The following is a 144,179-nucleotide window of genomic DNA, read 5'->3' as shown; positions in this document are numbered from 1 at the left end:
GAAAGCACCATGAGTCAGTCCTTCAGAAAACTCTCAGATAGATATGTCAACAAAGACAAACGCAATTCCTTGGGAATTATAATAGATCCGCTCTTCTCCCTCCAGAATCAGATACCCACACTGAGAACATAATTTACTGTTTTTGATACCACGGCCATACTGGGGGAGGGAGCTGGTGCAAGGAAGGCTAAGTTAAAGTGCCACAAAGCTTTCCTACTCCTACCATGTAGAGTCATGCTTTTCTTGATTTAACTTTTGCTTGGTTGCTCTAAATTTTTGGCTATCTTCCAGAGTGCTGACAGAGTTGATTCTAACAGTACTCAGTAATATTAGCACTGGAAGCATTTGAAATGATGAAAACTGGAAAGTTCAGTATTCAAAATATGGTCTCTAAAAATAGTCAATGTCAAAAAGCCTAATACCAGGAGATTTTGTCCAAACATAAGAGAAACGGTTGCTTCAGACTTTGGGCGACGTTTCAACTATGTTTCCTCCAAGATCTTGGAATCTCAGTATAACTAATCTGTAACTGTACTTTTGTAATGATCTGGCCATTTCTGATAAACTGACTCTCCAGTTTATCATAAGCATCAAGGCTTAGGGTTAGGAGTAAGGAAATGATGCAATCAGACATGAGCTTTATACAAAAGTAATATTTACTGCAGTTTTATTAAAAGGTATTTTGTTCATAATTCTTATGTCTTTATTACAGTGCATACAAGAAAGCAATTACCAACTGGTTAGCTCCAGTTGTGTGGCATGGAACCTACAAAGAAGAAGTATTGGAAAATTATTATGCAAATCATAAAATTACCGTGGGGTTGACTGTGTTTGCTGTAGGAAGGTAGGTAATGCCAAATGTCCTTTACATTCAGGCTTTTCATTGTAGAACATTAGAGATTATCAATAATCACACCTCAAGAATCTAGAAAAAGTAGAGTAAAATAAAGCCAAAGCAAGCAGAAGTAAGGAATTAATAAAGATAAGAACAGAAATCCGTGAAATTGAAAACAGAAAAGCAATAGAGAAAAATCAATGAAACAAAAAGTTGTTCTTTGAAAAAAATAAAATAAAATTCATAATCATCCTGGAAGTCTGGCAAAGAAGATAAATGACACAAATCACAAATACTGGGGAAAAAACAGAGTACATTACCTCAGACTTCCAGATATCACAAGGATAATCATGGAATACTACAAAACACTCTGCACACATGCATTTGACAATTTAGATGAAATAGATCTTGAAAAGCACAAACTACCATAACTCACCCATCATGAAATAGATCATTTGAATAACCCTATAGCTACTGAGGAAATTGAATTCATAATTTTATAAACTCCCAAAGTCTCCAGGCCCACATGGTTTCATTGGAGGATTCTACCAAATATTTAAAAAAAGAATTAATATTAATTCTATACAATCTCTTACAAAAAAAATAGAAGAGGAGGGAACACTTCCCAATTCATTTTACAAAGGAAGTGCTGCCCTGATAGCAAAAATCATACCAAAAAGGTACAAGAAAGTATTAAGTTGAACAATGTACCTATTGTTCATTAAAATTATAAAGTTTATCAACTTAATAGTAACTTGTTATTAAATATTGATAGTAATTTATTCTTTAAAAAGATAGAAAGAGGAAGGAAGAGAAGAAGGGAAGGAGAAAGGAGTGAAGGAAGGAAGGAAAGAGGGAAGGAAGAAATATGTACTGGAAATGACATTGTAGATCTATAGGGAAAGACTTCCATAAATGATGCTGCAGAAAGTCGATGCCAACACGGGAATAATTAACATTGTACCTCTATAGCATACCCTATACATGCATCTACAAACATCAAGTCACAGGTAGCTTAAAGACCAAAGTTAAAGGAAAAACTACAGTGCCGCGTCCAGCGCAGACAGGAGGGGTAGGCCTGAGGGAGAAGGGTGGGAGATTAAGAAAAACACAGACAGGAAAATTGGGATCAGGAGGTCCACTGTCCACGGATGGCAGAGCAGTGGTGCAGTTATTTCTCACACGGTTTTTATACAGTCTTAGAACAATAGCCTATACAAACTAGCATTAGTAGAACAAGCAAGTATCAGAAGAACATACTGTTCTGTGAATATGCAAGTTTGTATGTCTGTGGCTGTAACTGTGTTACCTTGTTCTTTCTGGGGGAAGATGTTGAGGCAAGGCCTCCCTTGAATGACCCTGCAGGCTGTAAGGTCCTTATCAGTGTATATCCTGCTCTCCACATCTCCCCCTTCTCTTTTTGGTTTAAGCCGTGGACTATGAGTCTCGTATATCATATAAGAAAATAGGTTTAAACCAATCACCCTTGTCTGTTGAAAGTATCATGAATGTAATAGTAATTGTTGTATGCACCTCCCCAGGGCATAAAACCTTTATGCTGAGACTTACTGATAGATGGAGAACTGATGTGGGAAGGAATATAGCCACAGAGGCAGAAGCTCTCCTAGCAGGGGGGAAGGTGGGGATCCATGTCCACCTTTATCAACCCCATGAGAATTTAGATGACCCCTATGCGACTGTGCCTGTCTTAGGTTGTTCCTTCCTTGAGGAATCTTACCCGTCATTGACTAACCAGCCATCTTTTTGGGGTCGAGTTCTCCAGATGACCCCTATGTGGCTGTGCCTGTCTTAGGTTGTTCCTTCCTTGAGGAATCTTACCCGTCATTGACTAACCAGCCATCTTTTGGAGCCAAACAGGGAGATATAAGGTGTAAGCACAAAGGTGAAGTAAAGTCCCCAAAAGGATCAGTCTCACAGACTCTTATTTTTATTAGGAGGGCTAGGCATGAGACTCTCTGTAAAGAGTATTTGTAAGGTTTTATGCCCTGCGGCTGTATTTGTGTTATCTTGTTCTTTCTGGGGGAAGATGCTGAGGCGAGGCCACCCTGGATGACCTTGCAGGCTGCAAGGACCTTATTAGCCTACATCCTGCTCTCCACACTACAGTTTATCTTCATAAACTCAGAATAGAAAAGGATTTCTTAATCAAGACACAGAAAATACTGATCATAAAAGGGAAGGCTAATAAGTGTGACTGTATTACAACTAACTGTACCTAAGAAATCATCCAAAAAAAACTAAATTGAGGGCCATTCTACGAAATATCTGATCAGGAGTCTTCAAAATGGTCAGGGTCATGAATGACAAGGAGAGAAACTGACATGGATTAGAGAAGATTAAGGAGAAGTAACGACTAAGTGCAATGTGTGTCCTGGATTGGATCCTGGAAACTAAAAAGGGTCATTAGGAGAAAAACTGGTAAAATAAAAAATAAAAAATAAATGTGGTTTAGTTAATAGTATTTTATCACTGATAATTTCTTAGTTTTGACAAATGTACCATGGTTATATAAAATAATAACACTAGGGGAAAGTGAACAAAGTGTATATGGGTATATTTGTAACTTTTCTGTCAATCTAATAACATTCCAAAATAGAAAGATTTTTGAAAATTGAAAACAATTGAGTTTTCCATTGTAGTGTAAGTGCCTCATCATAAGCTTTTTTTATTGTAAATGCCTGACATTAAGATTTTGGTTGCCCAGGCATCCATTTCAGACATCCACCTCAAATAAACACATTGCTGGCTCAGTGATTACTAGCTAAACAACTAGATAAAGAGCCAGCCTCCCCACCCATGAAATTGTCCTTTTAGAAAGTCCTGGGTCATCTCGGTAACCCACTGCTTGAGTGACCCAATTTTTTCCTTCCCACACTTTAATCCCCGATCTTATGCTTTAAATTTGTCAATAAAGAGTAAATTTGAGAAACCCTAGGCACACCACACTTGATTCCAATAAAAGCAGAACCCCAGGTCTGAGCTCTCTGTCTCTCTGTCTCTGTCTCTCTCTCTGTCTCTCTGTCTCTCTCTCTCTCTGTCTCTCTCTGTCTCTCTCTCTGTCTCTCTGTCTCTGTCTCTCTCTCTCTCTCTCTGTCTCTCTGTCTCTCTCTCTCTCTCTCTCTCCTACCTTACTACCCCGGCCCCGTGTGGTCCTGGGCATACCATGTACCTTCCAGAACTTGTGAGCCTTGTTTTTTCAAAGTTCTCTGATGATGCTTTTGAGGTACATCTTACAATCAAAAGAAGAACCACAAGTGCTGGGCCAGTCATACTATTGGCTCTGATGGGGGAAATGTCTGTGGGGGTCTCACCACAAGCAGCAGGGACCCAGGTGAGTGGCTCAGGCATTCCTAGCCCATAGCATCACTATCAGCGGTTTGAGACAGATGCAAAACAGCCCTATATCGCACCACACTCAAAACTTAATTCAAGTGGATAATAGACTTAACTGTGAAAGATAAAACAAAGCTACTAAAAGAAAATGTAGGAGACTTTCCCTGCCTTCAGGAGGCAAAGATTTTGGAAACATGACACAAAAGCACTAACCATAAAAGAAATGTGGATAAATTGGACTTCTTTGGATTTCACTTGTTAGCTTCCAGAATTTCATTCTTTTTATAGCTGAGTAATATTCCATTGTCTATGTATATATGCCGCATCTTCTTTATCCATTCATCTGTTGATGGATAGTCAAGTTGTTTCCATATCTTGGTTATTGTAAATAATGCTGCAGTGAACGTGGGTGCATATATCTCTTCAGATTCGTGTTTTTGTTTTCTTTGGATAAATAACCAGAACTTATTTTTAATGATTACATAAACATTATTTGAAACTGAACTACTTATGATTACCTTTCCTTTTTTAAATTCACCTGAGGCCATTTATTACTCTGACAATTTTTACTGGCTTGAGAGACTAGAAATGAGGACATTTGTTCTCCAACCGAGTAATCCTAGCACCATAGTAAAAGCCACAAATCAAAATAAGAATGACAGTGCAGACAGCGGGGTATTAACCATCTCACCTCTGACCGTTTTTGCTTAACTGACTACTCACAAAGCAAGCCGCAGACATCAATGACTGCTTTTGCGATGACCGTAGACCTTTCTCGTCTACAACCTCCCAAACAAGTTCCCATTGCTCTGAAAACCCTGAAAACTCTGGCTCTCACTTTGCACTGGGCTCTGGACAGTCTGCTGATCTCACCAAGTTTCACTCACTCTTGAGAGGAAGTCCTCTCCTCTCTTCTGATCCACAGAATCTCATCAGGGAGAGGAAAGGCAGATAATTCCACTTTCTTTTATATTGCTTAAATACAACTCAAGAAGCATATCTAATATTCAGCATTTTTGGATAAACTACAGTGTGATTTTTTTAAGTGTATTTTTAAAATATTATTATTATTATTATTATTATTATTATTATCATTGGGGAATATTGGGGCACAGTGTGTTTCTCCAGAGCCCATCAGCTCCAAGTTGTTATCCTTCAATCCAGTTGTGGAGGGCGCAGCTCAGCTCCAAGTCCAGTCGCTGTTTTTCAATCTTAGTTGCAGGGGGCTCAGCCCACCACCCCATCCTGGAATTGAACCAGCGCCCATGCGCTAACCAACTGAGCCATCTGGCCGCTCCTAAACTACCGTGTAATTTAAACAGTATGTGTTCCACTGAAATGTAAGAAAATGAAGTTAATCGTTTCTTTTTTGCTTCACAGATATACTGAATACTATTTGTACAACTTTATGTTATCTGCTGATAAATATTTTATGGTTGGCCAGAAGGTCATAATTTATGTCCTGACAGATGACTTCTCCAAGATGCCTTGGATAATGCTGAGTCCCCTCCGTACCATCAAAGTTTTTGAAATTAAGCGAGAGAAGAGATGGCAAGATGTGAGTATGATGCGCATGAAGACCATCAGCGAACACGTTGTAGACCACATCCAACACGAAGTTGACTTCCTCTTCTGCATGGACGTGGATCAGGTCTTCTTACACAAATATGGGCTGGAGACCCTGGGGGAGTCAGTAGCTCAGTTACATTCCTATTGGTATAAGGCCAATCTTACAGCGATACCTTATGAGAGAAATCAGTTATCAGAAGCATATATACCTATTGGTCAGGGAGACTTTTATTACCACGCTGCTGTATTTGGTGGCACTCCCATTCAGGTTCTTAACATTGCCAGGGAGTGCTTACAAGGAATCCTGAACGACAAGAAAAATAACATTGAAGCCGTGTGGCATGACGAAAGTCACTTAAACAAGTATTTCTTCGTCCATAAACCTACTAAACTCTTATCTCCTGAATACTGCTGGGATTTCAAGAGAGGATATAACAGTGATATTAAAACTGTCAAACTATATTGGGCTACTAAGTACTATAAAATTCTGAGAATGACCCAGAGCCCTTCCTTAACAGCTCTGGATTTATGAGCACCATTTTATCTTGTATCTTAAATAATTAGCACTTGACACATCTCAGCACTGAAAAAAATCACTAACGAAATGGCAAGCTCACCAACATCCATCCGCATACTTTTCCTCATATTCATTTTGAATCGTATAACATGGGAGTAGCAGTTGCAAAATGAATGTATTGACATCAGATGATGATATCCTGATTTCATATCCTCTGTGAATGTTGAGGATACATCATTTGTTGGAGCACATTGAACAAAATAGAATCTGTCATGAGAAAATGAAACCTGAAGTATTTTCATTGATCCAAGTACATATACATTTCTCATACTGCTTAAGGAAAGGGATCGTCTAGAAGTGTGGATAAGGAAAAGTGACTGCAACTATACTAATATACTCTCTATGTAAAACTGAAGGCATTAATTCTGCCACCCGATGGTCAGACAGTTATTTAGGAAACTGAGTTATTCAAAAAGAACTACATGAATGAAACTGCAAAGTTGTTGTAAAAATTAATGAAAGAAAATAAAAACAATACATAGAGAAAACTGGAACTCCCCCTTTTCTCTCCCTTTGAAAATCTGCCCCTCAGTATTCCTTTTATATGCATTTATGTACCCACCTCATGAATACATGCACACACACGTGCCTGTTGTGTGCTTCTATAATATTTTATACAAATTGACTTAACACACACATGCACACATACATACGCGCACACACACACACACATTTATCAGTAGTCAGGGTCCACTTAGGAAAACAGAAACTACTATTCTAAGTATTTCAAACAGTGAAAATTTAACATAGGGAATTGGACATTTAGGTGATAAAAGAGCTGAGGCGCATACAAGGGAGAGCGAGGCAACCCATAATTTTATTTCTTTTAATGAAGGCAGCAGCACTCCTAGGGTGGGTGTCCAAAAAGAGTTCCAACCCAGCATGACTTGCCTGGCATAAGCTGGGTAACAGAGAGAGGAGTTCTAGTCACTGCTAGCGATGCCATTCAAAGAAGACGAGAGCGGGAGCGGGAGCGGGAGCGGGAGCGGGAGCGGGAGCGGGAGCGGGAGCGGGAGCGGGAGCGGGAGCGGGAGCGGGAGCGGGAGCGGGAGCGGGAGCGGGAGCGGGAGCGGGAGCGGGAGCGGAGCTGTTCTTCTATCCTGTTCTCTCCTGCCAGTGTTTTCTATTGTCTCATGCTATACAACAGTCAGGTGCAAGGGTGTCTGGGAAATGCAGGTTTCTGCCACACTGAGCAGAGTGTGGGAAAAATGAGAGAGGTTCGAGAGTCAACAAATAAATGGCTACTACAGTCCACCCACTTTGCCACAAAGCTCCCATTCTCACCCTTCCACCCATTCCTAAGTCTCATAAAATGACTTCATGTTTCCACCTTGGAGAATTCAACTAATTTGTACAAATAAAGAATCACTTTATTCCCCTAAAGGTGAAACACAAAGTAGTTTCCGTCACCATGTCCAGGAACCCCAGACGATAGAAATTTCTTACACAGAAGGCTTCCAGTCCTTCCCAATTCTTTAATTTTAAAACAAGAAACTTTTAGAAGTTATATATTCAACTTACATTCTAATTCCGTATGTCAGCCAGTTAGATTTTGGGCCTACCCTCAGCCATGATAGCCTCATGACCACACACACGCGTGTGCACGTGCGTGCACACACACACACACACACACACACACACACAAATGGCACCATAAGAGCCATCTTTGTTCTGTGTCCATGCCTTCAGCTGACAGTTTAAACTTTTAGATTCATTATTTTATTTCCATAAACTCTCCAGAACAGTCAGAAGCATCAATCCCATCCCACAGACCTTGCACACATTGTAACCACGAAGGTGACTACAGCAGCTATTTAATGTCTTAAAGTCTTTCCTGCAATTGACACTTCTTACTAAGCAATAATAGGTGATCAGATCATTTAAATAACTGTCCTGCCACAGATGTCTAGTCGCCCATCATAGAATAGGGTTCTACTTGTAAGGAGTTTCATGTTAGTCCAAACTAAAACATCCCGATACCAGCATCCCACTTTGAAACTATTTCTTAGGACCTTTGGTAGATAGTTGGCAAAATGGACATTATTATCCCCTCTCCGTATCTGCCCTTTTTGCATAGCCAGACATGTGAATATAGAGCAGCAAGCCTCCAACCTATCGGCCAGAATACTGTAGTGACACAAGTGCTGCCCAAGCTGAGATTAGGGAAGCCTGGCCCAGAGCAGTGGCAAATGACCCATAAACGCAGGAACAAAAATCAAGCATTGTTGCGTTATATCACCACGGTCCAGGGTGGGTTTTTATACAGCAAAAGCTGGTTGGTATCACAGCACTGCTAGTCCTGGGAACTATCGATCAGGGTCTGGTCAGAAAAATCTAGGTATTTCAAATGAGGGATTTTAATTCAAGAATTAGTTACATGGGTGATGGAACTGCTAAAGAGATAGATGGGACAGTGAGGAAACTGAGAAGCTGCAACCATCCCAAAGGCCAGAAGAGCACAAGAAGGGCGTGGTGTTAGGAGAAGCCAAAAGCCAGGGTGGTCAGTGAGAGATACGATACCGTGCAACCATGCAGCGTACAGCTATTGGATGGAAGCTAGAATCACAAAGGAGATTTTCAGCTTTGTGCTTTCTCTTTAAGCTCACTGGCGCCGTTAGATGCAGCCATTTCACATGCCAGTTGGTCCTGGATATCTTTATGTCCTTTATTTCATTAAATAAGCTAATATATGTGTATAGTACAGAGCCTGGCACATAAGTGTTATATCAGCCATTGTCGTCATCATCACCATCATACAGTTTTATGGCAGGAACTATTATTGCGCCAAAGCCTTTGCTTTTGATGAACACCTCATTCATGGGAGCCCAGAGGTAATTTAATTAACCACTTACCACTATATTCCACAAGTTGCCAGAAATCTATCTCTGTTCCTTTAACCCCAAACAGGACTCATCTAAATAGAGAAAGACTTTATGGAATGGCATGTTGGGTAGGAAAACTGAACCCTCGAGTCTTAGAGTGGCCTAGCACACACAGGTTTCTCATTCACCCTACATATCCAGGGAGGGTTGGAGACAGGCCATCTGCTCCATATTGTCACTTGGGGACCCAGAATAATGGAGGGTCTGCCATCTGTGGTACCGCTAGTCACAATGTCACGGGAAGAGAGACACTAGAGAATCACACAGGGGCTTTTCCGTGCCTCGGCCTGGATGTATTGCATGAACCTGCCTGTGCAAAGGAGCTACAAAGTGGAGTCTGCCATCTGCCTGGGAAGGGAGAACTAGTGAGTAGTGAATAGTAGCAATGTTTACTACAGAAGGGCAGGAAGCAGGTCACAGTACTTAGCAAATCACTGCTGAAAAAGAAATACAAAGGAACTATGGGAAGAAAGGCACGGATAAAATCTTGCCGTATAATCTGAACACCAACCATGACCCCACCATGCATTATATCCCTGCTGACCTCCACACTCTTGGAAAAATCTGCCATAATGTTAGTCCTTGACTTTGTTACGAATAATCTCAAAATGACCTCCCTGAAGTCCCAGGTAGGAGAACTGATTAACATGCCAGGCAGTCTATGTCACGTGCCTATATTTTAGCGACAAGGGATATGGAGAGGAAATTTGCCTATTTTAGTTTCCATACTGGACAGAGGATGCTGTTGCATCTTGAATTTAGGATTCATGCTAAATAAAGGGTATTCACGTTCTGGGCAGCCAAAACATAAAATTGTGCACTCTACAGTTCAAATGTTTTACCTATTTAAACAATTCATATAAATAGAATTGTATAGTATTGTGCACTTTTTTTTTCACCTGGCTTCTTTTACAATATAATTATTTTGAGGTCCATCTATGTTCTTGCATGTATCAATATTTTGTTCTCTTTTATTGCTGTGTACTATTCCATTGTATGGACACACCACAGTTTGTTTATCCATTCACCTGCTGACAAACATTTGGGTTGTTTCCACCTTTTGGCCACAAGAACACAACTATGAATGGTCATGAACACATCTTTTTATGAACATATGCTCCATCTGCCAGATTGTAGGGTGTGTGCTTAAATTGTTAAGAAACTGCCAAACTCTTTTTCAAAGTAGACATCCATTTGCCATTCCTACCAACGGCGTGTGACAGTTCCAGTTCTGCCACCCTCACCAGCACTTGATATGGTCAGTTTTCTTAACGTTAGCCATTCTAATAAGTGTGTGATATTATATTACTGTGGTTTTAATTTGCATTTGCCTGAAGACTGATGAAGATTAAAATGATTTTTTCATGTACTTAGTTGCCTTCTATGCATCTGTTTGAATATTTTGCCCATTTGTACTCTATTTCTCCCAATCTTTTTATCGTCTTGTTTTTTGCCCTATGTTTTCTTCTATATGTTTTATTGTTTTAGATTTTAATTTAGGTCAATGACCCATTTTGAGTTAAGTTTTGCTTATGGTGCAAAGTACTATCAAAGTTATCTCTTTTCTTTCTTTTTCACATGGATCTCCAATTATCCTAGAGCTATTTTTTTAAAAAGACTATTCTTCCTCTAATGAATTGCCTTTTCCTATTTGTCAAAAATCAGTTGTCCATATAGGTATAGGACTATTTCTGGACTCTTGATTCTGTCTCAATGATCTATTTGTCTTAAAACCATATTGTCTTAATTACTGTATCTTTAAATCTAAAATTATACCAAAATAATTGGCAAAATAAAAAACACAGAAACCTAACGGAAAATAAAAGCTATGAACAGTTAACAGAGAAGGAATGACAATGGCTCTTAAACAGGCAAAAGAATGCTCAACATCAGTCATTTAAAAAAGAATGTAAACTGAAACTACACGGAGATACAATTCATACCTTTCAGATTGTGAAACACCAAACATTTTAACAAAAATTTTAACTGTATTGACAAGGGTGTGAGGAAATGGGTACTTTCATCCGTTGATAGGGCAAGTTAAACGGCAACAACCTCTATGGAAAACAATTTGGCAACATTTACTTAAGTTTTAAATGAGTATAACCTTTGATCCAGCAACTCTATTTCTAGGAATTTATCCTGCAATATAGTTCAACATGGGCTCATTGAGCATATTGAAGTATTTCCACTGTGGCATTTCTTAAAATAGCAAAGACAGTAAACAACCAAAATGTCTGACAACAGAAAACTGGTTCAATTATGATATAGACATAAAATGAAATACAGTTCACTGTATGAATGAAATGTTAGATGTATGAAAAAGAATGTTAGATGTATGAGATATAATGGAATGATGTTCAAAATACACTGATGAGTGAGATATTCAAAGTACCAAAGAGCCGGATGGAGGCAGCCACGGGGAACATTTTCTCCTCTTAGCAGTCACACAAAAGGAGGGCTGTGGAAACAAAGTTTCGGCGCCTCTGGCTCACTGTGTGGAGACAAGAGAAAACCTGGAGACGGGCTGGGTAAAAGACACATCCTGGGCGCCTCTTCCAAGTGCAGACAAGGAGAAAGCTCCTGGGCCTGGAGGGAACAGAGGAGGCCTCGCCCCGACAGCCGCTGGCTAGCCCCCTGCGCCCTGCCTCCGAGGTTCAAGCGGCTGGCTCTACCATGCTCCCCCAAATACCCTTCACCCGGTTCCAGAAATAAATGTTTTATAACAAAACAAAACAAAAAACAAAAACAAACAAAACAAACCCTGGAGTACTGAAGACTGTTTTTAGTGCTGCCATTTGTGTGAAAAAGAGGAACTATATACTCTCTCTTTTTATTATACAGAATGTATATTTTATTGTATATAATATATTTATATAATACAATGTTATGTATAAATATAATACACACACACACACACACACACACACATAATAAAACCCAAGAAACTGAACAGCAACTGCCACTAGAGATGGGTAATGATGAGTCTGGTGCTGCAGGGAGAAGATGATTTCATGTGCATTATATAACCTTTTTCTATTGGAATTTTTTTACTCATGTGTCTTTCTTTTTCAATATGAGAAACGAATTTATTTTTGAAGAAGAAGGGCAGAATAAAGGTGCATGCTACCTCAGATTAAGAGTGATTATCTCAGGATAATGTGATTACATTTGATTATCACTTTCTCCTTCGTGCTTTTAGGCACTTGACACATTTAAGAACCTGCAAATGTGTTAGTTCTATAATCGGAAAAGTAAGTACTTTAAAAATATCCTAAGAAAGCTTAGGAAGGGATTAGCTTTACCCGGGATAAATGGACAATGTCCAATAGAGAATGAAGAAAAAGATTTGCACTTTTTGTGTCATTCATATACACACATATACACCCACAGCACACCATTCAAAATATATTTCTATAAGTAAAAATCAGTCATTAAGAAAGGTAAGAAAGTACAACAGAAAAACATTAAAAGCAAAACGTACTTAAAATTCTTTACTTTTTCAAATGGGACAAAGTTCTACCATCTGGTAAATGAGAAGAACTTGCTACCAAAGGCATCATTATGACAGTATCATTATGACTGTCTAATGCTTTCATCATCAAAAGAGTCCGGTGACGTCACCATTAGCAGACAGTCGAACACAAGGAGAATATTATGCAATATCTATTTTTTCTTTTACAAAGACACTAAAATATTATGCTCAGAAAGGATCCCAAGACCTACTCTTTACATCATCAAAACTAAAGGTAAGGCTCTTAGGAAGGGACTGTATGAAAGTTTAGATGACCGGGCAAAATCATAGGTAGGGATCACCCCCAAACCTTGCCCTTAAAAATATATTGTACAAAATGGGTGACATGTAAACATATTACTGGCCTTTAAGAATAATATAATTGAGGGTACATTGTCAGAAAACAATCTGGCTAGGTGGAGTCTTACCTCATACATAGGGTATTTCTAATGTTCTTGAATTTAAAAGTTGGTCATTTCACTTTGCTGGGACACTAAAATTATGCCCAGTTGAACCTTTCCCAGTCTGGTATTATCTATACAAGAACTGTCCAAAGAATATAATACAAGTCACATTTGTAACTTTAAATATTCTGAGAATCACATTGCAAAAAAGATAAAATGAAACAGTTGACATTCATTTTAATTTTTTTTGAACTTCAAAGTACCTAAATTTATTGCAGTTTTCAATGTGATTATTAAACATTTAAAAAATTTTTAAATTACAGTTGACATGCAATCTTATATTGGTTTCACATGTACGGTATAGTGGTTAAACATTTATATAACTTACGAAGTGATCTCCCCAATAAGCCCTGGCACCCTACATATTTATTACAATATTATTGACTATATTCCCTATACTGTAATTTACATCCGCGTGACTATTTTGTTCACTACCAATTTGTACCTTTTAATCCTCCTTTTCCCTCCTCCTTTCATTCCCCCAACCCCCTCCCATCTGGCAATCATCAAAATGTTCTCTGTATCTATGCGTTTGTTTCATTTGTTCATTTATTTTGTTTTTTAAGATTCCACATATAAGTGAAATCGTATGGTATTTGTCTTTCTCTGTCTGACTTACTTCACTTAGCATAATACCCTCTAGGTCCATCCCTGTTGTTGCAAATAGCAAGACTTCATTCTTTTTATGGCTGAGTGATATTCCATTGTACATATATATATACCACATTTTCTTTATCCAATTGTCTGTATCAGTGGACACAGGTTGCTTTCATATCTTGGCTATTGTATATGAAATATCTTTCTCTGTCTCTTGGTGTAGCCTTTGTTTTAAAGTCTCTTTTGTCTAATGTAAGTATATTGCTACCCCAGTTTTTTTTTTTTTTTCATTTCCATTTATATGAAATATCTTTTTCCATCTCTTTACTTTCAGACTGTGTGTATCTTTCGATCTAAAGTGTGACTTTTGTAGGCAGCATATGTATGGGTCTTGTTTTCTTCTCCATTCAGCCACACTATATCTTTTGATTGGAGCATTTAATCCATTTACATTTAAAGTAATTATTGATAAGTATGTAGTTATTGCCATTTTATTATTCATATTTTGTATTTATTTTTCCTCTTCTTCTTAAAGAAGTTCCTTTGACATTTTTTATAATACTGGTTTGGTAGTGATGAACTCCTTTAGCTTTTTTTTTATCTGGGACAGATGACATTCATTTTAATAATATATTTCATTTAACCCACTGTATCCAAAATTTCATTTTAACATGTAGTAAATATAAACAACATTAATGAGATATCTGACATTATATTTTTCAAACTGAGTCTTCAGACTCCCTGTTTGGACTAGCAACATTCCAAGTATTCACTAGTCGCTTGCTGTGAGTGGCCAGCAAGTGGAAGTACCATACTGGAAGGTACAGAGCTAAAACATTTTGCTCATTAAGTAGGTGTTCAAAAAGTCAATATCAGAGACTTCCATTTTACTCCAATATGTAACCCAAAAGCAGAATCTGTTCTCAGATGATACCTACTGAAAACCGGTGTACACGTGTAAACAGAAATCCTGATACCTTCAACACAAACTCGGTGCGTTGACTGGAGCCAAATATTCCATTGTAGAGCTTAATGCCTTTAATTTAGACTTTTAACCACTGTTTACAGAGATATGCCTGTGAGAGAGCTCATATATTTTTAGGTCACTAATCCTATGGTTTTTGAGTAAATTATTACTCAATATCTTGGTGAGGAAAAAATACATAAATATCAACTTTGGGGAAAGAATACACCCCAGTGCTTAAGGATGTCTTCTTACGTCCCTCATTTTATTTTCCCAGAACCACAAGTTAACTAGAACAAGAGTTTTACTGAATTGCCTTTATGCAATCATGGTGGACTTTGATAAAGGAACACAAAAGAAATGTCACCCACACTCTGCACCTAATCTAAAAGGGACCAGTGGCAACCTAAGGGAGATTTTTGCAGGCACTTCAAACAATATAGGTGGTTTCCCTGGCTCAAGTCTGCATTCTTTCTAAGGCTGAGCATTCTAGAATCAGACGTGGTGGCCAAATTTCCATAAATTAATTCATTAATAGAAGACGGTAAGGAAATTGTTTTGTACTTTCCAAAAAAAAAACTTTTTCTTCTTTTTTTTTTCCAGCAGAGAATGAATTCTAAATGGAAAATGCTGTTATTGATTTCATTTGCTTTATCACTGATGTTGATTAAGCATCATTTCCGGTAAATATAAAAGATTAATGAATCATTGCCTTAAGTGATTGGCACATTTGATCCAAAATAGTGAGTTCTGTCCAAAAGTCTTAGTAAAGACTCTCTAAGTTAATAAAAAATTACCTCCCCTTTGGGGTACAAATCAAATCATAAATACATTAATTCTTTCCAACACTCGACAAATACTTATTAAGATCTTCTTGGCCTTGTTCTAGGTGCTGGGAAAACAGTGATAACCCAAACAAAGTGACTGTTCCTATGGAAGTTTACATTCTAGGTGGATAAAATGGCCGATAAGCAAAGAAATGTATACTATAATGTCAGGAGCATTGTATTCTATATATTAATAATAATGCTATGAAGAAAGAAATCAGACAAGATAAGAGGATAGAGAGCGTTGGGGGCTATTTTAGATATATTTTAAACTACACCAAAATTCCATCTCATAGGAACAAGACTCAAAGCAACCTGCTGTAGAAACACAGCTGTACTGGGAAACAAATTTGCTAACCTGCTAAAATTCTCTCACATAGATAAATTCAAATTCTTACCTCAGCCATGCCTTCCTCCTTATAGTCTTTTATTTTAAAAAAAAAAAAAGATAAGCAATGTAATGTTACTGAACACTATTTGAAAATCAGCTACATTATGGGAGCTAATGTCTTTTAACATTAACCCCCTTGCTTTGTTTCCATATGTTATTGGCCCTCTGGAGTATTGGACTTTAAGAACTTGTGGTCACTTGTAATAATATCAATAATATTTCTTTGAAGATAATAATGGGATATCTGAATCAGAAAGGAAATTATAGACTATAAACTCACTGCAGATACCAGAACTGCAGCATTATGCCTGCCATGTACATAGTAGATGTTCAATAATTATTTGGTTAACAAGTGAGTAAATGAATGGATCTATAGTCTAGATTTTCTGTTATTCTAATTGCAATAGGCTTTTGTTCAAATTTAATATTAATGCCTTTTTAAAAATTTATCTAAAGAATAAAGAAGCACCTACAGAAGACAAGTCTCTGCTGGTAAGATTCTTTGTTCCATAAATATTCTACAAACACTGTATTGAGGGCAAACTGGCTGGAATCAAATAGTTGCTAATGGCAGTGGCAGTGAGAAAGCACAGAAACCTAGACTAAATTCTCTAGAGGCAACCACTGATAAATTTTTTCTTGGGTATCATGTCAGAAATATTCATGTGCATGAGTTTGTACAGATATGTGTATGTGTACATCTCCAAATGTGGCTCACTCGACACATTCACCTGCGTACACCAGACATGTTTTTGACATTTTCTATAGTTTAAGTATCTCTGTCCAGGATGATGTTTTTCTTTAGATTAATAGCCATCATTATAGTCAACCATGTTTTCTACCATTGACCATTGTGTAGGACCTGAGAAATTAGTGAGACCAATCATCAAAAAATAAACTTAAAAAAATTCATTTGTCACTGTATATTTTTAATTAGGTTTGGCAGGGATGATCTGGATTTTGAATGAGCACAAGGCCTGGACAATCCTATAGTGAAATATCTTTGACTGAAAACACCTCTGAAATGTCAAAAAGCACTTTTAAAGGGTTATTTTAATATTTGATTTTGAAATAATTACAGGTTCACAAGAAGTACAAATGGTCACATGCACCTTTGACCCAACTTCCCCCAATACTACTTCATACATAATTGTTGTACAATATCAAAACAGGAAATTGATGTTGGGACAATGTATGTGTATCATTATATGACATTTTATCAAATGTCTAGGTTTGTGTAGCCACTACAGCAATCAAGATACAAAAGAATTCAATTACCACAAAGATCTTCTCTGAGCTACCATTTATACTCACACCCAACCTCCTCTCCCTGACCCTCCCTAACCTCTAGTACCACTACTCTATTTTTAGCTCTATAATTTTGTCATTTTGATATCTATAAATAGAATCATACAGTATAGGATCTACTGAGATGAGCTTTTTTTCATTTAGTGTAATGCCCTTGAGATCCAGCTACATTGTTGTGTATATCAATAGGTCATTCCTTTTTATTCCATGAAGGGATGTACCAAAGTTTGTTCAACTATTCACCTACAGAGGGACATTTTGGTTGACTGTTCTATATAGCACTTGGAAAATATCAATCCATTTCCTTATGGGTCCATGGTTTCTGATGAGAAATCCACTTTCATTCAAATTATTTTTTCCCTATAGGTAAATCATTTCTCTCTTCTGCTTTCAAGATTTTTTTTATCTTTAGCTCTCAGATATTTGATGCTCATGTGCCTTAACATAGGATTTCTTTAGGTTTATCCTGTTTGGGGTTCATTCAGTTTCTTGAGTCTGTATGTTTATGTCTTTTGCCAAATTTGGGGGAGTGTTCAGCCATTTTTTAAAATACTTTTTCAGACCCATTCTGTTTCTTTCCTTCTGGCACTCCAATTACATGAATGTTAGATCTTTTGTTATCGGCCCACATGTCCCTGACATTTTTCTTTTTCCCACTGTTTTTCTCTCTTTTATTCAGATTGAGTGATTTCTATTATTCTATTTTTATGTTCACTGATTCTTTCCTCCATCCTTTCCAGTATGCTGTTAAGCCCATCCTTGAGTTATTTCAGTTAATGTTCATAGTTATGTAATCAGCACCAAATAGTGATGTCATGTTATAAGAGTGCAACATATATTTGTGGAATGAGTGGATTACACTTAACCTGATTTTCATTTTGTACCCAGGGATCATGAAACAGAAGAACCTCAGCTCTCAGACTGGTTTAATCCTAAGTAAGAACAAAAAATTCTGCTTACAACATAATAATAATAATAATAATAATAATATAACTCAATTTGAACGGTGGAGATTTTTTTTTTCATCATCAAATTGTAGCTATCCTGGGAGGCTTCCAGGACTTAGAGATTTTACTTTTAAGGCTTTTATATACAAAACTAGAGTATACTTATAAAGAGTCAGGCAATTAAGGGTCATAATGAGAAAGATATTATCTGGTTTAACATTCCTGGTTTCTTTAAGGGAAACAAAAGAATTTCTTTAGAAGCAGCCCAAAAATGCCACTAATGACTCTTCTTGATTTTGGCATTAACATTCAGGGGAGAAGCTCATTCTTTATAATGACTATCTGGTATTCTACTTTATGGCTGTATAGCATAGTTAATTCACCCAACTCCCCATTAGTTTTGTATTGTTTGCAATTTGGGGGCTATTGTAAGTAATATTTCAATAAATATCTTTGTACATAAGTTTCTGTATGCTGTTTTGTTAATTTATCTGTAGGATGAATTCATATTGTGGCATCATTAATTTAAGAGGATACAAGCATTTAAAATTTTGATTCAGGTTGCTAATGCCATTTAATGATTATACCATTTATTTTCCAATCAGCAGTGGATAAATGCTGATAAAATTTTATGTTTCATATATTTATATTTTATTCTATCAAACATTTTATTATTGGCAAAACTGTTAATTAAAATATCTTAATTCAATTTGCATTTCTGTAATTATTATTAAATTTCAGCATCTTTTATATGTTTATTATTTATTTGTATTTCATCATCTGTGAATTCCTTTTTCATATTTATATTGTTTAAATGAACAGGTGCACAGAATAACATTAAAAATAATCCTTATTTCATGACTCATCTCATCATTAGTTCATGCAAAACTTATTTATTTGTGTGCTTTCTTTCTTGCTTTTGTAAAATGAAACAAAAAGTACAACTATAAATAAGTTCAACATAAGCTTTGTGTCCTTCCCACTACCCCAACTCTCTCTCCTCACCCTATGACTCCAACAACCACCTCCTTGAATCCTGGTTGATCAGCCCCTTGCTTTCCTTTTTTTAAAAAAAATAAATTTTATTGGGGAATATTAGGGGACAGTGTGTGTCTCCAGGGCCCATCAGCTCCAAGTCGCTGTCTTCAATCTAGTTGTGGAGGGCGCAGCTCACTGGCCCATGTGGGAATCAAACCGGCAACCCTGTGGTTCAGAGCTAGTGCCCTAACCAACTGAGCCATCCAGCCGCCCCACTTTCTTTTTATAAATATAAATTTATGTTATCCATATATATTCTGAAAAAAGTCTATTTTTAAATTTTAGCTGTTTATAACTTTATAAAGAGGATATCATGCTGTATGTAATCACCAGGGACTTATTTTTCCCCATAATATTAGATTGCTAAGATTCATCCAAAAATTGCATATCAGTGTCATCCATTTGGATGGCTACATAATAAATGGCTATGGAATTACACCACAGTTTGTTCATCCACTGCCCTGCTAAGGGCACTTAAACTCTTTCTAAGTTTTTGCTGTTGTGAACATTAAGACCCTCTGATCTTGTAAGATGCTTTCCAGGGAGTTCAAAGAGTTTAAAATATGAAAAATAATTACAAATAAAACAGCTGCCTAACATCTATCTCTGACCTCATATTTAGCTACTGTCTCACCCCACTGTAATCACACTGGCTTCCTTGATGTTCCTCAGATACACCAAGGATGCACTCACCTCAGGGCCTTTGCACCTTCTGTTCCTTCTGCATGGACCATTCATCCTCCAAATAGCCAAATGGCTCATTCTCTCACTTCCCTCAAGACTCCACTCAAATGCTATCTATCAGTGAAGCCTTCTCCGACCACCTCATATAAAAACAGCATCCCCGTTTCCTTTCTTCCCTATCCAGTTTTATCATTCTCCATTGAATTCATCAGCATCTGACATACTATATATTTGCTTATTTATTCATTTATTATCTGCCTCTCCTCACTAGAATGTGCGTAGAAAAGAGCCTAGACATAGTAGAGGCTCAATATTTCTAGAATAAATACATACATGAAACCTTTGGTCTGATTAAAATGATAGCACTTTCGTGACAATGTAATAGTGGTAGAAGGCATTCTTTACTTTAATTGGAAGGCTTGTGCTTTATTAAGCATCACATTGACTTTGAGTTGAAAATAAAATGACCTCTTCAATATTGAGATAGCAGGGAAGAAGCTTTTTTGTTCTTATTTATTAGAAAAAAACCATAAGCTTAAAGTAAATATGAAAGAATAAATGTCTCAGAACAGCCAAACAAGTGTGAAAAATAAGACAATTTTGCCTTAACAAATATCAGAATATATTTTCTAACACCACAATGATCAAATCAACACAGACTAGACCAGAAGAACAGCAAATCCAGAATTAGATCACAGTACACTGTATAAAAATTTATATATAACAATGTTGGTATTATAAAAATCAGTGAGGACAGCTATGAACTAGGTACAAAGAGAATTCCCAGAGTTAAAGATCTGATCCTAGCCCTGCAGACACTTGAGAGGCTCTTATATGGAGCTTCCCTCCCCATAACCAGCTTCTAGAATTTATGACCAGAATTATTTGTTCCAAATATAACACATGACAGTTTTACTTAATTTGGGGAGGAATTGACATTTTTCTATTTAAATAAATACTTATGGCTACAAAAAAAATCAGTGAGGAAATGATGAATTATTTCATAAATTGGGCTGGTATTATTGGCAAGCTCAGTGGGAAAAATGTGGAGCCCCCATACTACACCATATATAAAGATGTATTCCTGAAAGATTAAAGACGTACATTTAAATATAAAGCATTAAAAGTTCTTATTAAAAGTCAGTAAGAGAACATGTAAAATCTAGGTAAGAAGGAGATCTTTTTCTTTTCTTTTTAAAAATGTATTGGGGTAACATTAGTTAATAAAATTATGTAGCTTTCAAGTGTACAATTCTATAATACATCATCTATATATTGCATTGTGTATTCACCACCTAAAGTCAAATCTCCTTCCGTCACCATATACTTGGTCACATTTACCCTGTTCCACCTCCCCCTCTCCCCTTACTCTCTGGTAACCACTAAACTGTTGTGTCTGTGAGTTTTTGTTTGTTTGTCTCGTTTGTTTGTTGCTTTCAGCTTTATATCCCACATATGAGTGAAGTCATATGGTTCTTGACTTTTTCTGTCTGACTTATTTCACTTAGCATGATAATCTCAAGATCTATCCTTGTTGTCGCAAATGGCAGTATTTCATCTTTTCTTATGGCTGAGTAATATTCCATTGTATACATGTACCACATTTTCTTTATCCAATCATCTAAAAAAGGACACTTCGGTTGTTTCCATGTCTTGGCCACCATGAATAATGCTGCAATGACCACAGGGGTACATATGTCTTTACGGATATTTTCGGATTTTGGGGGATAGGTACCTAGAAGAGGGGTTGCAGGGTCATATGGTAATTCTATTCTTAATTTTTTGAGGAACCTCCTTACTGTTTTCCATAGTGGCTGTACCAGTTTACATTCCCACCAGCAGTGTATGAGGGTTCCTTTTTCAAGAAAGAGATCTTAATAAATGTTGGAAACCTAGTAGCAATTTTAAAAATTCACTTCACTATATAAATTTTTAAAAATTTTAAATTTGGTTTAAGAATCAAAATTTAACAGATGAGAAAACCATCTGGGAAAATTTATTTGTAATACAGATGATAGAGTAGTAATCTAAATATAAGGAACTCTTACAACTTACTGAGAAAAATTAAGAATTCGAAATAAAAATACGAAAGTCATAGTAGAGCAAATTGAGATAGCCAACAAGCCTATGAAAAGATGTTTAAATTCACTGGAAATTAGAGAATTGTAAAATAAAGTAATAATGAATTTTTATTCCCATCAAACTGGAATTTTTTAAAAGCTACAGTCTAATAGTGTAGAGAAAATTCTTGTGGAGATATGAATTATAGCCTTTTAAAAGGTAATTGGGAATATCTATTAAAAATGAATGTACAGGGACGGCCGGATGGCTCAGTTGGTTAGAGGGCGAGTTCTCAACAATAGGGTTGCTGGTTTGATTCTCACATGGGCCAGTGAGCTGCACCCTTTACAACAAGATTGAAGCCAATGAGCTGCCACTGAGCTTCTGGAGAGGCGGCCGGATGGATGGCTCAGTTGGTTAGAGCGCAAGCTCTCGACAACAAGGTTGTGGGTTCAATTCCCACATGGGATGGTGGGCTGTGCCCCCTGCAACTAAAAATTGAAAACGGCAACTGGAGTTGGAGCTGAGCTGCGCCCTCCACAACTAGTTTGAAGGACAACGACTTGGAGCTGATGGGCCCTGGAGAAACACACTGTTCCCCAATATTCCTCCCAAAAAAAAAAAAGTACATATAGAGCAATCATACTCCTGAAACTATCTAGTAAAAATAATAGCCACAATACATAAGGACATAAGGTTAAGAAAGTTTATGTATCATTTCTCATAGTGACAAAAATCCCAGAAATAAAATTAATTTAATACCTATTCTAAGGAAATTGCTAAACAAACTGTCCACACCTTGAAATATTATTCAGCCATTAAAAAGAATGAATAAGAACTAGTCCAGGTCACCTGGAAGGATTCCCACCAGTTGTGTGGAGTGAGAAAAGCAAGCATTATCTCATTACAGTAAAATTAACAATATTTTAAAAGACTGGATATATATTTGTATGTATAGATGTGTTTATGTTGTACACATATTATCTATAGAATATGAATATAGAGGGGAAAGAAAGAAAAGTGCACAAACTAGGCTGCTAATATGGCAATCAAGCCAGGAAGACAGGAAGTGAAGAAACTGTATCATGATGGAGCAGGAGTAGATGTGGAAAATGTATACCCTGGAAATTCTCTAGTGCTATTCTATCATGATTCTGTCCATTTATGGTATATTTATTTCCAATATATTACTTCTGCCTTTTACTCCATTTAGACTCATGCTCAGTTTGCTAGAACTAGATGTAGGTCAATATAGACTTGACTTACAGGAAGAGCCCCCACCTTCTCTCTCCAGATAAACTTTTTGGACAAATTATACTCTTCCATATTGTAAATATGAATCACATCTCACCAAATCTTCGTGACAGTGATACGTTATAGCATTGAAATCATTTCAAACCCATTTTAATATCTATTTTCTCTTTATTAAAAATGTGCATATCTTGGGCCATATATATTATTTCCCTCCATCATCATTGTGCTTCATTCTATCATTCTCACCTATGATAGTCTATAGTACTATGACAGTTTAGCCTTTTATCTGTTTACTTCCTTTCTGGAAATTTCCATTGTAAGCAATATACTTCATGATGAGGTCATTTTGTGTTCTGCTCAACACCATGTGCTCAGGCCTCATGCAATGTCTCCTAAGCTTCTCAAATACAGTGGTACCTCGGTTTTCAAACATAATCCGTTCCGGAAGACCGTTCAAGTTCTGAAACGTTCGAAAACCGAGGTGCAGTTTCCCCCTAGAAAGTAATGCAAAATGGATTAATCCATTCTAGACCTTTAAAATCAACCCCTAAAACTAAATTTAGCGTGAATTTTACTATCTAACGATACCATAGACCCATAAAATTTATGGCATTCGTAAACCGAAATGTTCGTCAACGGAGATGTTCGAAAACCGAGGTACCACTGTACTGAATCTATCTGAGTATAAGAGAAGCCACTCAAGTGAGATGAACTAACTTTTCATCAAAGGGTTGTTGGCAGAGATTTGGGCAAGGTTAAGAGACCCAACAAAAGATATGGAGATACCAAGGCACTTGCAACAGCAGGAAGCTGTGACCACCCAGGCCTAAAGGGACAAGGGAAGGGACGGTATTGCTGGAGACCAGAGATTTCTGGAACCATGAACTAGCCGCCCAACAGAAGTTGTGCTTGCATCTGGACATAGCCACTGCTAAGATCTCAACAAAGCTGGGAGAGAGAGGAGGGGAATAGATAACCTCTCTTCCTGCCCTCTGATCTTATGCTGGTGCCTCCCTTTAGCAGGACCCACTGGAAGCCATACAGCAGGGGTCCTTGGGTGATCAGTCTGCTCCCAAGGTGTACGGATAGGCAGAGAAGAGCTGAGGATGGATAGAGAAATGGTAAATGAAGAATGACTAGTACAATCTACTGTTTTTGCCACTAGCATCATTTCTCAACTTTCACTTAGATGAAAAAGCTCATGTTCCCCAAACAGGAGAAACATGAAGTCCCATTAGCTATGGGGTATCAAGAGGTGATGGCAACTCAGCCATCTCGAGCATTCTTCATACAAGGTGGCAGGGAAAGAGGAGAGAATAATTAACATAACAAATCATGGCTACAATCCCACCTCTGTAGTTACTCAGGAGGTTAGTAACACAGGAAGGAGTTAATAATCATTGTTCCATGGTTTCCTTGACCTCTGATAACCCCTTCAGTGAACCGAGTTCTTATCTGATGGGGTGACCCAAAGCTCGATTCCGGAAGTCTGAGTCCCTTAGGCGTCCCACCTTATTGAGTTGCCACAATTTCCTATTGACTATTATTACTGGAAACAGGGGTATTAAGGGGCACCCCAGAGAACCACTTGGGTTCTACATGCAGCCCTGACTGCCAGCATTGCATAAGTGCACCTAATACCCACGTCGTGATGAAGACCCGTCATCCCGGCCAGTGCAGTCAGACCATTTGCAGCCTGTTAGCTCAGCAGCATGAGGAACCTCAAGTGACCTGCTATCAGGTTCTTAGAACCATGAATTATTCCCTAGAGGAAGGACTCCTCCCTTGGCACGTAGGAACTTTAAACCCACTGAAGCCAAGGTCACAACAACAGCAAGTAAACATTCTATAAGCGCATTATTAGATGTAATGATGAGCAGAAACATCCCCGCATCCATCTTGCTTTATGGGCTGTGTATATTAGCTTTGGAAGAAATGGTATCTCATGTTATTCATTGGCTCAAAGTATGAAGATGGAGCATAGAACATGGACCTCAATGTCTCAGCGAATTATCTCTGAACTCACACTGAAATTGAGACTTGTCCTGGCCACTCCAGTTGCTACCAGACCCGCTGCCTCCGGACAGTGGTGCACGTAGTCAGACCAGAGAACTTTATGGAAGTGAGTCAACTGCCACACTACTGTCACCCTGAAATGTGTACGTTGTTTGGAGGCAATGTGATGTGTGACACAATGGCAATGAATATAAGATATTCTGCAAGTTAACAAAGCTGGCAGATTTGTAGGCAGGGAAAGCAAATGCATACCCAGAACGTGAAACATTCCCGTGGGAACGATGCTGCCCCTTTCATTATGGAGTCTAATATAATCAACCAGCCATCAGTTGGCGGGCTGGTCCCCTGGGAAACAGTGTCATATTATAGGCTCAGTGTTGGCCCCTGCTGTTGGCAGGTTGGGCACTCAGCACTGGCTACAGCTCAACCTTAGTAAGGGGGTGTCCGTGTCATTGAGCCCATGTGTAACCTCCATTGGACCCCAAGTAGCTGGGGCCACTTTGTACATAGACACTAAGCCAGCCATAAGGGACAGTAGGCAGGGCACCTGACTGACATCCAGAGGACAGGTTGTCTCGTCCACCTGATTACTGAGAGCCTCCGTGCAGACGATGCCTTCTGGGCAGCATTTACCTCCCAGGTGAAGAGTTTCATCCCTTCATAATATAATACAGTAATGTAAAGAGTAATATAAATCGAATGATTCTAAGTCTCTTCTCCTTCTTTCTCTTCTGTTTATCAGACAGTTTCTAAACACAGGTCTTTATTTGCTCTCTGCTTTCAGAGACTCTTTCACTCTGGTAGCAAATCCTTAATTTGATCTAACGATGAAAGGGATGATTTTGAAATGCTTTCATATTCTCAAATAGATATTGATTTGTATCTGTAGTGTACCTAATTTCTAAGCATCCTCACTGTGACAAAGACACATTGGGCCAGTATGAAGGTGGAGTTTAAGACCTGTGAGTCAAACAGCAGTCCAAAAATGTAAAATGGAAAATTCCAGAAGTAATTGATTCATAAGTTTTAAATTGCATGCTGTTCTGAGCAGCATGATGAAGTCACACGTCATCCCACCCATGGCGTGACTCATCTCTCTGTCCAGGGTATTCACTCTGTACGTGCTGCCACCCATTAGTCACCTGGTAGCCATCTCAGTTATCAGTGCGAAAAAACATAGTCTATATAGAGGGCTCGGTACGATCCAGGTTCAGGCATCCACTGGGGTCTTGGACGGTATCCCCCATGGATAAGGGGGGGCTACCACTGTATATTGTTATTAATATACTATTAAGGGTTGCCAAATCCTGGTCTGGATTTGTAATTAAAACCTACAATCACCAATAGCAAAATGGCTTCTCCCTTTATATTCAGTTCTTTCCAAAATGAAGTTCTTAATTTGCTTTAATAGTTTAATGCCCTGCCTCCAGCTGCTGCCGTTTCGTTATTATTAGAAGCAAATCTATTAAGTCTCCCGTTTTGGACTCATCTCACTTTTCTTCCAGGTTGCACCAACGGGCCTAAAGCATTAGGGAAAAAATGAAAAGAGACTACTCTAGAGCTTCTAGGAAAAGAGCAGGGAGGAAGAGAAAAAGGAGAGGGGGGATATAAAGAACAAGACAGGAGGAGACAGTGGTGCTGCCTGCTTTAGCCAATAATCAGACAGATGCTCAGACCCTGAGCTACTCCAGTTTAAGCTGCAGTCAGAGCTCAAAGAAAAAAATCCCTGGGCCCAAAAGGCTCTATGGTGCAATGACTAAAGCACAGATTCTGAAGCCCAACTGACTAATCCTGAACCCTGACTCTGCCATTTATTAGCTGTGTGACACTAAGCAAGTTACTCAACCCATCTGTGCCTAAGTTTTTGTCATAAGAAAAACAGGGATAATAATAGTACTTATAAGACATGGCAAGGATTAAACAAGTAATGTAAAGCACTCAATATAACCGTGCCTGGCACATCGTAAGCACTTTATGACCATTAGCATATCCACTTGGACAACTTCTGCTGTCATAATAAAGTGGTACCTGCTTCATTGGCTTCTTGTTTGTTTAACAGAAAACGCCTTGATGTCATAACAACAACTGACTGGCTTGCTCCAGTCATATGGGAAGGAACTTACAATACACAGGTCCTGGAAAAATATTATAAAAGGCTGAACATTACCATAGGATTGGTGGTATGGGCTGCTGGAAAGTAAGTGCTATTCATAGTCATCCTTTTTTGTTTTGGAAAAATGGAGATCAGCACCCATAGACTTTCTATACCCAAAGAGCTGTTCATGATGAACCCTAATCATTACTTCTGGCTCATCTGTATACTTACTCATTTATAGTCATTATTTTCTCCAGCTGGGGCTGAGTCGTTAACACTACTTGGGAATCTTTTCATTAATAGCCATTTAACTCCCTTTGTCTTTCTTCATACAAACTTGATGGTTCTTCTCAGGCCCCCAAGCTCACTACATTCTCTTTCACTGACCAACTTCTCGCCCCTTCCCTATGGGTAGTTCTTTAGCAACAGTGACGTGTATATTCAACCTGATGATTTTCAGTTTTTCTGTTTGTTTGTTTTCTCATGTTTCACAGGTTTATAGGAGAGGACCTGAAACAGTTCATCCAATCTGCTAATAAGCACTTTATGATTGGCTACAATGTTATCTTCTACATCTTGATGGATAACTTCTCCAGGATACCTCACGTAGAGTTAGGTCCCCTTCGAACATTTAAACTACTCGCTATTGTATCAGAGGGAAAGGTGTGGGAAGACTTGAACGTCATGGGCATGAAGACCTTAAATGTGTACATCATAAACCATATGGAGCGTGAAGTCGACTTTCTCTTCTGTATGACGGCGAACCAGATCTTCAAGAACGACTTCGGAGTGGAAACCCTCGGCAAGTCTGTAGCTCAGCTTCACGCGTGGTGGTATTTTGAAAACGCTAAAAAAGTCCCTTATGAGAGAAGACCTAAATCAGCAGCTTTCATCCCTTTTGGAAAGGGAGATTTCTATTATGACAGTGCAATTTTCGGTGGCACACCCCAGGAGGTTTTAACTTTCACTGCAGAATATCAAAAAGCAGTCACTAATGACACTAAAAATGGACTTAGAAGCACATACGAATGTCACCTCAACAAGTATTTTTTTATCAATAAGCCCACGAAGTTGTTATCACCAGAATACAACTGGGATCCAACTTTTAGAACTCCTCCACAAATTAAACGTGTTAAGATAGCACGGCAGTCAAAAAGGATCTGATGGTTACATCATTAGATTTATGGGTTAATAAATGACTCACAATAATTACTTAAAGACAAAACAGCAATTTTTTTCAGTATTTTAGAGACTTACAAAAATGTGTGATCTTTGAAAATAATTTTTTTCTCCTTATAATTTTGAACCACCTAAATCTACCTATGCTGGAGTAAGAATAAATGGATGATAATTTAATGTAAATTCATAACAATGCTATTATTTATATGTTTAAATAATGTGGAGGCACAGAATGACTGTTTTACGAAGAAACAAACCTAGATTGTAGTTCAGAAAATTAGATAGATAGATAGATAGATAGATAGATAGATAGATAGATAGATAGACAGATAGATGCTAGATATATAAGGAGGTAGATAGATACATACCTACATACAAAAATGTCAAAGGAATCTATGTAAAGGAAAAGATAAATATTCATCAACTTACTTATCAAATATTTAATCTGTTTTTCAGTGTTGTGATATATATTGCTTGTGATTAATCTCAATTAATTTTCAATCTATCTAGTATCTGATTGAACTTAGGTGAACTAGAGACATTCTATCGAATTTGTATCTTATTTTTACTGTTACAAAGATATTGAGTTCATTTTTTAAAATGTACATGAATTTTATTTTTAAAAGTAGATATCCACTGAATTCTATGATAAATATATTCTTCCAGGTGCAGTCAGGGATAGAAAAATGTAATGACAGAAAGTGTGACAACATTGCCCCCTGCAGTTATGTGAAAAACAGAACATTTACCTGTGAGCCTGGTTATGTAGATATCAGGGTTTCCAAGCTTTCTTCCTGTTACTTATAGCACAATGTAAGGAGAGAGATGGATTGAGAAAAGACGTATAAAATAAAAGAGGCTGATTTCTTTAAGACTTCTGGTCTTACACAAGAAGACATAGACTCACTTATCCCAGTTACTCCCCTCCAAATACGCTAAGAATTCTGTACATAATTACAGACAACTACAAAAGGCCTCTGAAAAGTGGAAAGAGTAAGGCAGACTGGCTAGGGACCTTAGGACTTGAGGAAAACAAGGTGGTGAGTTCCCTGGAATTTCTTTTTGTCTCCTGTATAGCCCAGACTGGGCACAGGATAGGCCTACAACTTAGAACCACCAAAAGGCACAGACACACAAAAAAAGTAGTCTCTAGGAAAAGGCAGCTCGCTGGCTGAAGGCCCAGGAAAGAGGAGGCCCAGCAGAGACCTCCTGGGGAACCCCATCGCCACTCCACACCTAACTGGCCTGCTCTACCTACACCAGCAACACTGGAAAGAGTTGGCCAAGAATTCCACCCAGAAGCACCAACAGGCCCAGTGTCTCCTGGCCCTCCACTCAGCAGGAGGGGAGACCCATGTCCAGCATCTCGTGGGCCTCCACCCAGTGGCAAAGGGTGACCCCCACCACTCCCACCAGAGGCAGAGAGGGGCCCAGGTGGATGCTTCCCTTACTGAGCAGCACTGGCAGACACCGAGTAAGAAGCCTACTGGTGCCAGGTGACATAGAGAAAAGGTGCCAGGTGACATAAGAGAAGGTCATGGGAGACACTCTGTGCCAGAGGCCCAGCATCCTCCACTCACCAACTAGTGGCACCAGCATGGGGAGCCCAAGAAAGCCCCTTAGGCAACCGCAGCAGTGACCAGGAGGCACTGGGTGGCCCAGAGAACGACTCAGGGAAGCACCCAGCGCCCCATGGCCCAGCATCACCCACACCCCACCTAGCAGGACCTGCCAGGGAAAGTGCATTCCACCCTTGCAGGTAGCATCAGGGGGAGAGCCCTGGTGAAGCCAGGTGAACAAAGTGGATGAGAATAATGCTGTATAGTCTCTGAAATCTATATTGTCATTGGAATACAGCCCCCAAAAGTAAGCCAGGGACTATGCACTAAACATAAACAGGTGACTTCCTGCTGAAATAAAACATTTAAATGGAATCTGGCATCTCAAAACTTAATACTCAAACTGTCTACAATACAATTAAAAATCATTCATCATACCTAAAACGAGAAAAGTCACAACCCAAATGAGAAAAGGCAATCAACTGATGCCAATATAGGAGAAACCAGATGCTGAAATGCTCAGACAAGGATTTTAGAGCAGCCATCATAAAAAATGTTTCAACAAGCAGTTCTAAATTATCTCAAAACAAAATTTAAAACTTCATAAAAAAATTTTATTGAATAATGATGTTTAGCAAAAACTATCTGTGGAAGGACACATACCGTAAAGTAATATGTCATTTATATATTATTTTATAAAATGCAAAGTAACACTACATAATGGTTAAGGAGATGTACATATAGGCAAAAGTATAAAGATATGAATTGCAAGGATGATCACCAAATTCGTGATTGTGGTTACCTTTGTGGTAGGAAATGCAACTAGAAGGGATACACAGTATGCTTCATCTATATGTGAAATGTTTTATTTCTTGAGGTTGGTTCAGTACTAGAATATTCATTTATAATAGTCTTTACATTTTTATGTCTGAAATATTTCATAATAAGAATGACTGTATTGAAAAACTCCGATAAAGTCTAAAATATCACCAGTACCAAAATAAAAAAGAATAAAAGAAAGAAAGAAAGAAAGAGAATAGAAAAAAGAAAGACTGCCAATGTTCTTCTATTGGCAAGCATCTACAATCAAGATTACTCTACCCAGCAAAGCTATCATTTAGAATCGAAGGACAGATAAAGAGCTACCCAGACAAGAAGAAAAAGCTAAAGGAGTTCATCACCACCAAACCAGTATTACAGAGAATCTTAGAGGGATGGACTTCCTTAAGGTGAAAAAAAAAAAAGATTAAAAGTGTGAATAATAAAATGGCAATAACTACATATCTGTCATCTGTCAACAATTACTTTTAATGTAAATGGATTAAATATTCCAATCAAAGACATAGGTGACCAGATGGATAAGAAAACAAGACCCATACATCTGCTGCCCAAGAGAGACTCACTTCGATCAAAAGACTGAAGAAAGTTAAGGGATGGAAAAAGTCATTTCATAAAAATGGAAAAAAAAAAAAAGTTGGAGTAGCAATACTTTTACCAGACAAAATAGACTTTAAAACAAAGGCTATAATGAGACCAAAAAGGACCTACTAATCTAGGTATTCATCCAAAGAAAGCCAAATGCTACTTCGAGGGGATGTGCTCATCCATGTGTTCATTGCAGCATTGTTTACAACAGCCAAGATATGAAGTCAACCTGGGTGTCCCTGAATGGATGAATGGATAAAAAAGAGGTGGTACATATATACAAGGGAATATCACTCAGTCATTAAAAAGAATAAAATCTTACTATCTGCAACATTAACAGACCTAGAGGGTATTGTGCTGAGTGTAGTAATTCAGACAGTGAAAGACAAATGTCATATGATTTCACTTACAGGTGGAATTTAAAGAACAAAATAAACAAACAAACTAAACAGAAACAAATTTATAAATACAGAGAACATTTTGATGGTTATCAGTTGGATGAAAAAGGGGAAGGGATTAAGAAGTACAAATTGGTTGTTACACAGTAGTCATGATGATGTAGGGTGTAGCATATGGAATACAGTCAGTGATATTGTAATAACTACATATGGCGTCAGATGGGTACTAGATCTATCGAGGTGATAGATGGGAGGGGGTCGGGGGCAGAGTAAAACAGGTGAAGGAATTAAGAAATACAAATTGGAAGTTACAAAACAGTCAATAGGATGTAAAGTAAAGCATAGGGAATATAATCAATATATGGTAATAACTATGTATAGTGCCAGGTGGGTACTAGACTAGTCAGGGGGATCACTTCTTAAATTATATAAATGTCTAACCACTATAGTGTACACCTGAAATTATTATAAATAATATTGAATGTCATAAATAAATAAATAAATACAAGGTGAGAGTTCTTGTTCTATCAAATATTAAGACTAGTTATAAAGTAAAAAATAACATAATATTGTCACAGAAATTGACAAATAAATCAATGGAACATAACGAAGATATGCAGTGACTCACACATAAGTGGACACTTCATATATGACAATAATGGTAACATGTGGTTCCCCCCAAAAAAATAATCTTTTCAGAAAATGGTGCTGGGAAAACAGAATACTCCTATGGGGAAAAATGAAATTATAGTCTTTCACCATATCCAGAAACCAATTCCCGGTGATTTACAAACCTACAAGTGGCCCCCTTCCTTCCTTTTCCTGACTTTCCGGAACAGTTTAGTCCTAAAGCCTTGAGGTAGGCCCAGCGAGGTAGGCAGTTTCTCACCACAGCCACCATCCTTCATTGCCGTCACTCTGGCTCACCTATGAGTGCTCACCTGGATTATTCAAATAGCTTCTTACTGCTCTTGCTGCTTCTGCACTTGCCTATATTCAGTCTGTTCTCAACACAGCATCCGGGTGATCAGACTAAATTGTACATAAAACCATGCCCTTGCTCAAAACTCTGTTATGATTTCCCACCCCAGGATAAACATGGTACCGTAGTTTTTACCATGATCCCGAAGGCCCTCACCTCCTAACACCTTTCCTCCAGTTCAGTATACTCCGACTCACTGCTCCTTGAACTCGCCAGACATGCTTCCACCTCAGGGCCTTTGCACTGATGATTTCCTCTGCCTGGAATGTTCCCTCACTACCTCTGTTTTGCACTCAGAAATCGTCTTCTCAGTGAGGCGTCCCTGACCACCTCATCTACAATCATAGACCCTCTTCCCCCAGAATTTTAAAAGTAATTCTTCCTTCCTTGATTTTTTTTCTCCTTAACATTTGTAACTATGTAGTAGCATAGTATATATTTTACTTATTTTTCTTATTTATTGTCTTTCTCCCCACAAGAATGCAAGCTTCCATGAGTTCGGGATTTTTGTCCATTTTGTTCACAGCTGTAATCCCAATGCCTAAGACTAACTGGTATGTGGAGGGCATTCAAGCAGTTATCTGTCAAATGAAAAAACCCAACAAAATGGAAACTGGCCTTACATCATCCTTTCTCTCAATAATCTAACGAGGACAAAGGAGAGCATGAGAATTAACACTAGATGGCGCAATATTACAAAGAAAGTAACCCTAATCAACCTTTCCTTTCCTCCTGACTGGAATTGCTTCACCAAAAGGTCAAGTGTTGCCAAGTTTCCTCTGGTCTCCGCCGGCCCCAGCCTGTTGATGCTCCCTTTGCTGTACAACCCAAGTTTCACTACTTTATGCCTCTCCTGCATAAATGTTATTCTGCCTTGCCGTTATTCGGAACAGAAATGTTATTCTGTATTTCCATTCTGTAGTGTGCCGGTTTGTTACCAAGTTCCTCCTTCTCATCCTTTGCAACCCCCCAATCTATCTTCAACTCAAGTCGCCAAGCACTAAAGCCCTTAAGTTTCCAGGGCTGTGGATGGTCTGTGGTGAGAAAGAATCGGTCCCCTCTGGGTTACACTCTGTTAGAGGGAGTCACAGATTTTACTTCCAACATCCTCTCTCCCTAGAACTCACACTGGATCCATGGATCCCAAGGGTTGGGGACAGATTTGAATGGCAGCTACCATGGGGTATTAAGAATCACCATTTCCCTGCACCACTAAAGGCTCTTTTACTGGGCCAAGTTAAAAGCATCCTGACCGCTTACTTCCGAAAGACTGGTTATCCCGGAAGGTGGCTCAGTGCTCATGCCAAGAAGCGCCTGTCCTTAATCTGCCCTGCCAGTTTATATGAGGTGAGGGTGACCAACTGGTCCCGGTTTGCCAGGTACTTTTCCCAGGTTCATCATAGGAAGTCTCAGGTTTCAGGAAATCCCTCAGTCAGGGGCAAATGAGGACAGTTGGTAACTCTACATTAAGCCCAGATCTCTCTGACCTCCACTCTAACTCAAACCAGAACTGCAACCCATAGTGTAAAATTTTTATCACATACGTAGATTTTTGTTCTCTCTTCCGACAATACGTAGATTTTTGTTCGTTTTACATGTCGTCAGTCACCAAGTCTGTCAATTCTATTGCCTTTGTGTCACCTAGATTTGTTTTCTCCTCTACATTCTCACTGTAAAAGTTAGTGAGAAACTACTGTAATTTAAAAAAAAAGACAAGACCTCGGCAGATTCAGAGTCTTCAGAAATGAAGCTTTGGATCATACCACGTGGTATGGGTGCTGGCTCGGAGCAAAGGGAACACAAAGTGAGTGGGGGAAGAAGGAAGTTACAAATATCAACCACAGCCTCATGACCAGACAGAAAAAAAGGACTAGGTCTAAGCACGGTTTTCTTCTTTGCTTAATGTATGTGTGTATATGTGTGTGTTTATGTATACATTATGTATATATTAATGAATTCTTCTCCTTTCCCATTGTAATTTTAAGAATTAATGGCAGTGGTTAACTTTACAATTTCATCTTTAGGTTACAGAATATTCAAGAGGGACTCGAACTGAGCTTGAGGAGTAATTAACATCATCCAGAGATTAATGTACTGACATTTGGGAGCTTTTCTTTTTCGGGAAAAGGTGAGAGTGTTTATTTCTAGAAAAGCATAGCTGTCTTTTGTTAAAGAAAAGCTAAAATATGTTTTTCCTGTATGGAAAGTGGAAATATATGTAGAAAGTTATATATGGATATTGAGTAGGCGAAGTGATGAGCTGTCTAGTTGTTAAGTCACTTGTGTCTCAGTCCAAACCCACACTTTCACATTCTGCGTTCTGATACAAGGAGAACTATATTTCTCCTTTACCACCTGACTTCCTGTTCAATTCTGCAAGGCAGAAAAGGGAGGAAGGAGAGGCTCCTTTCCTGACTATTGGTTATCAATTCTCATGTTCAGCTTTTGGGGAGGGGGCACCCCTAGAACGAGCCTCATCATGCCTCATCAAAGATCAGCAACAGTTAGGCAGTGGCCCCCCTCAGAGGTCTGGGGGCCTCTCCTTCAAGCTTCCTTTTGTGTCCTCAGACCTACAGCGGTGGCTTCATCCTGTAGTTCCCATCTCTGGGTTAACTCAGTATCCCCTTCTTTGCGTTTTCAGTTCTCCAGAGCTGCTTAGCCAATTCGTTATATCGAATTCTCTCTTTTGAAATACCAAGTGTGTTTTCTGTTGTTCTGAATATGCCCTGACTGATTCAGCCACCCTGCCAACCACTTGCAGTACTAGCTACAAAGGAAATATGGAATAAGTGGTAGAAGAGGAAAGTAGTAAGAGTCGGCTATGACCTTGTGACTTTTTACAGCAACAAAGACTATATAGCACTAACGCACATTTTTGTTAGGTACATGTTAACAATGATTTCTACGTTTTTCCCTGTCCCTTCTCCCACAGTTTTGTACAGGGTGTTAGTTAGTGGAACTTAATTTACAATTTAATTCATAAGTCACTAGGCCACAAAAAGTCACCTCTGGTCCTACTGGAGAGGAATGAGGCTCACCAGCAGATCCTGAACTTGAGAAGGACACAATGACTTATGGGACTTCAAGTTGGTCTTACTTGCCGAGAAGGGGAGAGTGCCTTGGTTTGTATGACAGGCAGAAAAGTATGAAGGTATTGAACATGTGTAGAAGGTTGAACTTAAATGCTGAGTAGCAAAAGCAGTGGGCTACGTAGATTCTGAGCTCATACGTATGTCCTCAGATCCATTCTTTGTCCTTCCATTGCTCTGCTCTGTACCTCAGGGGGACTGACCTCTATTAACAGGCTCACTATCAGCTGATTTCTAAACAATTAGAGGACGAGAGGGGGAAGGAATAAGCCAGGATAGTTCTCTTCTACCTCAAGCACTTCTCTGGCAGTGACACCATCTCCTTAGTGGCCCCAGCTCCCACTAGACAGGCCAACAGATGACCCCCCAGCTCTGGAATTCAGTAACGCAGCCTCTTTTTTGTCTCTCCAGGCTGCCAGCAGTGGCTCTTCTGCTGTTACTAATCCCCGGGTTGCTTCACTTTCTCAGGGAGGCATTCAGTTCTTTTATCACCTGGCAACCCCTTCTCTGCATTACATTTTGTCCTAAATCCTGGAAGTGGTTGCTATTTTTCTGGTTATCCCTGACTGTTGGAACACCTGACAGCTAATGCCACTCTAGGAACACTGTAATACTAAGTCAATATTCTGCAATTCTCCCACTCCTGGAAATTTATAGGCAAATATACCTACACACCTACAAAATGAGGTTTGTACAAGGTTGTTGCCTGCAGCACTGTTTGCAAGGCCGAAAATGAGAAACAAATCCAAGTCATTGTCTACAGAGAACTGATTAGATAAAGACGTGGACACCCATAAAGCTGTGAAAAAACAAGGAAACTCTCTATGTGTTAACACATAATACTCAGCGAAATAAACAGAACACATAACAGTATAAATAGTGTGTGATCTTCTGTGTAAGAAGGGGAAGAATAAGAATATATGTTTGTATTTGCATAAAGAAACACCAGACAGACATACAAGAAACTAATAAAAGTGGTTACTGATAAGGAGCAAGTCAAGGGAGAAAAAGGTAGAGAGACAGGAGGGAGAATTCTCACTATAGAGTCTACATTGCTTCATTTTTTGAGCCCCATAGGTGCATTACCTATTGAAAAAGTACTAAAAATTTTAAAAATGCATATAAAGACAAAAACTGCAACCTACTCACCAAATGATAAACAAAACCAATATCAAACACTTACATAAAATTGTAGGAAAACAAAAGATGAGAAAAGACTACATACTTTATGATTTCAACTATAATACATTCTGGAAGCGGCACACTGGAGACAATAAAAATATCAGTTGTTGCCAGGTTTGGGGGGGAGGAATAGGTAAAGCACAGAGGATTTTCAGGGCAGTGAAAACACTCTGTGTGATAATATAAAAAAATTTTAGATTTACAAAAAAAGTCGCAAAGATAGTGTTGTGTTCCTGTATACTCTTCGCCAAGCATCCTTGAAAGTGAACGTCTTCCATTATCAAGCCGCATTTACCAAAACTAAGAAATGAGCACGAGTACAATCCTGTTAACTAAACCGCGGACTTTTTTTCGATTTCATCACGTTTTCTGCTGATGCCTTTTTTCTATTTCATTCAGTCATCCTGTTCCTGTTGTCTCCAATCTGTGACAGTGTTTTGGTCTTTCATGACTTGGACAGTTTCAAAGAGCACTGGTCAGGTATTTTGTAGGCTGCCCCTCAGTGTGGGTTTGTCATGATTACATTGGGAATATGGATTTGGGGGAAGAATATCACAGAAATGATGGATACATGTCATTATACATTTGTCCAAACCCATAGAATGTACACCACCAAGAGTGAACCATAAAGTACACTATGGACTTCGGGTGAACAGGAGAGAACTAGCATGTAGAGTGGGCCATTCTGAGCATCTTACTATCTAGAGCCTCTCCTGCAGTGGGGAATTTCTGGTGAGCATTTCGTGAAAGCAAGAGGGATTAGAGGAGTGTAGGGAGGGTCTGCTTTAGCTCTTTTGTTTGGATTTTAACAAGAAGGAATATTCACATATTACTCCTACAATCTGAAATAAATTTTAATGAATTAACAATGGTAAAACCTCCCCGAGATTTGATTATCACATTCACCTGGCTCTTTGATAACCATGCCCGCTACTTGTTCATTTCAGTCATTGGGCTCTGCTACCCCCACTGAGATTAGGACTCGCATTTCAAACGCAGCCCTTCCCTTCAGCATTCTCAGCCTAAAGGGCATCCAGTCAAGAGCTTGTCTCAAGATTCTGAGACTTCCTTCACTAATCCATACCTTGTAGCAAAACTAAACTGAGAGTCTTCTGGACTACATCAGAGGGTATACAGACACGCATGGGCAGACTGTGTGATAGATCTGATCCTGCACCCCTGTACCCAAAAGGACACCTGCCCAACTACAATAACTGCCAGATATCTGGTAGGTGCAATCTTATCAATTAATTCCGTTTAATTTGAAAACTCCATTTGTATTTTCTTGGTCAAGCACCCTCAGATCCATTCCTGAAAATATTCCCCATATTTTCATGATATAAATTAGCAAATTCCTATACTTTCTGAGGATGTAACACTTAACTTTCCCTACTCTGATCTTACATTTTTTTTGCCTTCTGGGACATGTTGAGTTTGACTCCTGGTTACCAGATAAGCAATAATGAAAGGTGGGGCTTGAGACAACCTCTTAGTTTTCTCTCAATGAGCCATGGTTTCCTCAAGAAACAGCTCTCTGCTTCCCCAGAGCGTCCTCCTCAGTGAGCACATACCCCCTTATGAACATAGAAGACAGGCTGATTAGTCATTTTGCCATTTCATAGTATGGGATGCCACATTATCATCATGGAAGTGATTGCCTGATTGCTATGTATTAATAATAACCATTTCCCTGAGGACATGTTGCCTTCAACCTACTGTCTGGACACCACTAGACAGTCAGCTCCATAGCAGGGACTGTCTGTCTTACTAATCATTGTATCCCCAGCACCCAGGCTGTCCTTGGCACATAGTAGGCACCTACTTCACATTTACTGAATGAATTCATAAAGTCAAATGTCAATTCTGCTAAGAAATTTTTTTGTTATAGTGCTTATTACATATTTTTTCATCTGGTTTTCTTCCTCGACTGAGTATCTCGAGACAGAAACCTAATAACAATGATACCTAGTAACTCGTAACCAAGGTACTAAAAAGACCTTTCAAACAACTCATACAATAAAACCAACAACCCCACTACCATGGTCAAAGGAAACATAACTGAGAGCTCAAGAGCTTATAGGTTCATCTGCAGAGGAGAGTAAAGCCATGGAAAGCTGAAACTGCTTAGGTTGCTAAGTATATGCAGACCTGGGCTCCCAAGAAATAACCAAACTGTTTCACCGCTACCAAAAAAGAATGCCGTCTTTTGAAATTGCCTGAATTTCTTCTCACATCCTTACAATGACAGAAATTCTTTCTAATTTAATTAGGTGTAAAGAGGCATTCTTTTTAAAAGTAAAAATTATATCTGAAAATGTTAAGAGGTTGGCTATTAATAATCTGTGTACTCATTAGGGCAAATGAATTCAATGAAGTTTTTTTTTTTTTGGTTTTTTTTTTAAATATCAGAGACTCTCCAGGAGAGGAATGTTGGTCATTTTGGTGCAAAGAGAACTTTGAGGAGCGACGACAAGCGTGGATGGATTGAGACAACGTGGTAATAGGGTAATTAGCACCAAGCACTATCACAAAGCTGAGGAGGAGTAAATAAGAGCAGAGAAAGGATACCAAGGACAAAATGAGCCAACTGACAAACTGCCCAGGATCACTTCGGGACTTAGAAAACACCTTTTGCTCTTATTCCTGCACTTCAGCCCTTGCTCTCTGGTTGGCACAGGGGTTCACCGGCTTCTACGTGTAGGATTCTGAGACGAGGCTTCTTTTGAACATGAACTCCACTAAATACTATCCCTTTCCTTGCAGTCGCGATATTGTGCATGCCCAATGCTCCTCTTGGTACTGTTGAGGCAATAATTAACTTTCTGCCACTTTGGAAGGTCTAGCATTCTCAGAAAAGTCTTGTAACGATTTCATCACCTGAATAAATTACCTGACATAGATGTAAGAATGATTCAATGACCACGTATGGAATATAAACTGATTAGCTTCACTCCAGGGGAATAAAAAAATTACTCACACAACCAAACACTTTTATCAATTACTGTATTGACACTCTATATAAACATGGTAGCTTTTACATTAAAAAAATATGGTAGTTCCACCATACTGAATTACAATCACTTTGTTGAATGCTCAGCATAATTTAATAACTTTTTGAGGAAATTTGTATAAAATCACCACTTAATTTTCTGAAATGTAGATTATCACACACCGTCTCCATGATTTACTGCATAGTTTGTCTTTTTTATTTTCCTCTCAGTTTATGTATGTTTGGTTAATAAACAATAAAAATGGAACCAACACAGCAATAGTTTTCAACTTCTCTTTCTAATAGAAGAAGTTTTTATTTCTCCATCAAGAAACTAGTTTAGAGGAAATGTGAGGTGGCAAAAAGTCACTCTGTTTTCATATTTCAAAGAAAAAAATAAAAGTGAAAGGAAAAAGCAATTATTTCTTTGATTCATATATGTGGTTTGACTTTTAGTAGCCACAACCCCTATGTGCAGTACGGATTTTAAAAAGCTCATATTTAGACCATCATAACTTTTCAGGGGATGTGGGTTCTACCAGGAATAAACTTTTAATTTATCTTAGCTCCATTTTAGTGTTTGCCATTAAAAAATGTCACATGGCATTGAGAGACATAAAACACTTGAATACACAGAAAGAGGTATCATAGTGGACGATCAGAAAATTGGCCCTTCAACCATTCGTGTAATGCCAACTTCGGCCAGACGTCAAGTTCCTAAAGCCTGTCATGAAATAGCCTGGGATCTCCTGGTTCCCTCAACGAGTTGACTAGTATCTTTGGAATTTATCTTCCAACCCAAGCCACCTGCCATCATCTCTCTGCTTTTCAAAACCATTACAACACTTTATCCCTTGAGTTTCTTTTGCTTAAAAACAACCCTGCCTTCACATTTTCTGCTCCTGGTGAGATGTAGCCTTTTCCCCCCAGATCACCAGATCAAGGGTAAGGTCGAATCCCAGCGAGTCTCCCAAATCGCATGTCTCCGGCTCAGATTCTGCCTTTACCTGCACTTTAAGAGATCCAATTTCCCTGCGGAACAGCTCTGGGTGCCCCCAACAGCTGCCTCACGGGGGCTGCACAGAGAAGCTCTCTTGGTTACCCACTTGGTTGGCAGCAGTTTGCTCCTCTGCTGATTTTCCCGGGCGTTGCTAATAAACAAAACAGCAGCCGTACATCTATTGGGACCCAACAACAGGTCCCAATGCTGACGGAGCCTGCCTGTCTGTGCCATACATCCCGTCCGCCAACATACCCAAAGCCTTGCCACTAATGCTACTGACACTTTCTGTTCTCAGTGAAACAGCCCCTAGAATTTCTACACCATTTTTCACTGCAGCCACCATGCTCTATGATTCTGAGTCTGCGAGTTAGGCTGTACTATAGGCACAGGCCTCTGCCGTACTCAGACCACCTATTACAATGCTGGTCGACTGTCCTTAAATCAAACAGAAGCCAATGAAGAAATCTTCCCTAATTTAAAGTAGTAAGCATTTATTCAGCCTTTTTAGGAAAAATTTAAATCGCCTCCAGTTGATAAAGGAAAGCTCTCCTTTATTGAAGAATGCTACATAATAATAATAAATGTAGAAGGAATGGTAGAATCAGAAAAATCACTATTTGACACCCCTTGCCCCTCACTGAAATAATTGATTCAGACAACAATCATCAGTGGACGTCAAAAAAATTAGCAAATAGAACAAATATGGCAAAATTGCTAGCACTTAGTGAATTCAGTGGCAGGTAAATTCTTTTACCCTTCTGTATGATTAAAATTTTTTCCCATAAAAAGTTGGGCAGGGGTAAAATCTCCCTTAATTTAAGATGAGATTTTTTGCATGAGGATTGGTGTTCCATATGTAAAAGAACCTTGGGCATGCTTTCTCAGCTGCTGAGGTGAACACAGCTTAAGCCTGAGCTGAGAAACCTGCTACGCCTGGGTCGTAATTTCAGTCCTAAGGCCTTTCTTCCTCTTTCTGATCCATTCAGCTCTGTTTTCTCCCATCTGTCTTAAGGCCAACCCTTGAAAACAAACATGAGTATATAACTGCATAGTCACAACAGGGATCAAAACAGATCTGGGGAGCTTTTTCAAAATATGTACACCCAGAGCCTGACCCTTAGACATTTCACTCACTAGGTCTTGGGTGGGGCCCGGGCATATGATTTTGAGAAAGTCTCCAGATAACTCTGATATACCTCTCTGAACGAGAGGTGTTTCTCTGAAACTATATTTAGGTTTTTCCCTGAAGAATCTATATACATAAGAAGGGATGGGGGCAGATTTAGAAATCAAAAAGATAAATACCAAATAAGGAAATTAAAACAGTTCATATTGGTATGGTAGTTATTAATACTACTCACTGATGTCTAATTCTCCTCTTTCCTAAACCCAAAAAAATGCACTTTTCCCTGCTCATTTGAAGTGAGACCTGGTCATGTTACTGGTTTTGGTCAATGACACAGAAGCAGCAGCAGCATGTGTCACTTTCAAGCAGAAGTCTTCAGTAGACATTGCACAAATCACCATATCCTTTTGTTTCTGCCTCCGTGATGGGGGAAGCATGAGTCAAGATGGAGACTCCATCAACTGAGATCCCAGGGTAACTATGATGAAAAAGCCTCTGTCATCCCATGTGAGACATAAAATGCGAATAAGAAATCAAGTTTATTGATGATAAATCATTGAAATATGAAAGTTGGTCATTAGTGTAGAAGGATCTACTCTATCCTGACTAACGAACTGGCAAAGTTTTTTTTTTTTTACAGAGCCTAAGCAATTTAAAGAGAATTAGTTTTATCTTCATCAATGACTGAAAATTTACAGAGATAGTATTAAATAGAGGGAAATGAGGCAGCTTCAGGGTCAGAGAGATCTAAGTTTAAATCTGTGGTGTCACTTGTTCATTAGAATAATAAAAATAGTATATAATAACTATGTAATATATAATTACTTTTAGCAACCAATAAATCCGTGAAATATACTGTGTACCAGGCACTGTGCTGAGCACTTCACATGGATTATTTGACTTACTCTTACACAGATGAGAAAAATGAAGTTTGAAGAAGTTAAATAACTTGCCGAAGGTCAAAGCTAGGAAGTGGTAGCACAGGAGTCTAATACAGGCAACAGGGCCACAAAGCCTGTGCTGTTAACCACTTCTCTACACTCTCTGCGTGACTTTGACCAAATTCCTTGACCTGCTTGAATCTCAGTTTCCTCAGTTTAGAATGGTGTTGAGAGCTACCAGGAAGGGTTTTCGTGAGAATTTAAGGAGAAAATTGGGTAAAGCGATTTAACAATGATTCCTGGCATATAGTAGGCATTTAAGACATGGTAGTTATTATTTTTTAGTAGCTAACATGTCACTCATTTGCCTCTTCCATCAACAGAGATTAGTCGTGATAAAAGGTAACATGAATATTTGTCATGACCTACAGGAATTTAGTACTGTAAAAAGATAGGCAACGCAGATAAAATCATCAAATCCTACATCACTACGCTTGCATTACTTAATGCCAATATTGAAATGGCTATTGTTGACTTCTTAACACAGGTTTTTAAAAATAAAGATACAGCGTACAAATAACACCTATAAAATTCCCAGTAATGTAGTAACTGCATTCAGTAGCTCCAAGGCCATTAAGTCTGAAGGTCCAAGACAACAGATTTCAAGGATAGTGAGGAGATACTTTATGCTCAGCTAGTCACAAATGATATACCGGGATCAACTCATTTCAATAAACTTATGTTCATATATTAATTGATAAACCATATAAGGACAACACCATATTAAATGTGAAACTATTTGTTCTGGGTCTTTTATTTGTTTAACTTCTTCCTTTCTTTTGCTCTCTTATGTAATAAGGGATAAGCACAGATTTTCTACATAGAGAATCATGTCTTCTGCAAACAAACAGTTTTACTTCTTCCCTTCCCAATCTGTATACCTTTTACTTCTTTTTCTGGTCTTATTCCATGAGCCAGGACTTTCCAGTATGATGAAAAGAAGTGGTGAGTGGAATTATCCATGCCTTGCTCCTGATCTTAGTGGGAAAGCTTCAAGTTTCTCACCATTAAGTATGATGTTCACTGTAGGTTTTTTGTACATGTTCTTTATCAAGTTGAAGAAGTTCTCTATTCCTAGTTTGAGAGTTTCTATGGTAATTAAATATTGGGTTTTGTCAAATGCTTTTTCTGCATCTAACGATATGCTCATGTGATTTTTCTTCTTTAGCCTGTTGATATGATGGATTACGTTAACTTCCTCAAATGTTGAACTATTATATAATTTTATATAATATTTTATGCATTGTTGGATTCTATTTGCTAATTTTCTTGAGAAATTCTATACCTATATTCATGAGAGAGATTGGTCTGTAGTTGTCTTTTCTTCTAATGTGTTTGTCTGATTTTGGTATTAGAATAATTCTGGCCTCATAAAATGAGTTGGGAATTATTCCCTCTGCTTCCATTTTCTAGAAGAGGTTGTAGAGAAATTGGTATAAATCCTGAAGTGTTTGATAGAATTCACCAATGAACCCATCTGGGCCTGGTGATTTCTGTTTTCGACAGTTATTAATTATTCATTCAATTTCTTGAATAGATTCAGGCTTATTTAGACTGTCTATTACATGATCTTTTAATAAATCTAATATGTTCATTCTACACCTCTTGTTAAGATATTTCAGTGGTTTCATAATTACCTTCTAAGTTTGGCATATGCTTTTTAGTCCATTGTCAGCTCTTATTACTTCCATTTGCTGCATATCTTACTGCTCACATTCCCCCAACATATCAAGCGTTGTCATGCTCCTATGCATTTACCAGGGCTTTTCTATATCCCTAAAGCATCCTTTTCTGACTTACATTTATCCTACAAAACTCAGCTCTCCACAGAAGCTTTTTTTTTTTACTATCTCCAAACAGTTTAGCAGCCACATTTAATTTGTCTAATAGAAAAACAAAAGTTACTTTTGAAAATTACAAAGAAAAAATTCAAAACTTTTAAATAGTATTTAAAATTTTCAATGTAATTCAAGATGTACAATGAAATAAACTATAAAATATTGACCTGTTTGTGGATTATGTCCTTTATAAATTCAATAGCTAAGACACATTTTGACACAGCACATTAACAGTGATACACGAGATCCAAAATAGTAAACACTGTGCCTGCTTCCTTCCATGAACACATTAAAATTACAACTAACTTATGGAACAATCAACGTGGAGAACCATCCGAAGTTTGGCTGAACATAAGTTTTATAACTAAGGATGTAAAGAAGAAGCCACGTTGAGACAAGTGGGAGGGGCAGAGACGCCTGTGAACTGGGCTGGTCCCAAACCTCTGTGTGGTAGTTGAAAATAGGGAGGGATACCTCAGCCACAGATTCCCCCAGGAGAAGCAAAGGACCCCAGCCCCACTTCAGGCTGGTGCCAGGAAAAGGAGCCCCCACAACATCTGGCTGTTTATAAGTGGGGATTCCCACCATCCAGATGGGACAGAAAGCTGCAGGAAACCCAGACATTCTCTTAAACCAGTCGCGCATAGACTCGCTCGCAGGCACTCACCTTAAATTCCAGCGAAGAGACGGTGACTCAGGGGTGTCAGAGGCATATGAGGAGCAAATTGAGGTGTGTGGCTTCAAGGCCAGGTGTCATGCAGGGTGGCATGCGGGGTCTTAGCTCCTGCTTCCCACACAAGAACGCAGGGCATGGTGAGGCCAAAAAGGAACAACAGAGCCATAGATAGCGGAGTCACACCACTATACTCTCACTGGCGGCTGGGTTGGAGACACAGGAAGCAGGATTCACACTGTTCGCAACTCTCACTGCACCACTTGCAGGCTCAGCCGCCATCTTCTTGCTAGCCCCCATTTTCTGCTAGCGTAGCCACAGCAGTTATATTAATGGCCAATGGCTCACTGGTTACAGCTGATGGCCAACTAGCCACAGCTGATGGCCATCCAATCACAGTTGATGGCCATTTACTACCCTAGTGAGCACCTTTCCATGTGAGGCCGAGAGCCTGGAAACTGCACTCCTGGTTCTGTCCCCACACCAGGGTTAGAGGCCAGTCGCCATTTTCCCTGTGTGGAGTCTTCCGCAAAGGCAGCCAGCAGGCAGCTGCCATCTTTAATGTGTTGAGCCCGCCCCCTACGTTAACAGCCAAATCTGAATCTGACTGGTCTGGTGAGCTCTGGGGCTCCACCCTACTGACTGATTGGGACTCCGCCCCACCCAATTCCCCCAATGCTGGAGGCATTTTCTTCACCAGCAGCCTTACCTGGCCGCATTGCATTCTTTCTTGGAAAACTATCAGAGTCCATGGGCTCCAGGTGGGTGATGACTGGCCTCTGTGTGCTCTGAGACTTTTGCTGAGTAGCTCCAGGCTTAGCACTGGCACCAAACCAGAATCTACATTAACCTGGTAAACACAACTCTTCCCACTCTAGTGACTTTCTGAGGTGCTACCTCACTTTCCTCGTGTACCACATGAGGCTTTATCAGCAGCTGCACTTTAAGGGAGCAGGCAGGTGGCAGCAGGCCTCAGGGTGTCCTTTTTGCAGAGTTACCCCAGGCCTGGTACTGGTGGCAGACATCCTTGATTCACAGCATGGCCTCTCCCACGTGCCTCCAGATTTAGCATAGGCAGCAAAAAACTATGGATCACTTTGTAGCTCCTACCAGTTAGTCCCCACCGGTCACAGACAGTGGGTAGTGAGTGACCTGGGCCTGCACTGGAGCCCCTCCCAACAGGCCCCAGAACCAACATACCCGAAGATTAGCTTGAGACCAGAGCAGAGCACTGACCAATTAGTCCCATAAGCAGCATACACAAAGGGTGGTCTCAACAGGCACCAGAGCCTGCTGGGGCGAATTTGACTCACTGTAGTAAGCCCCCTGCACAGCAGCCTGTAAGCTGTGCACATGGCTAAACCCCACAGTGAATCAGCCTGAGGGTCAATCCCACCCAGTGATGTGCCAATAGTAATTAAGGCTCAATTAAAGCAGGAGGGCACACACAATCCATACAAGGGACACTCCTGGAGCATCCAAAGTGGGTGACAGGTGACGAGGGAAACTGTGCCAGGGCCCCCACAGAGTACCTATTGCATAAGGCCACATGGTAAGAGACATAGCAGATCTACTTCATACATAGAAACTAACCCAGGGATGCAGCCAAAATAAGGAAACAAAGAAATACATTTCAAATAAAAGAACAGGAGAAAACTCCGGAAGAAGAACTAAACAAAATGGAGGCAAGCAATCTACCAGAGACAGAGTTCAAAACAATGGTTATAAGGATGCTCGAGGAACTCAGTGAGAACTTCAAAATATAGATAGCAAGCATAAAAAATGACATAGAAACCATAAAAAAGAACCACTCAGAAGTGAAGAATACAATAACTGAAACGAAGAATGCACTAGAAGGAACCACCAGCAGATTAGATGAAGCAGAGGATCGAATCAGCGATTTGGAAAACAAGGTAGCAGAAAACACCCAATCAGAACAGCAAAAAGAAAAAAGAATACCAAAAAATGAGGATACTTTAAGAGACATCTGGGATAACATCAAGCGTAACAACATTTGCATCATAGGGGTACCAGAAGGAGAAGAGAAAAAGCAAAGGATTAAGAACCTACTTGAAGAAATGATGATTGAAATCTTTCCTAATCTAGCAAAGCAAATAGGCATACAAGCCCAGGAAGTGCAGAGTCCCAAACAAGATAAACCCAAAGAGGCCCACACCTCTTATTGTAATAGACATATTATAATTAGAATGGGAAAGGTGAAATTCAAAGAAAGAATCCTAAAAGCAGCAAGAGAAAGGCAACTAGTAACTTATAAGGGAGATCCCATAAGATTGTCAGCTGATTACTCAACAGAAACTTTGCAGGCCAGAAGGGAGTGGCAAGAAATATTTAAAGTTATGAAAAGCAAGGGTCTACAACCACAACTACTCTACCCAGCAAGGCTGTCATTTAGAATTGAAGGACAGATAAAGAGCTTCCCAGACAAGAAAAACCTAAAGGAGTTCATCACCACCAAACCAGTATCACAAGGAATCTTAGAGGGACTTAAGATGGGGAAAAAATATATATCAAAATTATGAATAATAGAATGGCAATAGCTATATATCTATTAGCAATTACTTTCAATGGATTAAATGCTCCAATCGAAAGACATAGGAGGGCTGAATGGATGAGAAAACAAAACCCTTACATATGCTGCCTACAAGGGAATCACTTCAGATTGAAAGACACACACAGACTGAATGTAAAGAGATGGAAAAAGACATTTCATGAAAATGGAAACAAACAAACAAACAAACAAACAAAATCTGATGTAGCCATACTTACACCAGACAAAATAGACTTTAAAACAAAGGCTATAACAAGAGACAAAGGGACCCAAAGAAACCCAAAATGCTACTTTGAGGGGACATGTGCATCCATATGCTCATTGCAGCATTGGTTACAATGGCCAAGATGTGGAGGCAGCCTGGGTGTCCATCGATGAAAGAATGGATAAAGAGGAAGTGTTACATATATACAGTGGAATATTGCTTGGTCATGGAAGGGAATGGGTTCGTCATCTGTGGCAGCATGGATGGACCTGGAGGGTACTATGCTGAGTGGAGTGTCAGAGAAAGACAGATGCAATGTGATTTCACTTATATGTGGAATGTAAAGAACAAAATAAACAAACCAACAAATCAGAAACAAACTCATAGATACAGAGAACATTTTGATGGTTGCCAGTGGGAGGGGGCTTCAGGATATGAGTGAAAAAAGGAGAAGGGATTAAGTACAAATTTATTGTTACAAAGTAGTCATGGGGATGTCGGGTATAGCATAAGGAATATAGTCAATAATATTGTAATAACTATGTATGGTGTCAGATGGGTAGATTTGTTGGGGTGATAGATGGGAGGGGGTTGGGCGTAGGGTGGAAAAAGTAAAGGGAATAAGACGTACAAATTGGTAGTTACAAAATAGTCATGAGGATATAAAGTACAGCATGGGGAATATAGTCAATAATATTGTGATAGCATAGTATGTTGTCAGCTGGTCGCTGGACTTATCATGGTGATCACTTCTTTAGGTCTATAAATGTTGAACAACTATGGTGTACCCCTGAAATTCATATATTATTATATGTTAGCTATATTTTTAATAAAAAATCTTTTTAAAAAATCAATGATACAAACACTGAACAAGAAAGTATCATTTCAAGACAAAGGTTAAGTATATATCAAGATTGAAGGCAAATTTGAGTATTCACTTACAATGTTTCCCCGAAAATAAGACCAGGTCTTACATTAATTTTTGTTCCATTAGGGCTCATTTTCAGGGGATGTCTTATATTTTCATGTACAACAATCTACATTTATTCAAATACTGTCATGTCATCTTCTTCTGGAACATCGTCATAATGTACTAAATGCATCCATCTGGCTGAGATCTTAACTGGGGCTTATTTTCAGGGTAGGTTTTATTTTCAGGGACGGTCTTATTTTTGGGGAAACACAGTAAGTGTATGCTTAGATGTGTCACTTCTGAGGAATATATTATGAAATGTTTGAGTTGTTTCTGTTTCTTTTTATTTTTATTTCTGAATGATTAAGAGCTTAAACTCCAGTTATATGGACTTGGGCAGATGCCACTTATAACCTGCGAGATCTTGGGCAAGTGATTAAACCCAGGCTCAGTTTCTTCATGGGATAAAAATAAACAGTAATTGGTGATGATGGTAAATGACGGTAATGATATTACTTGAATTATTAAAAATGGCATTATATAATCCTCTTTATCCTTCCACATACAGTGTTTGAAAATATATTTTTTACCATGAATCCTTAGTGCCCTGTGAATAACCTGTTGAATAGAGAACCCCTTCTCCAACATACTTCCCCTTTATTCATTTTTATAACTTTGACAAAAGTAGTAGAATATGGTGGACACTAGATGGAGCAAAATTCCAAGTAGAGTAATCCTCCTTCACTAAGAACTTTCTTTTAGTATTTATTACAAATAAATCATGTCTAAAAAAAAAATCACTCATAATTTCAGTTTACCTGTTACACTTTTTAGGGAAGCATAAATAGCTTTGAATATCTCAGAGATGAAGATATGAGAAAACAGGCAGGACAAAGATTTGGATACACCATAGTCATACGTGATATTACAGGCTGAATTGTATGCATAACCCCCAAATTCATGTCAAAGTCTTAACCCCCAGTACCTCAGAATGTGACTGTATTTGAAAACAGGAAATTTTAAAAGGTATTTAAGTTAAAACAAGGTCATCAGGGTTGATCCTAATCCAATATGACTGGTGTCCTTATAAGAAGAGGAAATTTGGATATAGACACCTAGAGAGAGAGAAAACAAAGTGAAAATACAGGAAGAAGACAGCCACCTACAAGTCAAGGAGACAGGCTGGCATAGCTCCTTCCTCAGGCCCCTTAAAAGAAACCAACTCTGCTGAACCTTCATCTTGGACTTGCCTCCAGAACTGTAAGGAAAATAAACTTCTGTTGTTTAGTCCCTCCAGTCTGTGGTACTTTGATATGTAAGCTTTAGCAAACTAATACATGTGTCAAAGACTACTAAAATGTAAGCTCCTGAGGGCAGGGATTTTTGTCTTTTTTGTTCGTTGATGTATGTCAAGCAACTAGAACAATGCCTGGCATATAATAGGTGTTCAATAAATATCTGCTGAGTCAAATAAATAAAGCATATTAATAAAATTCTTCCCATAGATGAGTCTATTAAATACCACCAATATTTCAGTGATTTTTATTTTTATTTTCTTAAGACCTGAGAACCTGGACTCCCCGTGCTCTTACCAAGTGTTGTGGTATAATTTGTCTGCTGCCATAGAACAAATAAATTTATAAAATCCTCTGGTGAAATGCTTGTTATGATTCAATTCCTGGAGTAATTTTCTTATGAGAAGAGCTAAGAAGACAAAAATGCTGCTGTAATACAATAAATGTCAATTAGTCCACATAGAGCAACAGATCAAATTTACTAGTCCCATCGTGGGGAAAACGCCACAAACAGATGTAACTTGCTGGGATTGTTGTTCCTTCAAAAGTATCTAGTTACCTGATTTCACTAAAGGCATTGAGAACAGCCTGGAATCTCAATGTAAAGGAACAAAATTGATAAGGACTTCCTGTTGTTGTCATGTAAGCATTTCTTGTGTGGACACAGGAAAAAGACTAATTAAATTTCCTTCTGACTTATTCAATTATGGATTTGTGGTGCCTGTCTGTTTTCAAACCAATCTCCATGTCTAATGTCATCATTAACCAATCAATACTTAATTTGGTGCTTAATTTGAATACTTAATTTGAATATGCTAGGGAAATACCAGCAAAATAAAATATAAAAGAAATATGGACTATACAAAGTACTCTGATTTTACCTTATAAGTAAATATCCTTTAAATAACAGCTAGAGGAAAAAATTCATCAAAATGATAATAGGTCTGTTAGAGATGATAAAATTATAAGTAGTTCTCTCTTTTCAAATTAGCTGTAATTTTATGTCTCCATTTCTAAAGCATAAAGTTCTCAACTCCCATTCTAACTTCTAATCATTACTGGAAGAAAATTTAGGATTAGAAAGTCCTCCTAAGGGAGAGGACGATATGCTAATATTTATTTTTAAAGTATGTTTAATCAATACATTTATACAGAGTATACTTGAGAAAGCCAGAAACCACCAGTTTCATGGTCAAGTAAAATTCAGCATTTTAAAATCAAAATCTGGAAACACTCATCCATTCTAAAAGTAATTTAAAAATCAAGTCAAAGTTTGTTCTCAGTTTGGGGCCGGGGATCAGCTCCCAAACTGATGCAATCTGAAACCAGAGCCAGCAAGTGTTTACCAAAGTCTGTCCCAAAGGGAGAAGCCTCTTGTCTAACTCCGCACAAGTGATGCTGTTGGGATCACCTTGAGACTTGAGCAAAGGTAGCAGGTAGCAATACAAACATTAAATTCATTTTGAAGTATTTTCTTTCCAGCAAAAAGCAAAGCTAACTACTTTTTCACAATGTGCAGTTTGTAATTAAGCCCTCCTCTACTGAAGGTTTTAATTAGCTGCTTGTGTTTTCGCTCCTGAACATAAACAGGAAGTTCCTGCCTCTGGGCAGAATGGAAAAAAGGAAGCTGTAGACTTTCTCCAGGATGATAAAGAAGGGTCATTAAATTACTACATTCCCCTCCTTATCTTACCCGGGAAGCTTATAAAGCAAGTGACTGTACAAGCTGTACTTCACCCCCAGGAATATCATCAAGTTCTTTGCCAATAAGTGACTGGAACTGTCCACATATGAAACGTCCAAACCTGTAGAGAACTTTAATGAGTTTATTTGAGCCAAACTGACAACAACTGCCAGGAAGCAAAATCTCAATGGATTGAGAAAATGCTCCGGAAAATAGCAGTTTTGCAGCTTATTTTACACATTAGATCAAAGGAGACATAAGGAGGGTTACATGAAATTACTGGTGGTAGATTAAGGGGATGGGGAAAAGCAAACCGGAGGTGGGGGGTAATCTCTGGGATTGGATAAAAAGTAAAATGGAGAGACACATACTTCTTTTTCACTGGTGGGTAGAGCATAGTTAATAATTAACATTTTACAGCACACAGAGATGGTATTCCAGCAACAAGATAACAATGAGGAGTTCTGTCGTCTGTCCTGGTGGGTGGTGCCCTGATGGGTCTGGAAAAAGGGATTACTCTGACATTCCAAGGGTATGTTATCTTAGATGCAAAAAGACAATAGACAGGCTCACTTAAGGTTAAGATTGACCTTTGTCAAGGAAGCTACAAACCCACCATGACCTGCTTTTAGTTAGGACTTTTATGTTCATACCATCCTATGTGGTTAATTTCGGTCTCCTGAGTTTGTAGGACCTGCCATGCTGGCCTCCCCTGAGCTTGTTAGGTTTAGTATGCGGCCCCTTTTCATCCACAGAAATCACCTTGAGAGCTCTGCACCACGCTTTTGTCACACACTGAAGTCTGTACCCCAAAACAAAGGTGCTGCTCAGCTACTCTCTTAACAACTGTCATAATTGTGTGTACTCCAGTTTCAGTCCTGACAACTACAGGGCTCCACAGGTAAAATCAGAGAGACATTCTACCAGTTCATATTACCCAAACACCCCAAACTGTTATGTATTATACAACCAAATATTGAACACATTTGTAAAAAGAAAAAGGTGTTCCTCACAAGGGAGATCTTTGTGGTGATGGAATAGTTCTGTATCTTGATTGCCGTCTGTGGTTATACTAATCTATGGATGTGATAAAATGGCATAGAACTATACACATATCTTATGACATTGCCAATTTCCTGGCTTTGATGTAACTATTGGGGGAAACTGGGTAGAGGATACACATAACCTCCGTCCTATCTTTGCAACTTCCTGTCCATCTGTACTTATTTCAAAGTCAAATGTTTTATAAGTGCATCTTGTGGTGTACATCAATATACCTTGAACATTTTGCATAAATCATGGAGAATAAAACATAGCTTTGTTTTCAAATATGAGGTTTCAGCCACAACCCAACAGATAGCTTGAGGTTGGGAATGCCTGGCATCTACTTAACAGAAGGAAAAGGTATATCCTCTCCAAAGTCCTGCATTCGGGACCCCTTCCCAAGGCTGGCATCTTCTCATCTTTCAGGCCAGATCTCAATGCCACCTTCTTACAGAGGCCTTCCCTCGTCCCCCTAACTAAAGTAGATGCCATCTGCTATTCGCTCAGTACCTCGTTCCCTTTATCACGTTCTTCTCCACGTGTAATGGTTTGGTTAGTTTACTTGTTTTTTGTTGCCTATCTGTCCACTAGACCATAAACTCCAAGAGGGCGGGCACCGTATCTGCCCCTTGTGCACTACACCACCTGCCCTTGGCAGATGGCAGGGGCTCCAAAAGGATTTTGTTTGAATAAAGGCACCTCACTGAAATTCACTCCCTTGGCTCAAGGGTGATCACGTCGGTTCCTTCGCTTCACACCACTGGTCCTCAAGATCAGGGATGGCCTCAGCTACCTCACTTTGGCCATCAGGTGCCCGTCCGCCTCCTTCCCTCCACTCTGACCCAACCGCGTTGGGAGGGCACCATCTTCTTCTCTCTAATGCGTCTGTCCAGAAGGGTGCCTTTTTCTTATTTGCAACTTTTTCTCAAGCCATCCAGCCCCCTCCGCAATATACGAACCCCGGCCCCTCGCCTAGTGGCCTCCGCTCCTCTATTCTGGTGCCGCAGGCCACGCCCCTCAGCCCTAGAACCCTGCGGGGAGGTGCCCACCCACCAGCCGTGAGGGAAGGGCAGGGGTGGGGGCGTGTCCTCAATACTGGGCGTCGATTGGCCGGGTCGCGGGGAGGGGCGGGGCTTCAGCCTGGGTCTTGGGGCTCGGGATCTCCCCACTGGGCATTCCTCGCGGCTCCGGCTCTGGTTTCGGTTATCACTACGCGACAGCGGTGACCTGCATCCAGGAGCATGTCTGACAAGCGGCGCACATCGGACACCCAAGCCCGGCGGCTCCCGGGCACCTTTCAGGGTGAGCTCCGCACCCCTGGCGAGGCCGGTGGGATGGCCCGCCGTCCCCTACCCCTCTCCTCCGGGACAAGCCCCAGCCCGGAGATCCCAGACCCGTCTTTCGCTCTTCTTGGCTGAGACCGCTGCTCGAAGCTGTGGTTTCCTCACTTTACGCCGAGGATGGCGATTCCTGCTTTGCGCGGGCTGGGGGTCAGATTTAGGGATGTTAGGGTACAGAGTGCAAGCTGCGTGCTCCGCACACTGTGAAAGCGCCAACAGCAGGGCGCGTTTCCAATACTAAACCCATAGCAGGAGCTCGCGTTATCCAGCGGTTGCCAGATGCCAGGCTCTGTGCCAGAGTTTTCGTTCATTACGGTATCTCCTGTCATGCACGCGGACGAGGAAATGCATAAGTGACTCGCGGCCAGCGAGTGGTGGAGCTCGGGCTCAAACCTGCACTCCACACTTGGGACCTCACGTCTTCCCTGTCGCCCGACTTCCCTTCCCGCCCCATCCCTGCGGAGGCCATCTCCTCCACTTAGCCTTCGCCCACCCCCAGAGTAAGCCACCCTACTCCGGAACTGGAAAGAACTGCTCCCGCACGAAAACCCCCGGCCAATTTCATGTAAAAAGCGAGACCAATCTGTGAGGTTTGCCCCCAGCTCCGGACACATAGTGGGCGGGCCACATTTGCTAAAGAAAAGAAGGAAGTCTTTTTGGCATTCTTCTGGTATCTCTTTCCAGCTTCACTTTCTGCTCCATCCTGCACCCTCCACTTTACTTTGTCCTAGGGACCTCGGTCTTGGGGCTTTTGTCCCTCACAGGGAACTCTTAAGTTTCCCGATCCTTCTAGGGCCTTCATGAAGGCAGAAACTGTGGCTCAATCTTGTTCTCCTGTGAAGGAATTAGTACCCTTGAAGGATATCATCTTGAACCTTTATTGGCTAACTACTTAGGGGATTGGTAAGAGAGGCTGGCGATAAACCTCTCAGGAGTACTGGTTCCCTCCCAGGGGGTCTTAGTGATCCAAAGGAATTTTTTCTAAGGATGAAATTTCAGACAGGATGACATAGTGAAGGAAATGTAGGGTGCTGGGTGAGCTTTTCCACCACCCGTTCAAAGAAAGCTATATTGGACTCATCTGTTCTGATTATTTGTAAAGCCAGCCTTGTCCACTCATCCCATATAAGGCCTATTTCCTTTGCCCAGCAATCCTTGTCTTTAGTTCCTTTCTAGGAGCATCAGAAGAATTATAGAAATCTTTATCCCTCACTTTTTAAAAATGTTAACCGTAGAGATCTGACACTGTTAGGAAAACCATGACTAGAATTTATCAAGTGTTTACCTCGTGCCAAACACAGCCCAAGTGCTTTACAAACATTATCTAATTGCAATCCTCTAACAACTCCACAAGGAAGATATTATTATCGGACATTTTACAACCAGGCAACCAGGCAACAGGCGCAAAGGGGAAAAACCACGCACACCTATGTGTGATTCAGAGCGAGGTTTCAAACTTGGGCTATCTGATTTAACCAATCATTTCCCTACCCTAGAGCTACCTCCAAAATGCATACCCTAACTCAGGCCTTTGTCACGTGTCAGTATTTCACTGAAGTGTGAGAGAAAAATAACAAAGAAAGCCCAGAGGAACCTAGCTTCAATCAAGACCTATTTATTGGAAAAACAGCTCCAGAGGGCTGCTTCTAAGCGAAGCAGTGGAATATAAAAGCCCAAACTGTGTCCCTTTATGTTTTTGCTAATAATTAGTCTTAGGAATGTAAATATGACCAAACCTAGGGCAAGACTAGTTTTTTCTTAAATGCAGTTCACTCATTTTGTAATGAAATAATGCAAGTGGATTGCAAAGAAATGCATTATAATTGTCACATCAACAGAACAAATCCCTTTGAGACAATGCCTGAAAATAAGCAGAAGCAAGGGACTGATTTGTTTATTTCAGTTGTTACAGCCGATCAGATTGGGAAGAACTTTGTAACATCTTTAATAATTAATCTAGTTAAACCATTAATGGTCATAAGGTAACTCAAACTGAGGACCAAGTCTACAAAAATTGGCATTCATTATTGTTTTTTAATGATTAAATAGGTTCTTGGTCCTACCTGATGGTGTCAATTTTATACTGTAAAAGACAGAGTCACTGATTGCCTGGTTAGCTTTGAAGAAAAATGATTTTTTAATGTTAATAAAGTGATAGAAATTGGATTCAAAATCTATTTTTAAGTATATGTAGAAAACATTTTCCTGAAAACGATTGTAACCATGAAAAACGAAAAAGTGAGCATTTGTCCTCTGTGTCTGCCTGACATTCTGCACATACCTCTATCATAATATTTATGTATTATAATTATCAGTTATAATCACTTTTATTAGACCAGGAGAGCTTTTTTTTTTCTCCCTCCTTCCACCTCCCCAGTTCAAGCCATTGTTTCTCAGTCTATGTAGGACACAGCTCCCTGGCCAGTGCTGGTATTATGAGCCTTTCGCTCCCCCGGCTGAGGCAGTCAGTCACCAGTCGTTGCTCACAACGCTCACGGCAGCACACGGCAGCAGGCCACCTGCCACTCAATGGCAGCACATGGTAACCCACAGCATTCCATGGCAGCCCAGCTCCAGGGAGAGCCATTGTTCCCAATCTTCGCTATAGAGGGCGCAGCTCACTGGCCCACGTGGGAATCGATCTGGCGACTTTGGAATTAGGAGCGTGGAGCCCAACCACCTAAACCACTGGGCTGGCCCAGGAGAGCTTTTGAAAACAGAGATTGTGTCCTCACTGTAATTAGCTCAGTATCAAGTACATAGTAGGTTTGCAAGAATGTTTGTTGAAAGAAAAAAGCAGAGGAGGGAGACAAAGATCCCCCATGGAGTAAATCACGTTGTTAAATGTTTGGCTTCTGTTGGTGGAGAAATTTTCCAGTCTACAGGTCATTAAGTTTGTTATAACCCAAACTGTTGATTTTAGGGTGTGAACATCATGTTCCTTATTACATGTTTCTCTCATTTTACTAACGCGAACATTTAGTGGTAGAATTGGAATCTGACACTAAAACCTCAAGCGCTTAGCTACTGCTTAGCTATTGGGCCTCAGCTGAAGAATTGGGAACCTTATGATCTAGTTCTCTTCTGTTTCCCGGTTGTTGGTTTGTTTTTGTTTTGTTTCATTTTGTTTTTTATTAAAATGATATTATCCTCCAAAGACTTTTATGAGAAAAACTTAATTACAGATACTTTTAAGATGTCCAAGTGAAAGAGCTGAAGGAAAAAAACCAAGAAGTGGGAGGGTTTTGTTTTGTTTTAACATATTTCAGGCCTAGTCTAAATTGAATTAACTTACTACCATCATGAAATTGTTTTTCTGTCCCATTTTTCTGAACATAACCGTTGCTGTCTTTCCAGACAAGGGTATATGCCACACATCTTTCTATCTTCCTAAATTCTCTAGCCTCACAGGTGGGAAAGGTCTGATTTTAAAAAGAGCAAAGAACAAATTCAAGGAAAGCAGTAAGACAACTGCTTTGGGATAGAGGCTGATTCTGAATCGTAGTTCTGGATCCTGTCTGCTGACAGTGTAATTTCAATTTCCTTCCCCGCAAAGAAACAACAGAATCACTCAACTCATTCAACAACTATTTCTTTAACAACTGTTTTTTTTTAGTATCTTCTTGGTACTAGGTATCTCCCATAGTAGTTCACTTACTCTTCACACTAATACTCTAAGAGATACTCTTATTACCCCTATTTTAAAGCACAGATTAAGCGCTTTCTCAAGATCACATAGCTAGTAAGTGGCAGATCCAACTCTAAAGCCATTACGCTATCCTGCTTTAACAAGACCAGAATCTCATGAAGAAGACAGACACTGAATAATTACAGGTGTGTTAAGTGTCCCTTAAAGAGGGTGAAGTGAGATAGGAGATTGGGGGTGGGGGGTCCTATTTAAGATTGAGAGTTTCAAATTTAAAATTATTGATGATACTCTCTCTTATTTTTTCCCCCCTCTTGTTTTATGGCTAGGAACATTTGAATGAAGGAAAGCTACAGAAAATCCTCAAGGTGCTTGCGAAAGAAAATATTTATACCTATTTAATTTCCTTATTCTTTTCAAGCTAAGTAAAGGACTCCCTTTATTTCAACTTTTCTTGAAAATCTTTCTTAAAAGGATTAGTCCATTTCCTTTCCTTAATATTGCATGGTAAAAATATTTTAAGTTTTGTGATTCAAATTACATAATGCTTCATCAGTATCAGTTCTTTTAGTCCAGTATTTATAGCTATAGATGGTTACAAGAGGACAGTCAGGGTTCTTAACTTGATACGTCTGGCCTGCAGCCGCTCTAGCCCAGAGAATTCTTTCTTCCCTAGAGGTTTAAAGATAAGGGCATGGGAAAAAAGATGAACTGTGCCTAATTAAAATAATCATTTGAAAGATGGGTTGCAGTCTGTGCTTGTTTGCTTAGAAAGCTTCTGCCCAAAGGAGCTGCAAGTTGTGATGTCCTAGTAAATACCATTATTTTTTCAACATACATTTATTGCTACCCTACTATGTCTAAACTCTGCCTCTCTCTTACCTTTACCTGTTTTAATCTTTCTGCAGGATGATGTCTTCATTTTGTTGTCACTCTCCTCCTTACTCCTTTTCTCCATTTCTCTTATTTTCCTTTTGTCCTGTTGTTTCCTTCCCTTCTTTGTCTCTTTTCCCTAAAATTCCAGCCATTTGAAAAAACTGAGTTATAGTAAAATTTTGATTAATTGAAGATGTATTTATATTCACACACTTTATCTGCCCTTTTGCCTGTTTTCACCTTGAATTTTTATCAGGTCTTATAAAGACCTTGTTTCAAAACAAGCAAAGGGAGAAAAAACAAAACAAAACAAAACAAAGGAAAGAGAAACTGGGAATCTGGCAAATGTACCCTTAATTGCAAAGCTGGAAGAAAGATCAAGTGTGTTTAATTTATGAAGTCTTCCTCAAAGAGATAGTTGTATGACATAGGACAGGAACAGGTCGTCCAGCCTGTAGACCAAATCTGGCAGGCTGCCTGTTTTTGTATGTCCCACAAGCTAAGAATAGTTTTTGCTTTTATAAATGGTTTTTAAAAAAGTAAGATCTCGTTCACATGAAAATGACATGAAGTTCAGATTTCAGTGCCCATAAGTTCAGTTTCGTTGGAACCCAGCCATGAACGGCACGGTATTCAGTAGTGGGGTACACCTTATGGCCTACCAAGGCTAAAATGTTTATTTTCTGGCCCTCTCCAGGAAAAGTCGCCAAATCCTGGCATAGACTCGCTCATGAATAGTGGTCGAAAAGGACACGTCCTTCCTGAATATATGTGCTTTTACGAAAAATTCCAAAATTGCCAACACCTATCATTTTGACCTACTGTTGCCCCTTTAAAAAGTGCTGGAACCAGAGAGCATGTGTTTTTGAGACTGAATTCCTAGCCATCCTATCTGTCCCCACCCAAACAAAACTGTTTTTGGCAGTTTACAACATGAAGTGCTTCACATGCAATTCGGGAAAGGAGAAGGAAAAGATTGTCCTTTAACCATCGCTACTTAGGTATTTCAATAATTCTTTGGCTTATCTCTTTCTTTTTGTGCATAGTGATGCATAAGACTCTGAGTCAGACTTTCTGTATTGCGTAAGTCATGTTTCTGGCCTTTCCCTGAAGAGAAAGTCCAGTATCTTTGGAACTTTAGAACAAAGTGGTGATCATAAATGAAATTTATTACTCCACGTGACTTCCACTACACAGGGCCAAGTTCTGTTGATCTTAATGTAAATCGGCTGATATGGGATCATTAATAGCATACAGTGCTCTGAAATTGTGCCTTATCATCTTGAAAAGAATATTTTACTGCTTTTCCAAAGATAACCAAACAAAAATTTCTGTACAACTTTTTTTTTCCCCATTTGTTACATGTTTTTTTTAATTTGTTTTCTTTTGTCTCTTCCCGGAAAGTCTTTTGCTTTATTACTTTAGAACTCCTAGAGGAACATTTTATACCTACTTTATATATTTTTGTAAATATTAGAAATAATGTTTATAAGGAGGTAGCTTATGGCTGACAAGTAATAGGCATTCAATAAATGGTTAGTAGTAATAATAAAAGATACCTCCAGAATGAATTTAAGAATTAATGTAATTTCATCTTTTCAGCAAAATTTAAGAGTTAAATTTTGAATTTAAGAATTAATGTAATTTCATCTTTTCAGCAAATTAGTATTCATAACAATTTAAGAATTAAAATTTGAATTTAAGAATTAATGTAATTTCATCTTTTCAGCAAATTAGTATTCATAACAAGGATTATGAAAACTTTGCTAAAAGTATATTCAGTGCAGCAGAGTTTTTAACAGAAAATTGGACACAACCAAAATGTTCATCATATGGAACAATGGAATATTAATCAACCTTTTATAATAAAGAATATGTACTGATATGAAAACATGTTCAGAAGATGGGGGGAAGGAGATTAAAAATCATCACGTATACCATTATTTCATTTTTGAAAAAATGTTGGATGGAAATGTTTTAAAGAACATTTAGCAAGGCAAAAAATAATTGCCATCCAGAGATAAAGTATAGGTTATGTTTCTTTTTCTATTTGTTCAGCTATACTTTCTAATTTTTATTTAGTGACAATATTTGGCTTTTACATTTTTCAAAAAGCAGTATGTAAAAAAAATATCATGTTATGTTTCCTGGAGATAAGCCCAGTTTGAACGTTCAGTTAAAAAAAAGTTAATGTATAGGCTTAATACACTTTCAAAACCTTGCTTTGGTTAGTTAAAAATATATTCTAATGTAGTTTTCAGGAAAGAGTTTGGTAGTGAAAGAAAAAAATACTCTAAACCCTGGCAGAGTAGTATTTACAACCAAAAATCATGGGTTACTCACCTTTAGGAATGTTCCCACCCTGCAAAATATCAACACGTGCATCAACCAAAACATCTCAGGAATATTAATTGCTTGTCATTTGTCTTTTACTTCATAAAGCTGGTAGGGAGAAGTCAGTCCTCAAGGTAATGATGGGAACCTTGAAGAAAATGAAGTTCATGAAATTTTTGGAGTAACAGAATTTCTTTTGCCATGTAGGTGACTAAGGGTTTATTTAGGGCCTGGTGGACTTTAAGCCTCACCTCTCGGACCCATATGATTTGTGTACATGTTTGAGCTATAACCAAGTAGGGAAGAATTTTGAGGGTTGAGAAAAAGAATAGGTTCATTTTAAAGGCACTAGAATAATATGAAATGGTGCCATTTCCCTAGTGTATACACTCTGATTATTTCTAGCTGAGCATTTGAAATGTGAAGGACCAAGCGCAGTTTTCAGAATATCCACTTAATTTCCTGTTCCTCTTGATCTGTTATCCCATATACTCAGGTGGGGTTTTCAAAAACACAGCGTGTCCATGGAAACTGAGCACAAAAAAACTGGGCTGGACTTTCTGGCTTTTCCTCATGTGGATAATAATTCAATAATTTAGTAATTCAGTTCATAAATGAGCTTCTTGAGGGTCTTTAAATGTCCAAGCCTCGCCTGGCAGGAGGGAGGCGTGAAGTCAGGGGCAAATTTTTTTTTTTTTAGGGAGGGTGCAGCTCACAGTGCCCCATGTGGGGATCGAACTGGCAACCTTGGTGTTATCAGCACCATACTCTAATCAACTGAGCTAATCAGCCACCCCCAGGGGCAAATTAAATAGTTTAAGAGGCTTTTTCCAAAAAGGTTAAATGCTACTTATTTTCCCATTTTTAGTGTGAAAATTTGAACACTTGCGTAAAATAGGAGGATTATAGAGAACAGCCATCTATATTTATTGAGCACTACCTCAACCCTGCAAGGCCAGTCTAATTATCCTTATAGTATAGGTGAAGAAACTAAGGTCCAAAGAGGTAAATAAAGGTCACACAACTAAGAAATAACAGAATTAAAATGGAAACTTAGACACTCCATATTCTCAGGAAATCTCAGTCTAATAAGGGATATAAATGCCATTCAGAGATTCAGAGAAAGGAAAAAACACATCGAGCTGGAAAGCATGGTCAGAGTGTTTTATTTTATACCCACTCTCTGCAGGTTACGGTACTAGACATTGAGAATATAAAAATGAACAAGAAACATCCTTGCCCTCAGGGAGTTTATAGTCTAGCATGTTTGAGACACAGAGCTATGTGCTTTGCCTGGAGTCTGGGAGACTTGGGGCAATATTTTAGAAGGCACCAAATGCTGTCAGATAAGGATTTGTGGCCAAACTGTTCCTTGTTTGGAATCCATTTTACTTTGGAAACCTAGACCTGAGTCTGGCAAAGAGTCTTGAGACTGTCTTTTGCTATAAATAGGCACAGCTGGCATTAAGAAGGCTTCCTCTGTAGGAATATAAGATTTCATTCTCAGAATTCCTACCACGTTTTCCCTGTTTGAATACTGTCTTAAGTGCTCCAAACACGAAAACTTCTTTAATGAGGATTTTTTATTCAGAGGCAAAGGGTCAAAGAGTGAACTGATTTAGAACACGGGCTTTGGAGTAAAATGACCTATATTTGAATCCCAGGCATTCCGTTATATGGCCTTGGGAAAGTCATGTTGCTTCAGTTACTGCATTTGTGAAATTGAATTAAAAATATTTTACAGAGCTTTGTAAGCAATAAATGAGATACATGTCTGAAGTAACACAGTGCCTGGAGTATATTAACAAACCATCTAAAAATGGCTGCTGTGATTATTATCAGTTATGATAATACTACCTGATGGAGCCTTCTCGACAAGCAGCACTGTGGCTTTACTTGGAATATTCTCTAAGTGAATATGTCTGTACCCCCCAAAATTATAACTTAGAGTCCTCCAGGATTAACTTCGATCACTTTTGTTTAAGTATGCGTAAGGATATTTACCTCACACTATGGTAACACAGGATAATTACGTCACACTATGGTTAAGTATGCGTAAGGATATTGTTGTGGGGGAGACCCTGCTCACGGCGCCATTTTTCAGGCGGGGCGGCCCGCGGGGTCTCTGCTCCCGCTCCCCACACAAGAACGCAGGATATGATGAGGCCAAAAAGGAACACCCACGGAGCCATAGGTAGGGGAGTCATACCACTATGGTCTCACTGGAGGCTGGGCCCACCGGACGCGCGACCTGCCATCCCCCTTTCCACCAACCGACCGACGACTCTCTTCCACTCTCCTCGACTCTGTTCCTCTACTGTCTTCCGTAGCCGCAGCAGTTATACCAGCGGCCAATCGGCTAACTGGCCACAGCCCACGGCCAATCAGCCACAGCCGACGGCCATCCACCACCCGAGCCAGCACCCTTCCACGGGAGGCCGAGAGCCTGTAAACTACTTTCTGGGGCTCTGTCCCCACAGATATTTACCTCACACTATGGTAACACAGAATAATTACCTCACACTATGGTTAAGTATGCGTAAGGATATTTACTTCACACTATGGTAACACAGGATATTTACCTCACACTATGACACAGGATCAGAAAACTACAAAGTGATAGATTACCACAGTACTCATGTGTATTTCTGGTTTTTCATCCTGTGTTTTAGAGCACTTGACCTGGAGCCAACTTGTGTGTCTCTTTTTCTCCCACGCTCCCAGCCTTAACTCTGTGCTTTGTTCTTGGCCCCCGATTTATTCCAAGTCCTGTCCCACTGCCATCTTTGCCCTTTCTTCTGAGCAGTGATGCATACCTGCGTACTTCTTCCTCCTGCCAGTCTCCCTCCCATTATTCAACAGCTCTTGGAAATAGAGTAGAAGCCTTCTATTGTTGACAAGAAAAGTGATAGTATCACGTGGCCTACTCAGTCCCTCTGTCCATCACAGAAAGGAAAAGCAAAGTAAAAATGAGGAAGACACTGGACACAGGAAGTGGGGAACAGAACAGGGGAAGTGAAAGGAAATTCCCAGGATGGTAGTAAAAGGCCATCAGAGTGACAGCTGTGTGCACCAGCTGCGAGAATGAGCCCAGGCATGACTCTCACGGAAGATGAAACTGATATAATAGAATGCCTCCATCCCAACTGTGTGAGTTACTCCTATTCTGTGTTTTCAAAATATTCTGAACAGATACTCTATGTCTGCACTTACTACCATCTAGTATTATAATTATGTCTGTCTATCTTCCCCACTAAACTTTATTATCTTCTTGATAGCTTGGATTGGGTCATATTCACTTTTACCACTTCAGTGCAAAGCACGGGTCATAATCAATATTAGGTGCTTAATAGTGTTTGCTGGATAAAGAGTAATGTGAAAAATATTTGTGTTATCATGTTAAGTAGATTAGGGAACGTAGCGCCTACTTCAGGTTGTTATGACGATGAGATGCGAAAATTCATGTAAAAACATCTGTTAGGTTGGTGCAAAAGTAATTGCGGTTTAAAAGGTTAAAATAATTGCAAAAACCACAACCACAACCCTAATGCCAAGCACAGCTGTTCATAGGATGAAGATGGTGGTGAGTATGCTAGTAAGAATAAGAGCTGTGTGTTTTCTGTTTTCCACAGAAAGCCCCAATACAGGCCTTGGACCTTGTGGATGGATTTTGGTGATTGTTTCATTCTTGTTCACCATTGTAACTTTCCCAATATCAGTATGGATGTGCATAAAGGTAAAGAATATTTCATTCGCATTTCTCAAGTCCTAATTACATAAACCCACTTTGTGTGGGCGTGTGTAAGACAGACAGAAACCACACTGACCTGTAATTCTTTTTCCTTTTTCTCTCTTGAAAAAGTCACTCTGGTCACCTATTATAATGGAATCTTAAAACTTTTTTTCAGCCATTGTTTAGTCAATCCTTTCTGAAGTTTGAAGTAAAGATCACCATCTAAAGTGTTCTGGAATCTGGGCTAGGGGATGGTTCTGTGAGAATAAGTTCTCCGGAGTCAGGATGCTGAGGTTTGACTGCTGGCTCCGTTGTTTATGCTGTGACCTTTGCCATGTTTCCTCACCTGTAAAATGGGAGGAAATAATAACACCCACTTCATAGGGCCCTTTTGAGAATTAAATGAATTGATGTATTTAAATGTACTCATCACAGTGCTTGGCCCATGATAAGTGCTTCCCAAATGCTAGTTATTATTTCTATAAAGTTATTAATACTTTGATAAATGACTATCATTTACATATTCCTAAAAAGATAAACATATGTTCCAATATTTGTGAATTTCCAGATATGTTTATTATTATAATTTAAGGAATCTGCAGACAAACTATAGGGACTGTAGCTTTTTTCTTCTGTATTAACAATGCATGAGTAATTGAATAATAATGTTAACGACTGAGGAGTGAGGTGATAGTAAATATATCCTTGGTGGGGGTATTAAACATTGAATATATTATTTATAGATATAATCTGGATTATAGAGAAGAGACTAACATAAAGGCATGTAACATGTTTAGAGCAGAAATATTTAAAAAGCTATGCACGTAAATATTTGTACTCCTCATATTAAGTTATTATTTGTGTTTTTAATCTAGATCATAAAAGAATATGAAAGAGCCATCATCTTTAGATTGGGTCGCATTTTACAAGGAGGAGCCAAAGGACCTGGTCAGTACTAGAATTCTAGGTTGTTTGCCTGGAAACTGAAATTCTTCCTTTTATTGATATGATTTCCCTTATGAAGGTCTCTTCTCTGTTGACTGAAAAAGAGTTTGTATTGCAATAGCAGTGGTGCTAGCCAGTCTTGCTGTAATCACCTTTTCCTTCCCGTCTCTCCCCTCCCCTTCCCATCTGAGCTGATAAAGATTACTGTAGGCCAGAAATAGCTGCAGTTATGGAAGTTTGAGCATGAGCTTTCCCTACGAAAATAAAGGCTTTAAGTCATATTGTTTGGCAAACTTCAATTAAGCAGTTACCGTGCTCCAGGCTCTGGGAATTCACAGGAGACTAAAACACGGTCCCTGCCCTCAGAGATCTTCCAGTCTAGAGGTGGGACACCACCAAAGAGACAGCTGGTTACAATCCCATGCGATAAGTGTTATGATTAAGTAATCACAGATAGCTGTGGAAACCCAGAGAAGAGTGACTGACCTGAACTGGTAGGATAAGGCAAGGCTTCAGCAGGTGACAACCTGGCAGAGTCTGGACGTGAAAAGGCATTGGCCAGAGCGGAGGTATTCCTGCCAGAAATGGCAACCCGTACAAAGCAATGTGGAGGAGAGTGTTTCCGGCTGAGGAAGGCAGGCTGCTCAGCCCAGCCAGAGTGCAGGGCACACCACTGAGAGGGGAGCGGCTGAAGAGGGAAGCTGGGGCAGGTCGTGCGGAACTTCGTATGGCTTGTTCAGGGGTTTCTATTTCAGGAAAGATTGCCCTGCTTGCAGCTTAGAAAATGGATCGCAGGAGAGAAACTGGAAGAAATAGAAAGATGACTTGGGAAATGATTGCATAGGTCTAAGTGAAAACAAAAGAGTGCCAGTCACAGTGGAGAAAGGAAATGAAACCCACAGGCCTTGGTGGGGCAGTTAGAGTTGGGAAGGGAGCAGAAGGAGTCAAGGACAACATTGTTGACCTCTGGCTCATTCGCTGAGATGAGTTGGTGACTTACAGTCGATTAGGTTGACGCTTTTAGAATTGAATGGTGTAGTAAACCGATGAGGTGCTGGTATCTCCCTGTAAACTTCGGTGGATCTTTGTTGCAGGTTTGTTTTTTGTTCTGCCATGCACGGACAGCTTCATCAAAGTGGACATGAGGACTATTTCATTTGATATTCCTCCACAGGAGGTAAGGTGGACTTTTGCTATGAATCGCTGAGGTACCGTGTATAAAAGTGCTTAACAAGGAGGCAGCATTGTGTAGTGTTCAGAGCATAGGAGGTGTAGTCAAACAATACCGTGAATGTTTAAATTAAAAAAATTGTTAAAGTAAAAGACACATTGCCAGGAATCCCCCTCAGAATCCTTCCCCTCCCTTGGAACACACTTATCCCATCGTTCTTGCCACTTTCTGAAGCCGTTCTGGAAGTCCTCTTTTGTGAGTGTCTTTAGTTGTGCTGTCGTGGCTGCCTCCACGTCCTGAATCGATTCAAAACATTTACCTTTCATCCTCATTTTGACTTTGGGGAAGAACCAGAAATCGCAAGGTGCCAGATCCAGTGAATAAGGTGGATGAGGACACACCTCATGTTTTTATTTGACAGAAATGGCCGTATACCAGAAGCGATGTGTGACACGGAGCCCTTCCATAGGTTTAGAGCCCTGTGTGCCTCTGTCATTTTCTAGCTGTATGACCATGAGCAAGCTTTTTAACTGCTCTGTGCCTCAGTTTTGTCATGTACAAAACAGAGACTATATTAGTAGGACCAACTTTATAGGGTCCTTACGAGGACGCCATGAGTTATATGTCAAGTGCTTTGAATAGGGACTGATAGTTACGTGCACTATAAGTGATTATTATCCCAAAACGTAGTGTCATGTTGATGTAAGTATAATGTTCACATCATCCCTGCTGTCATCATTTTTACCATCACATTTCTCCTCTGGGTTTCCTGAGAGAAAATCCTAGGTAGTACGGTATTCTTCCTGAAGTTCTTGATTTTATTCTAGATAAATTGGTTAGGTGCCAAAGTAGCAGTTTCTAATTCTTTGGCAGCTAACCAATTTATCTAGAATAAAATTAGAATTAGAAACTGCCAAAGAATTAAAAACTGCTCCTTTGGCACTTTAGATAAAGCATATGCTGTTTTAGATTAGTAAATATTTCATGCTGTTTCAGACTACTTCACCAATATTATCACAGTTGAAGCTCACAGCAGAATCCCTAGAAAGTATTCAGTGGCTGTGAGACAAAGGAATTCCCCCAGACCACAGAGGCAGAGCCAGGAGGAAAATATAGCCCCTTCCATTCCCTGTCCAGTGCTTTTTCCACAACTCCATGCTCAGTGCATTCTACGTGAGGTCCCTCGTGGCCCTTGACGTAGTGGTGGCCGTCCTGGTACCCATGTCTAAGGAGGCATAGTAACTATTGCAGACAGAAAGCCTGAAAAACGTAATGAAAGGGAGGGACAGAAGAAGAGTATCAGTAATTCCTGGCTGAAAGCCAGGTATCTAGCAGGGTCGGGGAGCCTGGCCACGTTGCCTCCTCTCCTCACAGAATCCAGAAACCAGCCTCGGTGCTGATCCAAGTAGTTGGTGAGGTCAGACTTTTATAATTCACACCTCTGTAGAGACACCAGGAATCATTTTTACCCACAAAAACAAGACGTGAGCGTCGCTGTATTCTGTGCATGTTTTCCCATCTTTCAGGGAAAATTGTCTCTCAGAAGGAGCCCCTTTCAAGGGAGCTGGGAATTCTGGCATTTTCTTCTATAAACATCGCCAGCATCTGGCAGGGTTGCTGTAAGCTTCTGCCTTCCAGCTGCTCTCTCCTCTCCTACAAGCTGCTGAACGCAGAGCGGGTTGGAACTTGGCAGGCACTTGTTTTTCCGATCCCCTGTGAACTTACTGCCAGGGGAGATAAACACTCTGCCTAAGATAAACAGTAGGCAGAGAGGCTGCGGCCTTAGCTCTGGCTGTGGCAAAGTCACAGTGGCAAGAATTTGTTTAGAAATGATACACATTTTCCCATCACATCATGGGAAATCATTTTCACAGAAGATGGTAACGTACCATACATTTACTTACAAATCTCCCACTTCTCTTCCGAGTTACAAGTATATTTAGATTCCTAAAAAAAGAAGGGTTACTGCTTTGATGCCTGGCAGGACTAAATAGCTGTGTAATTATTATTATGATTACTTTCCATTTACATAGCTCTTTATACTTTCAAAAGGGTTTCATTCACAAACATCTTCTTACTTGATTTTCAAAGAAATCTGTGTAGAATTGAGTGGTATTGTTAGCCCCCTCTCACAAATGAGGGATCTCTTGGTCAAACAGTTTGAAAGCTAGAAGTCACTGAGGGAGGTACAGGCAGAGTTGGAACTGCGGTTCAGATCTCCTCACTCTCACCCTCCGTGCTCTTCATCAGTCACTGTATTCGTAGGACCATGTTTCAAGTCACCGCATCTCTCATTTACTGATGACCTGTTATGTATCAAACACTCTGCTGGTGCTGGTGAGGCAGAGACAAACTGCCCTCAAGGAATTCCTATCTAATAGGAAAGTAAAGAATAATGTCACTGCAGTGAGGTGCAAAGGGAAGAGTGTGCTCTGCCAAGTGGGTCAGGGGACTTCCACAGAGAAAAGGACACTTGAGCTGTGTTGAATGATGAGTAAGAATGTGCCAGTCTGATGTTTACGAGGGAGAGAGAGAAAATGGGACATCCAAGCAGAGGGGACACTAGGGGACATGGAACATGCAGCATGCAGGAATGTACACCTCATCTAGTATAGCGTGTGCAGGAGGGAGGCCAGAGGGCTAGATGTCAGCGGACCAGGTGTCAAAGGACTTGTGTAGCCAACTAAGGACTTTGCCCGGCAGGTGGTAGGAAGTGTTGACACGTTGTGTCCTATGAAGCATTTATATGTAGCATGCTGTACATATACTTTTACCCTGACCTCACCCTATAAAAACATTCCCCATACACTTTTTTTTTTTATATAATTTTTTTTTTAAAGATTTTATTGGGGAAGGGGAACAGGACTTTATTGGGGAACAGTGTGTACTTACAGGATTTTTTCCAAGTCAAGTTGTTGTCCTTTCAATCTTAGTTGTGGAGGGTGCCGTTCAGCTTCAAGTTGTCCTTTCAGTCTTAGTTGTGGAGGGCGCAGCTCAGCTCCAGGTCCAGTTGCTGATGCTAGTTGCGGGGGGGCGTAGCCCATCATCCCTTGCGGGAGTCGAACCGGCAACCTTGTGGTTGAGAGGACGCGCTCCAACCAGCTGAGCCATCTGGGAGGCAGTTCAGCTCAAGGTGCCATGTTCAATCTTAGTTTCAGGGGGCAGAGCCCACCATCCCTTGCAGGACTCGAGGAATTGAACTGGCAACCTTTTGGTTGAGAGCCCACTGGCCCATGTGGGAATTGAACCGACAGCCTTCGGAGTTAGGAGCATGGAGCTCTAACCGCCTGAGCCACCGGTCCGGCCCCCCATGCACTTTTTGTTCTTGTAATACTGTGCTACTTACAGTTCTAGTAATCCTCATAAACCTAGACTCCCCCATACCTCTGCGCTTTTTCATGCATTATTTTCTCTGCCTTGAATACTCTTTCACTCTACCCTCCATCCTCTGAAAAGTTTTGTTCCTTCCTTCAAGACAGTTCAAGTATCACCCCTGCCACCTACAACTGCCCATCCTTTGTTCCTTGAAGCCTCCCTTGATACCCCAACCTCTTTGAAAGTAGGAGCCAAGTTTTTTCATAACTTTATCCCTGGTACTGAGCACAGTGTCTGCTACTGAGTGGTATCTCATTGTTTGTTGAATGGTTGACTGAAGTAAGAGAATTAATGAATAAATGAGTATATTTTATTAAAACTTTAAACATACAATTAGCTTTCTATCTCAGCCCATCCGCTCTGCTATAACAAAATGCTATAAACTGGGTGGCTTTTAAACAACAAAAATTTATTTCTCACGGTTCTGGAGGCTGGGAAGTCCAAGATCAAGGCGTTGGCAGATTCGGTGTCTGATGAGGGCCTGTTTCCTTGTTCATAGATGACCATCTTTTCACTGTGTTCTCACGTGACAGAAGGGGTGAAGGAGCTCCAGGGTCTCTTTTATAAGGGCACTAATCATTCATAAGGGTTCTACCCTCATGCCCTCATCACCACCACCTCCAAATACCAACACATTGGGGATTAGGTTTCAACATAAGAATTTGGGGGGAACAATCAGTCAACAGCACTTACTAAAGAAAATCAGCGTGTTTTAAGATCTATAGAATAGCATTCCATACAGTGGTATTAAAGAAAGAGGTGGTTGACAGGTGGGAAATGGCTGCCTTTATACCACAGATCCTCACAAAGGACTCCGTGACCGTCAGTGTGGATGGCGTGGTCTATTACCGCGTCCAGAACGCAACCCTGGCCGTGGCAAACATCACCAACGCGGACTCAGCAACCCGTCTTTTGGCCCAAACTACCCTGAGGAACGTCCTGGGCACCAAGAACCTTTCTCAGATCCTCTCTGACAGAGAAGAAATTGCTCACAACATGCAGGTGAGGCATTACCGATGTCACCCGTCCCTGCACCCTGATCATTGAGGCAGAGGCTCAGTGGCTGAGAACTCTTTATCAATTCAAGTTCGGAAATCACTGGCCTTTTTTCCTTTGTAGAAAGGTTCTTCCCAAACTGGATGGAAAGGGATGTTTTTCACACAAGTAGCTCGTGGGTAATAATACTCAGATTGCATGATTTTTTTATGCCCTCCAGTGTGCAGTTTTTTTCCAGAATTAGTATTAACCTTTTTTTCCCCCCCAGATTTTTATTGGGGGATATAGGGGAACAGTGTGTTTCTCCAGGGCCCATCAGCTCCAAGTCGTTGTCCTTCAATCTAGTTGCGGAGGGCGCAACTCAGCTCCAAGTCCAGTCACTGTTTAGTTGCAGGGGGCACAGCCCGCCATCCCATGCGGGAATTTAACTGGCAACCTTGTTGAGAGCTTGCGCTCTAACCAACTGAGCCATCCGGCCACCCCTCCGGAAACTCAGTGACAGCTTGTTGTCTTCAATCTAGTTGTGGAGGGCACAGCTCCCTAGCCCATGTGGGAATTGAAGCGGCAACCCTGCTGTTCAGAGCTTGCGCTCTAAGCAACTGAGCCATCCGGCTGCCCCCTAACCTTTTTCTTTAGTGTGACAGTTTAGAGACTGTTCGGCAAGATGGTGTAGGTATTGTTAAAGCTGTATCTCCCACGTGAGTCCCATGACTTCCCTTGTGACTCTTATGCTTTCCAATGTTGCTTGAGTAATAGATGATGAATTAAACCTGATCTGTTCAAAAAAGATACAGTACTATAAAACCGAACTCATATTATTTGTATAGACTTCACTGTGTGTAAAATCTATGTTGCTTGATACCCACAACCACCATACGAAACCGATAGTATGATTTTATTCCTACCATTGTAAAGGGAGTACGTCGAAGCACAAAGCAGTAACACGGCTCACACAGAGTCACGTCAGTTTGGGAATTGGCTGGCCATCTGTTTTAATAAACCAAGTTTTATTGGAATACAGCCACACTCATTGGTTTATATATTATCCATGGCTGCTTTTGACCTACAATGTCAAAAAGTTGCGACAGACTGAAAGTTAACAATTAATATCTGGCCTTTTTAGAAAAAGTTTGCCTGCATTAGCTTATTAGTAACAGAATTGGGGTCAGCGCCCCAGTGAGCCAGCTCCTACTGCAGCATTCCTTCTGCCGTAGCATACCTCGCTGCTCTATAGCTCTCCCCTGGCACCTTAGGGGCTCTGAGGCCTCTGGGCTAGGGCTGGCCGTTGTAGTTTGCCTTCTCTTCCTCTCAGAGCACCCTGGATGACGCCACTGACGACTGGGGAATCAAGGTGGAGCGTGTGGAAATTAAGGACGTGAAACTCCCTCTCCAGTTGCAGAGGGCAATGGCTGCAGAAGCAGAAGCATCCCGGGAGGCCCGGGCCAAGGTTATCTTTTTGTTTTGTTTTGTTTGTTTGTTTGTTTTGGTTTTTTTGTAGTTTGTCTTTCCTATTGGGTTTTCTTTTTTAATTGCAAAAAGTCAAACCTGTTTGTTATAACACTTAGGAATAATCCTGAAGTATTTAGTAAAGAGGAAAGCTCTCCCTGTCACTTCAGAGTGTATCTTCCCAAAGGCCATCAATCTTAACAGTTTAGTGTGTACACTTCCAGATTATCATTTGGGGTTTATCTGGGTTTTACTTGACCCGGTTTAGTTAGACTACTGGCTTGTTTGCTTTACAGAAGTAGGTCACAGTGTACATATTATTCTGCCCCTTGCTTTTTTCACTTAACATTTCACGGGTGTATTAGTACATACAGAGTCACCTCATTGTTTTATTGACTGCATGTCCCGTACTTTATTCTCCCAGTCCTCTATAAAGGACAAATGAACAGTTCCGACTTCAGAGCAAATGGGCAACCTCACCAGTTTGCTTACCATTCATTCCTTTCTTACTTTTGTCTTCTCTTTCATTCTCTTCTCTCAGGGTCTTCTTTCTTCTCACTGTTTGCCTTTCTCTCTTCTTTCCTTTCTTTCACTTTTCTTTCTTGGATGTCCACTTTTTCCCCCGCTTTCTTTTCATCATCATCCCTGCCTATGTCTTAACCCTGCATAGGTGCATGATTCCTGTGAGAGGTGCTGAGGAAATATGTATTGACCTAACCTAGAAAAGAGGCTCTAGTGAGAGGATAATGCATAAGGACCCAGGATGATCTCGCCAAACCCATGAGTAGGAAGCAGAGTCGAGCCTCATCCGAATTGGAGCCAGGGACCCAAAAGGAGTCAAGGCAGAAGGGAGTGAGTGAGTCGTTTCACTTCCTGGGCCACCTCTCACTACAGAAGGCTCGACGGGGAGAATGTCTGACTCTAGCTGAACACGAAAGGAGACAGACCAGTCCTGATTCCAAATTCACAGCAGAGAGATTATCTTTGGTCCAATTTTGGTCAAAGGATAAAGTCAGATACTAATGAGGTCCCACAGCCCCTTGCATGTGAATGGGTGGAGGAATAGGGGCACTTTTCATAGGAGGGATTGATAGATTTCCTAAGACATAAGGAGCAAACCACTTTGTTTTCGTTGTTAGAAAAATAGCAGTCGTTGGTGATAACTGGCTAACCACAGAACCCTGCCCTTCCCTCAGTGTGCCCTTCATGCCACATCTGGGCCACCATAATTTCTTAGCCAGTACCAAATAGAATAGTAGCTCATTTGATACTAACCAGAATTTTCAGGTTTTTCTAATGTGATTATCGATGCTTATGAGGATAGTCTGGTGACACTGCAGAACCCACAAGTGCTTTCTCTCAAAATCATTACATTTAGGAGATTAAATTATTTTTATGACAACATCAAATATGCCCTTCTATAATCAAATTATTTTGAAAATTAGGAATCATTTTGACCTAGATATGTCATTAACCAAAAGCCCCGTCCAAATCATACTAAACAATAGAATTCATCATACATAGACACATAGAATATCAGAGCCCAAGGAGTCCTTAGAGATTGTCTTCTGAAGGTGACAAATACCTGGCCCGGAATCTGTTCCCCTGCCCTCCTATTCCCATGCCTGTAATTACTCACAGCACTGTTTTCCACTGAGCTTAAACTTGACTTTCTATAGCACTTTAGATAACAACCCTCCCGTGCTTGGAATTGGCTCGAAAAATGAAACTTATCTGCCATCCTACTATCCAGATGAAAAAATTGATGCCGAGAAAAGTTAAGTGACTGCCTCAAGGTCACACAGTCTGTTAGTGGCCATGGAGATTAGAATCCCCCTCTCCTCCTCACATTCTCCCCTGGGACTTTCCAGGACAGACTGAGCCTCTTCTGCAAGTGTTCTCACCAGTTAGGAAAGGGAGTTCCCATCTTCCCTTTATAACAATAAGAAGAGATACAGGAAGCTAGTTAAAATTCTGAATTATGTGTTCCTACTTGGATGGGGCTGTAGAGTTGGTCTGGAAGCAATCTCATGGGCCTGGGCAGTGACTGTCTAAGTTTAGGGTTAATACAGAATCAATGAGTCCAGCCCGTATGTAAAACACAGTAACCCTGCAACAACCATAAGGCCATAGATTCAAGTTCTCGTGGAAAATAGGGGGTCACGGTTTCTTCAATAAATAAGTTGCAAAGGAAAAGCCTAGGAGAACCTATAGATTAAGAGACTTCAGAGAAAATTCCTCAAATTAATTAGCCATCAGGAAGATACAAATTCAAATCACCAGCAGATGCCACACTAGACATCCATAAGAATGGCTTTAAAAAAGACAACAAGCAAGTGTGGGTGAGGGAGGAACTGGAATTCATATTTTGGTGGGGAGCGTATGAATTGGTACCACCACTTTGGAAAATTGGCAGTATATACCTAACAGAAATGCACTCATTTGTTTACCAAAAGGCATGTACTAGGATATTCACAGTGGCACTTTGTCATTTCCCCCACTGTCCACTGCTAGTTGAATGGATAAGTATGGTTTATTCCCGTGAAGAAATACTGCACACAAGTGAATGAACATACAAATGCTCAAACATGATTTGAAAGGAGCCAGTCACAAGAAGACAGATTCTCACAGTAGTTTTACAGTTATGTTTAGCTGAATCTCTTTAAGGTTTTTAGACCAACTCTTAATGACATGAAATGTAATATCCTTGTTTCCTTTTTCATAGCATTCAGAAAAATGCTTGACATGTGCTTTCAAGCTCCTATTTCTGAGAGGGTGTAGTGCAAAATACAGATTACCTGTCTCTGCCCTTCTCCCAGATCAGCCCACCTGGGCTGCCAAAGGAGACAGCAGTACCGACCTCACATCCCTGAAAATGATGGTCTGTAACTACCAAGTGTTGGTTGACATGGGATCACTGCGCATTTGGCAGAAGCCCCCTCACCACCAGTACCTTGCTTCGCTTTCTGAGATCCTGCCCACAGCCAGTGGTATTGTGTTCACATCTTTGGCAGCTTGTTGAGAGCAGCTTTCCTATTAACAAAATGTGCGCCCAGCCCTGTGGGTCTGGCTTCCCAGCCAAGAGATCGTGTATCGATTGGTAGCGGGAGATAAGGTGTCTTTGCGGTTGGTCCATGTCCAGACACACAAAAAGGGCCTAATTGGACATCTGAGGTGACAGCGGAAAGAATCAGAGCCTGCTGTCCTCGTGGCAAGGGTTTATGTGTGCGTTCTCTGCTGTGTTTGCCTTGAGGTACAGTTTTGTGATTCTTTTTGAGTCTATCTGGCACTTGCTCCTTCTCACAGACTTAGGTAGGAAATAATGGTTGGGGCCTCTCTCTCAGTAAATACCACATCCTATATTCCCTACCTCACCTAAGGGCGTTACAACCGAAACTCAGAAACCTCAGCTTCAGTCTCTGTCCCCTTCCCCCCTTTCCCATGACAGGTCAGCCTCCAGACTGTTGAGTCTCCTGAATGGCTCCCTGATCCATTTCCTCCTCCATCCCCCACACCAGTGAACTGCGCCACCCACTCTAGAGCAGTTTGACTGACAGCTCTCAGTCTCTTCTCTTCTAGGTCCTCAGACATCTGTCAGTGTTTTCTCAAACCTAGATCTGAGCAGGTTATCTACTTAAAACCATCCAGCAGCTTCCCATGGCCTGTACAAGGAAGACCCTGGCCTTCTCTGCCCTGCAGACCCTGCCCCATCCATGCCCCACCGTTCCCCTCTTCCTCACACAGTATTCAGCCACTTAGGGTTTTCTGGAATACACCAGCTTTTTTATACCTCAGCACATTTTCATGTGTTCTGCCTGAAATACTCTTCCTCATCTTAGTGCCAACAATATAGCTTTCATCCTATAACCCTGAACTTCTGTAACCTCATCTTCTGCAAAAATTGCTTTGCTTTTGGTGCTAGTTCTGCCTCATACAGGTCAGCATTTGTCGCACTGAAATGAAGTGACCTCTTGACACGTCTGTCTCCCCTACTTGAAGGAGGCAAGGAAGTTTATTCTATCTCTCCCTCCTACACAGGGCTTGACACCTCAAAGTCCCCCAAAGTTTACTGGACAAGTGAATGAAATTTCACTCATCATAAGACCCTGGCTTCCAATCCTGATATTACAGGAGTATGAGGTCAGACAATTAAGTTTGCGAACTTAATTGTCCGACCTTCGTATTATGAACCATTCATATTTGAGATCCTAGTGGAACTGCGCTTTTAATCTTGATGATTATGGTATCTTTATACCTATTCTCCTAATTATGAATTAAAAGTAATTGCTTTGATTTGGCTTCTGAATCTTTTATGAATTAAGGCATTTGTGGATCCATAAATCAGGTCTTGACTTGCACTTGGCATTTCTATATAATAGACTCTCTATATAGCAACACTTAATATGCCTTCTCTGTCTTCCTCACAATAGTCCTGTAAGGTAGGTGCTGTCCCATTTTAAGAATAACAGACTGAGGCTCAGAATGTTGATCTTTCTGAGGATATTCAGCTAGTAGGGGGTAGGTTTAGGATTTGAGTTCAAGTCCACCTAACTCCAAAGCCCCAGCTCTCCCCACCACGCCAGTGATTTCAAACTTTTTTGCCCACGTAACCCTAAAAGAATTTAGGAAAACTGTATGTCTCATCATAACCTTTAAATGGAATATAAAATTTTTCATTTTGAATTTATATACCTGCCAAGTATACAATTCCTGGCATGTTTTAAATATTGACATTTTAAAATAAAACTGTTAACATCATTCTTTTTAAACATATCCAGTGAAATTTAAATAACATAAAGATTTCATCACCTATTTAAAAATATGTGAATAAAGCTTTCTTTTAACAGTCAGGAATTTTTCATGGTTCCTTGTACTTTAATTCTACCTCCACCACAGATTCTTTTCCTAATATATTTTGTCATGAATTATTTTATTATTACCCTACTGCAACATATTTAATGTATAAGTTAAAATTATTTTTAAAAATTTCCTCTGATTACAAATAAGGCTCTAAAGGTTTCAAAATTTCTCCATATACATACGCTTTTACCAGAAATGCTTCTTATAATGAGATGAATGAGAAATCAATTCATGAATTGAATTTCATGAATCTATCTGTAGATGGCTATCACTTATTGCTAGAATGAAACAAGATTCAGCATCAGTGCCATCATTTTTCATTTTTATGGATATAAGGACTCAGAAACCTTGTTTGAATAAATCGATGGCAATGGAAGTTTTAATGTCATGCAATTCTTAGCACTGCCTCTGAATTTATATGCTAAAAAAAATCATAAAGAGATCTTTCACCGAAAAATTAAAAAAAATTTTTTTCAGTTACAGTTGACATTCAGTATTATTTTATATCAGTTAGCCTACTGATCTATCAGCTTTCAGTTCAATAAGGTCCTCTTTCCTTTCTTTGAAATCAAAGAATTGGAAATCCATCTGGCTTTCAAAAGAATTTGTATCCAGTCATTAAAGTCACTCAACTTTCTCAACCCCTACACAGTATTTTGAATTGTTCCTTTGTTTGGTGCCCTGGAAAATGAGAGAAAGGCAGTAGTGAAAGATCTCAGGGATATACTCAGTTATAGGAAACTGAGTATCTGGAAATTGATTTCCTTAAAACTGTTCTGGCATACTCCCTGGAAAGTTTTCTGTACCTGAAGCATACATACATGCCGCGTGACTCCTGCCGTTTTCTCCTGTTTGATCTCTCCTCCTACCGTTCTACAGGTCATTGCAGCTGAGGGAGAAATGAATGCATCCAGGGCTCTGAAAGAAGCCTCCATGGTCATCACTGAATCTCCTGCGGCTCTTCAGCTCCGGTATCTTCAGACACTGACCACCATTGCTGCTGAGAAAAACTCGACAATTGTCTTCCCTCTGCCCATAGATATGTTGCAAGGCATTATGGGGGCAAAACACTGAGGCATATAGGCCAACAGAGATGAGCTCTTCCCTTCCAAGGATGAAGTGGGGGACCAAATCAGCCTTTAACCCCTAAGGAGAGGGTAGGGTGGGAACCTTGACGAATCTCCCTCCCTTTCCTTTTCCATATGTTGAGTGTGATGTTCTTAGACTGTATAGTGATCCTAGCAACAGATGAAGATTGTTAGCTTGTAAATACTATGTGGGTGTGAGAGAAATTTATATAATTTCTTCCTCTTTAAATATTTAAAAGTTCATATTTTTAGATCATTATGTAATAGGTTAAATCCTTTTTTTTTACTTTCATTAAGTCATTCTACACCCTCTATTAGAAGCCAGGCCAAAGGCAAGAAAATAGACTCTGACGACCACCTGACACTCTAGCTGGACAAATGCTTTGCAAAAATCAGTGACCTTAGACTACAACCAGCTTCTCTGGGGCATATGTGCCTTACTTCTGGGGAATTTTACTTCAGGAAAATTTTCTGACATCTGTTTACTCTCTAAACCCAAACCACGTTTAAAATAATCTCCACCTGAGACTAGGTATTTTCTTGCTAGTACCTATCAGCACGGTTGGAAGTGATCAACATCAATGAAAATTCTTACCCTAACCTCTGAATGCCTTTTAAATCCCGTCATAGAGGGCCTTTTAAAATAATGTTGATAATTTTTTTTTAAGCTTCTTTGAGCCTCTTTATGAGTAAATGATTTCTCTGTGGTCTGTCTTTCAAACCAGCTAAATACCTGTCACAGAAGTGCTTTTTTCTCACTTTTGCCTATTTTCATATATCAAGTTCTAAATAGTTGTGGTTTTTTTAATAAAAATTTCTGAGTAAATAGTTGTTTGTAACCTATTTGAATAGTTGTGTTTTTTTTAATAAAAATTTCTGAGTAAATAGTTGTTTGTAACCTATTTGAATCACTTAAGAACTAATACTTATTTTAAAAATATCTTCAGAAACCCATTATATTTTACTGTCTGCATGCTATTAACTATTATTATACATTGTGAAATATCTTGGCTACCAGTCTCATTCATTAAGTGGTATAAAGAATGCACAGTATGTTGGGCACATACTATCCAATGAGCTCAGGAAGATGCTGTTAAACTTAGGGTATCGTTATAGATGTAGATCCTTTGTACTTATATGTTGATGCCAAAAGAGGAAGGGGTCAGCCCTTTGGAACCACAGTTGCTTAACCTGTACTATTAGGAAGCACCTTCTATTTCGTAAACTGGCTGGTGACATTTGTATCACTTCCTCTTTAAGGCTTTAGGTTCACCTAGAGAAGTCTCAGGATATCTGCTTCCTTCCCCAGAGACACCCTTCATATCCGTCCTTAGCTGGATTACTCTGTCAATCCCAGCCTCTAAGTATCCCCTCCCCTCCACCCCATTTCCAACCTTATTTTAGAAAACCTTGAACCACCATGTATCCTGGTTCTCGGCTGAGTTTATTAGATGTGTATGGAGCATTTTGACTCAGAACTCAAGTTGCGTTATGTTTTGAATTTGAAAATAATGATTTTTATCTCTTGTGTGAGGTGGCTCACCCTTGACCACCGAGGACCAGGAAACAACCACATATTCTGGCTGAAAAATCTTTCTCCGACTTAGAGTAACAGTGCTTTTTGTCCCTTGCATTTCCCTGTCTCCAGATACCAAACAATCTCCACTTTTCTGCCTTGTGGATTCATTGCCCCATAGTCTGGAATTCTATCGCCTGGGAGGGAGGAAGCCTGGGAGCTCTCGGATGGGAGGGTGAGTGCAAGGGTTTGTTCCAAGTGGCCTCCCTTCCCAATGCTGGACAGGAAAAGAGTGCACTTTTACCGACTTTCTTTGGATGAGAGCCTGTTTCTTCCTGCTTAGTGTGTGGTTTTCGTGTTTCAGAAGTGGCACATCATGTCCTGCAGTCCCGGCTGGCTCCCTTGTGTGCTCTCCCTGGGCCAGAGGCAGAGGAGAGCCTGCAGTAGTCCACGTGCCATCTCTCCTGTCCAGGTTCCCTCTGGGGCACCTGCCCACACATGTTCCCTGGGGGGTTTGAGACCCATGCAGCCCCTGAATCCTTGGCTGGCTTCATTTCCCTTTGCCTTAACCCAAACAGGACAAGAACTCACTACTTGCTGTCACCCCGCTAATCACACAAGCATACCCTCGACTTAAAAAGAGAGAAATAAATGATATAAAATCAATGGGTGTTACCAGCAACGTTCAACCTTTGAAGAACTGTCTTGAATTAATGGCTACCATTTGTAGAGCCCCAGGTACCCGGCTCTGTGCTGAAATACTTGTACATACGTTCTATTATTTTTATCCTCAAAACAGCTTGATGAAGATATTGTCCCCATTTTAGAGATGAGGACACTGAGGCTCAAAGGTTAAACTTTATCCAAAGTCAGAGCTGGGATCAAACACGGACCCGTGTAATGCCAAAGACTCAAGGTGTCTATATATGCACTTTCGTGGAACAGTGCCTGCCTCCACCCCCCCATATACACACCACCAGCAGCAGTCATTTTCTATGTAGAGCACAGCTTTTCAAGACTGTCTAAGTCCATTTGCTTAGTGAGACTTTGTGTTCAGTCCAAGTAAGGGGAGTAGCTAGGGAGTTTGTAAACACAATGTGTTATATAATACACTGGCCCAAATGGTAGGAAACCCGGTGCCACAGGTCTTGAACTAAACATAATCTCTCTTAATCATCATAAAAACTCTTTGTGTATAAGCAATATTTTTACTCCCATTTTACACAGAAGGAAGCTACCAAGAGTTAAGTAAAAATCACACTGTTAAGAAGTTGTGGAGCTAGAATGTGAACCCAGGTCTGACTCCAAAGCCCAGCTTTGAACCACTATATTATATCATCTCCAGTTAGGTACTGTTTTAATACAATATTGTCATTTTGCAGGAGGGGGAATTGAGGCTTATAGAAAATTTCCTGTTATGTCTTTAGTGCCTTGTGCATTGCCTGGCACAAAGTGCACAATAAATATCTGTTGAACTGAATTAATTGCCCAAGACAGGGCACAGGATCCAAGCCTAGGCCAATCTCTTTCCAAGAGGTGCCCTTTCGGTGCCTGTCATGGCATTTCACAGTAGGTTCTCCATTGCAGATGATGAAATCCAAGGTGTCTCAAAAATTGTTAGGAAGAGAAAATATGTGGCTAAAGTGATATCGTTCCTGATGTGTTACTTTGCCTTTGAGAGAAAAGTATGAAGTCCAAGCAACTCAGTCGCCTCTGGCAACTTCCTTTCTCAGAGAATTTCAGAGCTTTCTCCGAGGCCACAAGTAGCAATGAACCAAAATTGGCCAATAAACCACCTTGAATGCCAATAAATGGAAAGAAAGAATGCACGGGTAGGTCCACTTACAATTTGACCTCCCGCAGGTTTCCAGGATGTGAGCTGGCTCTGTCTGGACCCACCACCGGCCTCCAGTGGAGGCTCTAGAAGCTCCAGGTGGCCAGTGCTGCTTTTGTTCTAGGACTTCGCATTTGTCAAGGTGATTGCTTTGACCACTAGAGCAACCCTTGGGGTAGGTCAGGCAGGCAGGCAGGCCTTACAAGATCAAGTTCAACCCCCTTAGCTAGGCATTCAAGGCCCCTCATTAACTCTCAGCTTTGAGGCCTAGCACTCCCCAACTTCTGCTCCAGCCACACCAGGCTGTTATCTGTCCCTGAGTGTGACATTCTCCCTCTTAGCTCTCCGTCTTTGTACTTGCTACACATGCTGCCTGAGATGACTTTCTCCCCATGTTTCACCTGGAAAATTCCTTCTCCACTACCCGCGTCACGTCTGCGATGAATTAGAATCTCTGGAGGGAGAGCCTCTGGGGAAGCTATGCTTTTAAAAGGCTCCCTGGACAATTTGGGTGATCAGCCAGCTTTGAAAACGGTAAGTGTAAACACATATACACACCCTCCCCTCACACAGGTTTTATCACTTCGCAACTTGGATGGGGAGGTGGCACAGAACAAAATGGTGAGAAAAGACTGGCAGGATAGAGGGGAGGGAACAGGGTCTGTCCCGCAGCTGTTCCTTGGACGGGCTTGGAACTTCCCTGGAGAAAAGATGTAGAGGCACAAGTTCATGAAAATGTCTGAGAAAGACTTCGTGACAATCTGAGTACGAGCAGAGAGTCAGGGGGCCCAGGGGACCGAGACGGGAACAGAGGAGCTCCACTCCCTCTCCCAAACCCAAATGGATGCAAACTTTGGGAGCATGTGATGGTAGCTGCAGCAGCAGATTTCTCCAAACAGCTTGGCGGCAGAATGACCGGTGGGAACCAGAGGAAGCGAGCAAGTTCTAGGCAGACGTTACTGTGTATGGCAGCCATGAGATGGTACCTTGCCGACTTTCTACCACAGGGAATGTAAGTGGCTAAAGACCCCAGCGGCCGGCTTTGAATTCCACACCACAAGTGCTCCAAGGCCACACCTCACAATGGCTGATATAAGTGGGGAGAGGGGACACAGCACACCACTCCGGGGAGACATACAGCTTTTACGCTGGCTGATTTGACCCTGGCTTAACGACTTTGACTCGAACAGATAGTTCCACACCAATGCTCACAGCAGCATTATTCACAAGAGCCAGAGGTGGAAAGGACCCGACTGTCCGTCGGTGGATCAGTGGAAAAAACAAAATGTGGTATACAGGATTTCCCCGCTATCCGAAAATAGAGCGTTCCTATGAAACCTTTCGTGAGCAGGAATGGCATAAAGCAAAGCGTATGCTTTGCTTTCTACAAGGTCGCGTTGTGCAACTTCACTTTTATGAAAGACCTACGTTAGTGCCTGTTTTCACTAACCAAAGGAAATCCAAAGAGCATTTTTCGCTTTTACATAAAAGCTGTTACCACACTGTGTTTCCCCGAAAATAAGACCTAGTCGGACAATCAGATCTAATGCGTCTTTGCAGCAAAAATTAGTATAAGACCCAGTCTTATTTTACTATAACATAAGACCCGGTATTATTATATTAATATTTATATTATATTATATTATATTACATTATACTGGGTCTTATATTAATTTTTGCTCCTAAAGACACATTAGAGCTGAATGTCCGGCTAGGTCTTATTTTTGGGAAAACAAGGTGCTAATGTAGGTCTTTCGTAAAAGCGAAGTGGCCTAACTCGAACTTTTGGAAAGCAGGGGATTACCCATATGCATTCAATGGAATATTACTCAGCAACAAAAAAAATAAAGAAATTTTTATACATGCTACAAAATGTATGCCTCTTCAAAACATTGTGTTAAGTGAAATAAGCCAGATACAGAGGACAAAAACTGTATGATTCCACTTATAGAAGGCACCTAGAATAGGCAAATTCAGAGAGACAGAAATTAGAATAAAGGTTACCAGGGGTTGGGGGAATGCGGGGTGGAGGGGAGCTAAGGAATTATTGTTCAATGGGCACAGCATTCACGTTATTATGATAAAGGTTTGGGTATAGATGGTGGGGATGGCTATACAACACCATACATATATTTAGTGCCACTGAATTATACACGTACAAGTGATCAAAATGACAAATATTATGCTATGTATAGTTTACCACAATAAAAAAAACCACAAAAATTGGACCATACCATTGAAGACAATTTTTTTTTTCTTTTACTTTGGCTCAAGAACTCCCCAGAAGCTTTGCCAAACCTTCCTGGACTGCACGGCCATGTAAGATGCTTCCACCCACCCTCCTCTCCCTCTCCTTTACTTGGGGTCAGACTTGCATCTCGGTCTGATGGCTCCCCAGCCTTCCCTGGTTCCCTCCCAGTTTCCTTTCACACAGGAAGTTCCTTCGTACAACCTATGCACACTTCATCTCGTCCTGGCACCTGCTTCTCGAAGGACCGGGATTCACACACAGGGCAAATGAAGTTTCCTCGCTGATTCACTGGCACATGTGAGGCCCCTCCCTGGACATTCTCAGAATAATTACCAGGACATACAGAGCCACAGCAGGCTAACACACTCCAAAAAGCTTTTATTGAATTCAATTTCCAAAAGCACAGACACTTTAGACAATTTCAATAGGACCCTGAATTTTTGCAGGGCTGTTTTTGGCTACTGTAAAACACACACACACATGTACACACACACACACAGAGACACACACACCAGAGTGGCCCTGCTATAAGGTCTCTTTGAGGGATGGATAGTTCTAGAAGGCACTGACCAGTGACAGGGGTAGGGCCTGCCCTTCCTCAGGCAGCCAGCTCAGCTATGGCCCTGTCCAAGGGGTCCACAGACCAGTAGTTGTCATCCCAGCCGAGGAACCAGCCCACAAAGGAGGGAGGCTCAAAGCCTTGCTTCACCACGGTGATGGGGGTCCGCCTATCACGATTAGCTGGGTCCGTCTCGATATACCGCTTAGCTGCAGACACACATGGAGGAGAAAGAGACCCGGGAATCCTTAGTGCCTCCCTCACCAGGGAGAGGCGGTTTAGAGCAGGAGTTGCCTACGATGGTTTTTGGTCCTACTGCCATAATGCCCAGTCTCTGCACTGGACACCACTGTGCCCTGAAGGCAATGGTATCCGCATGGCTCCCCCACCACCTTGCCCAGGAACACGGGAAGGGGCAGGGGTCATAGTTTAACCTCCTGCCTCACAAAGCTTATATCATGTCTCTCTATTAGACAATATTAAAGAACCAGCTTTGGGGTTCCCGGCTCCCAAATCAGATCCATTCAGGTCCCAGGGACCTGCCTGCCAACATCTAAACCCTGATGAGTTCAGTCCTTGGGTACTCTGGGAACTTGAAGCAGCTCCTGTCTGTTCCTTCCTTTCCCTGGCATGACTTAAGGCTTTCTGAAGGAACTGAGCTGTTTTTTCACACCCCAGGTGGGGCTCACGAGGGACTGACAATAGATGAGGGAGTCTCCACGCCACTGTCAGGAACCCCTAGCCTTGTACAGGAAGCTGCGCCCACCCCACCACCAGAAACAGACGACAGCCTTGTACAGGAAGCTGCGTCCACCCCACCACAAGAAACAGACCACAGGCAGACGTGGGTCCTCACCAGAGGTCAAGGTTTCTGTCTTCTCCTCTTCTTGAGAATCCTTCCCAACCCAGACATAGACCTGGAGGTGAGATGAAAAATAAAAAGAGCATGAGAGTGCCGGCCAAACTCGCCGCTGGAGGAGTGGGGAGGTCCTAGGTGCTGGACTGGACAAACCCTCAGCTGACAGAGCTCACGGGTGACACCGAGAAGGATTTGGAACAGACGATGCAAACGAGTGACCTCCAAGCATGTTCTGTTTGCCCACTCACCACCCTAGGTTGGTCTGCAATGTCTTCTGAGACAAATTTCATTGCCAGCTCATTACATTATTTCTAGATTTCCGACTTCTCTTGAAAACCTGGAGGATCTGGCAACCATGAGCCTTTACCTTGACGGCGATGAAGCTAAGCAGCAACGGCCCCTGGAGACGGGAAGTTCCAGTTCCCCTCAGACGCCACCCGTCCTTCCTGTCTCCCCACCCTAGCCGGCTTCACTCACTGACACCGCCAGTCAGGTGCCTTGAGCATGAGACTCCGCTCTAGAAGTTGATGAATTATCCCTTTAAGGGTATTTATGTGTTCAACAAGTGAGTGGCCAAACATATGCTCACGGGTTTATTCAACCAACAAATATGCACTGAGAGTCTGCTATGTGCCAGTCTCTGGGTGTCTGGGCCAACTAAAGCGTGGCATCAAGACAATTCACCACCACTGCCACCATTTTGAGTCTTATTACGCATTTTGTTACACCAAAAAACTGACTAGGCAGATTTTTCTGTATCATCTATTTTTAGGTTTCTCTGAAATATTTTAAAGGGTGCCTGTCATTGATAAAACAGTATTAGACAATAAAATGCCATTTCATTGCTCCTATTTACAAATGTGTTCCCTACTACACTGCTCTCCCTCACGGCAGGTATTCTGTCTACTTTGCTCATCAGAGGGTTCCCAGCACTGTAGTGTTTTGCCTGGAAGACACTTCATACACGTTGGCGGAATGAATGAACAAACAGATTCAGTAGCCAGTGCAGCAATTAGTGATGCTAGCTGCATGGCTCACGCTGCAAGCATTTCGGTGCCCATCTCCCAACTGGGGATCCCAAGAAGCAGCCCTGAGGGTAGATGGGAGTCGTGTGCCTGCTATCTAGAGCCCTGACAACTCTGGAAGAAGCCAAATTGATAGCAGGGGTTACTGACTGCCACCCCCACAAGACTGTAAGCCCTATGGGAGCAGGGAAATGTCTTTATTTATTGCTCTGTCCCGAGCATCTAGAACAGTGCCTGCCTCAAAGCAGGTGCTCAGTTAATGTTGGCTGAATGCACGAATGGCATTTCCCCTGCCATGAAGACATGGTGGCCTTCCCTAGGGTGAAGCAGAGAGAACCCAGATGCACGTCAGAACCTCTGGGTGACCCTGGACAGTTACCCTGCATATGATACGCTGTTAGGTTCAACTTCCTTTACCAACAGATTTAAAGTAAGAGTTCACACTCCCGTAAAGGCCCGGGAGGGAATGCTCCTCATCTGATCTGCATTTCCATGGTGTTTTGCAGTTTGCAAGGTGATTTAACCTGCATCTCCTCTTGTTGGATTGTGCAAGGTAGGTTTTTGCAGATGAGGAAATGGAGGCTGAGAAAGGAGACGTGGCATGCAGCATGGGCTTTTCCAGCAACAAGTCTTTCTGTCAACGACCTTAGCGCTGGAAGTCTAGGTGCTCCCACTCCTTCAGGCCAGAGAGCCTTTACCTGCAGTCCTTCACTCACCTGGTCCCAGGTGTCCAGGAGCATGACATCATCAGTGGCCAGGTCTTCCTGCATGAGCTCGCCAGGGACCTCTTCGATCTGGGAAGGAACCCAAGAGCTTAATGAAAGCGCAGCTGCCTTGCTCCCAGGGTAGGCTCCCCACCAGGGAGTTGCAGAGCTGGCTCCAGCCTGCAGAGGACTCCTTCCACCGGGCTGCACCCTCAGATCTGTTTCTCCCTGCCCCTGCTGCCAAGGGCCCCCTCCCTAGAACACGCCTCCCCAGGGGAAAGCAGGGGCTTACCACAAAACGTCCGATCTTGTTGGTGCAGGCAAAGAGACGAGGAGGGTGGGCATCCATTTTCTTGTCCTTCAGCCTTGGGGACGTGCGGTAGGCCGCCTTCCCGCCCAGGGCTTCCCAGAAGCTGTCTGTGAGGGAAGGCCACACCAGTTGCCAACTGACATCACTGCCTCCCTAGCACTTCTCATCAGATGCTGGGACAAACCCTGACTTAGAGCAAACAACTGATTTCCATCCCCACCCATCGTCTTAAAATCCCAGAGGGCCAAAGAGGGAAGGAGCCTGAGAGATTCAAAGGTGATGAAATAGAGCCCAGAGAGGGCACACTTGGTATTCAACACATAGCCAGGACTACTTCTGGTTTGAGACCGATGACAGCACTGTGGGATGGGGATAATTATCCCCAATCAACAAATGAGGTGATTGGGGCTCAGAGAGGGTAAGCAACTCACTCACCATCACACAGCTAGTGAATGGTAAAGCCAGGACACAAATCTTGTCAGACTCCAATCCCCTTATTCTTTCCACTATGCCTGTTTTGTCCACATGAGACTATTTATATTTAAATTCATTAAAATTAAACACAATTAAAAATTCATTTCCTCATTCTCACTAATTCCCACCAGTCACATTTCAAGTGCTCATTAGCTACACATTGACTAGTGGCCACCAAATTGGACCTGGCAGATAAAGAACATGTCCATCCTCTCAGAAGGTTCCACTGGACAGTGCTGCTCTAGACCGAGTGAGTCTTCCCCAGGTCTGCTAAGCATCAAGCAGGAGAGAGCGGGCTTAAAAGTAAGAGCAGAAAGACTGAGCGCGAGCCTCAGGAAGACGTTCCTGACCTCTATTCTGGAAACTGAGGTGGCCTGCGGCACTTTGTGCATGGATATTCTAAAGATTAGGAGAGACTGCTGTCCCTGTGAGGCTGTTAGTCCTGCCTACCGTCTTTCAAGGCTTCCCAGCAAATGACCGCCTCCTCCAGCAGCTCTCCCTGACTGCCCCGGCCCATACTGAGCTCTCCTTTCTCTAACTTCTGGAGGCCTCCCTCTCACTCACCATAGCCCTCATTTTCATCCAACCCTTTTATTTAACACACATGAGAGGACAGGCATTGAGGAGGGGTGAGGACAGAGCCCCACCCCATCCCCCAAGCAGAAGGAAGGGAAACCTAACAGCTGCAGCCCCCAAAGAGCAGCAGGCCCCTCTGGCCCTCGCTCCTACCTGGCTCGCTGCCTTCTGCCACCTGCACAGGTTGGGCCCGCAGCACCCTGAGCAGCTCCTGGGCACCGGTCTTCTCCGCCTCACTGGCTCCTGCACCGACCCACAGGTAGGCGGCCGAGGGGGTTTTCAAGACAAAGGCATCGTTGGAGTTCAGTGCACCAGCCTTAGGGAGTATCTGGAAGGACAGTGCTCAGTTATTTAGAAAATGACCAAAACCCCTCAGCCCCCTTCTCACAGCCCAGGAGACACTACAGCAGGACAAGCTTAGGTGGGGACTTGGAGAAGCACACCCTAACCCAGCTGAGGGCACAGACCTCGGACACTGAGGGGCTTAGTTGACTTCCATGAGTCACTAATGCCCTGTGGCTAGCCAAAGTGATTCTAGATTTCTGGGATGCATTAACAGAAGTTGAGTGCCCAGAATAAAGGAGGTAATAGTCCCATTCTCCTCTAAGCTGCTCAGACCGTCCTATAGGAAGGAGCATGTTCAGGTCTGTACCTTCCACCATAAAAGGGATAGTAGCCAACTGGAATATAATCCAGACTGGAAGTGTCCAGACTGTGGAGAATGGACTACCGGTGAGTAGTGGGCTGCCTGTTATGGAAGATGTACAAGGGGCACTGGGCATCCTTGAAACAAGGGGAAATGTAAGACATACAATCCTGCTGCCAGGGTACGAAGGTACAAAAAGTTGCTTCTTAACCCCTCACCCAATTCCACCCAATCCTATGCCCAGAGATCTACCCATCAAGCCGGGGAGGTTTCAGGGAGGCCACGTTCCTCCTGGGGTCAGTGCCTGAGTGTTAGTTACCTCAACGGCTCGGGTGGCTCCAGAGCTGCTGGCCCGGACCTGGAAGAGGCGGGTACTGGCGGGGGCCGTCTGCCCACCGTCACGGGAGGTACCACCCTTATAGATGATCATGGGCTTCCCGCCAAACAGGCTCATGAGGTGGGCAGGCTCCTTGCCTTGGACCACACGGCTCTGGCAGGGAGATGGGAGAGCAAGTCAGGGAAGTGGGGGCAAAGATTCTTTGATGTGGCACCAGCCTCACCCACCTCCCTGGCCACCATGGCCCAGACCCACCCCCAAACAAGACCATCATGCTTGTATCTGTGGGTGGCGTGGAGCCTGACCCCACAGCACCCAGGGCCTGGGCAGGGAACGGCGAGTTCCAGGAAGCTTGGAGACGCTGTTATTGCCTGCGTTCCCCTGGGTGCTGCCTCAGCCGCTCTCCCCTCCCAAAAGGACCTGCCTTGCTGACCCTGCGTCTAGTCCAAGAACCAAGAGAGCCCATGTTTGCAAATATTCCCTTAAATGGAGGCACAGGGATTGTGCATGGACGTGCTTCCAGGACGGTGACATCAGTTCCAGGCATGAAAGCCAACGGATTGGTGAGAAGAGAGCCTTCCAGATCTGGAGAGACCCCTCCCACACAGCCAGTGCACCCCAGAGGCAGGCTGCAGTCAGGGGCCTGGAGGTGGGAGGGAGTGTGGCAAGGTCTGTGCCAAGATACATTGTATCTGCTTCTGCCCGTGTGCCACCCAGACCCGTAGTGGCTCGAGAGCTAAATCTCGAAGCAAATGTTGTGTGTGTGTTTGGGGGTGCTGTGGTCACTTCCTAGCATGACCCAGCACTGCGGGGTTAGAGTTCAGATCCCAGTGCCACCCTGATGGTGAGAATTTGGGCACATGCCTCAACCTCTCAGGTTCTTCGTCTATAAGGTGGAACCAAGAATGCCACTCCCAAGGCCATTGTTGGGACCAAATGAGCTAAGGCAGCAATCATCCCACTCTGTACCTGGCACCCAGAGGACACCCGTGTCACAAAGGTCAGGGCACCAACCTTGGATCTGAATCAAGAGCCCCACCCACTCCAAGCATAGGACAGGGGAAGGAGAATTGTGTCTTCTTCCCTCTCAACTTTCCAACCAAGCTCTGCTGCCCTCCCGGGCCCTACACTATAGCCAGAATGACCTTTGAGACCCATGAATCCCCTCATGTCAGATTGATCCTTTAGCAACATCGCCTTGTTCTCAGGATCAAGGTCAACATCGTCACCATGGCTTCTGAGTGGTCTGGCCCCTCTGAGCACCTCTCCAGACTCCTATCAAGGCACCCATGGCACCCTTGCTCTCACACCCAGTGCTCCCTCCCACCTCAGGGCCTGTGCATATACTCTTTCCTCTGCCTGGAATGCTTTCCTTCACTCTTTGCCTGGCCAACCCCTACTCATCTGATTGGCCGCAGATGAAAAGTCCCTTCCTTGGGGGAAAGAGGGCTTCTCTAATCCTATTAGATCCTACTGGGGAATCTACGTCCTTATACATAACACACACGTATAAGGAGCCTGTTAGGGGCCAGGCACAGCTCTAAATGCTTTACCAATGTTAATGCTTCGTCTGCACAGCCCTCTTGTCAGATAGGGGCTGTTACCCCCCGTTTGAGAACACAGAGGCATAGAGGCTAAGTGACTTGCCCACAAGTGAAGACGGGATTCAAACCAAGCAGGCTGCCTCCATGTCCACGTTCCGCCACGCTGCCTCTCTGGCTTCTCTCCCACAGCGTCTTATCAGTTTGACTTACTGCACACATCTGTGTGTGACCTGATCTCCAGTGTGTGATTACGCACGCATTTGTGTGCACTTCTGCTGAACGTCTTTCCACCTTGACTGTAACCCCCATCAGGGCAGGGGTGGGGCTGTGTACTCGGGGGCTACAGACACAGTGCCAGGACATGGAAGCCCTTATAAATGCTTGTTGGGTGGACAGATGGACAGATGGATGGGTGGAGAGATGAAGAGTTAGACAGATGAGTGAACAGATGGACAAGGCCCAGGGTATGACCCAGAGGGGCAGCAGGTGGGGCTCACCTGGACAGGGGTACCTCCCAATTCCTCATCCAGCTGGGCAGTCAGGATGGCAGACGCAGCAACCTCATCCTGGGTGGACTGGGCGCCCTGCCTGGAAGAGGAAGTGACACTCAGCAGTAGCTTTCACACATAGTTCCCAGTCTTGCCTTTGCCCTGGGCCTGACAAACCCACAAATCTCGATTACAGGAAGTGAAACTGACGCACAGAGAGGGCAACGGAATCTCTGAAGAGCAACCATAGCCAGGAACCAAACCAAAATGCCACACCGCCAGTTTAGTATCAGGCCTTCTCATAGAGCACTGAGCAACACCAGAGGACTTCTTTCTCCTAAATGTGCCCTGTTTTGGCTCATCCCAGGCTGGGCAGCCACAAGAGAAGGTGCTTTGAGACTCAAGCCCAAGAGGCAGAAAGGTGGCCGGGACATTGCCCAGGGTGGAAAGGCAGGTCAGGGAGTAGCAAGTGCGACGTGAGGGCACCGGTTGGAAAAGGCATCAGTTAGTTTAGCCTCATGTGGACACGCGCAGAGAGGTCTGCATGGATGTTCCTCAAAAGGCCAGTGGTGACAGACCTGAGGGGGGAGATTTGGGAGAGGGTGGCTTTCTGTCCACCTTTTCCTAGACTGTCTAAATTTCCGTAACCAATGTATTACCTGATATAAGCCAACAAAATGTGACAAATCAATGTGCTGGTGCAGCTAATTAAGAAAGACTAAGGAACTGTCAGATATTAGATCAGACATGATGATTGGATGCCACTAAGGAGATGTGATCACTAAATGGCATGTGGGATTCTGGGTTAGATCCTAAACCAGAAAAAGGATATCAGTGGGAAAACTGGTGTAACTCAAGTAAGGTCTATAGATTAGTAAACGGTATTGTATCGATATCAACTTCCTGGTTTTGATGATTGTATTATAGTTCGGTTTGATGTGAACAGAGGCAACTGTGTAATGGTTATACGGGAACTATACATACTGTTTGGCAACTTTTCAAGAAGTCTAAAGTTGTTTCAAAATAAAAACTTTAGGGCCAGCCCGGTGGCTCAGGTGGTTGGAGCGCCGTGCAGGTCACCAGTTTGATTCCCACATGGGCCAGTGAGCTGCGCCCTCTACAGCTAAGATTGTGAACAACAGCTCTCCCTGGAGCTGGGCGGCCATGTGCCACCATGAGAGGCCGTGTGTTGCCACCCGGGGTGGGATCTAAATTAAAAATGTACTGAGATACCATTTCATAAACTATTAGGTTGGTGCGAAAGTATTACGCTTTAAAAGGTTAAAAATAATTGCAAAAACCGCAATGACTTTTGCACCAACCTAATACAAGGTTGACAAATATCCAAAAGGTGGATAAGACAGTCCATACTGGTGAGGCTACTAGGAAGCAAATGCTCTCACTTGTTGCTGAAAATGCTACAGACCTTATCTAGGGAAACTGGGCGCTATCCATCAAAATGACAAGCGATCTGACTTCTGGGAACTTAAGCTACAGACATTGCTCTACACATTCAAAATGACATTTCCTTAAAGTTCCTAATTGCAGCGATGCTTGTAATCACCAACAACTGGAACCAGTCCAAGACTGCGCCAGCAGGGAATCTATTAAACAGTGTGGAATATTATGCAGCTGTTAAAAAAAAAAAAAAAAGAGCAAGGAAGTTCTCCGTGTGCTGACACAACTGAGGGATAAGTGAGAAAAGTAAAGTGCAGGACAACACACAAAGCAGACTATCTATTGTGTAAGGAAGGGAGAGAACTAGGACTACTGAGTCATACTTGCTTATGTTTGCATAAAGAATTACTGCGCAGATACACAAAAAAACTAATAAAAGCAGTAACCCACGAAGGGTTGGGGGTTGGAGAACATGTTGGAGAGGGACGGGGTGAGAACAGGTACCTTTTTATCCTGTTTTTGTTTTTTTAATTACATGAATGCATTATCTATTTTTAAAGAGTTACAAATAATTTTTAATTAGGAAGTGGGTGAGAGGGTAAATACCTGGGTGTGCAGTAGTTAGAGAGGAATGGTGGAAGAGATTTTCTGCTTGTTTCTCCCTATTCCGTCCCTATTCACATCTCCTACAACAGCCATGCGATGTTTTATAAGAATAGCTTAAAAGTCCTTGTAAGAAATAAGACAACGGGTGTGTGCCCGCTGCTGCTTACGGGCTGCGCATCTGCCAACCCCGCCGCCATGGACCTGTTTGGGGACCTGCTGGAGCCTGAGCGCTCACCGCGCCCGGCTGCAGGGGAAGAAGCTCAGAAAGGACCCCTGCTCTTTGACGACCTCCCTCCAGCCGGCAGTACTGACTCAGGTACAGTCTCCAGGCTCTCCCAGAGTCAGGGGGACCTTTGCTCTTTGACGACCTCCCTGCAGCCAGCAGTACTGACCCAGGTACAGTCCCCAGGCTCTTCCAGGGTCAGGGGGACCTTTGCTCTTTGACGACCTCCCTGCAGCCAGCAGTACTGACCCAGGTACAGTCCCCAGGCTCTCCCAGGGTCAGGGGGACCTTTGCTTTTTGACGATCTCCCACCAGCCAGCAGTGGCAACTCAGGTTCTCTTGACACCTCCATATCCCCGATGGTAAAGAATGAAGGGAAAGGAGCAAAGAGAAAAACCTCTGAAGAAGAGAAGAATGGCAGCAAAGAGCTTGTGGAAAAGAAAGTTTATAAAGGTGTTAGACAGTTTGAAAACAAATGTATTAGACTTGGTATTTTAAAACGACCCAGAGCAAAAACACGCTCAGCTTTCTGACATGACTTGAAAAGAAAAGAATATGACAAGCGGTACTGCTCTGTGAGTAACAGCCCTTCCCAGCAGAGCGCCATCCCACCTCAGGCCCAGGCCCGCACAGCCTCAGACATCCCGTTGACTCCTCCAGCCTTGCTGCCATGCTGCCATCAGCACAGTGCCCCCGCCCCGCCCCGCCCCGCAGCACGCGGCCCCCGCTCCTCACCAGTTGTAGATGATCTGTCCCTGACGACTGCCGTGACGGTAGTTGTACAGGATGATGTAGCTGTCCCCACCGTAGAACTGCCCGTAGGTGGCGGGGTCCACTGGCACTTTGTTGGAGCCTTCAATTCTCCAGATCTGCCAGAGCAAAGCTGGGCTTAACAGGGTATGGCACCCCCCCACCCCCACCTCAGGCCAGCTTGGAAACCACGTTGTGGTTCCATAATGGGACAAGAGTTCCATAAGTGACTCCACCTGAGCTCAGGCTGAAGTTAAATAATGTGTCCAAACCACAGAGCCACTGGATTCAAATCCAGGTATCCTGCTGAGGGTCCTTACACCGAACCCCTGCCCCACCCACCCCCTGCTTCCTCCTTGGAGGGATCAGCGTAGGGACTGGTAGCTGCATGGCCGTATGTAATGTGCGTTTAGCAAGCATAACACAGTGAGGGCTGAGGGCACGAATCAACATGTGACCTGGAACCAAATCGGCCTCTACCTCCTTAGAGGTTGTGTGACCTGGGACAACTTGCTTAAACTCTTTGAACCTCAGTGTCTTCATCTGAAAAATGGGAATAGTAAGACTATCTACCTCGAAAGGTTGTTGTGAGGATCAAGTGAGTTTATTCATGAAAGTCTAGCACAGAGCCTGGCATAGGTTGATAGCTCTGTAGGGGCAGCAACTCTTATTATTAGAATTATTGTTATTACTAATATTACCATTATCTGTATCATTATTGAATTGTCTGGACTTTATAGATCACCTCCAGAAGCAGGGCCCTCACTCTAGGACCTCCGAATGACCCCTGCTGGTAGATCTCTTTGCAGAGCTATGGTGACATGATTTTCCCAGGCGGTCATGAGGCCCTGCAGCGCCACCTGGCGGTGCTGCGGAGACATTGAGCCCTCCAAGTCCCAGAAAACAAGCCCAAAATCTCTGGACGTTGAAAAGTTTTGAACGTGATGGATTGGGACTAAACCCCATTTTACAGGTCAGGAAAGTGAGACTCAAAGAGGTTAAATAACTCACCCAAGGTCACACAGCCAGGCTGCCAGGGCTCTTTCCACACTGCCCTACCCTGAATATTTTCACTGCATCCTCCCCTCCCACTCAAGTAATGAATGAAAGAATGAATAATAATACCAATGACATAAACGATAATAAATAAAAATTAAGCCTTTTGCTATTTCTATCATGTGGGAATGGAATCAGTGTTTGCCCGACACAGAGCCCACCTCACAAACACCACCCCACTCTTCTCCATCTTCACTGAGAACTTCCTGGTCTCGAGGTTGTCGTCTCTTTGCTAAACTATTATAACAATCTCCTCATGGAGTCTCTACCTTCATTTTCCTGCCTCTAATCCATTTTCACAAAGATCTTTGAAAGCACAGAACTGAGCCTGTCACATTTCTGCTTTTAAAGAAAGCAAAAGGAAAAAACCCTTACTAGCACCTGCTCATCAGAGGCTCAAGTCCACAACCTTGGACACAGCACTCAAGGCCCCGCCTTGAGGACGTGCCCAGCACCAAGCTCCCGGGACGGCTTCCTGCCTGGAGGGCCCACTCTTCCTCTCTGGCAGCAAACTCCTACTCATACTCTGAGGCCCAACCGAAGTGTCCCCATCTCTGTGAAGACTACCCCATTCACCCTACTCTCAGCCCCTGCTGTCCTCCCTCTGCTCCCATAATCCCCGTGCTTGCCTCCCATCTTCACTGACCACACAGGTCTGAGCAATCAGCTGTGGCTGTGGTCACCTCCCCTCCCAGACCAGACACTCCTCACAGCCAAAGTAGGTTCTGAGACACTTGGCACAGGGCCTGGCAGGTGGTAGGTGCTTAGAGTATGTTGATTGTAAAAATTAAGAGAAAACAACCTCATTCACCAGTACTGTGGTCAAAACGTCATAGAAAAAAGTCCTTGGGGAAGGAAGCAGGAGGCCATGTCGCCATGCATTGGCCAGAGGGGCCTGGGAGGGAGTGAAGGAGGGGCCTGGACATGCCCACCCCAGCCCCCCAGGTACCTGTTTCTGGCCTGTGCCATCATCATCCATGCCGTGCTGGGCGGCCATGGCAGTGGAGGTGTGCAGGGTGGCAGCGTCGAAGGGCACCCTCTCCACATTGGCGATGTGGCTGGAGAGGTAGGGCAAGCCCAGGCCGTCCGTCTGGTCTGGGTCCCGCCAGCTCTTGAAGAACTGTTTGAACAGCGGGGTCTCGCCACCCTCGGGAAGGATGGAGACCTGGAAGAGGAGGGGAAGAGCAGGATGTGGCTGGGCTCAGGTCCCCCTGGGGACAGGGACCGCCAAGCAGGGGTCCTCAGGGGAGCCTCAGACAGCCAACCCACATCGAGGGTAGGACACCCACCCCACCCCAGCTGGAACCATTCTCCCTCTCCTACTTGGCTTCAGACTCACCTGAGTCTGCTTGGGGTAGTTCATCTTGGAGATGAAGTCGGAGGCCGTTTTGAGGGCAGCCTTCCTCTCCTCGGTGTTGGCCTGCCTGCCTATTGGTAGATGGAGGGTGAGGGGCCTGGGGTTACTGCTGCGCCCTAATGCCCAATGGGTCAGAGAAAGTAGCAACCAAACCTCCCCACTTATTCTTCTTAGACAATGGACAGCCAAGGCCAGAGACCGCTCCCCCACCACCCCCAGAGATGACCATTCCTAGAGCCCTTATGGTCTAGATGGGGTCCTGGCTGATCACAGCAACTGCAGCAACTGTTGCGGACAATTTACTGAGCGTGTGTTTTGTGCTCAGAATAATACATAGATTATTTCATTTAATCCACGTACTGATACTAAGTGACAAAGATCATTATCTTGTCCCCATTTCCATAAAAGGAAACCAGTGTCTCAGAGAGGTTAAGTGACTTGAAGAAAGCCACTCAGCAAGTGGGAAAGCTGTGTCTGCCCCATCGCCTCTGAAGCCTACACACCACGGGCTCCCTCCCCTCCCCTAGGCCATCTGTCCATGGTGGGGGACTCCTCCCATTTCACAGTCTGATGTGTGTCCAGACTCTGCGAGCCTCCCTGTGCCTGGCCAGCTCCTGGCAGCTCAGACTCCAGCCTTCTTATTGCCAAGGCTGAGCAGCCAAGATGGTAACAGGAATAGCCACAAGTGTTCCGTCTGTCTCTCACCGTCTCTGCCACCCATTGCCCCCCTCCCCTTCCTCTGGACTAATAGAGCATGTGAGGAGATGCCCACGCCTCCACTCTGAAACATCTGGGCCAATGTTTCCCAGCAGCCTCCCGCAATAAGTACCCAAGACAGTCCACAAAGAGTTCCACTGAACGCTAGCACAGTTTCCCAAACAGAAACCAGATCACCTTTCTGAAAAGCCCCAACATGCATATATTAGCAAGTTAAAGGCTAGTAAGAGTCCTGCAGTAAACAAACCTGTGAATATCATTTAACCCAGTGTTGCCCATAAACATATTTGACCATGAAGCTATATATTTTTTTACGTATTTTTTTATATGATGCCAATTAGCCTCTCTGAGAACTGGTATTACAACACATTTGGGAAACACTGGTTTTAGTCCAAATTGGAAATCTGAGACCCAGAGAAGTAAGTAAAGTACCCAAGATCACACAGTGAGTCAATTGCAATTGCCAAGTCAGGGCTTTTAGCTCATGAGTCCTGATTTCCATTCAGGAGCCTGCCACTACCTCAGGGTACCTGGAATACACACTCCACCTTCTCTCCTGAGGTAAGACCCTGCCAGGCTGCAGGAGCTCCCACCCAGGGTCCTGTCAGAACCCTTCCCGTCCACAGTACCTTTCCAGACAAAGATTTTCCCATCTTTGCCATGGTCCAGGATAAAGCAGTCATCTGACCTCAAGGCCCCCTGGGCGAAGGGGTTCTCGTCAGCCACAAGCGACACCGACATGGAGCCCGCACTATTGGAGACCTGAGGGGACAAGGCAGAGGGAGCCCAGGATGTGAGTGACTTCCACCACCTCGCCCTGCCCAGACGGCACCCCTAAGCCAACACATGGGTTGGTGGCATCCCAGCCCTGAAGGACACTGCAGAGTAACACCTGGACTTGTACCCTCAAGCTCTAAGGCACATTCAGGTTTTCTTTTCCCTTTTCTCTTTTGTCACAACCACATCTGTGACCTACACACAAGTGTAACACGGAAACAGCACCCAGAAAGGGACGGGAGATAAAATGCAGGAACTCAGGTCGCATAGGAGAAGAATTATGTAGTTGGCTAAGAAGATAGTCAATCTCCTCAGTAAGCAAGTAAGTAAATAAATAAGTAAGTAAGTAAATAAATAAATGTAAAAGATATAAATGGGATTGGAATCTGGAATGAAAAATCGGGGAAATCTGAATAGTCTGTGGTTTAGTTCATATCATTGAACCAGTGTTACTTTCTTAGTTTTGACTAATGTACCTGGTTGTGTTAAGATGTTAATGAGCAGCTGGATAGGAAAGGCATATGAGAACCCTCTGTACTATCTTTGCAACTTTTCTGTAAACCTAGAAAACTATGCCAAAATAAAAAGTTCATTAAATTTTTTACAAAGTGTACCATACTAGTCAAAATTCAAAGGAATGACATCCAGTGTGGACAAGGCTCTAGGTACACAGGAACTTTCAAACCCCTGAGGAGGGTAATTTGGGAGCCCTTGCAGAGTAGTTTAGTAATATCTATCAGAAGTTTAAATAATGAATGTTCTATGCTTACTGAGTACTTACTATGTGCCAGCACTAGTCTAAGCAATTAGTATAATTAATCACTTACATAATTATAGAACTCCTTTAATCCTTGCAACAACCCTATGATAGTTCTACTACTATCCCCATTTCACTGATAAGGACCCCAAGACAGAGAGGTTAAGCAACCTGCACACCTACAAAATACCGGTCCCGGGATTTGAACTCAGGCCGTCTGACTCCAGAACTAGTATTTTCAGTACTGACTCGCTATTGAGCCTGTGACCCAGCAAGTCTGGGAACTTGCTCTAATGCCATACTTAGCACAAGTGCAGAGGGACTGCTTGCAATCAGAAAAGGTGGAAATATTCTTTGATGTCCATCAACTAGCGGTCTGCCAAAAATTCTTCTGTTCGTAAACTAGAACACTACATAGCTGTTATAAAGGGCCAGGAGGTCCTGTAGTACAGAAAGATATTCGTGACTGTGTTGAGGGGAAAAAGGCCACAGAACAGCATAAATAGTTTGGATCCATTTATATCAAATAGAGATGGAAAAGTATATAATTAGACACAGAAGGATGTAATCTAGATGTTCTTTCACCAAAATGGTAACCATGTATCCATGGTAACCCATGGAGAGGAAGGAGGAGAGGTTGATTTTTGTTTTTAATTGAGTATTGTTACTTTTGTAATTAAGACATTTAAAAAAATAGTACTGGTTATCTTAAACCAGTGAAATCGCACTGACTTTCATTTTCTTTTTATATTCTTGAGTATTGCCCTCTATTTTAGTTTTATAGTGAGTGTGTGTTGCTTTATTAGAATAAAAATCACAAATCTCCTTGGTTTTCCTCTGTACGTGATGAGAATCTGCACCCCGTTTTGTTATTTTACCACAAATAAGCCGAGGGCACAATATGAGTATCACGACTCGGCGGGCCTTTGTCTCAGGTCTCAGCCACAGGACCAGAGCATGTCAGCTCAACAGCAGCCTCCATTCAATTTTAAACATCACAAGGAAGAAATTATAAATAAAGTCATTAACCATAACCCGCCCCCCCACACACACACACATGCCCACTTCTGTAGTATTTCCCCAAGTATTTTCCCATCAGTTTTCTCTGTGGACTCCCAGAAATCCTACAAAGTGGACCTTACTGCCCTTCTCCCCACTTTACAGACTAGGAAACTGAGCCCGGAGAGAGGACATGTGCTGCCAAGACCCCACAGAGGAACATGACACAGATGTGTCCACAGTCAATGGCTTTCTCTTATTCTTAATGCAAGAGGCAAAGGAAGTAGACGGGTGCCCACTGGAGACAGGCAGAAACCAAGCCCCCCACCACACCCCGCAGGTGGATTTTGCTCAAGATAGCAGAGCTCGGAAAGACCGGGCCCCCTGCCTCCTTGCCCTGACCCCAGGAGACAGAGCAGCTGAGGCTCACCTTGTAGAGCTTGGCCAGCTTGCGGTTGGCCGCGTCCTCCTTGGCTGTGTCATCGGTACCCTCGGGCAGAGCTGGCTTGGGACCCAGCACCTGCAGAGATGGAGAGATGGAAGGGTGGCCATGAGCTCCCGGCAGCCTCATCCCCCTGGGAGGGGCCTGGGATCCTGAGAGAGCCCCGCTCTCCAAGCAGGCAAGGACCACATAGGCATCGATGGCAACCCTCCAGTTAGGGGAAAACCCCCTCTCCAGAGACGTCCTGCATCTCTTTACATGCCTCCTGTGTATGGAGCTCAACCAGATCGGCCTGCTAAGTCCTCTCCTCCCTGAGCCCTGTCTCCAAGAGTTCTGAGAAAGCCCTGCTTCTCTGTCTCCAGGACAGTCCTTCAACCGGTGCCTCCTTGGCCTTCTAAGAGTAACTACAGCTACTGAACACCTTCCACTATGTGCCTTTAAGGGATCTCATTTAATGTTACATGCACACCAGGAGGCACAGATTATCACTCTCGTTTTACAGAAGAGGAAACTGAAGTCCACAGATGTGAGGTGACTTGTCCACACAGCTGTGAGGTGGCCACATCCGAAGTGGAATCCAGATCCCTGTGACTTGAGAGCCGATTTTTACTCTTCCATGTTGGTCTACCTCCGCCAACAGCCCCAGCTCACTGCCCCTCCCAAGCCACGGACGGTGTCCAGTCTCCTCCCCATGACAGTCACCATCTGCTCTTCCTAAAACCTGTAACTCAACACAAGGAGGAGCCAAGTGGCATGGAGCAGAGTTCATGGTCTCCCCATTTTCCTGGTGAACTCTGCCTCTGCAAAGCAAAATGGCTGGTGATGGCACCACGCAGTTGACTAAATGGGCCACACACTACCAGGAATGGTCAGAAGAGGAAAGAGGGGATTGGGTCTCAGGCGTATATTTCTGACCTGGCGTCAGCATCAGGCTTGCCCTCAAGAGAGGCTGAGACTCTCCTCCTTGGCTCCTTGGGAGGACCTGGCCCTCCCAGCTGGAGGGTGTGGCTTAAACCCTAGAAAACAGCAGGGCCTGGATTCCAGCCCACCTCCCAGGGGCGTCTGGGAGTGGTGAGGGAAGCTGTTCTTCCCCACTTTCTAGCGAGTTCCAGCTTGGTAGAAAAACAAATTCACCTCAAAGTTGCCTACTGACTGGAAGAAAGTAAACAGCATCCTTTCCCAGGCTTGGCACCCCCCCTGCACTCCTGGGATGCGGCTGTCGGTACCTGGAGCATTGCCTCAGGCTCGCCGCCCTCCTCAGACACGTGCACTTGGGCTCGGCCACTGCGCTCGTTGTCCCGGATGCCCTTGGACACCTGTGTAGCCTTCAGCCTCTCAAATCGGTTGCTGTTGGAGCCACACCACTGGTAGATGTTCTGTAAGACAGGGACCCCATGTAAGGCAGCGCCCCAGCCTTTGAATAAGCCCTGCCCAGTAACAAGGTCAGGAGGAAACAGTGTGGTGTGTGTAAGCTCACCTTGTTTTCTGCTGGCCCAGGTGAGGGGGGTGGAGCGTACACATGCACACATCTAAGGGCAACGGGTGTGATCCATGTGCACCAGGGTATGTGAGTGCATGGCTCGGGATACGTGTTTTTTCACAGGTGAAACTACACAGAGAATGTGTATAACAATGTTTGCCTGCTGGTGGGAGTGGAAATTGCTACAACCACTTTGCAAAACCATCTGGCCACAGCTACGAAAGCTCAGTCTATCGAGATCCTATGAGCCCGCAATCCCTTTTCTAGGAACATACCCAACAAAAGTGCACCCAGATGTTCCCCAAAAGAGCTGTTCTCAGTCAGAACCTGTTCTAATAAGAAGGTTCTGAACCGTACCATGTATAATAGCCCCAAACTAGAAAACAGAAAGGATAAATAAATTGTGGCATATTCAGCCAATCGAATCGCACGTAGCAAGAAGAACGAACAATCTACAGCTAAAGGCAACAATGTGGATGGACCTCAGAAGCAGAATGCAGAACAGAAGTCAAACATAAAAAAGCACGGTTCCATGTACATCAAGTTCAGAATCAGGCGGAACTACTTTGTGCTGTTGAGAGAGTTCAGGGTAGTAGTTACCCTTGGGGGTGAAGGGACTCAAAGAGGACAGGAGGGGCCTTTTGGGGGCTGGTGAGGTTCTGTTTCTTGATCAGGGTGTTGGTTATATGGGTGTTCACTTTGTGAAATCCATACAGGTGTGCATTCAGGATTCACACACGCTTCTCTGTGCCTATAACCCTTTAATAAAAGCTTACACTCAATAAGTGTGTGCCCATGTTTGCATGAACAGTACATCACGTGTATACATGAGCTTGGGGTGGAATGTCTGCCGTGTCCATTTACAGGTATGAGTGCATGCGGATTTGGGAGGAATGGGTACAAAGCATCACACATCTGTATGGTGGGCCTGGGTAAGTGCACCCCACACACATTGCCATATACAGCTGTGAATGTGTAACTGCACGTCCAACACACACATATGTGGGTCCTTGAACAATACACCCAAACCCACTTGTGGAGCCATGTCCATGCTTGGTGGGCAAGAGCCTATAGTTTTTGTACATGCCTTCCATGTATTTGGAAGTGAGTGACTATATGTAAAAAGGTACAGCAGATGTGTATATGAACACAATATGTCAGAGAGTCTGTATATCAATCAAAGTCTGAGTACACTGTGCCCGAGGTCTGTTGGCATGTATATGATGGGCTGAGTCTACACGTGTGGGAGTCCATGCATGCCGGGCACATCTGTACCTCAGTCTTTGCAGGTGTGTCTGACTCATGCGTAGAGCAGGTGTGTGCATGGGGGCTGCTGTTCCTGTGGCTTGCCCTGTTCATGCCTTTGCATGTGTTAACATGGGTGTGTCTACCTCCCGGAGCCAGGCCAGAAGCACCTCAGTGGCCCCTGGGAAAAGGCAGGGCAGACTCACATTGCCCAGGTCCAGGATGAAGCAGTCGCCATTGTTGAAGCTCTCCCAGGACACGGGTACTTCAGTGGCACGGACCACACGCCGCCCTTTGACCTGGAAGAGTCTCTGCACCACCACCTCATTGGGTACCACGTGCTTGAATCCTGATGCCACGCCTCCTTTCTGTTGGGTCAAGAGATAGCGTCAGTCTCGGGGAGAGGGTCCAAAGAAGCAGATATGGGGGAAAAGAATAGGGTTGAGCTGAAGGAAATTCTGGCTGTGGACCAGTGGCCTTCCAGCAGATTCCCTACCACTACACCTTGTCGTCCTTTTGAATCTTATACTCCACTGACAAGAACACAGGGCCATTTTCCTGAATCAAAAGCTGCAAACACTTCTTTCTCAAAACCAGCATTTCCCAAGGGGTGTTCTAAGGAACCCTAGTCCCCAAGACATTCTGCAAGGAAAAGGTTCCCTGGCGGTGGAAGAAAAAGGCTTCCACTAGGGCCAGAAATGCGGCCACCCTGTCCAGGCCCCTCTTTGCTGCCTCCCTTTGCAGAGCGAAGCCAAGTCTGACTCTTGCCACACAGACTCCATGAGAGCAAGGGGACAATGGGAGCGAGTTTTAACTGGGTTCCTATTATGTCGACACACAGTAAACAATATGGAAACGTTTGTGAAATGATAATGCCCACCATGCAGGGCATTTTGCATCATGTATGAGGCAGGTGTCACTATCCCATCTTACAGATAAGGAAAATAAAGCCCAGAAGTGAAGGAACTTGCATAAGATCTCACAGCGAGGAAGTGCTGGAGCTAGGATTCAAACCCAGGTGTGACTGAATCGACAGGTTCTTCCCCCAATATCAGGCTTTCTTAGAGCAAAGGTCACTAGGGTCACTCAGGATGGGAGGCAGGAACAAGGCAACTGTTCAGGGCAGTCTTTCAAGTAATGTTTTTCCAGTTGTGAGTGGAGCGGCCGGCCCCTGGTGGCCTTTCATAGTACAAGCATGAGGCCTTTCAAGAGTATCCCCTGGGGCTCAGCAGGGTTGCCAAGGTGTTCACAGAGCCGTCTTCTGCCCTGCTTCAATGGCCCTGCTGCTGGGGGGCAGGTGAGGGAGGGCAGGTGAAGAGAAGATGAAACGCCCTGCGCTCACCTGCTAATGACTGCAGAGGATGCCACTCACTAAGTCCTTGCCATGGGCTAGGGCATCTGTTTTATGGACATGCAATGTGGTTCTCACAACAAGCCCTGAGGTAGGGACTCTCATTACCCCACTTCACAGGCAACGAAACAAGTGCTAAGAGGGTAAGTCCCATGCCCAGGGTCCCAGCTAGTTGGTGGCAGTGCTGGGTTTTACCCCTCAATTTGCCCTTCCAGGAACCCGGCCGTGCCCAAGTCTGCCAGCCCAGGGACTACTGAGTGTCTGTGGGCAGCCCTGACCTGGGGACTTCATTCAGCTGGAGGTAAAGAGACAGTGGATCTGAAAAGTCTCACTGTTTCAATGGATTCCTCAGAGACAAGGAATGGGGAGACAGGGGAAAAGACCCTTAACTTTTTTTAGTACATCTCTGAAATATTTTACTTGTTCAAGCAGGCCTTATATTTGATGTTTAAAAAAAAGAAACATTTTTTTTTACAAGAAAATGGGTTCTTTTATGTCATAAATCTTGGTTCCAATAAATTCTCTGTATATAAATTTATAAAAGATTAATTGATTTTTAATTATTGTGGGTGTGTACTTCCTGATAAATTAATTCCTCTGATCAAGAAAATTAGACCTGGAAAGACTAGTTAACAAAAAACAACAAAACCAAGCTCTGAAAAAAAAGAAAAGAAAAATGTAAAAACAAAAACAAAACAAAAAAACTGGAAAAAAAAGGAAGAAAGAAAAAAGAAAAGCTCTTAGAAGACATTGGTGGATCTATAACCACAGGGGACAGAAATTTTTTGAAATTTTCACTCTTTTCCACTTCTACTGTAATCTTTAGGATTGATTGTTGCTTTATATGGTCTAATCATTAGGTGGGCAGAGATTGACATCAAATTACTTGGAAAAAAATTCAATAGGATAAATTGTTTTAAAAGCTACTTTCCAAATATAGTTCTATATGTATATGAATATACATATCTATATGTTCATATACAGAGAGAGAGAAAAACTACCCACCATTTGGGGTACATCTCCAATCATAGGGGACTTTTACTTTTCAAAACCTGTGTTTCTATGTTTGATATTTCACAATAAGCTTGTATCACTCTTGTAGTCAGAAGAAGGAAAAATTTATAAAGATTTATATTTTTTTAAATGTTAAATTGTCTATAAAACAAAGAAAAAACAGATCAACCCAGCCCAGCCCAGATTGTTTGAATAAAGAGTTTCAAATAACCCAGCCCGGAGGGGTCTCTAGGGTTCTGTCTGAGAACAGAGAAAGAAGGAGGAAAAGAAGGAGGGGTGGGGCGGGGGTTGATGGAGACGGGATCAACGGATTCTGAAAAGTGCAACGACTTTTAAAAGGAGTTAGAGGTTGCAGAACAAGATGAGCCAGGCCCTGTGACAGCCCTCTCTAGTATCTCCTGTCCCCTCCCTGCCCCTTCTCACAACCGAGGACAGAATTGGCTCTGAGGTGCAGGCTTTCACAGAAACAAGTCTTGCGTAACAAGCTCTGCTCCTTGGGGATCTATAATTGATAAGGGCGCCAGGCCAGAACCTTGGGCTGGGCCAGCCAAGTGCGGGGGCAGCCGGAGGACTTGGCAGAAGGTAGAAAACAGGATCGGCCTTGGAACTCATATTTTCACCAGGAACAGGGTCTTCCAGAACTGATGTCCCAAATCCAGGCCCAGGTTGGGAACCCGCCCCCTGGACCATTCCTGAGTTTGGTCCAAGAACATCCTGAAAAAATCCCCGGAGGGTGGGGGAGCCTTGCTAAACATGACCTAGGCTCTACCTGAGCTAAGATCAGAGACCAGGAGACCTAGAAATGTCCACTGTGAACCAGCTCCATGCTAGCCCTTCACACCCAGGTTTGAATCCCAGCTCCATCCCTTACCAGCTGTGCAAGTTGCTTAACTTGTCCACACAGCAACAATAAGCAGCGCTATTTATTTATTTATTTAAGGAGGGCGCAGCTCACAGTGGCCCATGCAGGGATCGAACTGGCAACCTTGGTGTTATTAGCACCACGCTCTAACCAACTGAGCTAAACAGCCACCCCAATTATCATATAAATGATCAATGTTTGCTGAATGGATGACAAATGAGGAATGTGTCAGGGCACACACCCAGAAGCACACAACTGGCCCAAAGCCTCAAAGCAGTTACAAGAGTGGCCTTGGGACCAGAACCCTTAATCTTTCTGGCTCCTGGTCAAGTGCTCTTTCCGCTCCCTAGTCCAGGAGCTGCAAAAAAGCCTGGTCCTTCTCCAGGTCAGGGGCCTGGGTCCCAACCTTCTTACCTCTCCTTCAAGGTACCAAGGGTCCCAAGGTAGCAAGGTATAAGCCCCAGAAGGGGCTTTGTAAGTAGAAGGTAGAGCCGGACAGCTCAGGATTAGCAGCTGTGAGCACCAGTGAACTGGCAGACATGGGGCGCTGGTAGGCTCCCGGGAATCCAGCCCACCTCTGCCCAGCCCAGAGCTGAGGCCCTGTTCCCAGGATACACCCTGCCCCTATCTCCGTCTCACCAGCATGTTCCCATCATCCAATTCCTTGTGCCTCACCTGGGCAGAAAGGGTCACCACAGAGGACCCTGAGGTCCAGAGAGGGACAATGACTTCTATAAAGTCACGCAACACATCAGTGGCACAGACTTGGCTTGAGAGGCAGGTTGGTGTAGTGGAAAGAATGCTGGGAGTCAGGAGATCTGGGTTCTGGTCTTAGCTCTGGGACTGACTTGCTGTGTAACCCTGGACTAGTTGTTTAACCTCTCTGTGCCTCAGTTCCCCTCTATCCCGTAAAATAAGAGATTTGGACTCTGACATTAAGGTCCATTTGGCTATCAAAGCTTGTGATCCTCTCCCTGTCCCGACCAAAGAGAACCCCAGCTCTGCAAAACTACAGCTTTTCCTGAGCCCTTCCAAGCCAAGCCCTGTGCAAGGCATTTCCCAGCTACACCTTTACCAAATCCTCTCCCCAGGCCTGAAGGGCAGGTACAACTGGCTCTTGTGTTACCGGAGAGGAGAAGGAGGCTCAAGGAGGCCAAGTGGCCTGCCAGAAGTCACACAGCGTATTAGGGCACAGCTTCTCAGGACTCCTAGCTTGGCTTTGCTCAGCCCCACCTGGCTGGGGACTGAGGGAAAGATCTGTGTTGGTTCAGATTCTTCAGAGTTCAAGTTCAAGGGGGATTCTTCTAACGAACAGAAAGAAGAACGTCATCAAAGGTGCCCCTTTCAAATATCTAACATGGGCACTCTGTTGGCAGGGCCAAAAATCTAAGGGGTGCAGGAATAGGACTAGGTCCACGCCCCTGGCAAGCAAGGGACTAGGTTTCCACCCATGGCCCACACCTTGCTACTGGGGCTAGGAAGACAACTCTGTGAGACGATGGGGAACTTTCTTCTCTCCATTTTAACATAAGGAACCAGAGGCTCACAGAGGAATTGTGATTTGTCCAAGGTCACACAGCTAGGAAGGGTCCAGGATTCAAACCCAGGGCTGGCCAACTCCAAAGGCTGAGCTCTGACCTGTCTGCTGACATCACCCCACAAGACTGAAAGATGGGTGGGCCTGAACATGTCCTGCCATTGGTGCAATTGTCCCTGCCGCCCAGGACCCACCTGGTATTTGAGGCCAGACTTGAAATAGCCGAGGAAGGTGGCCGACTCGAAGCCCTGGACCTCGCGGTGCTGCACGGCCCGACCATTCAGGTAGTCATCCAGCTGCACGGTGAAGATGGCGGCTGCTCCACTCTCATCCTGGGTACACTCATTGCCTAGACGACATTCGAGCAGCGTAAGCCTGGCTTCTGGAGTGGTCCCAGCCTCCTGTGGAGGACTCTGGAGCCCCCAGCATGGAGCAGGCCTGGCTGTACCAACTGGGCAAGCCCCTCAGTTAATCCAGCTACGTAGTGGGGGAAGTGGGGGCCGGACTCCATGGTCTCTGAGTCCTCTCAGCTCTGACACGTTCCCCCCCCTCACCTCTCTCCCGCATTGCCCCGCACTCACTCTCAGGCCTCCTGAGCGTGACGCCAGGCCTGGGAGCAAGGGCTCAATTCACACATTAGGAAACTGAGGCTCAGTAGGGGCAGGACTTACAGTCACACTACAGAGCTGTGGCAGGGACTCCAGGCTCCCAACTCTGAAGGGTAAACTGAGGCATGGCTGGAGACGAGCCAGGGAATGTGTGGAGCAGGTCCAGGGTCCCCAAGTCACCCCCAATTCTGAGTGCTGCACTAACTCGTTTACCCCTCCCAACAGCCCTCTGAGGTAGTGTGGCACTGCCATCATGTCCACTTTCCAGAGGGACTGAGTGCCTTGCCAAAGGGCAAGGCTGGGCTCTGAACTCGGGCAGGCTGGCGCTAGAGTTTGGGGACACATAATCACCAGCCAACGGCCTGGGACCTACTTGATGCTCAGTAGTCACTTAGCTCCCATGGGCGTCCCCCTGGGGACCATGCCTCTAAGTCTGTGCTTTATGGGAGTGGGGCCTGGGGTGGGGGCCGGCCTCACCCAGCCAGTAGTGCAGGTCATACTGCAGGTTCCCGTTCCTCAGCTGCACTGTCTTCAGGATGACATAGGCATCGCCTGTGTAGAAGTTTCCGTAAAGGTTGGGGGGCACAGGTACCAGGTCGAACTTCTCCACACGCCAGATCTGCAGACCAGGCACCTTTCCGGCCTTGAGGAACTCGGGGTGTTCCACCACCATGCTGCCGGGCTGGAAGAGACAGGGCGGAGCCTGAGCAGGGGCGGGGGCCCTGGCGGGGAGAGACCCCGGGCATGAGGGAGGGTGGTTTCCAGCACCAAGAGCATCCCACTTGAGCCTCTGACTCTCCCCACCCCCCGAGGCAAGTCTAACCCCTTCTACAACCGCTGTCTCAAGGAGTGAGCAAACAGGGAAGAGTTTAGGCTCCAAACCCTGTCCTTGGCCAGAGAGTAATCAGTTCTCCGATGATGGGGCGACAAAGGGCTCTACCTCCCTTCTCCTTCCCTTCTTAGTGCCAATTGGATGGGACAGCTGAGGCACAGAGAGGTGAAGTGACTCTGCCAAGGACCCCCAGCCAGAAAATGGCATGGCAGGGATTGCCCCAAGCTCCAAGAGCATGAGCTCTGGGGCCATGGAAAGAGCCCCTCAGACGGCAGTGATAACGCTGGGGGTCTCCAGGAGCTCAGCATTGTTCCCTTCCAGCATCCTCAGTGGCTCTTAGAACTAGAAGGGTCTTCAGAAAGCTCCTCATCCAACCCCATTCTGCAGATGGGGAAACTGAGGCCCAAAGTGGGGAGGGGACTGGCCCACGGTCACACAGCCTGTTTGTTTTTGCTCTTTGGAAATGGGAAGGTATCCCATGCCCTGTCCATGTCCCCCATCACATCCCCAAGAAGGGCCTAAATGACTTAGCCCAAGTGGCCTCCTGCGCTGTCTGCCTCCTCCCTCCTGCCCCCCCAACACCCCATCCCCAAGTCCCATTTCTTAGAAAAGGCAGAGGATGCAGCTGGGGTCTGCCGAGCCTGTTGGAGATAAGGAGGTCAAGAATGGGGAAAAGGCCATCAGACATGCAGGGGGCTAGAGATGGAGCAGAGTGAGACGGTTAGCCTGAGGCCAAAGGGCAGAATCAGCAGGCACAGGTCACCTGGCCGGAGGACAGATCTGGTGGGAGAAGTCAGAGAAACCAGACAGGGAGAACTCAGGCAGAGGGGTGAAGAAACACAAAAGGGAACCAGGAGAGAAGAGGAAAAACCAGACAGGACAGAGGAGATATCAGAGAGGGGTGAATAAATAAGAGTAACGACAATAAGCACACAGAGGTGACATCATACAAAACAAAGGGAGAAAATATTGGAGAGGGAGGGAAATAGCAGATGAGAAAGAGGAATCTGAAATAGAAGAAATAAGAAGAGGGAAGAAGAGAAATCAGGCAGAGGGAAGGAAAAACTAGATGAGGAAAAGGAGAAATCAGGCAGCAGGGATGGATAAGACAACAGAAGGCGGCGAGGGAAAAGAAATCCGGCCAAGGTGAGGTTAGCCTCTAGGGAGGTTAACAGCCAGGTCCCCGAGGCTCCCACCCCCATCAACGGGAGCCCAGGAAGCAGCAAGAGATACTTACAAAGCAACAAAACAGTTTTTCCATTCTAGACCTGAATTACTCCCCTTTTCCTAGCGCTGTATCTGCAAGAACTTACAATAGAGAGTTACTCTGGGAGCCCCCGGTCCCCCTGGACACTCACCCGCGCCTCGGACGCACGCCCCTGGGGCGCGGATGTCTGGGCCGCCCCCCGCGCCGCGGTGGCCGCGCGGGCAGGCGGCGACAGCACGCACAGCGCCAGGACCAGCGCGCCGAGCAGGGCGGGCGCAGAGCGGTGCGGAGCCATGGCAGCGATGGCAGCAGAAGACCCAGTGAGCAGCCACCGCCTTCGGGTCGCTCACTTTAAGTAGCCACCCGCCCATCGCATCCAAGCCGGGAACGCCCTGCAGGGAGGGCGCGGGGCAGGGTTGGGCCCCAGCGGGGCCCAGGAGGGGCGGGGACCTGGCCTGGATTTTGGAGACATCGGGGTTCCCATCGGACCAAACCGACTGGGCGCGGCCGCCCCTTCACCCCAGCTCCAGGGCAGAGACCAAGCACAGGGGCTGGCATACAGCAGGCGCTAAGTCTATGGATACTAAATGGGCGAATTCACGAATGGCAGGGAGCCCAGCTCAGCGACCTGTGAGACCCACGCAAGACCCCTCCCCCTCCGCACCTAACATCTCCAGGACTTATTGTAGGTTCCCCACGCCTCATAAGAAGGTTGACACAAGACATCCTTTACAGAGTGGGTATATCGGCAGGCCCATTTTACAGAGGGGGGGAAACTGCTGCGAATGGCCCAGCCACCTGCACAGCAGGACGTGGTGCAGCTAAGATTTGAACCCAATCAGTCTGGGTGGCCCAACTCCCAGTAGCTAGGGGCCGACTGGACCGGGAGCAAACAGAACTTAGCGGGGGCTGGCAGACCTCTCCACTCCTGCAGTTGCACGTTCTTCTACTGCATTCAAGACTGCCCTTCTTTCCTTATTTTTCAACAGTTTTCATTTTTTAAAACTTATTTTTTATCAAAGCTTAAAGTCACATATTTGTACAGTTACTTCTCCCCAGGGGCAACCACTTCTATCTACCCCCTTTAGCTGATGATTTCAGTGTTTACCTTCATGTCCTAAATAACAAATTCTGTTGCGTATTGTAGTTGTTTTTGTTTTGGGGTTTTTTGTGTGTGTTTTGTTTTGTTTTTTCAGTTCTAGGTCCAATCTAGTGGCTCCCCCTGGGGAAGACGAGGTTTTAAGCCTTGTCCCCACTCCCAGGCTCCCTTCCCATTGCTCCACCCGCCCACTCGTGAGGCAGAGTCACTGCATTAGGAGGACTCTTCAGACTCTCTTAATCCTGCTAATCCCTCTCTCCTCCCTCCCATCACACTACTTATCTATTTCCAAGTTCTCTTTGCATCCCAGATCTCCCCATCTTCCAAGAGCCTGGTGGGACGTCAGGAAAGAGAAATGGGGAGTTGGAGACCTGGCTCTGACTCCCACCACTGTGTGTAAGTTACTTTCCTTCTCTATGCCTGTCTCCTCATCTACTAAATGGGTACAGTGGTTGCTGAGGACTAAATCAATCTCTGTGTATGTGTGAAAATGGCCTGGCCTGCAACCAGGTAAATGGGAGTTCCCGTCCCCTTCCCCACAGCTATGGTCCCCTGTCCCAGCCCCTCCTGGAGCCCCAGCTTCTATCTAATCAGTGGCAATTGGACCTCCGCCCTCCACAACTTCCTTCTACAGAAGGGGGTCTGTGGGACAGATAAAGGGCTAAGGGAACACACACACAGAGATGGTTCAGATCGTAAGGATTGTAAGAAGACTTCATGGAGAAAGGAACTTGTGACCAGGGCGTTGAAGGACAAGGGGGAGGGAGCCTAAGAAGAAAAGGCATTTTCAGGGAGGGAACAGCATGGACAAAGGGCAAGCAAACAAACCACACGCAGCGAATAACGAGGGGTCCAGTCTGAAACACAGGGAAAAAGAGATGAGGCGGGAGAGGGCGGCAGGAGTTCACAGGGCGCTACACTGAAGAGTCTGAACTTTATATCTGGGTGTCTGTGGGGCGCCACAGAGAGATGCCAAGTTCTCTGTCTGTCTAGGCCCTGGCCCAGGGAGCCTGCAGTGGGCCAGTTCAGGCCTAAGTTCAGACAGTTCTTCCCTCTCTTTAGGCATTTGGGTGATTATAAAAACCCCACAGTTGTAAAACAAACAAACAAATAAACAAACAAAACCCACAGTTGTCATATGCTCTGATGGAAGCATCAACTGGCTTCACCTCTCTGGGTAGTAATTTGATTATCCAAATTCGAAACACACGAGGTAACAACAGATCCACTTTCTTCAGAATTACTTACAAAGGAACACAAAAATATATGTGCAAGGATGTTCACTGAAGCATTGTTTGAGGAAAACTGGAAAGGACCCAAATGTCCTGGTTAAATAAATTACGGCGGTGCCATACAACGGACCACTCTGCAGCTGTGAAAACACAATGAGCTAGATGTGATTGTGCCTGGCACATAGTAGGCACTCAAGCACGGAGAGCTGTCCAAGGGAAAAAAAGCAAATTGTACGACTGCAGTATGACTCCTCTCTGCTTTTTTATAAGGGTGTCTGTGTTTGCACACATCCCTCAAAAGTCAAGGAGGACAAATGCCAAACTGTCACGGCAGTTTGCTTGGAAGAGATGAGAAAGGAGAATTTCCTCCTCTGATACTGTTGTGATAGCCTGAGGCTGCAGTGAGCCCCTCGATCACTGCAGTCAGCAGGAGGACACATTTTAGGGTGATGACAACATTCTAACACTGGATTATGGGGATGACTACACAACTGAAAAATCTACTAAAAATCAATGCGCTGTATGCTTACAATGGGTGAGTTGTTATGGTATGTAACTCACACCTCAATACACTTGCTGGGGGAAAAAAGAAAACTTGCTATAGGAGTTGAAACTATTTACAAATATGTATCCAATGCAATTGATGTTTTTTAATGAAACACTGATCTAGAAAGAAGTCCTTTTCAAAATATATAGTGATGCCTGCTCATTAGAGAATTTGGAAAATCCAAACAAGTAGGAAAAAGAAATGTCCTTGTCATCCCAGCCCCCAGAGTGAATTGGAGCTGGAGGCTGGCCCGGGTCAGCAGGCCCTTCTTGGAGCACTGTGGCTCTGACCTCCCCACTGGGTGATTAACGGAGGGTGTGGCCTTGGGCACGGGGGTCTGACAAGCAGCCCAGGGTCACTGGCCCTCAGGTTAATGGTCACAAAGGCCTTGCAGCTTTGCCTGCCACATCTGAGTAGCTCTGGAGCCTGGGCCCTCAGCATTGGAGACCTGGTGAATGGGCCCTGGGCCCCACCCTCCGGGAGCCCACAGCCTGGAAACTCTACTTGGTAGAGATGTGTGGAGCCTGTCATGGGGGCAACATGGTCTTGTGCTGCTCCCTGCCTGGAAGAGGATGTATGAGTTCAGGAGAGTGGGGGACTTGGGTGCAAGAGAGGGGCAAGGTAGACCCCAAGGTAGAAAGGAAGAGGCCCCACTGCTAGACCTGGCTCTGTCACTGACTTCCTGCGTGATTTGAGACAAGTCACTGCCCCTCTCTGAGCCTTGGGGTCTCCACTGCAAAAGATGAGATAGGTCCCTGTGCTATTTCCAGCTCCAGCATTCCCAGATCCTGGCTGTGCAACCACATCCAGAACCTACATGTCTCTGAGCCTCAAGGTTCTTATCTGTAAAATGGTACTGGACCAGGTCACCTGTACAGGTACTTCTGAATCTGACAGTCCAGCACCTGTCCTGCAGAAGGAAGCATTGCCATCACCATGCTACCTCTCCTCTGGGCCCAGACATCTCTGGGAGAAAAGAGGAAGGAAAGGAGAGGGGGGTCCAAGACTGAGTCTCCTCATAGCAACCAAGGGAAATAGACATTAAAATTTCCATTTTACAGATGGGGAAACAGACTCAGGGAGGTTCGGTCACTTACTCAGGGCCACTCAGCTGGAAAGAGGCATTCCTGAGACTCAGACACAAGTGTGGCTGGCTCTAGTCTCTAAGGTCTGTCTGGGGAGAAAAGCAGGGCCTCCTGGCACCATCCAGCCCGGGCAGGGAGCAAGTGTCCTTTCCAGGTAAAGGGTTGCAGTTGCTAAATCAGCCAAAGGCAAGCCATGCCTGGCAGCCAGCAGTCTCTGGGGCAGCCGTCCCCACCACACCCCCCAGGCCAGGGCAGGAGGCTGGACCGGAAAAGCCCTCTGCCCTCCACACACCTGTGTGAGCACCCAGGACAAAGGCATGTCTTAGGAAGAAGTTCAGGCTGTGGCCACTGAGTGGACGATGGCCTGACACCTACATCCGATGCCACTCATGGGCACTCAGGTCAGCCATGGTTACTGTGAGCTGAGAGGCAGCCTGGTTCTGCTGCCACTCACTCTGTGAGCACACCCTCAACCCTGCCCTTCTCTGGACCCCAGAGGTCCCCTGGTCTTGGTTGTTCCTGGCTCCTGCCCGGTACCATGCACACAGTAGGCAGCTTTTCAGTGTCTGCCACAGGAAGAAGCCATAGAGCCCACAATCTTCCCCTGTAGTTGGACCCAGGACCGCCACGGGCTTCGGCCCTACCTCCTCTGTGACCTTAGGCTAGTCTCCGTGTCTCTCTGGTGTCCCAGGGCAGCTACCAGAGCCTGGAGGAGGCGGCCTCACCCTCCGCCCCTGGCCACAGTGTACAAAAGGCCTTGGCCAGGGCTGGAAGACGCCGCCCTGTTCTTTTCTCTTCACCCCAAACACAGTTGTTTCTGATTTCCCAGCAGCTGGCCACTCATGGGAAGCCTCCCGGAGTTTGTTTGCTGTTCTCTGGGTCCTCCTGGGAACACCCGCCCCGCTGGCCCAGGATTTTGCTAATTGGGACAATGGTAAACAAAGAAGCAAGTTATAAAACTCAGTGAAACTGGACAGGGCCGCAGGCAGGTCTGGAGAGCCCCCGTGGACCTGAAAGGATGTGTGTTTTAGAATTTGGGAGACTCAGTTCCTTGAAGTGACTCAGTTTTCTTATCTAAAAAACTGGGAGAATGATACCTAGCTCACGAGGCAGTGAGGAGGCCCAAGGCCTGACACACGGTAAGAGCTCCCCAAAAGTTAGAACGCTTCTTCTTGAACTATCTGGTTTCTTTGCAGAGGCTTTTATTCAGCATCTGTATACCATGTGGGAACAGTGGAGCAGGAGAAAGGTTACAGACTCCACAGGGAGATTCTTGAGTTCAGGTCTGGGCTATGTCACCTGGAGCAAGTTACTTCCCCCTCTGAGCCTTGGGTGACTCATTTGTAAACAGGGATAGCGGTGTCCAGTTGCAGGGCAGTTGGGAGCTCTGGAGCAAAGGTAGTGTTGGGGGCCATTGCTCAGCGCAGGACTCATTAGCAGCCATGTTCATTAGGCTTCCTGTCTTTGTAGATGGTGACACCAAGAACAAGACTGGGACTTCTCAGAATCAACAGCGAGTCCCTGGCAGAACAGACTGAGGCCCCAGGGCCCTTGGTGACCAGACCAGAGCTGAGGCCTGTGTCCCTGCCAGGACAGCGCTCACGCTAAGGGCCAGCTGGATCTCTGTGTGGGCCCAGCCTATCCTGGGTGTGGACAGCTTTTGGGGAGATGGCCAGTGGGGTTTGGCTGAAGCCACCTCTAGGAGGCCGACTATCCCAGGGACCAAAGCCACTGGCCCTTTCCCAGCTTCTGGAGGCAAGCCCACCTAGTGCTGAGAGCCAAGGCAGGACATTCGGAAGGGGCCAGGCCCTGCCACTTCCTGACCCCGTGCCCTGGAAGCTGCCAGATTTGGCCATGGGTGCAAGCCCAGCGCCCTTCTTGCCACGGCCCACTTCACAGTCTGTCTCCCCTTTCCTGGGGAAGGAAACACGGTGGGCCAGCAGCTCGGCTGTAAACAGCTGCAAACAACTACATCGTAGTCCGTCCGGCACCCCTCATCTTGCCGAAAGGGGAGCCCAGGCACAAATCAGCAGCAGGGCAGAGGCCCAGCTGCAGGCGCTGTGGCCACAGGACCGTCTCCATCTGCAAACCTCCTGGGAAAGCAGTGCCTAGGGGGCCCCAGCCAGAGCCAGGATGAGCAGGAGCCGCAGGAGGCAGCTCCCTGGCTCCACAGAGCGAAGGGCTTTCCAGGAGGGAGAAAAGCAACGTGCAAGACTGTGAAAGACGCTCCCGCCAGGAACATCTGGGCCTAATTCCTGACCTACCACTTCCTAAGTGTGGTGTGAGCAGGTCGCTTCTGCTCTCTGAGCCTCCACTTCCTCATCCGTACCATGGGGATTATAATACCCTTCCTAGGGTTGTTGTGGGAATTTAATAAGGTAAAATACGTGTGGGGCTTTGCACAGTGCTGGGCGCAGAGTATGCACTATAAAGGATTATTGTTAGTTGAGCACTGGGGAAAGTTTCTCTCTCTCTGAGAGGCTCAAGTTCCTTATGTATGAAACTGGTGTAAAAGTGCCTTTCTCGAAAGCGAATGGAAAGGATGGAATGAGACCATAAGTGTGGAAGATCCTCGGACCATGCCTGGCATAAAACAGATGTTCAAAAATGCCAGTTTCCTTTGGTCAGGAGCAGGAGCTGAGGCTGGTGAGCTCAGGATGCCGAGAATGGGTGAGGGGTGCGTGACCTCCCGGCCAAGAGAATACAAGGAATGTCTGGGGTGATTTTGGACAGAGCTCAAATCCCTACCATGGGGAGGTGGGGGGAACTGGGCGAGTGGCCCTCCTGTGGCACTTCACTTTCCTCCTCTGTAGAATGGGGTGAGGGTCCCTGCCTTGTGGGGTGCCTGGGAGGGCTGAAGGAGCCCAGGCACGGTGCTTGGCACACAGCCAGCACTCAATTACTGTAACATCCAAAGACGAGCCCTAGCACATGTCCAGGCCCTGCACACATCCAGCTCACGGGCCCCTACACCCACCCTTGACCTCTACCTCTCTGTCCCTTCATCCGAAGGAGGGGAGAGTTGGAGGGTCCCAGCCAAGGCCCTGAAACCCAGGGTGGTGGCTGGTGCCAGGGATGGGGAGGCATCTCAGGAGAGGGCCTCGAGCCAGCACCTAAGGAGCCTAACTTGCCTTCACCCCCTCCACGAGTCTCTCCTGATGACGCCTCTCCTCGGGTCTGCCTTCACCCAAAACAACAAGGGCTCTGATCCCAGCCCTGCCACCTACTACCTGGGTAAGTGACTCAACCTCTCTGAGCCTGTGTCCTTGGGTATGGAATGGCCAGACTGTGTCACAGGCTTGCCAGAACTTGATACCAGTAAAAATCAATTATGGAAAAACTCCAAATGCTATGGCATGATTGGAGAGTCTTTGCAATGAACCTCAAACTCTAAACTACAATAGAACATCCAGAGATTCAAAGATGTTTTTATTATTACTAATCCTTTTAATTGGTTTTTAAAAGTACTTTCCCCTCTTCAGCATAAACAGAGGTATGGTACTGGAATGCTTTTGTTCCTTTCCCAGCTCAGAGGACAATCGTAACCAGCTGGAAGAATTAAACATGATCCAGCACATAGTAGGCACACAGTAGGGCTCCAGAACGATGGGTTCCAGTAGGTCTTCCCTCCCCAGGTTTGCTCCTGACCTCACCTCCCTCCAGACACCAGTCACCGGCATCATCTTCCAGGTGCCTGACCCTCTGGGGGCTTCCAGAACCCTCTGGGACACTCTTAGAGGCAGGGCCTAATCAGAATCCTCCCACCAGGATATAGTATGTAAGGGCTGAGGCCAGAGCCGAGATGCTCAAACCCAGCCACTCCTGCTTCACACTCACTTCCCACCCCCACAAACCAACCACTATCCTGGTTCAGGGTCCCCATCTTTCCTCTGGAACCACTGCACCAGCTTCCTCACTAACTTCAACTGTCCCATTATCCAGAGATTGCATCATTCCCTACTCAAGACCCTTCCACGGCCCCCAGTGCAGACTGAAAGCAGCTTGGCACCTGAGGCCCTCTGTGATCTGGTGCCCACGTGTGCTTGCAGCCTCATCACTTGCCGACCTCCACCACCAACGTCTGTGCCATCTAACCTTGTTTGTATACGTCCTCAATTTCTTGCCTCAGGGATAGCTGGGGTCTAGCCTCAGCTCTGTCTCTGACTCAGTATGACCTTGGGCAAGCACTTGGCCTCTCTGAGCCTCAGTCTCATATGAGGCAATCGGGGGCTCTTGTGCAGATGAGACAAGATAAGGGACTGTCAGGGGCCAGGAAGCGCCAGTCTGCCAGCCTGCTTACTGCTGCCTCCTCTCTGCACCTCCACCCCCGCAGCAGTGCTGATTCTCTCCCCTAAGCTTTCTCTCCTCCACGCTCTGGAATGCAGCCGCTGGCAGCCAGCAGGGGCAGCCAGGGAGGGGAGCCGGAGGGAGGATGGCTTACAGGAAAATTACCCAGCTCAGGCCAGCCAGTGCTGGCGCTTCCAGCTGCCTCTAAGACTGGAGCTGGGGGCCTAGCAGGCTCTTCCTGAGCCATGGACTTGGCCCCAGGCCTTGACCCCTGTCTGAGCTGGTGGGGGCCTGGGGGCTACTCTGGGCCCCACTCCTCTGGGATATGCCCACTCTTTGGCACCCACAGAAACGGAGGAGGAGGAGGCAAAACACAGACTGGCCTTTGTGAGAAGAGAAAATTGGCTCCTGCTGCTGCATGCTGGGGCCCCAGGCACTGACATGAAAAGGGTCCTCTGGGCCCCTATGCTGAATCTTTATACCCTGGGTACCATGTCCCCACGTCATATACTTTGTACCAGCATCACATATGCCACGCCCTGTGTTCCTCACACCTTGTCGTGTGTGTACCCTGATGCACGTTCCACGTTGCGGCCCATGGACACCGTACACCTGGATCGTGCTCCGCGCACCACGTCATATCTGTTGCATGATGCACTCTGTACTACATACCATCTTTTGAGACCCATGCCCACTGAGTCAGGTCCTATCCCTGGAAAGTGTGTGCCATCAACCTTGTCCTGGGCCCATGAACAGTGTCCCTCATGCCTTGGTGGCCATCTGTATCGTAATGGTTAAGGAGGGCAAGCTCTGGGACAGACTCCCAACCCTACCCACCGTTACCAGGGAAAAGTTACCTCCCTTTTCAATGCCTCAGTTTCTCCAGCTATAAAACAGAAATGGTATTAACACTCACCTAATAAGAGTTGTTGTGAGAATTAAAAGAGATAATGCATTTAAGGCTCTTAGCCCAGTGCCTGGCACAGAGTGAGTCTGCAAATGTTGGCTGGTATTGTTAAAACTGTGCCCAGGTATCTGTACTATGGCCCGTGTACTGCATGCCAGGCCCCCAATTCCCCAGCTCCTACTATGCATCAGACATTCTATCACATTTGTGAAATTCAAACAATGAGCTATAAGAAGGCTATGACTGTCCCCTCTCTTCCAGAGGAGAAATCCCAGGCCCAGAGAGGGCCAACAATGTGCATGAACTCGCACAGCCAGCATGGATGAAGCTGGGAGGTGCACACAGCCTGGGCATCCAGAGACAGCAGAATCGTGGTGGGCCACGGGGTGGGTGTGGAGATTGCCAGCCAGCAGGCACAGGCATCTTTTAGGGGTGATGAAAATGTTCTCAAACTAGATTGTGGAAATGACGGCATAACTCTGCAAATTTATTAAAAGTTACTGAATTAAGTAAACCAGGTGAATTATATGTATGTAAATAACATGTAAATTTACTTCGACAACTTATGTAAATTGCATTTCAATAAGGCTGGTTGAAAAAAAAGAAACAAAAAAGCCTCTGAACTTCCCATGCACCACGCTGCCCAAGCATTCAGCAAGAGAAGTGATTCCCTGGGAGTCAGTGGACACCATCATCAAGCACAGGCTGAGAAGCCACTGAGGCCCAGCGGGAGGAGCCTTGAGTGGCATGGTTCCCAAACACCTCTGCAGACCAGGTGCATAACATAACAAAATCACCTGGGGGGCGTCCAGAAAACGTGGATTCCCAGGCCCCACGCCCAGCCTCTGAGTCTGTAGGTTGGGTGGGGCCCGGGAACCTGGGATTCTGAGGCTCAGCCTGGACTGGAAATCACTTATCATAGCCCAACATCCCCTTTCACTTTTGGGGAAACTGAGGCCAAGCAGGACAGGCGATGTGTCAGGTCTAGTTGATCAAGCAGTGGAAAAGCCACGGCTGGCACTGGGACCCCTCCTTGTCCCTTCTCTCCATTCCCTCCTCCTCCCTCCCACTCCTCCTTGGCCATCAGCCCCCGGGTGACTCAGGGCTCTGAGTCATTCAGTAGCGCCACAGAGGAAACTTCTTAGGAAAAACAATCCCCAAACAAAGCTTCTCTGATCTGTGGAACAGAATAGGCCCAGGGCGCTAGGAGTGAGGGAAGAGAACACAGGGTGGAGTTGGAGGCCAGGACCAAGACTTAGTCTCCCTTCTTGGCCACTGACTTGTGAGGGCCCTAGAGAAAGCACTTCTCTGTACTGAGCCTGTTTTCCCACCTGTAAACAACACCAGTATTGTCCACAGAAGCTCATATGGACCAGGTGACGTAAGTACTTATAAGCTTTGTCTTGTTGACAATGCTTCCCCAAAACCCACAGGTAACCTTATTCCCATTTTACAGATGGGGAAACTGAGGCTCAGAGAAGTTCAGCCCAAAGTTGCACTGTTAGGAAGTATAGGCAGAGTCTGAATCTAGAGCTATCTGACTTGGAAGTCTTCCGCTCACTCCTACACACCTTTAAAACATACCTACTCTGTATAGTGGCATGCAGATCATATCTCAACAAACATGTAAGGTGAACGGCCACAGAAGGTGCTCGACCATAAATGACTTTCTCTTTTTCTTCCTCTGTGTCAGGTCCTGCCTCAGGACTTCCTGAGCCAGTGGGTGATACACGTAAATTCAGGTAATCACTCAAGTGGCTCTGGGCAGAGGGAGCGCAAAGCAGGGAGCACCCAGGACCTGACAAGCCCCAAAGGAGGAGCATTTGAGCAGAGCCTTGAAGGATGAATGGAGGTTTGTCTTTGGGGAACTGGAAACAGGCCAGTCAGGTGGAGGGAACAGCAAAAGCAAAGGGTCAGGGAAATGCAAACACTGGAGAGGTGTGCCCGGGTGGAGACTTAGACATGCAGGTGAGGGAGGGGCCTAACTGCTCGGAGTCCTGGACCGATCTGAGGCAGCGGAGGATTTTTAAGAAGGGAGAGAATAGGATGGGGACTGGTTGCATCTCTGCAGAGGGTTCGGCTGATGGCTAAACCAATGGAGTCAGGCCTGGGCCTTCCCCTGAGGCCTCTTGGAGGCCCCCCTCTGAGCAGACTTCAGGGACCACCCCAGATCCCTTGCTACTCACCCACGAGTCAGAATTGCCCCCAAGGGCCTCTTCCTCAGCCATAGCTGGGCTGGGCAGAAGGCAGATAGGCCTCTCCTGGCCGCATCGATCTAATCACACGGCCTATAAATAGGCCCTTGTGGCTTAGTCTGAAATAGCTGTGCCAGGCCCAACTCCACAGACATCACATGGGACGCACAGTTCTGGAAATGGTCCTTCTCCTTGACACAATGAAAAACCAAAACTTCCGCAGGAAACCATCGTTCATGCTCTACTTCCTTCTCTAAGCATGAGACAGTGCGTCTGTGGGCAATGGCCCACAGACTGAAAGTGGGTCCTGTGACTGCTTTTCTGCTTCCCTCTCTGGGGACCCTGAGTGAGCCATTACCTCTCTCTGGGCCTCGGTCCCCCGCAATGTAAATTAGCGAGGTTGGATGACACCCTTAGGGCCTTTGTAACCAGGATGGTCTCTGGAATTGTCTGGGGGGGGAGCCCCTACACCCAGAACACCCATTCCATTGTTACCTCTCCCCCAGTTGACTGCAATTTTAATTATCAGCATTTAAAAAATTATAATTGCGATAAACATTTGAGCCAGAGAGAAATGAACAGGTCCAAGCCCTGCCACCAAGAGCTGTGTGACCTTGGACGAGTCACTAACCCTCTCTGGGCGCCAGATTCCTCAGCCATAAGATGAAGGTGCTGGCGAGATGATGCCCAAGGTCTATGACTTTTTTTCAATTTTCAATTGTTTTGTTCAGTGTTTATGAGAACAATGAGAGGCCAGTCTTGTGCTGGGCGCTGGAGCTAACGAGACAAATTAGATCTCATCTAGCCCTCCGCGCCCAGCCCTGTGCCAGGCCCCAGTGGGGGAAATTTAAAAGCATTTCCAAACCCCTCAGAGTCCCACTAGAGGTCTCCGTTAGGGCTGCTGGGAACACCTTCGTTTCAGTTCGTATTACAGATTTATGGCTGCTGATAAGACTCCCCAAGAGGCAGAGTAGGACATGGACTGGGCCCTGAGACGTTACCAACCAACAGGGAAATAAAAGTAACCGTGCATACCAATGCCCCAGAGATATGCTTAGCGCTTTACCTCCTCATCACTTAAGCCTCGACAACCCTATGATCACCCCCATTTCACAGATGAGGATATTGAGGCTGAGAGGGGTTAAGGGATGTGTCGAGGGGTGCATAGCAAGTCAGTCCCAGAGTGATGCTTTGGCTTAGACCCATCTCCCTCTGGAGCCCAGGGTATAACCAAACCCCAGGGCTGCAGTGAAACAGCGCTGGGTGGCTCATGTGAGCCAACCAATGGGGAATAACTCTACAAGGGCTGGGGACAGAAAGGGGCACGGAGTATTTTACCGTGTGTGTGTGTGTGTGTGTGTGTGTGTGTGTGTGTGTGTGTAGGAGGGTAGGAGAGACCCAGTAATACTCACTCTATCCAACCAGCTTATAGCGTTGTGCCCTCCAATCGACCCTCCCCTCTCAAATCCCATCAATGAAGCCACTCCTCTGCTCAAGACCTGTCCATAGCTCCCTGGCACCCAGAGGCTCGAATCCTGGCATTCAGTGCCTCTCCCAGTCCTGCTCTCCCCGTCACATCCTGCCACTCCTCACCTCAGCGCCACACTCCCGCTCTAGCTGCACTGCTCACTAGTCCCCAAGCACAGCAGCTCCAGGTGGCCAAGCCTTGGCACATGCGACTTCCCTTGTCTGGAATGCCCCACGTGCCCTCTTACCCTAGTGCTTGACTCAGAGGAGGAAAATGTCTCCCTGGCTCCAGGAGCCCCTGGCACTGAACACAATGCACTCTGGGCTCAGCCACCACAATTCTGGATCCCCAAGGGCAGGGCAAGTCTGATGAAAAAAAATTCAAGGAGCCCAGAGAATGCTGGGAAGTGCACATTTCTCAGGACTCCCCAAGACCAAGCCTTGTACTGAGGCACAGCGTGAGGGTGCCACGGTGTGGAACAACCAAAAATTACACCCCTGGGGCTAATCAGTGTGGGGGTGGGGTCTATCTCTTTCAAGGGTTCTAATAATGAAATCTGGGCAAATCTCTCCCCTACTTTAAAACTTCCAGTAGTTCCCCAGTGGCCTAGAATAAAATTGAAACTCTAATCAAGGCTCCCAAGGGCTTGCATGACTGAGGTGCTACATGGTCTCCAGTCCCTTTTCCCATGACGCTCCCTTCTTTTAGTTCCTCAACAACTCTGCACGCAATGTCCTGCCTCCAAGCCTCGCCCATGCTGTTCCCTCTGCCTGATGGCTCCCTTCCCAGCTCCTTTTGTTCCCTGTTCAGGTCTGGGTTTTTTCCGGGAGCCCTCCTTCATCTGTCCAGACAGAATCCCATCATACCCACCCAATCCCATATGCTCTCACAACCCTGGTTATTCCCTTTAAAGCTTTAGAAATAATGGATTTTTATGTATGTAATGACTTACTGTAAGACCCAGGACAATAAGACCATGAGAAACAGGAAAACCTTGTTGTCCAACACCCAGTTCAGGGCTTAAATATCTGTCAAGTGAATGCACCCACGAATGAATGAATGAATGAATGAATGAACCAACCAACCAACCAATGAACGAATGAATGAACGAGTGTATGTAATGAGTCTATATGTAACTCAAGACAAGAAGGTGGTCAGAATCCTCGTGAACATTAGAGGCAAAAAACCAGGGCCCAAAGAAGGTCAGGGAAGCAGGAGATAAACTGGATGGTACAGGCTCCCAGAAGCAAAAAGGAGAGAGAGCTTCTAGAAGGAGAAGGTATCTGATGCTCCAGAGAGGCGGTACATGGAGACCTGAGGAAATGCCCCGGATTTTGACAAGCAGGAGCTCAGTGGGGCCTCCTTGGCTAAGCCCAAATTCAGCGGAGGGGGCACAGTGCAGGGTGGGGAAGAGCAGTGCAGGGTTTGAGCAAGCTAAGCTTACTTAACAGGTCCTCAGCTGGGCCTGAGCCAGCCTGGCCCTGCAGGGTCTACACAAGCATGGAAAGCAGGAGACAGGTCCCTGTGTCGTTGTTACTAAAAACACGAACAGAGCCTAACACCCTTTTTGGTGACAAATCATTGAGGTAATTCGGCTTTAGGAGTTGGAGTGGTCAGGGCTCCCTCAGTCTCAAAAGCTGGAGCTTCAGAACCGAGACCAGCCCCCATCCCTCCTCCCTGGGCAGCATCAGGGCTACCCCTTTGTCAGAACCCTCGGGCTGTGGCTAAAGTGGGATAAACCCCTCTCGGCCTGGTGGGCCTCCTAGGAATCCTGGTTTTGAGGACAAAGCATTCTGGAGACCGTCAGATCTAAGCTTTGGGAAAGGGGAACATCTCTGGCTGTGGTCGGTATCACCCCCTGGAAGTCAGCTGGGCCATGGAGGATGAGTAAGCCCTGTAGGCATTTGGCCCCTTCTCCTTTTGGCAACCAAAGGTGATGTCATGAGCTGGAGGGGTGTTTTCCAGGCTCTCCGCACAGTTGCTGTTAATTAGAAAGTCACTTCTGTGTTGGCGTTGGAAGTTGGGTTAGTCCCCTGGCAGTGATCCTTCCTGTTTTACAGCTCACAGAGTCCTTTGGCATCTGCGAGCTTGTGTCGTCCTCACGACAACTTGTTAGATGGGTGCGGGGGAGACCAACGCACCTATTTTATAGGCAGAGAAACCAAGGCCCAAGCTGGGACGTAACCCAGGTCTCCTGCTTGCAACCCAGGACTCTGCACCCTACCCCTGCAAGTCAGGTCACCTGTGAATCTGATAGTCAGGTGGGCCCCACCCTGCCAGCCTTCCCCAGGTGGTATGACTCATCCACCTTCCCCGTGACTCACACTGCCAGGCACTCCTCCTATAGTCAACAAGCCAGACACTGGGCCCCACTCCCCAGCTTTTCTCACCTCTCCAAAGCCTTCAGGGAGAATTCCTGCACCTCCTCCTGGCAGACGCCACCCTCTTACAGAACAGCTAACAGAGACGTTGAGAGGGAATGCAACTGTCCTATAGCCACTCAGCCAGCATGCAGCACAGCTAGGTGGGGGCCCAGGCACCCTGGCACCCAGCCCAGTCCTTGCCTCTTCCCCACAGGATCACCCTCACCTGGCCTCCCTCTCAAGGGAGGGTGAGAAACAAATGAGGTAACAGGCAGATAGTACCCTGAGCTTTACTAGAAAAACCTCAGAAACTACCTTTGAATCAACTGTGGCAACCAGTGGCTGCTTCCGCTGTCCCTTCCAGACTCCCCTGGGCAGCCAGAGCGGGTTTAGGAGGACGTGAGATGTCTGTTCTACTCTACTTACCTTTCAAGGCTGTCAGGCTGAAGAGGGCTGTTACGGATGGAGGTGCTGGGTCCAAGGCAGAAGCTGTAAGAATAGGTATCAGCACCACCTGTAAATAAAGAGCCAAGACTCTCAGTGTCAAGGGCTCAAGGTCATCTGGTCAAATCAAAAGCTTCCACTCCTCCCCAGCCCCCACTACCAAGGTCACATGGCCCCTACTTGCATGCCTCCAACAAAGGGATACTCACTTCCTACCAAGGCTTCAAGACCTTCTGTTGGAGAGTTTGGATGGTTAAAAATATTGTCGTTAAGATGTGTTAAAATCTTTCTCTATGCCTTATACATGCTGGTCCTAGCTCTGCCCTCTGCAGTCAGCCAAAACAGGTCAGTCACCCTGTTTCCCAACGGCTCCTTGAAGACTTCAAAACAGTGATCTTGGGCCCCTTAAGTCTTCTGCAAGTTATACACCCCCTTTTCCTCCAGCTCTTCCTGAGACCAGGGTATCCAGTTCCCTCACTGCCTTACCTGATCTACTCCAAATGAACCCTGTCCCTCCTGACAAAACAAGACCCAGAATTAGACATTCAGATGAGTTCCATCCAGAGCAGGCAGGGCAAGCAGAACTCTCACCTCCATCATTCTAGATATCATCCCTCTATTAATTCAGCCTAAAATCCCATTAGCATTTAAGGTAACGCCACTGCATGACTGAATTCAGCGTACAATCCACTTCAGAGCTGTGGTTCGGGGTTCTGGAGTTAGACAAAATGGTCCTTCAGTTAACTATGTAACTTGACCAAGTTACTGCACTTCTCTGAGTCTCAGTTTCCTTCTCTGTAAAAGAGGGGTTATGTTAGAACTCACACCATAGAGTCATTATGAGGATTAAATGAGATAAAATATGTCAAGGGTTTTGAACAGTGCATATATTACTCTGATTAGTAATTAAATCCCTAAGTCTTTTTCTAGAAGTTATATCTTTCTCATCCTGTAGTTCTGCAGCCAAGCTGTTTACATGCCATAATCCCACCTCTATACCTAAGCATTGCTCTATTCTTGCAGGAGCGTATTATCATTCTCTGGTGACAGGTCTTTCTCTCCCATCAGACTGAGCTCCACCAGACTGCTCTGCCTCTGAAGCTGCGGCCCTGGCACATGACCTGACGTACAGCAGACCAGCAGGTGTATACTAGATGACTGAATGAAGGGCTGGCCTACCTCGGCCAAGATTGTGTAGCCCCGTCTTCCAGCCCCCACCCACCCCCACACACACCTTTCAGAGACAACCTGGATCTTTCCCCTTCCTCGCGCTACGGAGCCCCAGTCATCTACATCTGGGGACAGCTCGGTAAGCTGGCTCCAGCCTACACTGGAAAATTTCTGCCCAAACCAGCTTCTCCAAGCCAGAGAGTCCAGGTTCCCAAATGCAGTGGGGTCCTGTAGGCTGCTGAGATTCAGACATAAATGAGCCCTGTTCTCAGCTGCCAGTACATGACCCAGCCATTCCTGGTGGATTTCGGCACTGTGAGTGGCACGAGTGCACAGCAGGGGATCTGGAAAGAGGCTGGGCACGTATCTGGGCCTTAGCACCTGGTGTTAAGTGCCACCTCTGTAGGCCTTCCCCAGAGAGTTCCACCAAGACTTCCTGGTTCCATGGGACAGATCAAAGCAGAGGTGGCTTTTGTATGTACGGCTCCCCTTTGGCCCCTAGATAAAAAGTCCAAGATCCTTAACGAACTTTTCAACACCTTTCATGATCTGCCCTCATCAAATCATAAAGCCTCAGCCCTCACCAGTTCCTCTCTTCCACCCACACCCTCCAGACTCCAGCCAGACACAGCTGTAATCTGTTCCTTAAGTCCTTGGATAATCTTTGCATAGACTGCTTCCTCTTGTTTCAGAACTCTCTTTCACTCCTGTTCTTCTTTCCTCCTTCCTCTCATGATCAAGTTCAGCTTTCCTCCAGGAAATCTTCTCTAACCTTCCTTCCCCTTTGAGGCTGTTTCCAAGGCTGAGACCTGCTCCAGTGTATGCTAATGCCTAGCCTAGGGCTGTGGCAACCACAGCTCACGATTCACCAAAGAAAGAAATTAGTGACTCACGTGTGTGCACAGGCTCACAGCACAGAGCCAGCTGAGAGTGCAGGTGCTGCCATCTATGGGCGGAAAGGGCATTACACTCTTTTCCAGGATTTGGACCTTGGGAGCTCCACCGTTTCAAACTGGGCTGGTTTAGAATTAGCCCCAGCTAACTCCAAGTTGGTCTGTTTTCCATCTTGGATTTGAAAGCTGAAGTGGCTTAAAAACAAGTCCACAAACCACTGACTCTAGTCTATCTCCGACACGCCCCAGATGGAGCCATAAAGAGAGGCGGGTCCTCCCAGCACTCATCCCAGCCCAGGCTCACTAGGTGCCTGTTTGCCGAATTATATCTTAAAGCAGAGGGAGAATAAGCACTTCAATAGTCAGAGCTGCCCACCAGGGGAAAGGCTGGCCTTCGGGTAGAGAGCTCACCGTTAGTGAAGTGTAAAAGTCACCAGAACCCTATCTGTCTACTGGGCTGAAGAGGAGCTTTCTGACCCAGGGGTTGGGGGGGCGGGGGCAGCTGGAACAGAGGTGTTTTTCTCCTAAAAGACTGTTTCCCAGCTTACTGGGACGACCTTCAGAGTTGGTGAAACATGGTATCCGTCTAGTAATGCCAGAAGTGTTCAAACGGCCACCTCAATGACAACAGTTATTTTCTGAGCACCTACCAAGTGCTAAGCATTTTATATACATCATCTCTCATCCTCACGAGAACTCTGCCAAGCAGCTATCATTGTTCCTATTTTGTGAAGGAAAGACAAGCTCAGAGAGGTGAAGTAATGTGCTCAAGGTCACACAGCTAAGTTGTCTGGGCAGTTCCCACCAAGTCAGTCTGCCTCACCCCTATAGCTCGGTCTCACTAAATTTCAAGCTATAAGGCTAGGCTTCTGCTCACCAGAGAAAAACATAAAGCTTTGGTTACTCTAGATCAGTGGTCAGCAAACTTTTACTGTAAAGGGCCAGACAGTAAATATTTTAGGCTCTGCAAGCCACATACCCTCTCTTTTGCATATTGTTCCTTGTTTGGTTTTGGGTGTGGGGTTTTTGTGTGTGTGTGTGTTTTTTTTAACAACTTTTTAAAAATGTAAAAATTCTTAGCTCGGAGGCATAAAAAAACAGGCTGGGGCCTCCCCAGGCTGTAGATTGCAGCCTGTAGATAAAGAAAGTTTATAATTTTAAGTAGAAAAACTTGGAGTGGAAATGGTTCAGCCAGATGCTGGGCCCTTCAGATGCATTTCTCCCCCTTCAGATGGCTTCCTATTGAGTCACTCTCTTCTAAAGGAGGGTCCTACGTAGCTCTGCAATTAGGCACCAAAATATTTCAAGGGCTGTTCAGATTCTAGAAACTCATAGCTGTGGACCAAATAGCTAGATCAGTGGAAAAGGAGGTAAATACAACGAGTAGAAAGAACCTCAGAGATAAGAGTAGAAAGAACCTCAGAGATAAGACATTAAGAGATGTGGGGTCCTGGTCTGGCCCCTCCCTGAACAGGGACTTAGAATCTTATTATGCAAAGTATAGCCCCTGGACCAGCAATGTGAGCCTCACCAGGGAGCTCAGTAGAAATGCAGTCTCAGACCCCATCCCAGACCTACCGAACTGGAATCTGCATTTTAACAAAATTCCCAGGTGATCCATGTGCCGATAAAGTTTGAGATGCTCTAGAACACCTCTTATGTCCAACTGCAACATTGTGAACAAACCCTGTCCTCAAGGAGAGAAAGGGTCCAAAGGCATCTTTCTTTACATCGTAACATTAAGTCTCTGACCTAACATACTACACTAGTGACCTCAAAAAGCATGCCGCTTTAGGATGCACAATTGACAGAATAAAACTTGCCACTGGACCTAGAAATTAAACCTTCAACTGGCAGAAAAGTAGACCTGAGGGGACCAACCAGAGAAGGTGCCATTCCCCATTTTGCAGTGGGGAGAAACTGGTGAGGAAGGGAACTGACTATCCCAAGACCACACTGCCAGGACAAACTAGGGGTCTGACCATGGCCAAGTTCCTCAATCTTCCCAGGCCTTAGGTTTAATAATAAGTGAAATAATTTTGGTTTAGATGAGTGCTTTTGAAGTCTCACAAATGGTGGAGTAGCAATCAGAGGCCTTGCTGTGTGCTTTAGGAAATTCACTTGTTCTCGCTGGGCGTGAAGTGTTCCTGGTCAGGAAGTAAGGGGGTGGGGCCAGGTGATTCCCGAGGTCCAACTGTAAAGGTTGGAGTCTGGAAACTGTTTTGAGATGAAGGCAGTCAGGAGAGGGACCTTCCGCTGAGAGTCACCATAGTGACACCAAAGTCTCAGGGCTGGGAACACAAAGTCAAGCCCTTCTGTCCTACATGTGGAGGCAGAGCAGTGACCTGGCTGGCATAAGCTCAAGGTCATATGGCAAGTACAAAGCAGAAACTAGAATGAGAAGCGGCTTCTCTCTAGCGCTTCAAGCCTGGGATCTTAACCGTCATCCTTTACTGATGCTGACCTGTGCAAATGTATTTGCGAAATGAATGAACGAAGTATGATGTTTGGGGAAAATGATTCCTGAGCCTTTTAATAAAACAGCTAGACTTTTGATAGACCAGCTTCCGATGCTGCTAAAGGCAACCGCCCTCAGGTATGGCTGGTGGGAATAAGAACTGCTGCAATCTTTCTGGGCAGCAATTTGGCAAAATGTTGCAAAAGTTGTAAAACGTCATTTTTGGCCCAGAAACTCCAAATGTTGAGCACCCCTCTAAGAAATAATGAAAGAATAATAATTTATGCATTAGGATATTCACTGCAGCACTGTTGATAAAATCAGATGGGCATATATCATTTTCACAATAAAAAAGTAAAATTTGTTTTTTACAAACAAAATGCATTATTTCACTTCTTTAATCCCCTTGGAACGAAAGATTTAAAATAGCAAAGAACATGCACTTATCTACTTAGGTATAGTACACTTTAAAAACTCTTTTGAAAATTAAATTTAGAGTCCTGAATAACAGGAGAAAATATTTATGTTATAATGTTGAAAAAACAAAGAGTCAGACTAGAAAATTATAAATGTGTTATAACCACAATTATGTGAGGGTTAAAAAAAAAGTGCTGACAATATCAGGAAGGAAATGCACCCAAATGTTAGCAGTGATTATCTCTGGTTGGCAAAATTATGGACAGTTCTTATTTTTGTATACTTTCTTTTATTTGCTAAATTTCCTATCATAAACATTTATTAAAATTAGAAAAAGAAAAAAAAAAAGTCCTTGGAGGACGGGAGAATAAAAGTACCCCATATCCTATGGGTAGCCCACCCATAGCACTGTGCCAGAGCCCCCAAATTAACTAGTATTTACTGAGTACCCACCAAGGGCCCACCTGGCCACAGTCACTATAGAAAGGAAATGACGGCTAAGCCCCACCCTGAAGGCTCACCTATACCATATATATAGTCTTTGCTTGGCAAATAAGCCAGACCCAGATGATATCCTTGCTGAAGGTGGAAAGTAATAAGGCTGTTTGCTTAATCAGTCAGCCGAATCAATGAGTCCACTCCCTCTGGTGTGGCGCCTTGCTCAGACTTCCCTGAGAGATGCCACAGCTCAAACCATTTCTGGAGTCCCCTTGGGAAGAGCAAATTTCAGGGATGCTTTACAGTCCAGGAAGAAAACTGTTATCCGTTAGTCTAAGCATTGAATACAAGAGATGTAGAGGCTCCTTCTGAGGCTGGGAAGGAACCTAACAGGACATGTGGCCCCTGGGGACCCCGAGCAAGAGAGCTCAAATCTCCAGGTCTCAATTTCCTCATCTATAAAATGAAGCCCATAATGACAACCTCAGGGCTACTGTGAGGCTCAAAGAGAAAGTCAGTCATTTCATGTCTCTAGGCCAAACCTCAGTTACCTCAACTGTAAAACTGAGTCATTATCTTCTCTCTCAGGGCTGTTAAAAGACTAAACAAGACGGTGAAGACAAAAGGCGAACACACACAGTAAGCATGCTACATACGGTGGCCATGACTCTTATTGCTGGTAGAACAGAGAATAGGATACATAAATGAATCCTAGGCCTCAACTTCCTTATCTGCAAAATGGGGCAACCAATTCAGTCCACAAAAACCAAATTCATGAACGGTAGCTGAAGCTGTAGCTGGCATTGGCACAAGTAACTTAAACACGGATGGCTGCTACGGGCTCACTTTGTGCCGCAGGTCCCATGTTCCTGTACTGAGTACAAAGCCCGGTGACAAGGCCAGCAGAACCTGGAAAGCCTGACATTATCCTGTCGACCCCCCTAGTGCAGGGTGGACACTGGGGCCCAGAGAAAGGCACACATTAGCATAAGTCACCCAGTACTTTGTCAGTGGCAAACCCAGGACCCAAGCCCGGGCCTCTGATGCCCACTGCACCCATCACTTTTCTCTGCCCTGCCCTTAATTGCTGATGTGGTCCCAGGCATATGGCAGGGTGGGAAGGGGAGGGGAAGCTGGAGAGCAGCAGGAACCCAGCCTGCCTCTGGTCTCCAAACTCACAAACCACATCAGGCTGAAATTTGACACACGCTCACTACTTGAAAGGGAGAAGATATTTTTACTTAAAGTCCCCCAGCTGCCTAAACATTGGTCTTTTTCTTTCCCTCCCTCCCAAAAATACATAACTCCTGGGACGTGCTTTTTCCTGCTTCTGCCGGTATTTTCTCAGGGAATAACCATGGGACAGGAGGGTGCCCACTTTTCCTGGCTTCCCTAGAAAGCTTTCCAGAACATGGGCTTAAATGATGAAAGGAGGGGGACTGGTCCTGGCTGGGCCCCCATCTCACTAAGTGACTTTGGGCAAGTCTTGTGTTCTCCGAAATGGAGGTAAAACTGACCTACCCTCTGCAGTCCTGGTGACAGCATAGAAAAGTATGCGTTTACAAACAGCCCTGCGAGGCCACTTCAGGCCTCTCAGCGGAGGACTAAGCTCCCCAAGCCGTACACACTGACTCATGTCCACTGTCACAGCCACAGCAGAACTCCTCCACCAGTTCTCACGTCAGGACTAGACGGACCCTTCAGGAGAATGTTTGCAATCATTTCGAGCTATATAGTCAGACCTCTGGAATCCTGGCACCATCACCTATAGCTTCACAACTCGAGGCACATTATTTAGCCTCTCCATGCCTCAGTTACCTGGCCTGTAAAAGGGGGTAATAATACCTACCTTATAGGAATGGTTGTTAGGAATCAATGAAGTAATTAATGTTACAGTGCTTGATATACTAAAAGATAGCTTTTTATGATTATCATGCAGACCAACATCCCCCCATTTTACAGATGAGGAAACTGAGGCCCAGAAAGCCGAGACTTGCCCAAGGTCACTCAGAAGAATTAAGACTACAGCTCTATTCACAAGTCAGTGCTTCTAACTTTTCTCAGTTCTGCAGTCTCGAATAAGCAAATATATACTCCCAGAGACTGTAGATTTAGGCTGTCAAGTTTTCTTGAAAACCAGAGACCAATGCCTCAGCCAAAGACCACAGACCATACAGAAATCATCTCTATGACCTGGCAACTTTTCATGAAAGACCCAAACTACCCACACAAAGTACGGGGAAGTGACCTACTTGTACTGGATGGCCGAGAAGTTTGAAGGCGTCCAATCAACAGATCTTGCTTGTAATAGTTTGGCACAAGTACACACACAGCTGTTGACAGTGGCCAACTCTGGGGGAAAAATAAGGTTTGGAGAGATTCAGGTCACTCTATACTTTTCTCTATGTTTGAATCTTTAACAATATTTTTTTGCCTTAAAAGTAATAAAAAGAAGAAAATAACACAGCAAAACTCAAAATAACTTAGCAGCTTTATCCAGTAGCTATAAAACTATTGTCTGCTTTTAGATGACATTTATAGCAGGTTCTGAGATCTTCAGTCAGGCTTCCAGAACCTGCCACCCATGCAGGGCCACTGCTCTGGTGCAGACCTACACGCACTTTCCCTTGACCATGCGCACTTTCCCTTGACCACTTTCCCTTGACCATGCGGCAGCCTCCTTGGGGTCCCCTCCCCCCTCGCCTCCAGTTTAGCCCTTTCTGATGCATCCCTTACACCAGCCCCCAGATTGAGAGTTTTTATCATTGCCCTGGCCAGAAACCTTTCTCAACTCCTCACTGCCTTTAAAATGAAGTCCAAACCCTTAGTTTACAATCTAGTTGCATCTTCATTTACAGTCTCAACTCCCACCACTCTAGCCACGTGGATTGCTCAGAAAATTTCAGTGCCTTTGCACAAGCTGTTCCCAATTCTTTAGTATGTCTTTTACCTCAATCCTATTTCCTGGGAAACTGTTACTCATTTCTGAGGCCTGAGTCGCCCAGACAGACTTAGTCACCACTCTTACAGGCTGAAGTATATATCTCAGTATCACGTAATTATGTCAAACCCTATAGATGGGAAGCATCTTGAGGACAGAGAGCTTTGTCCTCCAGTGAGGGCCCTTGGTCCATCACAGGACAAGGCACTAGCCCCCAAAGAGTGCTGAACAAAAGAAGCAGGGAGGAAGGAAATGCCATGAGAGGCAACCCCCCCCCAGCCCCCCTCCAGGGAGCTGCCTGCTTTCCCAAGTTCGTGTTAGTCCATAATAAAAAAAGACTATGGAAAATTCTGGAGTTCCCTTCCCTGATTCACACGGAAACCTTCTTTGCTGCTGAATAATTCACTCTGGTGCCAACCCAAGCTCCCCCCAGCTATTTACAATTTCCCTGGCATTTACAAACAGTGAGGCCCCAGGAAGGAAAATGGAGTTTCAAGGGAGCCAGATGCCCACTGTCCCCCTTTCTGTCCTGCCTCCTGTTCCAAGACTCTTCCCCTAACATCCATCCCCAAGACACCAACCAGCACCCACAAGTGTGTGTGTGTGTGTGTGGGTCTCAGGTCCCACCAGATAAAAGGAGTCTGCGGAGGGCCCACTGGAACTGGGCCCCAGCCCTGCCCCTTCCTCAGTGTGACTGACTGCGCCTGTGACAAATCCGCAGGACCCTTCAGATCTCTCCGTTGTGGAGTGCAGTCAGACTTCAGCAAGCTGCGTATGGTCACTGTAAAGTGCAGTGCAGCAAAAGGTCATGATGCCTGGTCAGAAATGTGGTCCTGGTTGAACAGGATGCGCAGGATCAAGTCTTAGAAAAGCCCCCTGAGGCCAAACAAAGGCAGGAGGCATCTCCCCGGAGGCCGTGGCTTCCACAGAGCCCGCGTTACCCCCAGCACAGCCCTGCCGCTTTTGGCTGTTTAGAGTCTTGCGTGTTTTAAAGATTCTCCTCTCTGCTCTGAGGACGGTGTGGAGGCAGGATAAAGGGTAGCTGTCTGGGCAGATGAGCGGCTACAAAAGATGTCCCCTACCCACCCAACGCTTGCAAGGATTCAGACTTGCCCTCGGGCATGGCCCAGAGCAACCAGCCCACACTGGATGAGGGGGACACTGCTGTAATCAGGTTCTGGGGTGATCAGGCAGGAGAGACGATGGGGACGATGGGGAGAGAAACGGAGATTGCAATCACTGTCTTCAACTCTGAAAGAAGTTTGCCTGTGAGTCAGGGAAGGGGACAAACACCGCAGGGTGGAGGAGACAAATGCAAGCAGATTTCAGAGTAGAAGGAAAACTTTCTAACAGTGCTGGGTCCGGAAAGAGGAAGGAGGTGGACGGCTCCTCGTCGCCCAGGGCGAGCAGGCAAAGGCATTACTAGCCTGGAGTCTAGAATCCGTGGAGCAGACTCCCCAGTGGAGCCGGAGCCCAGACCGCGGGCGGGCGACCACCTGTAAGTCCGGGTCAGACACACCGAGTGCCGGGGTAACCCTGGGCCCAGTTCCACCAGCCGCGGGGGCGGGTCAAGGTTAGCTCGGATGCTGGCAGCACAGCGGGGCCTGTGGGTGGGGGCCAGGCCGTCCTCTTCTGCCCTAGCCCCCCATCCAGCCCTCCTTGGTCCTCTGGAAGACGAGCTTCCAGAGGTGAAGGAGGAAGCCCTTCCACAGCGATGCGCCCGTTGCCGAGCCGAGCTCCAGGAGCTGGCGAGCTCGGACCGCGAGTGGGGAGAAGGGCCCAAATGCTCGGGATCCCCAGATGTCCGAAGTCGTGGCCGACCCCTTCCCCTACCTGCTGCTGCGGCGCTGGCAACGGCGGCTGCTGGGTCCAGCGGTGCTCAGCTGGTTCCGGGCCGCTGGGCGGGCTCCCTGCGATGGCTCGGCCAGGGTGGGCAGGGCGCGGGCCGGAGCCGCCCTCGGGGCGGGGCGGCCGGGATAGGGGCGTAGGGGGAACGGGTGGCGGGGAGGAGCGCCTGCTCTTCCCCTGGGCTGCTGGGAGAATGGCGACTCTGGTTCCAGGCTAGCTTTCTTCCAGTGCGCTGCCTGTCACTTTACCAGTCCCCTCGCTACTTGCCCAAGGAAGGCATCAAGCTTCCTGTTTTCTATGCTAGGAAACTGAGTCCCGGAGCAAGGAGAGGAGAACTGCAGGAGCCTGCTGGGGAGGGGACGAGCGCCTGGGTTGGGCTGGGGCCGAAGAGCTCAGTTTGGTTAGGCTGAGTGCCACGTTCCACTGGGACCAGCTGAGGCAGATTGCAGCTCCGGTGACACCCTCCGACTTCAGGAGGCAAAGCCCTCTGCGGGTGCAATGGGCTTCCTGCAAAAGCAGGGGAAATAGGTGTGCAAGCAGCCCCTAGACCCACTGAGGGGAATAAGGAATGATGATTCCCAACTTCATTTGAAATGAAGAAACAAGAAATGCCCAAGGGCATCCCTGTCCTGTGTTAAAGCAGGAACTTTGCAGTCAGACCGCCTGGGTTGGAACCCCTGACATTACTAGTCCTGCAACTTCAGGCAAATGACATATCAAAGTCTCAATTTCCTCATCTGTAAAACGGCCATAATAATTGCGTCTTCATGGGGCTGTTGGGAAGACTCAGTGAGAGACTTAGCACAATGGCAGGTATTGTGGGTTCTCTATAAATGGAAGTTCTTTTACGTGTGATGGTAGATCATTATTTAGGTGATCAAGCAAATCCACATTGTCAGAAAGATGAATGCAAGGTCACTGTAAACAAGAGTAATATTTTACTTAAATCTCAACAGCATCTCACATGCATTTGAGAAATAAAATTTGTGATGGAGTGAGACCTAGGCCAGCCTCCCAATCAACCTGGTGCAAACATGGGTTCCCTGGACTCTAACAGCTGCTCTGTGGCCCAAGTGGGGACTCACAACAGGAGACTGGACCAGGTGGCCAGGATATCCATTCCCTGCACAGATGCTGGTGGCAGCCCCATGTTCAGCTGGGTAAATCTCCCTCTAACACAAGGTGAAATCTACCAAGTCAATAATTGCCAGGTGCTGGGGAGCAGAGTCAGAAAAGCAGAGAAGCCAAGAGCATAGCACTCACTTCCTGGTTTTTCCTGGTTTTCCCATTGAGTAGCAGCCAGGGGAACCATTGGGCCTGGGGAATCCCAGCCTGGCTCTTCCTCCTGCCTCGTCTTTGTACAACACTCGGAATGACAGGAACCATTTCTTAAACACCTCGTGCCATGCTCTGGGCTTTCCAGGTGTTACCGACTTTCATCCTCACGCCCCCCGCCCCACGCACTCACACAAAGTAGGCATTACAATATGCACTTTTCAGATGAGGCCACAGCATACAGGTTAAGTAGCTCTCCCAAGTTCCCCACAGGTGACACCACACATGCCTGAGTCTTTGGCCCCTTCACCTTTGCTCAATGTCCTGTGTCATACTCTGTCACCCTTCCTGACTTGGGAAACTCTGCCTAGTTCCACTTTCTCTCAGAACTGAAACAGGGTGCCCACCCCCCAGGGAGGCTCACGCCCTCTCTCCGCCACTCCCTGCTTTTTCCAGAGGCTGCCTGTGGCCCACTGTGGGGCAGGTCGGGAGAAAAGCAGAAACGCAGACCATTTGGCTCCGAGCTCTTTGATTACATTCTGCGGCATACACGCCCCCTGTAGTTATCTAACATATCATTTCCAACCCCAGCAGCTTCTCTCAGACAAAGAGAGGGAAACTTCTGAACCTGTGTCTCCACAGAACTGGGGACTATCATATTGGGATGGAGGAAACACTGGAGAACATCTGGTCGAACCCCTCATTTTAGAAATGGGGAAACTGAGGGCAAGAAAGCCGAGGCTTGCACACATAACCCTGTGATTGCTTCGTTTGGTACTGGAAAGGCCTATAAGCCTCAGCTGTCACCAGACATAATTTAAAATGATGACAACGATGGTGCTGACCAATACTTACACTGGTGGGCTAAGCAAATTCCTAGTGCTTTGCTTTGCGTCCATCAACACATGTGTTTCACAGCTGGTCTAGATATATCTTGGCCTGACTTTTCAGTCAGGGTCAAGTCTGTCTTTCATGGATGCTTAGAAGTCCCCTCTGCCTTGGTGTCTTATTCTCATTTCTTTCTAGTCTCCTTTTGTACTCCTCTCTCATTGGGTCTGCGCCTCAGTGAGGCCTATTTGCCCTGGGTCTGACCTTCAGAGGGAATGTCATTTTGTTCATGCTGATAAGGGTCTCCTCTCATGGAAGAATTCTGATGTATGCTTTTGCCAGAAGACCACCTCCTCCCCAGGAGTGAGGAATTGGGGAAACAAAGGCTACACGCAGGCCACGCAGTAGACAGTTTGGGGGTGCCTGCTCCCTCTTCTGAGAATGCCTCTCCCCACCCACTGGGGTGGCCCTTACTTGGCCCTCATGTTTGTACTATAACCCTTACCCAAACACAGTTGACAGCATTAGGAGAGGTCACCAGAACTAAGCTGAACTATCGGAATTTGTAACGAGAGTTTGGGACAGACCAATTTTGGCTAATTAACTTGGCCTGTGAGGACTGGTCATCTCTGAAAGCTAAGGCTGCCATCTTCCACAGACAAAGCTAGTGAGACCCTCATTAAATGGCTAGGTGGGTGTGGAGAAGCTCAGAGAGGAGAAAGCTGGGCTGCCCAGAAGAGACTTCTGGATCCATTGGGCTCTTCTGGATGCAGACCTCTCCTGAAGCTAGCTTCAGAAAAATAAGTTATTAGGGTAAATATTTACTGAGCATTGAATGCCTTATAGCAGGTTCCCCGGAGCAGAGCAAAAGACAGGGATTTAGTGCCAAGGATTCACTGAAGGGGTGCCCTCAGGAGAGCCTGAATATCCCCAGGAGCAGGGATGCAGCTGGGCCTCAGAGTCAGACGAGAAGCAGGGCCTGACTATTAAAGGAAACCTGGAAAGTATCATCTTTCACCACTGTCCATCGTACTATCGTTCTGCCTGACATCAGACAAGCATCTCTGCTTTCCAAAAAATGGCTTTACCAGCAGGGAGCTGGAGTCTTTGTCTGTGACCCACATGCTAACTTGGGTCAGATGCCTACCCTTGGTCCAGCTGACTCTAGCCAGAGGGCCAGGGTCACACTGCACAAACCTGCCTGCTCCCAATGTAACCTGTGGATGGAGGGAAAAGGGGAGGGGAAGCCGGGCAGAGAAGACAGCTTTACTGTGTGGAAGGATGCGGTCAGCCTTGAAAGGATGGAAAGAACAGGAATAAAGTTGAGGAATGGGATAGCATCTCTGCTAAGGGCACAGGACAAACAAAAGTGTGGAAGCTGGAGGAAGACGAGCCTGAAAGACGGGAGGCGTCTGTGATTGGCTCCCGCCTGAGTCCCTTCAGTGGTGTGCTAGCGCCAGCTTGAACTAGCTTGCAAGAGCTGGTTGTTACATTTCCAGGAATTCTGACAGCCAGTTGTTAAATACAGCCTTCAATAAAAATTAATTTATATAAACTTATAATTAAATAAATTGTAAAATAAAGATAACAAGTTCTCTAAACGTATGACTTCCTAATTATTTCACTATACTATTACCTATGCGCGTAAGGCGATTTTAGCTATTTGTCTACATAACAGGTGGGAATACTACCTAATTGTGTGCTACTGCACATCATTTCCCGATTCCACACTCAGTGATATCACACGTAAGCTGACGTCAGGTATGGTGGGAGTACTTACACCACAGAAGTCAGCAAAGGCTACAAATCAGGCTTCCCTTCTCCCCGACACACCACCCACCGAACTTGTTGTTTTAACATTTACCAGCACAGCACTACCCACTACCCCGGGTTCCCCCATTCATCAGTCGGCACTGGATGGAGGTTGCCTGTTTATGTGTATATTTCCCTCACTGCCTGCTGAACTCAGAAGAAGGAGAAAATGTGCTTGCTAGGTTTTCCAACATATCTCCAGCATCAAATTGTGCCTGGCAGGGAGCAGATGATTCGCAAACTTTTATTGAATTAGTCAGTCAGTAAATGAGGGAAATGACAGATGAGTTCAGTCAGACAGAGTGAGTTGGGACACATCAGGACCCAGGAGAGGACTGTACTTTGAATTCCGAGAGCCACCAATCCTAACGTCTTCTGACTCCCTGGGCAGCAATGTGTTTGTGCCATTATTTGAATGAGAACTTAGAAGTATGGGTTCCATACAATCACTGTCAGCTCAGTTGTAAAACCCACAGTTGATGAATTTCTACATTGTTGGATTCCTAGCAGGCACGATTTTATGACTGCGCCAAATAAACACGAGTCAGATGCTGGACAGCGTGAGCCTCTGAGAGGGTCACTGATGATGTTACCCTGTAGAAAATTCCCCCTCCATCCGGCCTTCCAGGCTAGATTTTCAAGGAAATGGCAAAAGCACCCAGATGCCCTCTCTCCTTCTACCACTCAGTCCTGTCCGTACCTACACAGCTGGCCATATGACAGTGGCACTTATGAGAGGAAAAACTAAAATTGTAATTGTAACTACCATTTTGGGGGCGCTTATTATATGCTGGCCACTTTATTATTTCAATTACACCTTACAACTACCATCTAGGTTAGGTATAATCTTCAATTTTTCAAATAAATAAACAGGCTCAGAAAGGAGAAGTAACCTGCTTAAAGCTCCACAGCTGGGTGAGTGGTAGACTGGGATTTGAACACAGGTCTGCCTCCAAAACCCAGGTTCTTTCCACAGCCAAAGTGAAAGAAAGTCAAGGGGAAGGGAAGGCCTTTTCCACGCCTCCTATTCAGGATCAGCAATTATTTAGCTCCATCTTGACAATGGTAGGGCCTGATATCAGCCCCTTCCCTGTACCGTTCATGCAATGCTTCATGACAAGTCACTGCTTCTTTATGTGGAAGGTATTTGGAGTTGAGAAATGTAGGCCTATTTTAAGAAAGATTGTAAACTGCTGTGCTTTAGAAATAAAAAGTAATTCATAAAACGCCTTAAACACACATGCCAAAAAAAATCTTTGAGGCAGTGCTATTTTTGTATTCTTTTAGACCCACATGAGAAGTTTATGTTTTCTCTCTTTTCCTTACCTATTTTTTACTCACTGCTTTTCTAAGTACCAGCTATGTGCAAGCCCTGTGTGGGGGGCTAAAAGCATAGAAATGAGTTTGCCACAGACTCCATCTTTGCAGGGCCTGCAGCCAAGGAAACGGACACTTACAATAGGGTGTTATGGGAGCTGAGACGGAGAAAGCATGGGGAAGGTGGGATGAGAGGCTGGGGGACACAGACAGGGTCCAAGGAGACTGCGAAGAAGATGAGCCAGGCCTTGGAGGACACCTCTCTGTGCCTCCGTCTCTTGATCTAATCATTGTGTCAACCTCAAAGAGTCATAAGGAAAATGAAATTATCCATGTCAACTACTTGCTGCAAAACGTGGGGCATAGAAAGGGCTTGGTAAACAGGAGCTGGTACTATTATGGGAACGCTGTAGGTACAGGCCTGGAGGTGTTTAAGATGAATGAGAATGTGCCAGCATATCTGGAATGCAGGGTCCATGGACTGAGTTATAGAAGATGAAATCAGACAGCAAGAGGACGACAGGAATCATGGGTGCCTGCTCTGACCATTATCTCCTTCATTTATGACAACAATTTCTTTGAATTGAACTGTTCTCACTCCCAGTTCACAGAGAAACTGAGGCTCAGGGAGGTGAAGTCACTTGTTTCAGTTGCACAGCTGGGAAATGGCAGAGCTGGGACGAGAGAACCCAGATTTCACTCCAGAGCCACTGTCTCCCATGTGGGGCTGAGAGCATGTCAGACTGAAGGGACCGGGCAGTGGGAAGCTGTCAAAGGCTTTCATGCAGGAGACTGAAACTACTGGAGCTGGATCAAAAGGGAGCTTCCGCCTCGAACAGGGGCCCACTGGCCTCCACACCCAACGGCCCAGCTTAGGCAGGAAGAGCTAGCTTTTGTTCTGGATGAATCAGCCCAGCTGTTTCTGAAAGCCCAGCCCCACTCTTCTGGGCCCAGCAGAGCAGAAGGCATTCAGCTGTCCCAGCAGGTCACCAGTGGGGTGGGAGGGGGCAGTACTTTGTACACTGTACGGCAGCATTTACAGAGTTATATCACAACACGGAACAATGGGCTTTTCAAACGTTATGCTATGTCTTGTGCTGCAAGTTGTAGTGGAAACACAATCAGGCCAGGAAAGCATTACCTGCTTTCCATTACTTTGGAATTTGGAGAAAACAAACAAATAAACCACCCACCCATAACAGCTGACTGGATTAAGGTTTCAGTCAAAAGTTGAGCTCCCTTCTCCACTTTCCTCCTCTTGCACTTTACTTCTCCTTTGCCTTCTCCCTATTCCTCTGTGCTTCTGTTTTTCTCTTTTCCCCTCCTCCACTTTCTCCTTTCTCACCACTGTTTCAGCAGTCACAGCACTTTGCTGGCATCCAAATAGCCTTGCTGGAAGAATTAGGGTACCCAAGTTCATTCCCAGCCTGGCTCTCATGGAGTGATCCTGGCCAAGTCACACTCCTCTCAGCCTCCACTGTCTCATCTGCAAACTGGGACACAACACAGGTACTGATTTCTAAGAGAGGTGAT

General features: G+C 44.4%; 4 protein-coding genes and 2 long non-coding RNA genes across 10 annotated transcripts in view; 4 read left to right on the top strand and 2 right to left on the bottom strand.

Annotated features, from left to right (window-relative positions):
- LOC109447136 (N-acetyllactosaminide alpha-1,3-galactosyltransferase) overlaps positions 1-6,700 on the top strand; it is a 14,502-nt gene extending 7,802 nt beyond the window's left edge. The window contains exons 3-4 of the mRNA XM_074331538.1: positions 723-844; positions 5,570-6,700. Coding sequence (XP_074187639.1) covers positions 723-844; positions 5,570-6,290 — 843 coding nt within the window. The 3' untranslated portion in view covers positions 6,291-6,700. The remainder of the gene's footprint in view (positions 1-722; positions 845-5,569) is intronic.
- Positions 6,701-9,729: 3,029 nt separating this feature from the next.
- On the top strand, positions 9,730-28,541 carry LOC109447135 (N-acetyllactosaminide alpha-1,3-galactosyltransferase-like 1). Its single transcript, XM_074331537.1, has 4 exons — positions 9,730-9,791; positions 18,171-18,218; positions 27,342-27,479; positions 27,872-28,541. The coding sequence occupies exons 1-4, from the start codon at positions 9,730-9,732 to the stop codon at positions 28,539-28,541; spliced, it is 918 nt and encodes a 305-aa protein (XP_074187638.1).
- A 6,216-nt stretch (positions 28,542-34,757) lies between these two features.
- On the top strand, positions 34,758-39,913 carry LOC141571364 (uncharacterized). The gene is made up of 3 exons (XR_012496121.1): positions 34,758-34,824; positions 34,945-35,048; positions 39,601-39,913. It is a non-coding gene; the product is annotated as an uncharacterized LOC141571364 (long non-coding RNA).
- A 14,702-nt stretch (positions 39,914-54,615) lies between these two features.
- Positions 54,616-80,124, top strand: STOM (stomatin). The gene is made up of 7 exons (XM_019731227.2): positions 54,616-54,773; positions 65,300-65,403; positions 66,276-66,348; positions 67,440-67,522; positions 71,690-71,893; positions 73,200-73,334; positions 79,073-80,124. The coding sequence occupies exons 1-7, from the start codon at positions 54,713-54,715 to the stop codon at positions 79,265-79,267; spliced, it is 855 nt and encodes a 284-aa protein (XP_019586786.1). The 5' UTR covers positions 54,616-54,712; the 3' UTR covers positions 79,268-80,124.
- On the bottom strand, positions 59,855-67,109 carry LOC141571181 (uncharacterized). Its single transcript, XR_012495926.1, has 3 exons — positions 66,832-67,109; positions 65,495-65,746; positions 59,855-61,815 (listed from the first exon to the last, which is right to left on the bottom strand). It is a non-coding gene; the product is annotated as an uncharacterized LOC141571181 (long non-coding RNA).
- A 5,116-nt stretch (positions 80,125-85,240) lies between the features above and the next one.
- Positions 85,241-137,756, bottom strand: GSN (gelsolin). Of its 5 annotated transcripts, XM_074330943.1 has the most exons (20): positions 137,400-137,540; positions 134,878-134,977; positions 127,232-127,319; positions 111,653-111,723; positions 110,061-110,265; positions 109,170-109,324; positions 104,418-104,579; positions 102,713-102,862; positions 101,475-101,564; positions 99,141-99,273; positions 97,777-97,865; positions 97,387-97,602; positions 95,367-95,500; positions 92,414-92,504; positions 90,355-90,525; positions 89,543-89,717; positions 88,322-88,446; positions 88,042-88,119; positions 86,298-86,358; positions 85,241-85,650 (listed from the first exon to the last, which is right to left on the bottom strand). In XM_074330943.1, the coding sequence occupies exons 4-20, from the start codon at positions 111,674-111,676 to the stop codon at positions 85,481-85,483; spliced, it is 2,229 nt and encodes a 742-aa protein (XP_074187044.1). In that variant the 5' UTR covers positions 111,677-111,723; positions 127,232-127,319; positions 134,878-134,977; positions 137,400-137,540; the 3' UTR covers positions 85,241-85,480. The 5 variants fall into 5 exon arrangements, with proteins under 5 accessions (XP_074187044.1, XP_019586785.1, XP_074187045.1 ...); XM_019731226.2 differs by lacking the exon at positions 111,653-111,723 and having other exon boundaries at positions 137,400-137,756; XM_074330944.1 differs by lacking the exons at positions 111,653-111,723; positions 134,878-134,977 and having other exon boundaries at positions 137,400-137,452.
- Positions 137,757-144,179: the final 6,423 nt, after the last annotated feature.

Source organism: Rhinolophus sinicus, linkage group LG04 (genome assembly GCF_036562045.2).
Source record: "Rhinolophus sinicus isolate RSC01 linkage group LG04, ASM3656204v1, whole genome shotgun sequence".
NCBI lineage: Eukaryota > Metazoa > Chordata > Mammalia > Chiroptera > Rhinolophidae > Rhinolophus > Rhinolophus sinicus.
Note: the sequence above shows the minus strand (reverse complement) of the source record. Positions and strands in the feature narration are given on the sequence as shown.

Excerpts from the sequence above, each read along its gene's own strand:
- LOC109447135 (XM_074331537.1), top strand. The coding sequence starts at position 9,730 with ATGACCCCACCATGCATTATATCCCTGCTGACCTCCACACTCTTGGAA. Across the intron at positions 18,219-27,341 it reads TCAGACTGGTTTAATCCTAA|AAAACGCCTTGATGTCATAA; the intron begins GTAAGAACAAAA and ends TTTGTTTAACAG. Across the intron at positions 27,480-27,871 it reads GTGGTATGGGCTGCTGGAAA|GTTTATAGGAGAGGACCTGA; the intron begins GTAAGTGCTATT and ends CATGTTTCACAG.
- STOM (XM_019731227.2), top strand. The coding sequence starts at position 54,713 with ATGTCTGACAAGCGGCGCACATCGGACACCCAAGCCCGGCGGCTCCCG. Across the intron at positions 67,523-71,689 it reads TTGATATTCCTCCACAGGAG|ATCCTCACAAAGGACTCCGT; the intron begins GTAAGGTGGACT and ends TTTATACCACAG. Across the intron at positions 73,335-79,072 it reads CCCGGGAGGCCCGGGCCAAG|GTCATTGCAGCTGAGGGAGA; the intron begins GTTATCTTTTTG and ends ACCGTTCTACAG.
- GSN (XM_019731222.2), bottom strand. The coding sequence starts at position 111,917 with ATGGCTCCGCACCGCTCTGCGCCCGCCCTGCTCGGCGCGCTGGTCCTG. Across the intron at positions 104,580-109,169 it reads AGTCTGGCCTCAAATACCAG|AAAGGAGGCGTGGCATCAGG; the intron begins GTGGGTCCTGGG and ends TTGACCCAACAG. Across the intron at positions 102,863-104,417 it reads TCATCCTGGACCTGGGCAAT|AACATCTACCAGTGGTGTGG; the intron begins GTGAGTCTGCCC and ends CCTGTCTTACAG.